Here is a 144,179-nt window from a genome sequence, read left to right on the forward strand (position 1 = left end):
GCAAAAAAAAAAAATATTTCATAGTTCAGCAATACTGATCAATCTAATAAACTTAAACCTACACCATCCTCCCTATTCTGGTATTTTTAAAGAGTACTTAGCGTAAATATTAAGCAACCTAACTAATAGGGTTCCAACTCCCAGCAACAACAAAAATAAATAAATAAAAAATAGGGAACCACCCCTCACGCTCCACCTCATGATGCTTAATCAACGTAATCAACCTTAATTTGATGCAGTGTGAAAAAAAATGCACAGAAATCAATTATTTTTCAAGAAATATTAAATAGATTCAACATCTTTCTTCAACAAAATTGCAGACTGCACAGATGGTACCTTCCCAAAGGAAAAAGTACTATAGCTTACTAGGGTATATATATTAGACTTAATAGTCACTATATATAGTAATTGACTTCTATTCATTTTACATCAAATTAAAACTTTGGGTGTAAGATTCGGATAATTATTTATTAAAAGCTCGACATTTTAAATGAGAATAAGAAAGAAAAGTATGTCTTTGTGCCCCCTTTTCCCTGTTAATGCCCTATCGGCCCCCCTGGCTAAACTTTGCTAGATCCGCCCCTGCACAGTTACCAGCCGTCAGCTACATAGAAAAAGATCCTCGAGTAGAAAGTAATATTAAATACATTCTAACAACAGCTGATCAAGCTTAAATGTGCTGCTGTTGTTCAGCCGATGGTTTCCTCTTTCTGGTGCAAAGTGGGCCAAAAGCAAACTAGAGAGACGGACTCGCGACAGAAAAGCCGATCAGCTGATCGTTAAGCAGTTTCATGATTGAAGTAGCAGCGAGAAGAGGCAGTCGCTCCATATATTGTTTGTTAAGCTTAACGCAGGAATGCTTTACAAACATTCAGAGATGGACTTACACACTTGCTTTACTTCTCTCGGGGATAACTTTGTCGGAGATGAAATGCCGGGTTGCTAGCGAAGCTCCACATGCTATCCAGACCAGGACAGGTCCCGCATGCCACAGCCGCTCTATCACCGCGGTAAAGTGAGCCGTCATTTGTGAGCCGCCATTTGTGAGCCGCGGTCAAGCCAGCCGCCTCCTATCCGCCGCATAAATTTCCTTGCGCTTTTACACCAGTCTTTACGGTAGCGCCTTTTCGCTTTATATCCTGATTGAAAGCCTAGACTCGCGCACACGTGCACACACAAATTACAATGGAACAGCCCAATACAGCCATCGTGACAGTCTGGTTGCATATTCAAAAATTCATTAAAAATCATTCTTAAAAGTTGATGCCAAGCTTTCAACACAATCCTCTTCTCGGACACCTACTTTACCTCTGGGCCAGGTTTTACCCAGATTTACTGTAATATTACTCAGAAATCACAGTAAACTCATTCAGTGCAATACAGTCAATACACTACAATTATGTTTATTTCAAAAATTCATTAAAAGTCATCCTGAGTAGTTGATGTCCAACTTTCAACACATCCCTCCTCTGGGACACCTACTGTACCTGTGTGCCAAGTTTCAGCCAGATTCACTGTAGAATTCCTCAGAAATTAAAGGGTACTTGTATCCACTGCAGTCAGCCAATACAATATAATTATGTCAATTTTCAAAAATTCATGAAAAATCATCCTGAGTAGTTGAGGTCCAATTTTCAACACATCCCTCCTCTGGGACACCTACTGTACCTGTGTGCCAAGTTTCATCCAGATTCACTGTAGAATTCCTCAGAAATTAAAGGAAACTTATATTCAACACAATCAGCCAATACAATAGAATTATGTCAATTTTCAAAAATTCATTAAAAATCATCCTGAGTAGATGAGGTAAAACTTTCAACACATCCCTCCTCTGGGACACCTACTGTACCTGTGTGCCAAGTTTCATCCAGATTTACTGTAGAATTCCTCAGAAATTAATGGAAACGTCTATTCAATCCAATACAGTCAATACACTACAATTATGTCAATTTTCAAAAATTCATTAAAAATCATCCTGAGTAGTTGAGGTCCAACTTTCACCACATCCCTCCTCTGGGACACCTACTGTACCTGTGTGCCAAGTTTCATCCAGATTCACTGTAAAATTACTCAGAAATTAAAGGACATTTATATGCAATACAATACAGCCAATACACTACAATTATGGAAATTTCAGAAATTCATTAAAAATCATCCATAATAGTTGAGGTCCAACTTTCAACACATCCCTCCTCTGGGAAACCTGCTGTACGTCTGGGCCAAGTTTCAGCCAGATTTACTGTAATATTCTTCAGAAATTGCAGGGAACTTATGTTCAGTTCAAGAAAGGCTGAAAGACGACCACCACTGAACAAGACACACAAGCTAAAACATCAAGACTGGGCCAAGAAATATCTCAAGACTGGTTTTTCTAAGGTTTTATGGACTGATGAAATGAGAGTGAGTCTTGATGGGCCAGATGGATGGGCCCGTGGCTGGATTGGTAAAGGGCAGAGAGCTCCAGTCTGACTCAGACGCCAGCAAGGTGGAGGTGGAGTACTGGTTTGGGCTGGTATCATCAAAGATGAGCTTGTGGGGCCTTTTTGGGTTGAGGATGGAGTCAAGCTCAACTCCCAGTCCCACTGCCAGTTTCTGGAAGACACCTTCTTCAAGCAGTGGTACAGGAAGAAGTCTGCATCCTTCAAGAAAAACTTGATTTTCATGCAGGACAATGCTCCATCACACGCATCCAAGTACTCCACAGCGTGGCTGGCAAGAAAGGGTATAAAAGAAGAAAAACTAATGACATGGCCACCTTGTTCACCTGATCTGAACCCCATTGAGAACCTGTGGTCCATCATCAAATGTGAGATTTACAAGGAGGGAAAACAGTACACCTCTCTGAACAGTGTCTGGGAGGCTGTGGTTGCTGCTGCACGCAATGTTGATGGTGAACAGATCAAAACACTGACAGAATCCATGGATGGCAGGCTTTTGAGTGTCCTTGCAAAGAAAGGTGGCTATATTGGTCGCTGATTTGTTTTTGTTTTGTTTTTGAATGTCAGAAATGTATATTTGTGAATGTGGAGATGTTATATTGGTGTCACTGGTAAAAATAAATAATTGAAATGGGTATATATTTGTTTTTTGTTAAGTTTCCTAATAATTATGCACAGTAGTAGTCACCTGCACACACAGATATCCCCCTAAAATAGCTAAAACTAAAAACTACTTCCAAAAACATTCAGCTTTGATATTAATGAGTTTTTTGGGTTCATTGAGAACATGGTTGTTGTTCAATAATAACATTATTCCTCAAAAATACAACTTGCCTAATAATTCTGCACTCCCTGTAGGTCTGTTGACAGAGCTCTGTACAGGTCTGCTCGAGCTGACCTGAAAAGGGGTCCCACCTGTCCAGCAACAACACATGGCATGGAATAATAGACATCATAAACCACAGAGGCAGAACTGTGAAAACAGAAAACCTGAGTGTGCAGCTAGCAGAGGAAATAAACAGCTTCTTCTCCCGCTTTGAAACACCACAACAGCAGCATTCATCTGCCTCAGCCCTGCTCCCATCCTCATCCTCACCTGGTTCCTGCACCGCTCCATTCACTGTAACGGAGCACGATGTCAGATGTGTCTTCCTAGCAGTGAACCCCAGGAAGGCGGCCGGTCCAGACGGAATACGTGGTAAAGTGCTAAGACCATGTGCCCACCAGCTCACCCTCATCTCCACCAGAATCTTCAACCTCTCACTGGATGAAGCAGCCATCCCATCCTGTCTAAAATCAGCCACAATCATCCCAGTACCAAAGAAGTCTCCCATCACCAGCCTGAACTATTATTGCCCTGTGGCCCTCACACCGGTAATCATGAAATGCTTTGAGAGACTAGTCCTTCAGCACACCAAGGATTACCTCCCCCCAGAATTCGACCCCCACCAGTTTGCATACCGTGCAAACAGATTCACAGAAGATGCCATCACCCTCCACTCGGTGCTGAGTCACCTAGAACAGCGGCAGAGCTACGCCAGAATGCTCTTTGTGGACTACAGCTCACCCTTCCACCACTCGCCCATTGAGAGCCTACTAACTTACTGCATCACAGTATGGTACAGCAGCTGCACTAAGGCGGATAGAGCCACCCTCCCAGCATGTTTGCAATGAGTAGGAGATGCTCTGTATCTCACTGTACAACTGTATAGTGACAAAGGTATTGGGTTCTTTTCTAAAAATTGCTATAAACAGAGGAACCCAATCTGATGAAAAGTGGCGAATATTTTTTTTCAAATGACTATTTTTAGTGGATGTTTGATATGGAGGCAGAATGACAGAATGTTAAAAGAAGTTACTTTTAGTCACTCTAAGCTGGGCATTGCGTTCTCTGGCTGTTCAAAGCCATGGAACTTTAGACTTTCCAAGCAAATAATGATGGCCATACTGATGTTCTTTTCAGTACATTTTACTTTATGTTCATTTTCATTTTTATGATGTTTCTATTTTTACATAATTCCTCCCACATAGCAAAATTGGTATGGCCTGGATCTGTCCTACACAATGTGCTTACACATGGCCTGCGTACCGCAAAGAATGACGGCCCTATGGTGGCCCAGATCTGGTTTACCAGAGGTGGCCCACACATGAGCCAGCACAAGGCCAGTTGCAGACACACTGCTGGCCCTGTGCTGGCCCAGAACAGTTTCAGCTCTGGCCCCAGATGTCAGCCTAATGTGTACCTTAGCCATGTAAGCCATGTAATAACAACATGTGCTGGAACATAATAGTGCAAAAGTAACATGACGAAACTCTGTTCAGACAGTGAATGGACTGATTCTTATACAGCACTTTTTTACTCACCCATATTACTTAAAGTGCTCTATACAACATGTCACATTCACCCAATCAGGCCAAATGTTGGCATGCCATCACAAAACAGTGCCATCTTACCATGCCAGAAGTCATCCAGCAGTGCCGGCTTGACACCAGATCCAGGCAAGACCCGTCTGCTTTGTGGGATGACTTGTTCTTTTGGCGTTTTAGTTGTGGATTATGTTTGGGCTGTGTCTCTTGCCCTTTCAGTATTGTTTCCTTGTGCTTCTAAGTGTCCCTTTGTTTCTTTTTAGGTTATGTAGTATGGGTTAGAGATATTTTGTATGTTGTTTTTGTTTAATAAATCCGCCTTTTGGATTATTCCCTGATGTGCCTGAGTTCTGTTATTTAGTGTCACTTTGAAAGGACACACATCCAGCATTGACATATAATTGTTCTTTCAATTTTTGATAAAGATTACAGTGAATTGAGATGTAACTTGGCCCAGAGGTACGGTAGGACGCCCAGAGTAAGAAAGTGTTGAAAGTTGGACCTCAACTATTATGGATGATTTTTAATGAATTTTTGAAATTTCCATAATTGTAGTGTATTGGCTGTATTGAATTGCATATAAATGTCCTTTAATTTCTGAGTAATTTTACAGTAAATCTGGATGAAACTTGGCACACAGGTACAGTAGGTGTCCCAGAGGAGGGATGTGTTGAAAGTTGGACCTCAACTACTCAGGATGATTTTTAATGAATTTTTGAAAATTGACATAATTGTAGTGTATTGACTGTATTGGATTGAATAGACGTTTCCATTAATTTCTGAGGAATTCTACAGTAAATCTGGATGAAACTTGGCACACAGGTACAGTAGGTGTCCCAGAGAAGGAATCTGTTGAAAGTTGGACCTCAACTACTCAGGATGATTTTTCATGAATTTTTGAAAATTGACATAATTCTATTGTATTGGCTGTATTAGATTGAATAAATGTTTCCTTTAATTTCTGAGGAATTCTACAGTAAATCTTGATGAAACTTGGCACACAGGTACAGTAGGTGTCCCAGAGGAGGGATGTGTTGAAAGTTGGACCTCAACTACTCAGGGTGATTTTTAATGAATTTTTGAAAATTGACATAATTCTATTGTATTGACTGTATTGAATTGAATATAAGTTTCCTTTAATTTCTGAGGAATTCTACAGTAAATCTGGATGAAACTTGGCACACAGGTACAGTAGGTGTCCCAGAGGAGGGATGTGTTGAAAGTTGGACATCAACTACTCAGGATGATTTTTAATGAATTTTTGAAAATTGACATAATTCTATTGTATTGGCTGTATTAGATTGAATAAATGTTTCCTTTAATTTCTGAGGAATTTTACAGTAAATCTGGATGAAACTTGGCACACAGGTACAGTAGGTGTCCCAGAGGAGGGATGTGTTGAAAGTTGGACCTCAACTACTCAGGATGATTTTTAATGAATTTTTGAATATTGAGAGAATCCAATTGTATTGACTGTATTAGATTGGATACAAGTACACTTTAATTTCTGAGGAATTCTACAGTAAATCTGGCTGAAACCTGGCACACAGGTACAGTAGGTGTCCCAGAGGAGGAATCTGTTGAAAGTTGGACCTCAACTACTCAGGATGATTTTTAATGAATTTTTGAAAATTGACATAATTCTATTGTATTGACTGTATTGAATTGAATATGTTTCCTTTAATTTCTGAGGAATTCTACAGTAAATCTGGGTAAAACCTGGCACACAGGTACAGTAGGTGTCCCGGAGGAGGAATGTGTTGAAAGTTGGACCTCAACTACTCAGGATGATTTTTAATGAATTTCTGACATTTCCATAATTGTATTGACTGTATCGGGCTGTTTCATTGTAATTTGTGTGCGCGCATGTGCGTGCGACTGTTCGCGCGCGCACGTGTGCGCGGGTATAGGCTTTCAATCGGCACATAAAGCGAAAAGGCGCTACCGTAAAGACTGGTGTAAAAGCGCAAGGAAATTTATGCGGCGGATAAGAGGCGGCTGGCTTGACCGCGGCTCACAAATGACGGCTCACTTTACCGCGGTGCTCTATCACGTGATGCATACTGCTCCGACGTGCTAACGTTCTGAGGTGAGTTACAGCGTGTTGCAAGTTTTGTGAGGTGCTTTCGTGATATTTAATGGATCGGATTACATTTTTTATTTTTCTCCGATATCCGATCCAGTAATTTAGGTCAGTATCGGACCGATACCGATACGTAATAGCGGATCGGTCCATCTCTACTATATAATGCCCAAGAGAAAAGACATTAGCAGTGATCTTAGGGAAGCAATTGTTCCTGTCCAACAGTCTGGGAATGTCCTCTTCCAAATAATTTGAAGTTCATTCTTCTACAGTGAAAGATTTAGGACTCATTTAGCATCTTAAATGTTAAAGGTCATAACAGTGTAATTATAAGACTGAACAAGTATGGCCTGCTTGGAATAGTTGCCAGAGGAAAACCTCTTCTTGCTAAACAGAATATGGCACTAAGGCTAAGGTTTCCAAAGTTGCATCTTGAAAAAACCACAAGTCTTCTAAGAGAAAGGAATCAAGCTTATGCCCATACCACCCTTAGCACACCAGCTGTCAGAAGGTAAGTCGAGTCAAGTCTGGTTAATACTGGGATGGAGGACTACCTGGGAATACCAAGTGCTGTACTGTTTGCTTAGGATTTAGAGTGCACTATAGCACAGAAAAAGGACTAGGGCAGATTCTTATGCAGTGGACGTCCCTTTGTGCTCGTCCTGCTAAATGTTAGTGCAGCATATAATACTGTTGACTAAAACAGTACAGAGATTAGAGCACACATTTGGTATATCTATCTGATTGATTTCAATTAGTGCATATAAATAGAAAAGGTTTCACACATAAAAGTTCACAGAGTTCAACAGGGTTCAACAGGGTTCTGTGCTGGGACCAATTCGTTTTACATATAGGAATAGATAGAAAACACTGTCATTCCTATGCGTTCTTCAAATCAACTGTTAAACTGCAGACATATTTGAAAGACTTGAAAGCCTGGATGACCTCTAATTTCTCACTTCTAAATTCAGACATAGTTCATTGCACATTACCTTGTAACACTGTAATTCATTTTTGACCAGTATATGTCTTTCAATACACACATTAAACAAATATGTCTAGGACTACTTTCTTGCGTTTGCACAAATAAAACTAAAATGATAGAAACATCCTGTCTCAGAATGATGCTGAAAAGTCTTCAGTTAATGCAGAATGCTGCAGCAGAAGTACTAAATAGGACTGTGCTTTCTCATAGGGACAGAGGAATTCCCATAAGCTACCTTATGAATAACATAGGAGAGACCACAGTCACTGCTTTCCTAGTGGGAATGTGCAGTTATGAAACTGTTTGAAACTTTGAGGCTGTATTTAAAGACACACCCTATGCTTAAATTAATTGGTCTTGCTACTGGAAAGGACCTTTAGGAAGACATTCAAACCCTCTCCAGTGAAAAATGGTAATTATTACATAATGTTTCCTTGCAGAGCTGCAGTCAGGTGGTTTTGGCAGGATGAGGGACGGTTATGCATTATTAATTATAATCCAGGAAACACACACTGTACAGTTTACTTTTACTGGATATTGAACTGTCTCCTCTCTTATCTTTTCCTCTCCAGGTTTTTTTTTTTTTTATACCAAAAGGTTTCAGATTAGGACTCAGTGTGCATTTTGTTAAACTGGATCTTAATCCTGGTTCTTCTTCAGGACACTTGCATTTGGGTGCATCATTTATTTACATTGTAGCTTTTATACATGAATATATGCTGGAAAGATTTAGAAAGAAAGATAATGCATTCGAAGCGTGTCTGTGCGTTTGTGTTTTGAGTTACTGTCACGTTGAACTTTGACTCTTTTGCTGTCAGGTGAGTGGATCTGCTCAAGCCGTAAATCCAATGGTTCCAAAGTTCACACACACACACACACACACACACACACACACACACACACACACACACACACACACACACACACACACACACACACACACACACACACACACTTCAACCTCTTCAAAAAAGACGAGACATGATATTGGCTTTTATTCAGTTCTTGTAGAATTACCATAGCCACACCAATAACCTCTTGCCTAACCTTAAATCAAGTATTCACCCTAAATTTTATTAATTTACTTTGAATCTCTGCAAATTAGCTGTGTAAACACATTTATGTCCCCACAACATGGGCAATACTTGTACACACACATCACAGGAATTCACACACCTCTTTTATGGCAACATTTGGTGCAGACAATAAAATCAGATCAACAGGGTGTCACTCTTCACTGGATCAGAAGGGCATTATTTCTTCTGAAACGGATGTCTTTTCCCCTGAGATTCCAAAGTTGAAAACAAAATAAATCATAAAGAGCTTTGGGCTGCACAGGACTGAAAGGTAAGAGCATGTTTCCTCTGTCTGTGTGCTTGCGTGCTGTATATAGCTTCTCTTCCTGTTCCTGTAGTTTGGTTCTTTCTAAGTTCTTCTGCAGGTTATCTTAGCACCAGGATACTTAAAAGTGACCACATTGCTGCACAAAAGTGTTTCCTGTTTATGTGGACATTTTTAGGCTTCGTGGGCCATATTTGAATTGGTCATTTTACAGTGTATTGCTAAATTGGAAAGCAGAGATAAAGAAGGAGATTTTGACAGCAGTATGGATTTTAGACTGATCTTTATCTTTAGACTGAGGTTAGCTTAGCTTGGAACAAAGTTTAAATATCCTGTTTAAACTTTTTAGTACATCCATCTGGTTGCTATACATTTAGCAAAATTAAGATTTCACTTTCAAGATGATGCATTGCAATAAATTGTGTTTTGCAATATTTGTAAAATTTTTAAACAAGAGAATAAGTGAAGGATAATAGGACAACACATGAGGTTATCTACCTTTCTATCTGTGCCTGAATGTCTTGGCATCACTCCACAAAATCAAAGATCAACTTAGGTTTGACAGTTATAAAAAAAGAAGTGTGCATACACACACATTAATGGCACAAAGCAATGAGTCAGTGAGTTAGGTTATTAAAGCTTAGGAATTTTTACAGCTACATTACATTTAGGTGTAACTGCTGTTGTCAGCATGGAAGAAAATAAAATGTGTCCAATTTAACCGTTGACTCAAGCAAGTGAACTGACAACTCAGTTTAATTTGCCTAGTCAGCTGATTAATCCTACCAAAGGGCAAATGATGAGTGAGGCTTAAATACTTAAAGGATCATTCTGCTTTATTTCAGTCTGGTTTATTGCCCCTATTCTGTTTCTCCTCTTGCTCTAAGGCTCTTTTTAACTTAGGCCATGCAATCACTTTGTGTCCGTCTCTGTTATTTGACTATCATGCATGTTATGCTTATTTTAAGCAATGCTTAAAAATCAGTGACTTCGACAAGTCAATCGCAATGTGTCAAAGAACCAGTGTAGTGCGACAGAGGCTCTAATAACCAAGAGGCACAAGAACACAAGGATGCATAAACAGAACTATGACACTTTCAACAGTAACAACTAAAGTCTTTCAGTTTGCATTTTTTTTGCCTTTAACCTGCAGACTGAAATGTTAAAAGCATTAACTGACACTCCTGTGTGCCACGGATGTGTCTGTCTGATATTACGCTCTCTGATGTGTTGCTGTTGTCCAAACTAGATCTCTCATGAAAACGTGTTTTTTACTTGTTTAAAGCTGTATAAAGTTAAAGCAAGAAAAGGTCAAGATCTGAAAACTGCGTGTGTCTGTGACTTTTAATGTTTTTCATGTTCAGCCCATCAGGATGGCGACAGAGGAGGATGGGGCTGGGAGAGTCCGACAGCTGCAGGAGCAGCGGATGGGAGTTCAAAAGAAAACGTTCACCAAGTGGATGAACAGTGTCTTCCACAAGAATGGGGTGAGATGGGAAGAAGAAATAATTCTAAGAAATAATTATGCATTGCATATGTAAGTTAAATGAATTTATTTAACTTGCATACATGTTCCAGCACATTTGACTAAAGGTTGTTACACATAGTCGTAACTGTACGAGACATAATCAGGATGTTTGTATTATGAGGATGTGACAGTTACAAAGCGATGGGTGCAGTAAATATTATCTCTTAGTTCTTTTCAATGTAAACAACCAAATTTTCAAGCCCACATTAAATGATACGATCGTGGCTCAAGAGTTGAGAGTTCGCCTTATAATCGGAAGGTTGCCGGTTCGAGCCCCGGCTTGGACAGTCTCGGTCGTTGTGTCCTTGGGCAAGACACTTCACCCGTTGCCTACTGGTGGTGGTCAGAGGGCCCGGTGGCGCCAGTGTCCGGCAGCCTCGCCTCTGTCAGTGCGCCCCAGGGTGGCTGTGGCTACAGTGTAGCTTACCATCACCTGTGTGTGAATGGGTGGATGACTGGATATGTAAAGCACTTTGGGGTCCTTAGGGACTAGTAAAGCGCTATATAAATACAGGCCATTTACCATTTGATACAATACGATGAATCAAAAGGCTTTTTGAAATCATTTCAAAAAGTGGAAATCAATTTCATATTCTATCTTGTATAAGTCATTGCTGAACCAATAGTAACAAAGCAAACAAACAAACAAATAACAAACAACAACAAAAACAAAAGAGTAAATGCTATGAGACAGGAGTATCAAGAAACTAATACATTCAGCCAGTTAAAAATGTAATTGAAAAACAAACAGCAGCAACCTCAACTGTTAAAACTGTCAAGCAGAGATTAATGGGAAATTAGTTTTCTCATCAAAGTCAAATACGAGTTCCCAGACATTCCAGAACGTATGAGAAGAGTCCTGGAGATAGTCATAATAATAATAATAATAATAATAATAATCATCATCATCATCATCATCATAATAATATTTCATTTTATTTGAGGGCACCTTTCTAAAACCCAAGGTCACCTTAAAGATCTTAATAAAACAGTAGATTAAAATACATTAAAATAAATTAAGATACAAAAAAACAAAAACCCCCAAACAAACAAATAAACAAGATTTGACCATAAATAAGATCTGTATTAAAGGGAGTAAGCCAGTTAAAACAAGCAGGTTTTGATCTGTGACTTAAATAAGGGAAGGGAATCTATATTTCTTAAGACCGAAGGAAGGGAATTCCAGAGCCGAGGAGCAGAGCGGCTGAAAGCTCTGCTCCCCATAGTGATAAGACGAGCAGGAAGAACAACAAGATGAGCGCCAGATAAAGATCTGAGAGAGCGGGAAACAGTGGTGATATGAAACAAATCACAGAGATTAGGAGGGGCAAGATTATGGTTGCACCTGAGAAAGAGTCTTATCTTTTTCAACTTAAGCAAATAAGGAATTAAGGAAGGAATTAAAGTGTCTTTAATCCAGGTGCTGGAGATTTCTTTTTTTATTACAATTAGCCTCTTCATAAGAAGGGTCATAAAAGCTAAGGACCTTTGATTATTATTTTGTGTGTGTTCACACACTAACTACACTTTATTACTATATTAGATTTGACTTTACAATCTCAACAGCATTTGTGCATTTTATCCTTACATGCTTACACTTTCTTCTTACCCACTGCAAGGTTATCAAATATTTTTGAGGCCTCTATGTTGGCCAACTAGCTGTCATCTTAGAGCAAAGTGTGAAGTTGGAAACTAACAAATGCTAGGTTGGTTAGCAGGTTCAGTCCTTAAACCAAAAAAGAGGAAAACACAGACAGAGATGGCTGCTATTTAGTGGTAAGTAAAAGCAATTTATTTATGGACAGAATCCAAAGACAGATAGGCGGGCCAGTCCATATACATCACAGTGATAAAGTTATACTCACAGTCAGCACTTTTTAAAATTAAATGATAACGTTTGAAGCCATGCAAAATTTTACCTTCACACGATTAACGTTTTCTAAAATATAGGCCCTTAAATTACTGTCATGATTATTAATAGTAGAGCCAAAAATCTTTTCATATCTATTAAAGATATTAAAAACATAAAAAAACAAACATTCTGCAGTCCCAACATTTTGACTTAAAGATTTTTTTATTTAAAAAAAGTTAATCACTGCAGTAATGTGCAAAATATTCAAAAATACTGCAGGGTGATAACATATGATACTGTATATAGCAGTTTAATACACAATTCTTATTCTTTAATACACACTTTTTGATCATTTGAGTACATTTCCTTACCTCTGTTACGCAGTAGAAAGTGCATTGTGGTATTAGTACTTTTACTTTAGTGAAGGACTTGCTTCACTGATTTTGTTCCAAACTTGTTACAATGTTACAAAAAAAAAATATCCAAAGACAGAATTACGGTACAAGTTGATTCACAGCAGCTACACAGAAGACACATAATAGTGTAGAGGGAATTCCAGGAGTTGGTAATGGATAGAGAAAGAAATCTAAATTAGAGGTTACAACATACACAGGAAATGCAGTATCATCAAATACTTAAATGTTTAAGTGGAGAGGAAGGATTGAAAAGTAACTGATCTTAAACTGAATTCTCAAACCATTTGAGAATAAATCACACCACCTGTAGGCGTTTGTTTGGTCTAGCAAGTAGATAAAAGAATGGCACCCACACACTTAGACTAAGGTTACCAAATAACTGCAAGGTTTAGTAATATTTCTGATTTGCAAGCTTGAACAACGTGAACATCAAAAATCTGGTACAGTAACGGGGAGCTTCTATGTCAGGTTTGGCTTGTAACTGAAACTGTCCGGATCTCCTGCAGGAGAAATTGGAGCTGACTGACGTCTATACTGAACTTAAAACCGGAGAAGTTCTGATCCGTCTGCTGGAGTTCATCGCCAACGAGAAGTTGCCATCGCGGAGCCGAGGCAAGATGAGAGTCCACTTTCTGGAGAACAACAGCATTGCCATCAATTTCCTCAAAACCAAAGTAACCTACTTTTTGCTTTTTGGTGTCCTGAAAGTGATCCACCAAATTTACAAATATACAAAATTAATCTTATACACACAAACCTCAGTGTACAAGTGTATATGGTTATAGTATTATTCCTCATGAGGAGAACGGTCTTTTCTCAGTATATTTTAATCTTGATTAAATGTTAGTTCTAAAAAGCCAATCAGATTATCCTAAATGTCAAGGTAATGACTTTCAGTTCTTACTGGCAGCTGTAAAATGTTGAACTTCATAGCAGTCTCACGAACGACAGCTTCACACTGCTCTATGCTCTACTGTTAGATTCGGGTGGATTTAATTGGTCCAGAAAATGTGGTGGATGGGGATCGTACACTGATCCTGGGGCTGCTGTGGATCATCATCCTCAGGTTTCAGATTGGACATATTAACCTGGAAGAGGTATCGAATTAAAACTACAGCAGAATTAGTTATCTCCTTTAATTTAAACAATTTATTTATGAATTTAACATATTTAACATTTTCCCTCTTTTTTGGGGTATTTTCCTTTTCCCTTTCCTTTCCCTTGCTCCTCCACATTTTTACTTTTGTCTTTCCATCTTCTTGTCTTTTAAATTTTTTCCATTTTTGCCTTGTTCTCATTTCATCTCACCCCCTTCCCTCCTCCTCCTTCTCAGGGGAACAGCGTAGCTCATCGCTCAGCCAAGGAGGCTCTGCTGATCTGGTGTCAGAGGAAAACATCAGGCTACAATGGTGTTGACGTGCAGGACTTTTCCTCCAGCTGGAGGGATGGACTTGCCTTCAATGCTCTTATCCACGCCCACCGGTAGCATACTTGTGCACACGCATTTTTGTTGTATTTGTGAGGTCCCTCATAAAATATTTCCTAAAATATCCTCAAAAGTCAAAAACTCAAATGGAAACTCAAATCGCTTCTCACAGAGTAAACATACATGTGTCTGTCCATCCCAGACCTGACCTTTTTGACTACCACCGTTTCCATGGTGATAACCCCCAGCGTAATCTGGAGCATGCGTTCACTCTGGCAGAGCGGGAGTTCAGTATCATGCAGCTTCTGGAGGTGGATGACATCATGGTCGCTCATCCTGATGAAAAGTCCATCATGACCTACGTGTCTCTGTACTACCACTACTTTTCCAGGATGAAGCAGGGGCAGACCATCCAGAAGAGACTTGCCAGGGTTGGATTCAGCACAAACATAAACACAGCAGCATTGCATACAACAGAAAAAAAGATCAGTCAGATAATAAATAATATGACCATAATAGCATAATACATAATATTAATTGAAGCCCAAGTGATTCTAAATTTGTGTATAGATGAGTGCATATAAATATATACGACACATACAGACATGCACATGTTATAGATATTAAAGGTGACATATTTCTAATATAAGGCAGAATTGTTTCTGTTTAACTAAACGTGCAGTAAAAATAAAAAAGAGAAGCAATGGGGCAGAGAAAGAGTCTGTATCAGTCTGTCAGTCCATCTTTTCAGACTCAGTCGGCTCTTGTAACTTGATGTTGATTAGCAAAAACCGAGGCTGGTTACAATGGAAAATCTAATCTATAAGGCAGGTTTATTTGTCCCTAAACTCAGATTGTGGGTCATTTTTTTCTTTAAATAATGTGTTGCTTGACATAATGTCTGTCATACCGTTTATAGTGTGGACTGCTCTGCCCCATGTGGTATTGTAACCTGCTCTAAATAGTATAGATTACTGCTACAATGACAAGCTGCTGCTCACACAAAACACAAAACACAGCTGGTGGGATTTTTATTTTGGTAGATAAGAAGGTATTAGTAGCTCAAAGGAGAACCTTTCATAAAAGAGGGGCTGTGGATGTTAAGAATCACATCAGATCACATACAATGAGATGCTGCTGGAGGCAGCAGCAGGAACTCATTCAGAGAACCTCACACCTTTAACACACCGAAGCTACAAGCCTTTATCTGCTTCACACATGTTCCTTCTGCTGTACATGATAATAACCAAGTTAAACTGTTTTGGGGCTGAGTGTTGTCAGATGTTTTTGTAAGGTTTGCATTTTGTTTATTTGGACTGAGGGTTATGGTTGCAGGAGTGAAAGTGCTGTGACTGAACACTGATGCTGCTGTATTGCTTCTCATTCTTAAATAACAACCACATTAGTTAATGGGAGGTGAAACTAATATGTTTAATTTCTCATCTTAAGTCGCGTACACAATGGAAGTGATAACTACAGCTTTGAAAATTATGTTAGAAGCCACTTTTATATTTATTAGTATTTTTGCATTGATAGGTAGGCAACTATAAATCAAAAATTAAGCAAGCCAATCATGTGATGTAATATAACAGCCATGCATTTTAAAATCAACATTGGCTCATATAGCTTGTGATAGTGATAGTGCTCAGGTGCAGTGACCAGCATTTTCAGAATGCCAGGAAGTGACTGACAGCAGCCTTTTGCAATAAGATTGAGCAGTTTCAGATGGACACTTTTTTACCCCAGTGGGGTTGAGGGGACATCAAGAGGGGCAGGTGCAGGATGCAGAATTACAGTTTGCAGAATTAGAGTCAACCAGCAACAATGGGGATAGCCTATTAACAATGAAATCATTAAGAAGGCAAGATAGGTAATTTAAGGATTAATTTAAATGAGCAACTTTTCTTGGTTGCTAATTCTTTGGTTACGAACAATATTTTTGTCTTTGATTTGCCAGTCCAGATTCCATTTTAACATATCAAACCAAAACATCCAGAACACAAAAGTAGGACTTCATTCTTTTCTCCACAGATTGTTGGGATGCTCATGGAGCTGGATGGCATGAAGATCCAGTATGAAAGAATGGTCTCAGATCTGCTTCGCTGGATCAAAACTAAGGTAACAGGTCAATCCCAGAAAAAACACAGGAATATAAGACAAAAAAAACAAAACAATTAATGAATTAAATTTGGTGATTATTTTTTGACTGAAGATGGTGCAGCTGAATGACAGAAGATTCCCAAACTCTTTGAGGGAGATGCAGAAACTGATGAGCGCTTTTAAGACCTACAGAACTGTGGAGAAACCTCCCAAATACCAGGTCAGATGACCCTCACATTTTAAATTCAGCGTCCTCCTTTGTTCATCTCCTTAAAGTTAAGTCTTGTTTTTCCAGGAGCGTGGGGCAATTGAGGCCCACTTGTTCAGTCTGAGGACTCAACTGGCAGCCAACAACCAATGGGCTTATAATCCTCCCGAAGGTACAGAACACTAACAGTCAATTATAATATAAGGGCTGCTATGACAAAGATCGCTCATGCTGTTGTGTATTTGTAAAGGTAAAACTCTGAATGACATCGAGAAGAGCTGGGCTATGCTGGAGAGGGCGGAACATGAACGAGAGCGAGCCCTACAGGAAACGCTGCTACGCCTGGAAAGCCTGGAGCAACTTGCACAGAAGTTTGCCAGGAAGGTAACGCCACTCTACTCATATGAATGTCTTTGTTACAAGTCTCCCAGTTTTGATCGTAATGTTATGGAGTTGCCTGACATATTCCTGAGTAAATTATAAAAACAACTTTGTGATTACAAATCACTGTGTTGTGCGTAGAAATAAATTTCAGTGAGTTTTGGTAATGTTAACCTCAAAATGGATGCGACCTTTTGACCACTCTTGTTCCGCTGGACATATATGCAAGATCTTGTTATTTGTTATTAACAACCCCACAGAAAAGTAGATACACACAACACAACAAAAAAGTATAATTTTGATTTAATTTTAAACTTTTTTTTATTAAAATAGGTATATCAGTTTGGAATCTGTTCAGAATGGAATACCCTTTACTTAAAGCTGGGAAATGGGGACAAACGTGTTGCTGGGATTTTGTGAATTTGTTTGTGTAATGTTAACTTAAAATGGAAACCACTTTTTGGCATCAGAAAGGTTAATCTATGCAGACAAACAGCATTCAAAACCCTGGATCTGATATTCAACTTTCTGCCTGTTTTTATGGCTCCTTAAAAAATCCCCAATAGACTGCAAAATCCTTCCTTTTTGTCTTCTCAGGCAGCTCTGAGGGAGGGCTATCTTGAGGACACACTGCGTCTGATCCGGAGGCAGGACATCCGAGGTCTGTCCACACTGGAGGAGGCTCAGGCAGCTGGCCGGCGTCTGGAGGCCTTGGCTACCGATGCACTGGCCAGGGAGCCACGCTTCACGGCCCTCAGAGACATGGCAAAATCCATCGAGAAAGGAAACTACCACAGCAAGGAGCAGGTCATTGGGAGGTGGGAGGATGAAAACAATGACTTTGTGTAACACTCTTTTTGAAGGGAGAAGAACCAAGAAGTGACATTAATTTAAAAAAAAAACTTGTACTCTACATAATAATATATTTGTTTCTAAGGGAGGAGAACATTAGCCATCGATGGAAGGACCTGCTGCAGCAGCTCCAAGAACAGAGGATGCTTTTGGGAAATGTAGTTGAAACTCTGAGCATCCTGCGGGACATTGAGCTTGTCTCCCAGGAACTGAAAGAGCTACAAGTGAGCTTATTATTCGAAATTTAGTTATAATGACGACACTGGAGTTTTACTTAGATTGTACTGTGAGAGAAGTGGGGTGACTTTAATATTACTCACTGTCCCCTCCCTTATCCCATCTTAGTCCCAAGCCAGTTCCTCTGAACTGGGGAAGCAGCTGACGGAGGTGGAGTCTCTTCTTCAGAAACAAGATCTCCTGGAAGCTCAGATCTCAACTCATGGTGAAACCATCACTGCAATCAGTAGCAGAGCTCTGAAGGTACGCTAATAATTGGCATCTCATGTCCTATTAGTTCACTGTTTGGGGAATTTGTAAGGGTGATTTCTGTCAGACTGACCCACCTCCTTTCTCTCACTCAGGCAAAAGTAAGGGATGGGCAGCAGATTCAGAGCAGAGTGAGAGCTCTTGACACTCAGTACAAATCGCTGGTGTCTCTCAGCAGCAGCAGGTTTGCTTTAGTTTTCTCATTTACAGCATGAGGGAAAAATCATTTATCAAGCAACAGGTCTAAACGTGTAACATTTCTTTGTATGTCCAAAATGGTGGAATAGAAAGTCTAATTAGTCTGATATTCTGTTGCTACATCTCTCACCTGTGCTCATCTTGCCTCACATCTTTCTTTTGCTGTGTCAGGAGGAGGCAGTTGGAGGCTCAGTTGAGGTTGTTTGAGTTCCTCTATGACTGTGAGGAGTTGGAGGCCTGGATCTATGAGCGCTGGTTAAAGCTGCAGACGGCTGGACTTGGAAGAGACCTCAACCACATCCAGGTGGCCGAACACAAGCACAAGGTGAGCCAGAAAGCTGTGTATACGGACACTTGAGCCCATAAGGTTCCATGCTTTGGACTTTGACACTGTGAAGAAGTTTTGTTTGCTTTTTTACACAGGCACGTGTGTTACAGTGGTTTAAGGGTGTTCTTTGTGAATGTGTTAACTCTGAATTATGTGATGAAAAGTCAACTTTTTTGTGCCTCTTGTGAAAAACACAGGATTCATATTATTTTACAGATTGTCAAAACTTTAGAAATGTTACATTGTTATTCTTTATTAAAAAAAGAATAACAAAAGCTTATAAAGCAGATACATGTTTCTGTTTTTTTTTAAATGCCTTAAACTAAAGCAAGACAGGACTCTAAGTCAAAAGATTAACTTAAAGAGGCAGCTTTTATTTGCTGTGAAAACTAAAACCAAAATACATGAACACTGTCACTCGGCGCAGACTGAAATCACAGAAAACTGAATTTTATTTACACACTCCCGGTTCACTATACACAGGTGAAGGAGAAGGGGGCCAAGGTTCCCAGGGGTACAGGGAAGAATCAGGAAAAGTGTCCTCTCTTGCTCCGCTCCACACGAACAGAACAATGCACTTGGAAAGGTCCTTTCCTCACACATGCCACTCTCACTGCGGCACTCACGAACAGGCTTCGGTGTCCAAACTTCCAAACCGAGCACGAAGAATCTGTATACAGAGATCAGGAATTAACACGGAAAACTGTCACGAAGAGAGCTCAAAACTGGCTGAGGCTAAAGTAGCACTGACGAGCGTTACTCAATAGTCCAGCAGCGAGGTACTCTCAGTCACTGCCTTAAGTAGCGAGAGCAAACAAGGTGAGGAGCCACAGGTGATTGCTTGCAGGTGGTGATGGCCAGGGGCGGGAGCCCACAATGAACTCCACCCAGGCAGCAAGTAGAGAGAGAGAGGAGAGAGAGAGGAGAGAGAGAGCGAGACAAAAGCAACACACATGTAGCCACACAGGGCCAGCCGGGCAGGCACCATGACAAACACTACACAAACAAAAGATAAACTAGAACTAACAACTGAACTGGACTAGACTTGACAACATGGAACTAACACCAGAACACAGCTTACATGGAGAACACGACAATGAACAGAGTGAGACTAAACACTTAAATACAGATGAAGGATAACAAGGGGATGGAAACAGGCGGGAACACAGCTAGGACTAATCAAACCTGAGAAGACAGGGAGGAAGCAAAACTAAATACACTGAATACAGGACAAAGGACTATCAAAATAACACAGGAAACAAGAGACACACATTAAGATGTAAACACAGGAAACGGGGGGAGCGAGGGTCATGAAGGGGAGACAGATAATAATGGATTGGATTTATATAGCGCTTTTCAAGGCACCCAAAGCGCTTTACAATACCGCGCCATCGGCCCTACACCAGTAGGCAAGTAGGGTAAAGTGTCTTGCTCAGGGACACAACAACCAGGACAGAGAGCCCAGGGATCGAACCGGCGACCTTCTGGTTACAGATGCGATTCCCAACCCCCTGAGCCACGGTCGCCCGATGAATCAACACGGAGAGAAAATTTAACATGCGCGAGAGACATGATAGACTACACAAGCAACAAGGACACAGGGGAGGCCAAGCACAGAACCATGAATAATATTAACCACAAGAATGTAGAATATTGTGTAAAACATAATCTTAAAAAGAAGAAAACATAAATCCTGAGCTCCGACTCACGGCCCTGACAATATAGAGTTGGACCTACAATAGGTTGCATGCTGTGTGGATTGTTGAGGGATTATGGACCTAAAACCAGGATGCAGGAAACAGTGACTAAACTCTAAGCAAGTTTTAATGGTGATAACCCAGAGAGTAAACCAAGCCAAAATCCAGAAGCTGAATACAAAAAGCAGGAAATCCAAAACATCAAGGGACACTTGGCATCAAGGACGACAGAGACAATACAAGAGGTAACGAGGTAAATGTTCGTCATGTGACAATTGAAACTAATCTTGAGACAAGCGAAGTAGGAATAAAAACAAAGCACAAGTGACAAAAGACTATAAAAATAAAACAGGAAGTAACAAAACACCAACACAATGACTCTAACAAACAAACAAGTGAAACAAAGGATTAAGTCATCGGGAATAACCAATCAAACTAAGACTTAAGAATTCAAAAATACACAAGCTGAAAAAAGTCCAAAGCCCAAGACCACGAAACAATATTTGCCAAGTTTTAAATGAAATGAAAATAACATAAACAAGAAACAGCAATGCAAAGAACAGAAGTGCATCTAAACAAAACAGACAAATAATAACATTTAAATTCTGGTTTAAGTCATGTAATCTGGTTAATCTGACTGTTTTTAGGCTGAACATGACCCCACCTTGAGAATAAAGGCAATTTAAATCTATCTTGACTCTAAATGCCACTTCAAATAAATCATAATTTGATAGGTGCTGGAGGCAGAGGTCCAGGCCCAGGAGTCTTTGTATAAAGGTGTCCTGGGTCGAGGTCAGGATCTGCTCTCCAAACAGAGTCAGGAGAATCAGCAAGCTGTTCAGAAGTGGATCAGGACTCTCAAGAAGCAGTGGAGCCACCTGACTGACGAGGTGACGGGACACCGCGACAGACTGCAGGCTGCCGCTACCATAAAGCAGGTGAATAATAGTGGCGAGCCGGCTCCTTATCGCAAGCCGTGGGTTTTTTTCCCCTTTCTCTCACCCTCTCTCTCGCACTTTTTCCCGCTTCACTCCGTACACGAGCCTTGTGCTTTGCGCTGGGCAGAGGGGGGAGGGGCGGTAGTTACACTCGCAGTAGCACAGGAACAGAGCGGGAGGGAGAGAGAGAGAAAGAGAGCCAGGGACAACAACGTCACATTAGAAAGGTATAGTAATCATCCACAACTATTTTCATTTGCGGATGATAAAGGATTCAGAAAGTTTATTCATGCAGGCCCATATGACAGAGAATATGCATGTTCTTTTTGTTTTCATATTTTTTCTTATTTATATTTAATTGTGTTGTGGTTTGCAGTGTTTTGTGTTGTTTCACTTTAAATTTGTTTAAAAGGAAAAAGCTGAAAATTTAAATAGTTAAAGTTGAAATGTGAATAGTTGTTTTTGTTTTATATGATTTATTTATTACATTTTATGTGGAGTGAATAAATAAAAGTATATTTAGGTAGCTCTGTTTTGAAGTTCAGTTAACGCTAGAAATGTGTTTTGGAGTTTGTACGTGCTTTTTCTCTAGGGGCCACTGTATATATTTATATTTATATATAAATAAAACCACTTTTTTTTTTACATTAGTAATTCCTTTTGTGCATAATTTTATATTATTGTTAATAATAAATTAATTAAATCAACAAAACAACCTGAAGAGCCGGTTCGGAGCCGAAAGAGCCGGTTCTCTAAAAAGAGCCGGAAATCCCAACACTAGTGAATAATGTGTCATTAAAGGCAGAGAAGAAGAAGAGAAGATTGAAAAAAAGCTGTTTTTGTTTAGTGTAGCTTCTTTTTGTCTGTAAACTCCTATCTCTGCTCACAACAAACACATTTTTGAGGTATTACTGTTTTTTTACAGTTAGTCTAATTATTTTGCAGTCAGATTTTTACCTGTGTGCTGCTGTTATTGTGTAGGTTCTAACCATCCTGTCACGTATGTTATGTTTTATTTTCTTGTGTGGTCTTTTGGAACCTGCTCTTGATCTCTATAGACATGCTCTAAGACAGTAACCTTTATTTCTCTGACCAGTATTTTGCAGATGTGGAGGAGGCTAACTCCTGGCTAGGTGACAGGAAGCCACTGCTGATAAGCGAGGATCATGGGAAGGACGATTCCAGCACAGCATTGCTTCTTCAGCGCCACCTTCGTTTGGAGAAGGAGATGGCAGCGTATGCCTCAGAGATAAAGAGACTGTCAGAACAGTCAAAAACTGCAGCACAGCTGACGGCGCTGACTGCACAGCAGGTCATTCTGCATGCTTTATTCAGATATTGTTTCTGTCAGATAGATTTTCCTAACATTTCTTATGTGTAGTTATTAATGAGTCCTTACTAAAATAATATAACATAGTTGAAAGATGTTTCTCCTATGTGTTCCTTACTTTTTTAATCTTCATTTATTGGCTGTTATAAACTGTGATATCAATAAACTGACAAATAGCTAATATTGGCTCTACAACACTGACTGTGATAGTAGATGCAAAGCTATAGGCAATATTTCCTCATCCCTTGTAGGCAGAGCCTCAGCAAGGCAAGATGATCCAATATAGCGATTCCTCTGGGGAAGAGGAGAAGGAGTGGCAAGGAGCACGAACCTCACTATCCAGTACCAGAGGTGGGAAGGGCCCTGTAAGCATCCCCCCTCAGAAAGAGGAAATCAAGGCCAAAGTCCGCTTCAGATACAGCAGAGGTACTGGAGTACTTAGTGTCACTGTTGTGTTGCATAGCATGATAAGGAGTGACTGCTACTCATACATGAAAACACAAGCCTATATTCTGCACTAAATAATCTGCCAGCACTACACTGTGTTATTTCATTTCTCATTTTGATACAGAATGCCCATTTTTCTCTTAAAACAGAAATCTTACTCAGGTCAGACCAAGTCACATAAAAAATATTCATTAAATATTTAGGCAAATTTATAGAGATGCTCTTGTTTACAGAGAGGACCAGATAACAGGCCAATTTAAGAGGAAAAATATCATGCATTATGTCCTTCTCTATTAACCATGTCTGAAAGTGGCTTTACTCCAATTCGCTATTTTCTGTAACACAGGCCAGGTTAACACATTTTTGCATTTCTAAAATGTAGCCAAGTGTGTTGTGATGAACAGACATGGGCTATATCTGAAATCACACAACAGAAAAACACATAGTAGATACTTTATTGAAATGTAAAGTATAAACTAACCTGATTTCAGGTCAGTTTCCGTGGGACCGCAATGAGATTGTGACCATCGTCAGCAGTGAGCCGGATGGAGACAGAGTTGTGGCCAGAGACAGTGGAGGAAACCAGCAGTCCATTCCCAAAACCTACCTGAATATGCTGCCATCCAGTGTATGATCAATACTGAACCAGTTCTTTGGTCAGATTATGAAAATATCACATCTCATTAGTGGACATGCTTTGTTAGTGGGCAGTGTGAAAATAAATTATTATGTATTTTTTTAAAGTGTCAATAACTTTATCACACCCTCTTCAGGTTCCTCCACCCACTCCACCTGCCTCAGCCAATGATATGCCAGAAAGCTCAAGCAAGAAACTGAGTCGTCCAAGGCGAAAACGCTCTATGCGTCGCGGCACAGCTGAGATCCAAACCACATTACTGCCAGACCCCGAGTACCAGAGAGATACTGTGGAGAGCACACAGGGCAGGTTGGACCAAGAGTACAATTTCTTGTACAACCTGGTGAAGGTGAGAGAAAGGAGCAGTATACAGAATATAAACTGTTTACTTAGTTATGTGGGAGGTTGTATTAAGATGACAGATTATTATACAGAAAAGGACATTCAGAGTAGCTGTATTCTAAAATCAGATTTATATTTATATTGGTTTTCAGACAAAGACAAAGAGCCTGGAGGAGATACTGCGTCTTCATCGATTTTACAACAGCTGCCATGAGTTTGAGTCATGGATGGAGGATAAGGAGAACATCCTCAACACCTTCAGCACTGATGGTGACAATCTAGCAGTGGTTCAGGCCAAATATGAGGTGAAGACTTCTCCAGAAAAATATTTCCAAACATATCGTACAAGACTTATCCTACAAACTGAAAACAGGGGATCAACTCATCTGGGTGAAACAAATGTCCCAATACCTCATGATTTTTCTAATTTGTTTAATCCTTAAATGCATCTCTTAAAAAATATTAAGACTACGTCACAGCCCATCATTTTGTTCAGTTAAGATCTCAGCATAAACTGTAACAGCAGTCAGGTGTTTCCTTTTGCTGATGGTGGGAAATTTAGCCTTGTGGGTTTACTTATAAATGAGTAAATAATAGCACATGGTGTTGTCGAAGCTGGCTAGATGGATTCTGATACCAACAGATTTGTAGATGAAGATCAACCTTAAGTTAAGCTCATAAATCATATTATTTATTGGGAAGGAGAAACTTTTAACCTCTAAAGCCAGAAAATCACAGGGTAAATACTGGCTTCCAATTGTCACTTCTGTAGGTTAATCAGAAATGAAAAAATGTGGCTTTAGGTAGAATACATCTGATAAGGCAGCAGTTCATATTAAGTGCCACTGAGTTTTCACTGATTTTCTTCTGTAGCATCAATCTTTCTTTTCAGTGATTTTCACCCAAACAACAACTTTTTTTGTTGCTTTTTTAAATGATTAATTTGAGATTTTTTCTGACTTTTGGACATATTTAAGAGGCCTGATTTTTTTTATTTTCACTTCTTCAGAATAAACTCAGACAAACTCAGATTCATAAAATATCTGAATACTTTGACTCACCCTTGACTTTCTGTTTTAGAACTTTCTGACTGAGTTAGCGAGCGGACGAGGTCAGCTGGACGATATCATCAAAATGGCAGACGAGCTGGTGAAGAGCCAGCACAGTAAACAGAAAGAAATCCAATCCAGAAAGAGGAGTGTTTCCAAAAGGTGCAAAAAAAGTCCAAATCACTCAAATCAGCACAAGGACCCAGATACACAAACTAGATCCTGTGAAAAAGTGATGTCTCATTGTTACTGTTATTAAAATGACAACAGTGAAGGACCCAGTAACAACGGCTTGCTATTATAGCAACATGCTATAATAAAGTGCCTGGGCTGTAGGTTGAGTACAGGACAGCATTTTGGACAGTTTTGGGGCGCCAGAAGCTCCTGATGACTGTGTGACAACTGTGTGATAGTTCTGGGTTCTTGGTGTGTTGCAGGTGGGATCGGATTCAGCAGCTGAAGGATGACAAAGGAAAGGAGCTGCTGAGTACGGCAGATGTGCAGTCCTTCCTGCATAGCTGCGAGGAGGCTAAAGCTCAGCTGCAGGGTGAGCTGTCCCAGCTTGACGAAGTGGACGTGGGCTGCACCCCCTTCACTCTGCTTGCTGAGGAGAAGAACCAGATTCGGGCCCTTAGAGACATCAAGATGCTTGAGGGGAAGATTGCTTACCTGAAGAGCGTTGCAAAGATGTATGGTCTGATATAGTCTGTGGGATTTTGAGGTGTTCTGCAGTTGTCTCAGTAGTACTTAATTGAATCAAAAACACTTTAAAAGTAATTGATGGTTACAAATATGTTAAGCAACCAACCAATCAATCAATCAATCAATCAATCAATCAATCAATCAATCAATCAATCAATCAATAATAATAATTTTAGAAATGTGTGTTGTAATTTGATAGAAATAAGTCATTGTTGTTTTGTATTTGATGTTCATAATGATTCATCAGTGATGTGATATATGTATATAAAGGAAATTAAAAGAGCCATAGACGTGACACTGAAGGTAGCTGCAGTTTTCCTGAGAATAGTTTTGTGAATTACTTTCACATGAATGGGCTCATGGATTGGCCTACACTGGTCTGTACCCTGGTACATGGGCTTTGATGTGTTCATGTGTTCACCGCTCTCCAAATATCTATTACAGATGATAATGGTATCTTAATTTACATTACGAATAACACAGAGCTGCATTAGTCTGAAAGGTTTCAAAGTTAAAACACTTTACATGAACTTCTAGCTAAAAGTGTTTTTTCTAAAGAAACTTCACGGTGGAGTACATCTCCATTCATCTCCACTCAATTTGCTCACATCCTGTGTTACAGGAAGCAGGACTGCAGTCCGGCAGAGAGTGCGGCCATTATGGAGGAGGTTCGAGGTTTGGAGGCTCTGCTGGATCAGGTGACATTTTCCTTCTTTGTTTTAGACTGACTGGAGTGTAGTAGCCAAGAGTGAAGGTGTTCAAACTTCAGTCTGTGTTCCTACAGAACATCTCTTTTGTGCTTGCAACATTTCGTGTTGATTTGCATTGACACTGACATACTCGACATCATTATTTTATTAATAAAAGTGAAGATCTCTTATTTTTTGTATGTACAAAGCAGGTGGTATAAGACTGAAAAGGTACAGCGTTTGGGTCATTATAATTAGGTTTGATATTCTGATGAACACAGACTCAGAGGCTGTTACTGTTTTATTATTGTTATATTATTATTAAATGTTTTGAGTAAAAAAATCTAAAATAAAACTACAAACTAAAAAAAAATACATTTTTGTACAGGTGAAATGTCAAGCATCAGACAGACAGCACCAACTGGAGGAGGCCCGCAGGCTGCAAAGTTTCCAGCAGGAGGCCAAGGAGCTAGAGCGCTGGGGGGGTTCAGTTCAGGAACGGCTCCTGCAGGAGGAGACAGCGAGCGATGTGGCCTCGGCTGTCACGCTGCTGGAGCAACACCAGGAGCTGCAACTAGAAATGGAGACACAGAGGAGCAGGTAAATAGCAGAAACTGTGGACAGCATTCAGTGCTTAGTGTGTTGTTGTTCCATTCATTGAATTGCATTCATTTAATTCTATTTAATTCGAAATAAATTAAATCTGCAGCATCAGTAAATTTAAATGCAAAGTGTTTTAGCAGTGGTTAATAGGAATTTAAAAAAATTATGATGAAAATTATTATGATTAAAAATTATGCTAAAGAATGTTCAAATCATTAATCCTGTGCACGTATTTTTTTTAACTACCATAACGCTTGTCCATAATGAAAGCCATTTCTATCCCCTTCTGACAAAGGGATTGAGAAGATTGGCTCATGGACATCATCATTTAAGTGGACTGTGTCTCTCCCACTGTGTGTGTTTTTGCCAGGCTGAAGGAGATGGAGAACTTAGGGAAATCTCTGCTGCAGGGATCATCCAATGGGAAAATAGGCGGTGTTGACATTCAACAAATCCTTGATAATCTCAGTGCTGAAAGGAGTAGGCTGGAGACGCTGTGGGCTAGTAGAAAGAAGCATTTGGAGCAGGGTGTGGAGCTCCAGAGGCTGAACCAAGAGGGAGACCGGATTGAAGCAGCATTGTCTGGACATGAAGCCCGACTAAAAGTCCAAGATCTTGGGGTGAGGGTGCTCATTTCTCACCTTTTTACATGGTCCAGCTCCTTGAAATGTTACCCTTAAATTTGAATCCTAAATAAGTATTTATAGAAATCTGTGAAATTGCTATAAGTAAAGATTATAAATAGGATGTTCTATCATAAAAATGTCAAAATAATGATTACATTTATTGATGCAGGACTCGGTAGACAGTGTGCACAGTCTACTGGGGCGACAAGATGAACTTGAAAGTCTTCTTATGGCTTTGGATCAAAGAGTGGATAAATTCGCTGAGCGCAGCAAGGAGCTTATCGACCAGCAGCACTTTGCTTCAATACAGTAAGAAAACACAGCAGAAATTGTTCCATAAAGTGGGCTGTCAACTCCATAATTTAATTCTTATGCTGTACTGGAGTAACTTTGCATATTTTGCTTTTAAAAATAATCCTTCTTTGTCTAATCTTAAACCTATTTATCATATACTGAGCCATGGCATAGTCCCGACATTCATCCATGTAAACAAGCTGATTTAGTTCCCTTTATGCCAACTTTCTTCTCATGGACTGTTCCCAGCATACAGAAGGTTTTAACAGGGTGGGTGGGACTAAAGAAATAAGAGTAGAAGAAGTTAGGGATAAATAGAATTGGTTCTATGAATTGGGTACTATCACTCTGTTTGTAAATCGTTCTACAAGTAGAACACACATCACTGCAAAATTAGCATAATGCAAATCTAAGCTCATCTGTTTGCTACTTCAACCTAACAGGAAAGCTTTGATGCAGTATGCACACAGTTTGCAGAGCACCAAGGCTGTTTCTTTTCCATACGACATGAAACCGTGCCATCTAGCTGTCAAATAAATTACAACACCACATGTATACCATCTCTGCTACTTTGATTAAATGGCTTGTGAGGGGTCATGCCAATCATCTTCTCAGGCAGATGGCGGGGAACTGTTTATATTATTAGTTAAATTGTCCCTCTAACAACCAATATGTTCAAGTCAATAACCTTAAAATAAACTGCGTCACCAATCTTTAAAACCTCAATGTTTTTCTTACAGCATTAAGGAACGGAGCAGGAGCATCCAAAAAGCCAACAGGAGGCTGAAAGAGAGCTGCAGGAAGAGGAGGAACCTACTGCTGGACTCCAAGAAATACCAAGTACTATTGTCAAAATGCTAAAAACAAGAAAACATACTTTACTTTATGTTGTTTATTGTGTCGAGTACCTGCACTGATCATAATATCTACAGGAGAGCGCTCAGATGAATGTTATAAGTTCTTTAATAATAATTATAAGGGTGAATTTGCCTGGTGTTTCGTGTGGCAGGAGTTCCAAAGAGATGCGGATGAGCTGCTGTTGTGGATGGAGGAGAAGTTTAAGGTGGCAGAAGACGAGTCCTACCGAGACCCCACAAACATCCTCTGGAAGCTGAAGAAACATGAAGCGGCTGAGAAGGAGATGCAGGCCAACCAAGTCTGGTTGGATAGACTTGTTCAGGTAAAACACCTCTAACTTTTCACCCAGCATGATGACTTCTGTAGAGGAAACAACAAGTGTTTGACAGTGACTCTGGCAACACATGCACAGTTGCATATATTGAAAAGACGACTTGCACTTTGGTGAGATGTCACTTTCAGTACATATGTGTGTGTTTGTGATAAGCTGGGAGAGGAGATGATTGCTGAAGAGCACTACAACAGTCAGAGCATCAGCAGGAAGTCTTCTCAGCTCACGAGTCGGTGGAAAAGACTACAAGACAAGATGGCTGACAGGGGGGACAGGCTGAGACAGGCGGGGCAGCAGGAGCAGCTGATGGAGCTTTTGCAGGTAAACTACTGATGGAGAAACTGGATAAGACGTTTGTGTGGTCCAGTTCAGTGATGTTGGTGCCTTTTATGGCTTTTTGAGGAAATTACCAGACAAATAATGCTGTCTGTGTAGCCCATCCAAGAAGTTTGTACTTCAGTCTTGATTTGTGAGATTGTAGCATTTATTAATGCTAGGTAATCAGTTAATTAGCACTAATATATGTATGAATGCACTTTGCCAACCTAGCCTACCTGCATTAATTGATAACTTTACACCCCAGCCTCTTGTATGCCTCAAATATGCTCACCACTGGCTCCCAAAAAAGCAAGAAGAACACAGCTTAACTTTGAGACTTCACAAGCCTTTAGGTGACACTATAACTGACCCCTGTCTTTTATATACAGTTCATAGTTTCTGGCCAAATTTAAATTTACACTAATTTTAGAGGTCAACTGGAGTAAAAAATTAAAGACCATCCTTCCCAGGAGAAGTAATTGCTGTCCAATCAGAGCTTCATTCTCAGAAAAATCTTGTACTTTTCCTCCACAGGATGCCAAGCTGAAGATTGAGGCCATCCAGTGGATGCTAAACAATGCTGCCAAAGGTCACGACCTGCGCTCCAGTCGACAGTTGCTGAAGGTGAGGACAGGCCTGCATTGATTTAATGACGCTGGGTTTTACAGTTAGACATCAGTGAGTACTTTGTGTGTGTGTGCTCATGCAGGAGCATCAGCAGCTGGAGCAGGAGGCCAAGGAACTGGCAGAGAAGATCAACTCTATTGTGAGCAGGGCCAAACACCTCGCTTCCAACCACTTTGACTCTCAAAGGATCCTCCAGGAGACAGACGCCTATCTCACTTTGTAAGTTACTTTGAATCTTCAAACAAATAGATATTTGCATTTATTGCATTTAGAGTAACTTCAGTGCATATAAAACCAAGTGCATGGTGAAGAAAAGAAAGGGGTACAAACAAGATCAGGTCAGGGTGTCTCAGCTAAGAAAACGATCTGTTGAAGTAAAATGACAAAAGGCAAAATAACAACAAAAATAAAAGTGGATGACAAGGACGCTCACACGGAGACAAAATCTGAAAGACACAGATACATAGAATACAATTTCCTATGTCACTTCAGGTTTTATCTGTCATTGTCTCCTTTGGGGTATTTTATTCTGTGTGTAATTAAAAAGTAATAACATAAATATAGTCCAGTGCTCACTTTAGGTTATCATCATCTTGACTTTATAACCTCTGTGTGGCAGATTCAAGTCCCTGCAGAAACCTCTGGACGAGCGTCGAGCACAACTGGAGGCATCTGTGTCGTTGTTTGGATTTTATCATGATGTGGATCTTGAGCTCAACTGGATCTCTGAGCATGTTCCTGCCTCTGGATCTACAGGATATGACAAATCTCTGGCTGGGGCCCTCAGCCTCATGCAGAAACACAAGGCACGAGCTGGGTTGCAGTTCTTTATCTATAAAACCTCCCCTTTTCCTTCATTTGTTAACTGAGCTGAGAGCTCAGTTGGAATTACAATGGACTCAAGTGATTTGACACATTCACAGGGCTGTGTTTTACTTAACATTTGCTCATGTACTCGTGTGTTAACCCAGGAGCTGCAGGCCGAAGTGAATGCACATAGAAAACACCTGAACCACATTCTGAAGAAAGGGCGCAGCCTAGCCAAATCCAACAAGTCAGAAAGAGAGGCGGTGCTGCAGAGGTGTGGTTGTTTTTTTTTTGTCATCAAAAAAAAGTTTCATGTGCATTGGTGCATTGTAGTGAATCTATCTTACGCTGACATTGCTTATAAAATGCATTAAAACTAGAAACCATCACAAAATAAGCATTTAATTAGACAAGGAAAATGGTATGTTAAAGAATAAGTTATAATATAATAAAATTGATAAAACATTATCAAACACATTACCTTAGTCCACCAAATAATGAGAACAAAATAGACACCATTGAATGATCTTGTCCAAATAGCTTGGTAATCACTCCTGTCTTTGAGGCCTAACACTGATGCAAAGATGGGATTGTTTTCAAAACCCAGCACACTGATCTGAAGGAATAAATTTAAATTTAATGACATTAAAACGACCAATTCCATGAGAGAAACTGGTCCTTTCTCTAAATGTAGGATTTTGGATTTTTAGACTGCAAAGATGCCATTGGCTCCAATGTATGCAAATGTTTCATAATTTTTGGGAGGGGTTATGTTATATAGCTGGGCACTTGACACAACTTTGAGAAGGTATTTGTCTGTACAGTTCAAGTGATCTGTAATAAGTACGGTTTCAGTTTGGACCAAATGTGTTCTGGCTTTGTGGAGCAGTGTAAATTTCTGCTGTTTTGCAGGTGCGACCACCTCAATACAGAGTGGGAGGAGCTTGAGGATGCCTGCAAAAAGAGAGCAGCTCACCTCAGCAAGGCTATTACCAGAGAACAGGTGAGATGGACAAGGATATTATATATTGGAGGGAAGTGAAAGTCTGATACTGACACTCCATCATCAAAATACTTTTAAGTAAGACACTTAGTTCTGCAGCTGTCTAACTGGTCATTTAGAGTTAAATTTTGAAGTATTTTATGCTAAACCCAACCAAAACAAAACATAAACTGCTACATTTTCTGTGTGTGCCTCATCTCTAGCTGCTGTTGGACTGCTCAGAGCTGGAGTCCAGACTCGCAGAGATGCTCAGTCTGGTGAACATCGACGACTATGGCAAAAACCAGCTGGCCACACAAAGCCTCATTACTAAACACCAGGTATATCACACACTCTCACTGTGTACACTTTGCTTAGTCGGAAAAGGACCTCATATGATTCCCCTATCGATTCCTGACGAAGAAATCAAAGAACAGCGTGCAGATTGTACAACAACAGAATCAGTAAACAGTGTCCTTGTGTTCGTGCAGGTGCTGGAAGGACAACTGGAGGTGTTGGAAGCTGAAGTAGAGGCATTAGGAGACCAGGTAGAGCAGGCCATTCAGAACTGGAGCCTGGAGGAGCTCAGCAGACCCTACAGTCGAATCAGCAGCCTGAACCAGCAGCTGCAGCACCAGGCTGGACTCAGGTGAGCACACACTCATATTGTTGGATTACTTTCTCTGCTTTTCTCTCACAGATTGTTTTTTGAGTCTCTCTCTTTCGTGATATTTTTCCTAATCGTTGTTTGTTTATCTATTTACTGTGTTTTTTTCTTTTTTTTTTCCTTTTTTTGTTTGGAAAAAGTGCAATATTTACATAAGGCAGTTGTTAATTACAAAAAATGTAGAAAGAACATACGTATGTGACAGAGAGAAAGACTTATACAGTAAAGTGCTGATCTTTAATATCTTGACCTGCTTCTAGGTGATTTATATCATTTTTCTCCAAACAAAATGATATTAGTTCAGATGATCTGTCTCTGACTTAGCGGTTTTATTGTTGGCTTTTTTATTGTGTCTGTGTACTTGTGTGACTGACCACCCTAATGTCTCCTGTTAGGGGTCAGAAGCTGAAGGAGGTCCTTCAGCTCCATGAATTCAGGCGAGAGTCTTCAGAGCTGGAGGACTGGATGAACCAGCAGAGACAAACAGCTGAGTCTCAGGACCTGGGCAATGATTATCAGCATGTTCAGGTTACATTTCATTGCACAATGATTGTAAATATTAATTCTAGTGTGTTTTTGGAGGCTGAAGGTAGCTGTAGAGTTGTGTGTCTGTGGATTATGCTTGCAGTTGGTTCGAGGGAAGTTTGAAGGCTTCCTGAAGAAGCTGGAGGTTGGCGAGGAGAGACTACAGAACTGCAGAAACCTGGCTGTTCAGCTGATCCACAACAAACACCCACAGAGCTCTGCAATCAAAGACACTCTGCAGCAGCTTAGGTAATCACACAGCCACAGTAGTGAGTCAGTTATTTTATCTGTGAGGCATCCTATTCCTTTTCTTGTTTGTCTTAAATGCTGAAATTGTTGGTTTTGCGTTTCAGTAAGCAGTTTTTATCTGTGTCCGTCCATCCATTCATCTTCTTCCGCTTATCTGGGGTTGTCCCCAGTATCTCTCTGAATGCTGTTGAAGCTCTGCCGGAGGTGTGAGTTGAAGATCTCGTGGACTGGGGCCTAAGGCGTTCTCAGCAGACCCTCACTATATATTTAGGTGCGCCAGGTCTGTCCATAATCCTCCCCCGCCACCTGATCCAACTCACCACCAGTTGGTGGTCAGTTGACAGCTCAGCCCCTCTCTTGTGTCCAGAAAATATGACTGCAGGTCTGATGATACGTTTACAAAATCAATCACTGACCTTGGCCAGGGCCCAAGCTGTGTGTTGGGATGAGCCCGACTATATCTAGCTGGTATCTCACACATAACTCAGGCTCCTTCCCCACCAGAGAGGTGACATGCCATGTCCCAATCGCTAGTCTCGGTAGACTGGGATCGGTCCACCAGGGCCTCTGCTCCTGGCCGCCACCCAACACACATTTGCACCCGACCCTACGGTGCCTCTGGCGGGTGGTGGGCCCATATCCCTTTTTCCTGGCCAGGCCAGGGCTAAGACACTTGCCCTCGGGCACCCTGCCCTTGTCTGGTTCTAAGGCGGGGCCCTGGTAACCCTATCCCGGGAAGGGTGAACTGTTCCCTCGATCTTCCACTCATAGGGGTCCTTTGAATCGCTCTTTGTCCACCTTATGTTAGTTTTGATATTTATGTTTCTGCAGTGCATCCTGGGAAGATTTGAAAAGCTTGGCCAAGGAGCGTCAGGATCAGCTACAGAAAGCTGAGGAATGTCACCGCTTTTACCAAGACCTGAGTGATGCGCTAACTCTCATCCAGGTAGCTATGTTCATGTAGAAACTGCTGTCTGACTCCTAGACATGTCAGCTGGGTTTAGATCTAATTACTTTGAAGACATCAGATCCCATGAATGGATTATGGCATTGAAATATGGAAATATAAAATGGAAGATGGAAGACAGCACACCCATCAGAAGCACGCTCATTCAGTTCAGTTCAGTTCAGAAGAATGAAGAACTGTTAATAAGAGGAAGGGGACTGGCTGTCCTCCCCTAAATTATTATAGAAAATAAGACATTCTGATTTGGTTTTAGGATTATCTGTGAAAGATGGGAGATAAAGTGTACATCTATAGATGGAACCAAAGAAGGAAAACACTGCAGTGCTAAACTTTGAGATATCATTCAGATCACACAAATATAAAGCGTTTAGCTTGTTTGGCACGAACCTAACCAGCCCCGCCTCAGTAAACCACAATGAGAACAGGCCAAGAAACATGGAGGTGGGAGGGAGCTGACAGCTGGAGCTGTAAAAGTTTGAAAGTTGCAAAAGAGATTGCATTTATAGAAACGCTATGGTGTACAAAAACTAAACCCCATCCAGCAACATAGACACAGCTGTAAAGAATTTCACTTCATCTATTTGTCATTGTATCTGAAGTACAAAGAACAGAAGGAAGATTAAAAGTCCAGATCATAGACTATACATGAAATGTGAGCATCAAGTAAGTCTGGTTATCAATCTACATCAATAAATGGTATGGTTGCAACACAAGGATAGACATACAGTGTCTGTTGATTATTAGTAGCTAACAGACTAAAAACCACTCGACACAGCTGAATCCTATTTCACAGTTACACTACACATCTGTCATTTTCTACTTTATGGGATAATGTTTTTTTTATCGATTATGTTATTGATGGTCCCCTGTGCAACACTTAAAACTTCTGTTCCTGTCTCTCTCTGTAGGAGCGACACAAAAGCATCCCTGACGATGTGGCAAAGGATTTGCATGGAGTGACGTCACAGCTGAGGAAACATGAGGCCCTGCTCCTTGAGCTTGCCACCACAGAGGAACAGGTGATAAAGTGCTAAATTTGTTGACCAAGGACATCATATAGTTAAGAAAAGATGTTTAACATCTGATTCAGCTTAAATGAAAAGATCACCATGGAAACAGTCTCTTATGGGTTGTTAACAGGCTAGGGAGCATTTCTAAAGTGGTTTACAGTCAGTCTAACCTACAGAATGTATTTTTCTGCCCAGTGATACATAAAATCACTCTGAAGGGCGGCATTTCTGACATCATTACTATAGAAATGTAGCAGAAGGAAAATCTGTTCAATACTCACTGATGATGAGCTCAATAAGACAGAGTGGAAGATGCTGTCTGACAAAATGACAAAGTGCCATTGGCTGGAATGAGACATCTTAATGTATCTTATCTCTTTCATTTCTATAGTTTCAAGAGCAGCTGGACTCTGTTGACTCTGTCCTGGAGCTTTGCACGCCCGAACTGAGTGTTCGCCTACAGAAAGTGCAGGACGAGGTGGTGGAACGGTGGGAGGAGCTGCGACTTCTTGCTGAGAAGAGAGAAGAGGAGCTCAAGCGGGCTTCCCAGCGATATCAATTCCTTAGCATGGTGAGGACAGATAGATACAGGATGCAGGTCTGAAAGTCTAAAGTAGTACTTCCTTGAGTTGTTCAGTAGATGTTTTGCATCTTTTTGTGGAGGTTTTTCAAGTGTATTTAGGTATAAGGGGAATTTTATCCATTTGGATTTTGTCCCCAACAATGAGCTTACTTCTGTCATCTTCCCCACTCTTCTTCTTCAGGTGCAAGACTACTTCCTGTGGTGCAGCCAGCTGATCAGTGCAATGGCAGTTGAGGAAAGCATCAGTGATGTGGCTACCGCTGACCTCCAGCTGGCTCAACATCAGCAGTTATGGGCTGAGATGGAGGCAAGACAGGAGACCTACCAGCAAGCTCTGGACATGGGAGAAGAGCTGCAGACACAGGACAAAAGCAACCAGAAGGAGGTAAGGAGGAGAAGTAAGATTTTGGAGACTCTGGGGATAGCTATATGGCACTTTTCTCATTTTATGGAATACAAACAGAAAATAAAAGAAAGAAAAGTCTGCAAGACCAGAAAGCAGATTAAAAAATACAGCTGCAAAATACAGAAAATCACAACTTCATTGTACCCTTCAAGCACTGTCCAAAACACATTGTGTGCATGAAAGGATTTAGGATGCTGAAGCAAACTCATCTCTGGAGATCAGCTTGGCTTTAATCATTAAGCTCATCTGTTGTGGCCTAGAGTCATATTCTGATTGATTTCAGAAATAATCATAAAGTTACGGTTACCATTTACCTATTAATGAAGTCCATGTTTGATAAGTATAGAAAGAGTTTGTTATCCCAGGGTGAGGAGGGGGTTCGGGTCCTGGGATAACAAGGGATAACAGCTCTTTAAAAAAGAGCTTAACCTTAAGATGAGATGAATCTGAATTTTTTTTCCCCACTGTTGTAAGGTAGACATTGACACAGTCTAGTCAGAGAAATTAGACTTTTTGTTGGGTGATGATTCTCTTAGGTGTTGGAGAAGATGGACGCTCTCCAGTCAGAGAGAGAAAAACTGGAGGAGAACTGGAAGAAGAAACAGAGCTGGTTAGAAACTGTTCACCTGGAGCAGATCTTCTACAGAGACGTCAACAGCATGGAGAAGATGTCCAACTCACAGGAGGTACACCTGCTGTATTTGTTCAAGAAAAAAACCCTGCAAAATAATGATACCATTGATGGTGAAAACTTCTGTCATGTCTCCACAGATCCTGCTGAAGAACAGCACTCTGGGAAATACTGTGGATGAGACAGAAGGTTTGATCAAACGCCATGAAGCTTTTGAGAAGCTGCTCAGCTCGCAGGAGGACAAGGTCTGTACTCCTTCTGAGGGTTGGTCCTTTCCCCTACAGTTAAAACAAAATGCACAGCTTCTTTAAAGTCAATTGGAAAAACTAAACCATTTAGTGACATGCTGAGGTAGAGTGAATGATAATACTCTACATTTTATAGTAATTACCACTTTCTACCTTGGTTGAGCCCCTGCTCATTTAAATCTACACTTCCCGCTCTCTGTTCCAGCTGTCATCTCTGAAGGAGTTGGCTGAACGTCTGAGGAAACAGCTGAGCAAAAAGAAGAGCGGACAAGTCAAAACCAGACTTAAAGCTCTCCTCCAGAGACGAGAGAAAATTAAAGAGCTTTCTGCCAAACGTGGGGAAGAGCTGGAGCTTTCCAGGTGTCTGTGCATTTTCAACCGAGATGTCGCAGAGGTAACTTGCTAACCAGTCAGAACACTGGGCAATGTTTGGTAGCTGGATCCCCAAATATCTTTAAGGTTTTTACAGTGTTAAAAAATAAGGTGTGATTGATGATAACTGACAAATGAAAAAACTCAGGTCTGATTTCCAGTTCAATTCTCTGTTTATAACACTGTTTAACCGTCCATCTACTTCTGTTTCTGTGCGTCAGGCAGAGGAGTGGGTGTCTGAGCGGATGCAGAAGATGGCAGAGGACAGTAAAGCTGACCTCAGCAACCTGCAAACCAAGATGAAACTCCTGCAGAAACATCAGGTGTTTGAGGCTGAAATCCTGTCTCACCATGAGATCATCAGTAATGTACTTTTGGTAAGAACAGCTCGAGGGCCAGCAGTAGGGCAAATTAATATGAAACCACAATAACAGAAAAGATTCAGCGGGAGTGAAAAGATCTGGGAGTGATCTACTAAAAACGTGCAAACATATGAGCAGATTTCATTTCAGTAATAACTAACATGAACAGACCTGCTGAAGGTGTAAGTAATCTGCCAAAAGAATAGCTTTGTGAACACAACCCCCCCCCCCCCCAAAACAAAACAAAACAAAAAAACAACAACACAAGAGCTGGTCATGTTGCACAGTTCTGTGTGTGCACATTGCTGAATAAAGACACAATTAATATTGCCATGTAGCTAATAGTAAATCTGACTCCAAGTGGAAAAAAGTGGAAAACATGTATAGCAGTAATGCCACTTAACTTTAGGTTTAGGATTGTTTGACGTGATTGGACACAAAGAGGTGAGATGATAAGATGAAATGTTAATATGGATCTTTTTTTTAATTTACCTTTCAGAATTACCACTTACAGACATGATTTAGTGAACCTGTCAGTGTTGGTTAGATTGCGTCTTCAGCTTTGTGCCTTTGTGTCAAACATCTACATGCAGCCTGCTTTGTTCTTTGCTTCTAGGCTGGGGAAGAACTTGTATCTCTTCACCTGAGGTCCAAAGAGGTAAAGAAGAGTGCAGCCACACTCGAGCTTCACTGGGAAGAGCTGAAGAAGGCTGTGGCCATCCGTGGCAAAGCTCTGGAAGATAACAGAGCCTTCCTGGAGTACCTCCAGAAGGTGGAGGAGGTGGAGGCCTGGATCAGACAAAAGGTAGAGCACAGATAAATGGATGGAAGTGCATTGCTGTTAACATGGGGACATTTGTTACTTTACGTCTGTGACTCTGTGTTTCAGGAGGTTATGATTAATGTTGGAGATGTTGGAAAGGACTATGAACATGGAGTCCAGCTGCTGAAGAAGCTCAGTGAGTTCAGGGGAAGTGAAGATAAGGTAAGTAAACTTATGTTGTTCCAACGTGAGCTGCGAGAAACTACAGCTATGCTAGGCTGCAATGATAGTTACACAAGACACAGAGCTCAGTGTTTGATGACTCAACCTTTTGATGGCAATAGTGAAGTCGGACAGGGCCTCTATATACCACAAACAGGGAGAAGATGAAGAACACTGCTTTTAAATGCTTTGCTCTCTAGTGTTCTCCTCAAACAGGATACGAAGAGCTTAACATGACTAACATTACTGATATTATAGAAGGAATAGCTCAAACTGACCACAAGCCACACTGTTTTAATATGTCTGAAAAGTGACAGCCAAATCTGTAATCTGCAGGACGTGACAGTGGATGATGCTCATATCAAAGCCATCAACAAACTGGCAGCCAAACTAGAAAAAAGACAGAGTGCTGAGGAACTGGTGACTGTGACAAAGAGGAGGCAGCAGCTCAATGAAAGGTAACGTGTCTGAAGATCTTCCACTCGCTTCCACTCATGTGTTTTTTTCCCACTCATCCAGATCAGGGTCACAGTGGGGCTGGAGCTAATTCCAGCTGCTCCACAAGAGGAAGGGCATATCCTGGACAGGTCACAAGTCTGTCACAGTCACAGGCTAACACAAGTGCCTACATGGGTACCCATGCAATTATAGGGAGAACATTCAAAGAAGGCCCCAGCTGACTGGTGGATTTCAACCCAGAACTTTCTTGCTGTGAGGCAACAGTGTTGACCAGCGCACAAACAAAATAATACATCAAAGTGGTTCTTCTCCTCCAGGTGGAGCAAATTTCACGTTGATCTGAATAATTACAAGAACCAGCTCGAAGAAGCTCTGGTGGTCCACAGTCTCATCAGAGAACTGGAGGAGGTCAGAGACAGAGCTAATGAAAAGGTCAGGCAACTGTTTTTTTAACCTTGATGCTGCACTTCTAAAACACAAAATTATTACACTGTAAAAAATTGCACACTGTGAAAAATGTCAGCAAAAACAGAATGCAGTGATTTGAAAATCTCAAACTCATACAGTATTCACAAAGGAACATGAAAACAACATTCATCTAAAACTCCAGCAAATGGTCTCCTCAGCTGCCAGATGGACTGTAGTTAAAAGAAGTCAGGATGCTGCACAGTGGTAAACATTGCAATGTTCTAACTGTGTTGAAATGCTGGACCTGAGCTGATGTACTCACCTTTAATCCTGTCCGTCCTTCGTCACTCCCAGTCAGAATCTTAACATCTTTTCTGTTTTTTATTGTGAATAAAATATGGGCTAATGAGATTTGCCAGTCATTGCATTCTGTTTTATTTACATTTGACCCAGCATTGCAACTTTTTTGGAACTTGGTTGGTATTTTGAAAAGGTTCCTCCTCGCTCTCTTTAGATGCTGCTGCTGCAGGATCAGGATTGTGGCTGCGATGTGGACAGTGTAGAAAACCTGATTAGACGCCACGAGGAAATAGAGAGAGAGGCTGGAGTTATCCAAGATAGAGCAAAGGTGAGGCACCCAAGGCTGCAACTGACACGTTCATTCTTGACTTTAGGAATTGTAACTGGAAAGCTTGCATGTAAGCTTGGTACCTGTTCACAAAGATGGTCACAAGTAGATGTTAAATAGATTAAAAACAAGACAAAAAAGCAAACCTTGACAGATGGAAACAAAAATCAGATGAATCTAATCTTGTCTAATCTTTCATCAAAAAACTAAATGCAGTTTTATAAGTCCAGCTCATTTGCCAAATTTACCACCTCTATGACTAAAATGACTGACTTACTTCTGTCTCATCAGTCTCTGGAAGAAGGCTTGTTGGGTGATGTGAGTGCTCAGTCAGTGATGAGCGACAAGCTGAAGACCAAACAGAAAGAAGTCCAGAAGACTCTGAAAACTTTGGACAAGGAACTCAAACACAGGTAACTTTAATCTACTATTAGAAGCAACAGTGATTTCAATTATTTTAATTGCTGAAAGTTTTCAAAGGTCAGAGCATCTAGTAATTAACAGTGAAATAACTATGTAGGCACCAATGAAGTTTGCCAATGTTTTCTTTGCCATCTCTATACCTTGTCTAAAATCAAGCAGTCTGGCAAATTCCTTGAATTCCTCGCAGGATTGTCACTCACCACTTTATCTAGGCTACCGAGCAGCTTTTGAATTATCTGTGTGATTGTTGTTGATGGAAAGTGTGGTATTTCCAAAACCACGGAGTAGCAATCTGTGATTATCAGGTTGTGTTGGTGCTTACCCTCACATTGATCCATAGCAACTTTTTCCAGGGTTGTTCTGGGAGCAGCTTGGATATTGAGTTTAGTTTAGTTAGTTTAGATATGAGAGGTTCTTTTGGTTGACTTTTCAATTCATAGCACACAGGTAGAGCACCGTCTTTACCTGTGCTCGTCTTTCGGTGCAGCTCTGTGTAGGCAGCTGTTGTTTTATCGTTTCATCCATTTTGCTGGTGGGTGCAGGAATCCCGTCCAACACTAGCCACACAGCATGCCACATCGCACTGAGTGTTAGCCAGAGGGCTAGGTGACAGGTTGTGATAAGCGTTTTCACTTTAGCATACTCCTATACTGGATTCTCATGTCTAAAATCATGGGAACATGTTGGGACTGTAGTTGCACACTGTTCCAGGTGTGGTATGTAATGAGAGGTACTGGACTAGCTGAAGCTCGGTCTGTCTAAACTAGCTAGGCCATCGAGGTATCCCTCAAACTTTCTACAAGCCCACACACCTGCTAAAGGCTTTTTTTCCCTCTCACTAAGCATGCAACATGTTAACCACTGGACTTTTAGAGGCCCAACAGTGTTTTACATTAGTAAAAATCAAAAATACGGATAGTGATCAGAAGAACTCCCTCAGGAAAAACTCAAGAAGAAATGGTCTTTTTCAGAAAAGAAAAGCTGCAGGAGGCTCACCAGTTGCAGCTTTTCAAGGCTAACCAGCGCCTCCTGCTGGAGTGGAGTCTCAAACAAAGCAGTGAGATGGCAGAAAAGGGACTTCCCAAGACCAGAACAGAGGCTGACCGGCTCATTGTGGAGCATCAGGACTGGAGGGTGAGCACTGTGGCTTACTTAAACTTTACTACCTTAATGAAGTAAATGCCAATTTTAAACGTTGCTGTTTTTAGACGGAGATTGACGCTCGTGCTGAACGCATCGACTCTGTCAGGGACTTTGGTCTGGGTCTCATCCGGTCTGGTCACAGCTCTAAGTCAGAGATCCAAAAGGCTTTGAACCAGCTAGAGGAAGCTAAAGCTGGACTGGACCGAGCCTGGTTGAACCGTAACATAACCTTGGAGCAGGCCCGTACACTACAGGTGACACAGCAGCGGCCCCCAAAATAATTTAATATGACTTTTTGATGTGAATAATGAATTAATATAGTCTCATTCATATTTATAAGTATATTTGCAAAATTAATTTGCTGAATAAATCTCAGATTTAATTAAAATAAATATATTTCATGTATTGTAAGTTAACCTGGTCCTCTTAGCATTACACTGAATAATCCTTAATATAATTGACGAGATCAGACAAGATCGGGCGTTCTCAGGGTGGTATGGCTGTTCTGTGACTGCAGCTCAGGCGGTAGGGCAGGTCATCTACTGATCCTCCTTCAGTCTGCATGCCAAGTATCCTTGGGCAAGATACTAACCCCAGATTGCTCTCCCCGATGCTACATTTGCTATGAATGGTAGTTAGGAAGCACTAAGAACCTTAGCAGACAGTGCTTGTGTGATTGGATGAATGTGGCATGTTGTGTAGAGTGCTTTGAGTACTCTGGGAGAGTAGAAAAGTGCTATATAAGAATCAGTCCATTTACCACAATTGACACATATGATTGAGCTACTTTACATAACTGAAAAGTTTCAGCTACCTTAGCAAGGTGGATTTTGTGTCTTCTTGTAGTTAGACATAAGACAACTATGAGACACAGCTTTAGCAGTCAGATTAGCTTTTGCTGAGCTCTTCTCTGTATCCTTCAGATCTTCCTGACCTCTGTAGAACAATGTGAGAGCTGGCTCAACAACAGTGAAGCCTTCCTGTCTAATCAGGACCTCGGGGTACGGATGATTTGCTTCAGAATCATACATATATAGGAAAGTACTCTTATGCTGTGAAAGCAACCTATTCTTTTTGCAGAGCTCAGTGACAGAGGTAGAAACACTGCAGAGGAAGCAGATTCAGTTTGAGGAAGCCCTGGAGGCTCAGGGAGACCAGCTGGACCAGGTAGAGAAGCTGGCCCAGGAGATGATCCAACAAAAGCACTATGATGCCAACAACATCAGAGCAAAGAGCAAAGCACTGACCACCAGGTAGTCATCAGACATCTCAGCCACACACTTTCCAATTAAAGCAAGTACTGTAGCTGGAAATAATGTTTTGACTCCTGCTTGCTCACCTGCTGTGTTTGCGCAGGCGGAGTCAGTTGCAGCGGCAGAGTAGATCTCGTTACAAAGCTCTGGATCAATCCCTCCAGCTGCAGCAGTTCTTGTCCAGCAGCTACCAGGTAACTTTCTGAACTCTGCTGAAGCCTAATTTGTATTGTTCTTCAGGGGTCTATAGCAAATTTGTGTTTTCCAGGTATGTGTGTGGCTGAATGAGCGTAACGCCATAGCACTGGATGAAAACTGGAGGGAACCAAACAACCTTCAGGCAAAGCTGTTAAAACATCAGAGCTTTGAAGCAGAGATCCTCGGCAACCGCTACAGGGTGGAAACCCTCACTAAGGTGGATTTTCTTAAGTGTCTGTGTATTTCCCTGATTACAGCTCTAGCTGCAAGATGTCTTGGGCTGGACAGTTAACGGTTTATTCCTGAGAAGTGTCAAAAAGATTATCCCATCAGAATTTTTGTCCTATTTAGACCTTCTCTTAGATTTTGCTAACATTTCAGACTTTATTGTTTGTTTACACCATTGGGAATATAAAATGTTGCCTATTGGGTGCTTTCCAGGAAGGAGAGAAGCTGCTGTCTGAGTCTCTGTCTGCTGAAGGAAAGGTTCGACCTCGACTCAGAGAGCTGACTGACAGCTGGGATACTCTGATCCACAACGGCAAGGAGAAGAAAACTAGACTGCAGGAGGCCTACCAGGTACTTGCCCAGTCATGTTTAATGTTGCCCTTAAAACTATAACTTAATTTCAACTTAAACCTACTCAACTTTAATCCTTAACTAAATCTTCATAGAAAACATTAAAGATTTCTTTCATGCTCATTGCCCTGGAATTGTAGGGAGGCACATAAAGTTCTCTGAATGCCCTTTGTGTGTTTAGGCATTGCAGTTCCAGCGTTCATTGGATGACATGGAGCAGTTCGTGGCGTCAGTGGAGAGGGAGCTGGCCAATGAGGACTGTGGCAGTGACCTACCCTCTGTGAACAGACTGCTGAAGGAACTGCAGGGGGTGGAAGAGGAGATGGATGGACACCAAGACCGAATCCAGGTGCAAGCGCGAGGGTGGACATAATGCTTAGTTGTTTTAAATCCTCATAATTTTGAGTTTTTAGTTTGATTTTTTTTTCATTACTAATTATATCTAAGCTACATACTAGATTACTTCTATAATGATATTATAGCCGTCATGGTCCTGGGTCTTTGTCCCAGGGTTTATGCTATGGATTGTGTGAATCGGGTTAAAATGATATTCTAAGTTAGGCTAGATTCTCTGATTGTTTCATGTTCGGTTTTCTTGTAATTCTGAGTTCTCATTCGATCATTTAGTTTCTGTTTAGTTTCTAGCTCTTAGTAAGTAAGCAAGTAAAATTTTATTTATATACCACCTTTCAAGACAAAGATCACAAAGTGCTTCACAAAGAAATACCAAGGCATTTAAAAGAAAAAACAGACGAAAAGGTTCTTAGTGATCATAGTTTTCCCTGCCTCTGAGTCTAATCTTCTCCTGTCAGTCAGTCTTGTCTCTGTGTTTATTCCTGTCTCCCCAATTGCTGCGTCTTGAGTTTCTGTCTGTGGGTTTCCCGTGTCCTGTGTCTAGTATATTCATTTTTGCTTCCTCCCTGTCCCATTATGCCAGTTAGCTTCCAGCTATGTTTCCCATCCCTTGTGTATTTAGTCCCCTGTTGTCCTCTGCCTGTTGTCGCGTCATTCCACATTGCTGCGTGTCTCTCCCATGGTCCTCGTTTCTCCTAGTGGTTCTAGTCTAGTTTCTCTGTTCCTAGTTTTCTAGCTTCATAGTTCTTTGTTTCCAGTTTTAAGTTATGTTTACATATATCCCGTGTCTCAGTGTTTACAGCAAAATAAAGCTGCCTCTTTTAGTTCATCACCTTTGTGGCAGCTCCTGCCTGCCACACAGCACACTCATGACAATTGCCCACCCTACTTCACAACAAACATTAATGTGAAATTTATTTTAAAAACCCCACCATATTGTTAACATCAGCTAAATGTTAGTGGAGACACATTATTCATGTTAATGACTATATGTTTAACTCAGTTTTAAGTCTAAAGGGAAAAATAACCTTACTTATACTTCTTTGGTTTCCAAACTGGCATGCCACACTAGAGTTGCCTGCCACCATCATGGAAAAAGAGCATTGTAGATTCACTAAAGTGTGACAAATGTCGGCTTGCTTTGTAAATCCACTGCATATATGAAGTATATGTAAATGTATATATTTTATATATCAGGGTCTGGTGGACACAGCAAAGAGCTTCCACTCTCAGGGTAACTTCCTGGCTGAGGAGATTCAGACCAGAGTGGCACACACCATCAACAGGTTTGTAAACAGTAGATCATTTGCACTGTGAAGAAATCTGGTTGTATACATAATGTAGCCGACTTCCTCATGTCTCTTTATAACCTTGGAAGAGGTTGATGCTCTTCCAAGGGTATAACAACTGTTATAAAAATTAAAATATCACTAAATGAGAAAAAAATGTTTGAAATGTATTTCACCGGTGTTGGTCTTTACTCTGACAGGTACAACAGTCTGGCGCAGCCCCTGCAGAGACGTAAGGAGAACTTGGAGGCCTGGCAAGTCCTGTTCCAGTTCTACAGAAATGTGGAGGAGGAAACGGCCTGGCTGAATGACAGACTGCCCTCCATCACTGCCAAAGACTTGGGCAGCTCCCTCAGCAGTAGCCAGCAGCTGCTCCACAAGCACCAGGTGACCACTTGCAGAGTTTACTGACAGTGAGGAAGGAAGAAAACATATCTAAATTAATTAATATTCACATTATTACAGACATCATAATTTTAATAAGACATTTATAACCTCCTGGACTTTATTTGTAGCTCCAAATTGCAATTGTTTTTATAGTTAAGGACATCTTTGATTACTTGTTTAGTGGTCTGGTCATAGGTTATTAAATAGCATCTATGGTTCAAATTGTTCCAGGTTTTGGGTTACTTTTGTTGTGTTTATTGAAAAAAATAATTTGCAAATCATTTTTTAAAGACCTTGATGCAGGAGATCTCTGGACGCATGCCATTGGTCCAAGCAGTTCAGGAGGCGGGGCATAGTCTGGTAAGGATCTCTTTGATTTCGGCATTGTTATAGCTGGAATGTTTAAGAAATGATCCGGGAACCTTATGTGTTCTTCTCTCAGGTCAGGGGCCGACACTTTGCATCTCACGATATCCGGGAGCGTCTGGAGGACTTAAAGAGTCTGCATGAGAAGCTGACGGTAGAGGGTGAGAAGAAAGTGAAACTACTGCAGGAGGCAGTCAGCATACATGCCTTCCTCACAGAGGTAACAGACACATGACATAAAACTGAGATTTAACGTATAAAGGTCCCCCTTTTTAGATATATTATAAAATATCTGAAAAATAAGTTTTGTTTCAAGTATCATAAACCACAGACTGTAATCACTCACATCCTCAGACCATGCCGCAATGTTACCGACTGTGACTCCATCAACATGCTATGCTGCTCTTGTTCAAAAAATAAAAGTGGCGCCTTCGCCTCAAGGCGCTTTATATTGCAAGGTAGACCCTATAATTTTACATACAAACAAAAACCCAACAATCATATGACCCCCTATGAGCAAACATAACTCCCTTTTAACAGGAAGAAACCTCCGGCAGAACTAGGCTCAGGGAGGGGTCGCGGTCATCAGCCGTGACCGGTTAAATCCTGAATTGATATTTAAATAGAAATGTATTTTGCCAGAAATACCTTTAATAATATATTTCTGACTGTCTGAATCAAAATTGAATTGAATCAGAACCTCGTGGATGAAAATCAAATCCATTTTAGAAATCTGTGACAATACCCAGTCCTATGTATAACCGCTCATTACTAGCAACACTGTAGCTGACTGTATATAAAAGATTTAAGTCATACAATTGTACAAATTACCCTCTGAGCAGGTCACTATCACAGGAAGAGACAGAACACCATGTACTCTCACGGTCAATTTAGAATCAACAACTAATCTAACAAGCCTTTTTTGGACAGTTGGACTGGTTTAAGACATTATTTTATGTTATGTATATAATCACAACAAAAAAAACTGTAAAAGAAAAAAAAAAAACTTTACCTGTTATGTGCCTATTTTTGTGTGTTTGAAGGTTTCAGAGCTCCAACTGTGGTTAGAGGAGCAGCAGGTGGGTTTAGAGTCTCGAGACTGCGGGAGGAGTGAGGAGGTGACGGAAGCTATGCTGAGGAAATTGGACTCTGTGGCTGTAGAACTGGACAACCAGAGGAGGACAGTGGAGAAGCTGCAGGAGAACGGTGCATCGTTGCAACACCTTAGACACCCCAAGAGGTAAAGCGGTGTGTAGTACGATGCAGTATCATCATTCTGCTTGGGTTTTTTTTTTTACATTTTGAAACTTAAAAGAAAAGAATGTTTCTGTTTTTCAGCCACCTGGTCAGTGAGTCTCTCCCAGCTGTCGTTGAATGTTTTGAGATGCTCCTCAGACTTTCTGCATCCCGTCGTGCCGCTCTGGAAGATCAGCTCCGTCTCTATGTGTATGAGAGAGAGGCTAAAGAACTCCAAACATGGCTGACCTCCAAGAGAACGATGGTAGAGTCCACCGACTGTGGACAAGATCTGGAGAATGTGGAAGTGAGTCACGTAGAAAAATAATCATGGGTTTCTTGTGCTTCATAGTTTTTAAAAAGTAGAATGGTTGAGCCATCAGCTATCAATTGCTGCTCCTGTGAAACTAGCTCCCAGTTTGGGTTGTAAGATTAGATTTCCAACTTTCTTTTTGATGATGCTTATAGTCAGGGCTGGATCAGTTGATCCTAAACCAGCCCTTAGTTATCCTGTTATAAGCTCAGTCTGCCGGGTGACTTCCCATCATACACTGAGAATTTGTTCTGTACTCATTTATTTTCACTCCTCATGTGTTTATACACCACTACTGCATGGCATTAGCTTTTCTCTTTCCCTTCACCTACTAACCAGTCATGGCAGCTGGTTGGCCTTTTTCTGCTGGAAGTCTCTTCCTGTGAAAAAGGAGTTTGTCATTCCCACTCTTGCCAAGTGATGCTCTTAGGGGATCAACTTAAAATGACTGTTGTTGGTGACTGTCGTTGTGAACTGGTGTTAAATAAATAACTAGCCTGTGCTAGTGCGCCATAGATATAGTCAGGCTTGCCTCAATTCACAGCTTGGGTTTAGGAACCAGTGTCCAGGAATAAGCCTGGACTCTAGTTTCCCTTAGTGAGAGGTAGCGGGCAGGGGTGGGTATACTTTTATCACTCTGGCTTGTTGCCTGTATGTTGGTTCACCAGTGCACAAGAGCATTGCTTTTCTGCACCTTCAGGTCGGGGAAACGGTCCAGAGACAGGAGCAGAGCTGTTAGTTGCTCACCATCTAGTGACCACTGAGGACACTGGAATGGACAGACCTGGCCCCCCAGATGTGTAGTGAGGGTGCATAAGCCGTGTCTGACAGTGGACGTATTCAGCTTTATTAGCTTGTGGGACTGTGGCTGATAGATATTGACAGGCCAAGCGGATTATGGCTCTGTCAGGAGCTGAACCAAAAGAGTTTGGAAAGAGTTTTGTGAGCCCACCGAACAAGACTTGATCTGCCTTAGTTGACCTCTCTTACCCAGGCAATTCCAGCAAAACATCAGGTGATTCTGGATGAACATGCAGCCCTCTTCTGGACTGCGCCCAGCTGAAGCTAAGCTCCAGTAATGCTCAGGTTGTCAGGAAATAAACAGCTCATCTGATTTCTCTGACTACAGCTGTTTTTTCCAAATATGTCCCCAAGGTCCCCGAGGGGCACAAGGTGTTAAAGCCCTGATACTCTGCTGAGTAAAATGGAGGTGGCTGAAATGCCAAGAGTTGGATTGTGGGGCATCTGTATGATGTCTCCAATTTTTATTTGTGTAGAAATTCATAAAGTCATTGCTAGTTAACGTTAAATGAGTACTCGGCTCAACAGAACTCTCTGTCACTCCGGCTACAGTCCGGAAAGCTGGGGTTGTTCCTGTTTTCTTCAATCAGTGATAAATATTAGTTTTATGGAGGGCCCTTTTTTTTGGGGGGGGGGGGGGGGGGGGGGGGGGAAGCCACTAATGGGAAAACCATTATTGGATTTTTTTGTATTTGAAATTTTGTTTTCTTTTTTCGTGATTTCTTTTTTTATGTTTTGGGCTTTAAGAAGTATAGAGAGTACTTATGAACTTATGAAAACAGAGGCTCCAAGTTATATTGATTGCATTTGTTTGGGTTTAGTTTCATATTTATTTATTGTAGCATATCAGTTTTTGGCTTGAAAAAATCTTAAAAAGGAAGAGACTTTACTGGCACACAAATAGAGAAAATGGTCAGTTTGTAGTAAATATTAAACCAATGTTCTACCAGGGTGTATATCTTCTGAAACTCTTAGGTCTCAAACTGCTAATATCTCCCTCTTTATTCATTTCTTAGCTTTTTGTCTCTTCTCTCCATCTATAGGTCCTTCAGAAGAAGCTGGAGGTTCTGGTTTCAGAAGTTTCCGGTTTGGGTCGCAGCCGACTGACCTCAGTACAGCAGCTTGGCCGAGGGCTGCAACAAGACGATCAGGCTCGCAGGAGGGATGATGCACTCAGCAGGCTGTGGGATGAGCTCAACAGTAGCATAAGGACCAGAGAACAGGTATAGATCTGATAGATCAAGCTACCTTTGGATGAGTTGATCTGGGTTAGAGGTTGTGAGAATGATGGTCTGTCCTGTGTCCTTCAGAATCTGCAGGCAGCAAGGGAGATTCATCAGTTTAACCACGATGTGGAAGAACTGAAGGGCTGGATGGCTGAGAAGGAAGCAGTACTGGACTCAGAGGACCTGGGCCACGACCTGCATTCCATCCAGACTCTGATGAGTCAACATGAAGCATTGGAGGTAGGAAATGTCCACCAAACACTGCATCAAAGCTAAGTGGTGGATGCATGACAGCTGAATGAATGTTCCTGCCTCGTTGTCTGTCTTTTCCATCAGAGGGACCTGGTTCGAATCTCTGAGGAAGTAACCAGGAGTAGAGAAGTAGGTCGCACACTGAGCAAATCCCAGCCTCAGGCCAGGTCCTCTGTGACTCAGCGGCTGGATGACCTAGAGGACTGCTGGACCAGTATCCAGGACAAGGCCTCCCTACGACGGGCCAGACTGGGCCAGGCAGAAGATGTGCAGAAATACCTTTCCCAGTGGACTGAACTCATGTAGGTTCTGTCAATGGAAAAAAAAATTATTCACACACTACCCAAAATTCAAAAACACTACAAATAGTATTAAGTAATTATTAAGTTTAGCTTTATTTTTCTATACAAACCCCCAAAGTATTTGTGTTTCAGCCTGGTCTCAAACCAGGGACCTTTCATGTGTTAGCCAAATGTGTAAATCACTACACTGTGGAGTCCAGTTGGTAAAGCTCATTGACATTGGATTAAACTGCTTTAGAATTTTTATCTGCAAGCGGCTTTACACCCCAGGTCTTCCTTTCATGTGATGTTTGACGACATCAGTTTCATATCAGTTGTCAGTTGTTGTCACCCGCTCTGTTCTGGGGTCATGTGCCCAACTCCACTTTCCATGTATGTGCACAGAAGAGTGTGCAGGTGCCAGAAAGCTACTCTGCCAGATATAAGCACAAATGAAAATAACAACCTCTTTGTTCCTACCAGCAGATTACCAGCTTTCTCTTTCAAAGAAGCAGTATTTTAAAGATTGCACATTGTCTTGTGTTCCAGGGCGTGGCTGAAGGAGATGCTGTCTCTGGTGAGAGGGGAGCCTCAGAGTGGTGAGGGAAGTGACCTGGAACAGCTCATTAAAAAGCATGATGAGTATCGCGTCCAGATTGACAGACAACTAATCAAATCACAGGCCGTCAAACAGAAAGGAAGTCGTCTGATTGAGGACGGAAACTTCATGTCTGAGAAGGTAGTTTGGCACATCAAACATCAACAACAATAGAAATGACTCCGAATGGCTGATATCCCTCTGTATATTCCTCCTCTCAGGTGGAGCAGCGTATCTGTGAACTAGAGGAGCTGGAGATGCGGGTGGAGAAGGTTTGGGAGGAAACCAGGCTGCTGTATCAGGAGGATCTGGAGATTGTCCTTCTGCAGAGAGAGCTGGAGCAGGCTGAGCGCTGGCTGAGCTCCTATGAAAGCACTCTGATGGCTGAGGAATACGGGGTATGCGAATGCTGAGAATTGGACAGAAAAGTGAAATGGACAGATGTCTCTATGGGTCAAGCACACTTTTCACTTTTCAACTCTTTTGTAGCGATTCATGGAAATTGTTGCCCTGTATCAGGGTATATTTTTGCCTGTAGTGTGTTAGTAATGCAGATAAATGCAGAGGTAGGAGGAAAAAAGATATCTAACATAAAATGATTTGCTCCTTGTTGTCCATCGTTCAATATGGATGCGTTTTTATTTTACCCCTGAAGGAAGGCCATGTTATACCTGTTATAATAATAGACTCAATACACCTGTTTGAAATAAACTGAAATTATTTTTGAAGGAAGATTTCAGAGGATGGAGTCCCCAAGACGTCACTCAGAACTCGTGGCATTAAAACGTCTCTTAACCAGAACATCTTCTGTGGTTCCTCCAGGATTCTGTGTCTGACGTTATGGAGCTCCTTAAGAGGCAGGAGGACTTGGAGGCCATGATCCAGGCCCAGAGTGACCGTTTCATTGCACTTCAGAAAAAGAAAACACAGGTAACATTAACAACAGGAAAGAATAGAGTTTCATAGACTAAATCAAAGGCTTTTTCCCCAAACACTGGTTTTCTCTTTCTTTATTAGGTACTGAGATCTTAAAAATGTCTTAAAACCATTTATTTAGATTTTTGTAGTGCATGAACCCTGTTAAAAACACTTTCTTTTTTATTGCAGAGGGAAAACAGACTGGGTCTTCATGGAAATGAGGAGAAGGACCTCCAGTACAGACAGCCTCCAGCTAGAGTTTCCTCCCTGAGAAGTAAACCATCAGAACTAAAGACCCCACGGATCTCCTCTAGAGACGTTCATGGGGCCAGCAGTGGCAGGCAGACAGACAGAACAATCAGACCATCCGTGCTGGAGAAGAAAGCAGAAGCTGTCTCTAGTTCTCCTAGCCCTCTTCTCAGCCCACCACTAGGACCTGGATCAGATTCAAAGATTATTAAAAAAGCAGAATCGGCTGACAGCTCTGATGAGTCCGATGAGTCCAGTCCCAGCCCGACAGTTAACGCCGGGAGAAGGCAAATCAAAAATTCACACCTAAATTCTAACACTCCCCTTGGAGAATCAGCGGATTCCTCTTCACAACCGCCTCCTCAGTCCCATTCACTAAAAGAGACTCGGCCTAGGTCCAAACCACCTGTGGCTCCAAAGCCCAGAATTTCCTTTTCAGAGCAGGCGTTTGGCTGCCGCTCTGATTCTCCGAACCTTCCAGAGAAACCCACCACTCCACCAAACTCACCTTCAGCAATCAGACGACTTGTTGCCCCCACTGAACCGCCACCACCTCCACCTGTGAAAGAAAGATGTATTCGCCCTAAATCACCAACATCAAGGCAGCCCGATGTGCCTGGCTCTCCTGCTCCACCTGCTGCTGATCACATTACACCACCCAACGCCCCGACGGCTGCACCAATCACAAAGGAGGATAAGACGTGAGCATGCCCCGTTTCCTGCTGCTTTGACATCGACTGGCTGATTCCTCAACTTAAAAAAAAAAAAAGTTACTGCAGTGGTTTCAGCTCATAGCAAGAAAATATATATTAATCATCCATGGGATCAGTATGCTGCGCTAAAGAAATTGCACACACATAATTATACAAAAAACATTAAAAAGTAAGTTAACTCATGGTTGACCTTATTCCCCCCTCTCCTAGACCTCAACAAAAGTCTTTAGATCTAGCAGAGGGGCAACCCGAACCTGAGGTATAAACTGTCTTATTCATTAAATTAATAATAATTTAATTTAATAATGTTCTCACACCTGTCATACTTACTGCCAGGTCACACCTGGGGAGCCAATCAGAATGGAGGGCGTGTTGGAGATTAAGCTGAAACAAGGAGGAAACAAGGTGAGAGACATGTTACACATCTGTAACTGATGATATGATCTTTATAAAGATATCTAAAAACGAAATTTCATATTGGGCATGAACTCAACGTGCTTCTTTGTTTGATACATTTTTAATTTTATTTACACATCTCTATCAAACTGGATGGACAACCTGATGGAAAAGGAGCTATTCGGCTTCCCAGTTGGATTTTCCAATTTTTATGTCTTGGTGGTTGCTAACACAGTATGAAATCATGCTCTTTATAAGGTATCCAGTTGTGATTTTGTTGCTGTACTGAGTAGCTGCTTAACGGAGGAAGATGCTGTACTCAGGATTGTTTCTAAAGGCTAAAGAAAATAATGTAACATTATAGTGTTGCCCACTTAAAGTGAGAGGAGATAAGCAGAGTGAATTGCTCTGTTGTTTTCCTCGTACATCCACACCCTAAAGACGGCAGAAGCTGATACACAGTGGTGTATTTTTAATGCCATTAGCCAGTAAAATGAAGGTCTTTTATTACTTTTTGAAACCTACTTTGAGTACCTGGATGATTTATGCCAGTTTTCTTTTTGCCACTCTACCCTTCCATTAGCACCGGTGGTTTGAGAGACACCAGTGGTGCTCCTTTTATTTCCTTTTATTCCCGAGAACCTTTTTGGGTTATGGCAGCCTGTTTGTTGTGCCCACTGTTGAAGCATTGGCTGAGGCTCCTCTTTTGTTGCAGGGTCTGGAGCACTGGGAGGAGGTCTTTGCTGTTCTGCAGGGAGAGACTCTCAGCCTGTTTAAAGACACAGCAGCTGCTGCACAGGTAGAGAACATTAAAAAGCCACTGCATCACTGACAGCACTGCCTACATGACATGACAGCAGTTTGGGTAAAAACAATTAAGTCCTGTCCTGAGTGCGTTTAGCACCATAGCAGATGGACATGTTTGATGGTATCTTGTGTCCTTGACACAGTGATCCCATTTACCTAGGCTCCCCTGAGGCTGGGTTTGTATCTTCTCCCAAAATCAAACTGAGGATCTTTCTTTCTTTTAAGATGAATGTGTGAGTGTATCCTGAGAAATGACGGGAAAAAGAAACTCAACAAAAAACAGCATTTATTTGTTTAAAGAAAACATTAAAAAAAATAAAAAAAATAATAAATTCACACATTTCTTTTTCTAACGTATTCAACAATGAAGCAAATAAGGGCTTCCATTAATAGAGATTAATAGAGATGGCAGTCATGATTCTCTTTTTTTCTAATTCAGTCCTCATTTTGTCACGGTCCGCTGTGACAGACCGTGTGGAGAGTGCGTGGAGGACTCAGGTGCAGACACGAGTGACACGGGAGTAAACTTTAAACAAAAGCGAGCCTTTTATTGTGGCTGGTAACGCAAGAGAAACAAACAAGAATAAGGGCAGCACAAAAGCAATAACTAAACAGAAACCTAAACTGGGAATGAACTAAGGTAAGGCTATGACTTAGAATACAACAGACCGGGCATGGAAACATGGAGGGTGGGAACACAGACGACGCGACACAGACTGTAAGAAACACAGAGACTAAATACACATGAGGGATGATCAGGGGAAGTGGCCACACATGGGAACGCAGCTGATATACATGAACTTAACGACAGGACAGGAGGAGTGAAACTGAATACACTGACAGTGAATGCAGGCCTTCAAAGTAAAACAGGAAACATGGGACATGAACCGGGGAGACGTAGTACAGGGGGAGGTGACAGACGCGACAGCATGAACTTGACAATACAAGACACACAGACATAAACACACAAAGGGCAAGGGAGGCTTGATACAAGGGTAACATAACTACAAAAGGACTGGACTACCTTAAAGAACCTAAACAATCAATAAACATCAAAATAGACTAAACACAAAACACTGGGTCGCACGACCCAGGACCATGACACATTTAGAATTTGAAAATCTCTTCATGCTCTGAATAGACGCCACCATAATCAATGCAGAAGCTAACTTTAAAGGTTTTCAAAATATTTTGGTAACTTGAACAAGGGTTTTTGACTTTTATCCAAATCTGGAGATTTTTATTTTTTCTTTCAAAGTGTTTTTAGCATGATCATCTTTATTGGAAACATTTTCATATATTAAATTCAACTTCCTTAACTTCAAGTTGCTTTCAAACAATTATGTTTATGCAATGAAATGAAATGTCTGTTGGAGTCAAACTCAAAATATTCCAAAATTCAAAGGAACTTGCTGCCAAGGCTGCTGTTTTTGTGTTCTTCAGACACAGAATAATTACTCGCAGTTGAGCGTAGGTCGTGTCTAATGCATACTCAGTGTGTTACGAAAAGGAAAATATTGCAGCTTATTTTTCTACAGGAAGGATTATAACCACAGTGTTCTCCATCTGCCTCTGCACGTTCACTAATAATCTCAGTGAGGTTACACTGTTTAACTCTGTTGTGCTTTCACAGAGGACATCTAGGTGGCCTCCTATCAACGTAGTTGGAGCAGTTTGCAGGGAGAATCGCTACTACAGAAGCAAGGAGAACACTTTCAGACTAATGTAAGAGCTGCACGCTTCATGAACAGTGTAAACACAAGCACAACACAACATTGGAGCATTGGAAAGTTGACTTTAATGTTGTTGCTAAAGTTAGAAATCACAGCTTCTCTATGCTGTATGACTGTCTGATGTATAGGACATTCTGAAACTTCATATTTACACTTAAAATTGGCTACTATATTTTTTGGACTAAAGGCGCACTTAAAATCCTTTAATTTTCTCAAAAATCGACAGTGCAGCTTATAATCTGGTGCGCCATATGTATGAAGTTGATGGTTGATTGTTAAAGCATTGCGGCTACCGTAATCAGGAGCCTCGAGGATCCCTTCCAACATAAATGAATACAGAATACTAAACAGCAGTGACTTTTGTAGTGTTACTGAAGTTGGACTAGCTGGTATATAATGATGTGCTACATGATCGGTAGTGACACAGCTATGTTAGCATAACATAAACACAGTGAAGCTGGAGGATGAACGCTAACTTTTTTCCACTCGATAAAAGTTAAGGTGAGGGTTCCTGATGGTTAGAGACAAATGCAGTTGCATGGCAGGATGCTGTAAACGGAAACCTCAAACTTCAGTCAGGAGAACTGAGATAATCCATCCACACTATGAGGTTAGTCATTAATATACTGCAACAACATGGGAACAGAGCAGCTGTGAGAGAATTCAACGTTAATGAATCAATGGTACGGAAGTGGAGGAAGCAAGAAGAATGAAATGAGTAAAGTTTGACTTATCTGACTGCTTTGTTTCACTTATTGCGCCTTATGTATAAAAGCAGACCAGATCATTGACAGTGCGCCTTATGGTCTGAAAAATACGGTATTTGTTTCTTAGCACTGTGAAACTATATTATAATTTTGAAAATTTGTGGCTCACCACTGATCTTTCAAATAAATTCTGCCCGTGCCATACTTTGGTCTCAATTATGCATTTCTTTACATCATTATATGCCGTATTTTCTTATGCAAAACATTCTTAGGAAGACTTATTTTTCTGTACTTGTGTTGTGCTTTCTCTCTCTCAGACTGGAGGATGGCAGTCAGTATGTATTTACAGCATCAAGCAAGGAGCTCCAGCTCATCTGGATGAAAAAGCTCCAGAACTGTCCAGAATCTGCCAGCAGTGACTCTGACGACTCTGGGTGAGCGCTCACTCATGGTTGATCAATTTTAATAGACCTAAGACAAAGCTCTCTCTCTTTTGGATCATAAGTGATTACTCAGTTCAACTGGAGAATGTGAAATATTTGAGCTTAAGCAAAAAAAAAATAAAAAATAAAATAAAATAAAAGTTGTGTATCTCAAGGTTGCAAATGAGAACTGAAAGAATTAAAAGGAAAGACATTTACAAAAAGTAGCTGAGTGGAAATTCTAAACTACCGATTTGTAAGTTTGGAAATTGTAGTTATGATAATGCACCTTTAAAAACTGAATAAGTGCAATACAAATTACAGTATAACAAGTGGGATTAAACATAAGTGTTAATGTCAAACATGTAACCTCATCATCTACTGAAACAAGACTAGTGATATAACCTAAAATCACTATCACTCAATATCAATAAAAGCTGGTGATAACAACATATTTTTGGTGTTATTACACAAACCTTTATACGAATTGTTCAGTGTATTCCTACTCAGATGGTCCTAGGACAAGCTAGGGTGCTTCACCTCCTCTTGGATCTGTTGTCATACTTTGGAAAGTCCAATCACTTTAATAACAATAACAGGTTGTTTAAAATCAGAGTAACATAGAAGGCCTGTCTGTTTCTATTTTCGTTTTGATAACACTTTAAAATTAAGCTTGTTGATAAGAGAGCAAAACAAAAACAAAAAACAGAGAACAAGCGTGAGCCGTGAAGAAAACATGACACAAACGAGGCTTTCAGGATCAGTCTTGTGATGTATGCCACTAAGTGGCTGGGGAACTCTATGTGGTTGCACATCGATGAGAGGGGTTGGCCCCCAGTGCAAGATGTACATCATGTATTTGGAGCTGCTACCTGCTTTTATACCTCTCGAGCCCTTTTGTCCTGTTCTGGTCCAGCATGTCCTGGTCAGCACCGGTGTTACAACAGTGGTTTCTTGCATAAACATGCAGGTCAGGACATGCTCCCATCCCCTGTTAAAGCTGCCTCGCTCTCTGTTGTTATGGTGCAACATTCATTCTCTCTTGCCTCTTGAGAGGGCAGCTCAGTTAAAGGTTTGCTTTCAACTATGGTGGCAATGATCAAAACTGTGAGGGCTTAATCTACAAGGGGTGTGTGTGTGCCTATGAATGGCAAGTGTAGGTGTGTTTTCTCTTTCCAGTGCTCTTTTACAAATGGAATGCAGCAGCCCTGTGAAGTCTCTGTGTCCTGTGATGTGCCACATAGTTTCATTAAACAGATTCAGGATGTTTGTCTGCTTTGCTGACAGCCAGGTATAAAGCTTTACATAAACAGATACACTGCCACTGGATTTTGGAGGCCATTTCCCTAGCATAAAGTACCAAAGGTCTCTCCTTGCCTCAGTGTGTGAGACCACATACCACCAGGGAATGGCAGCCTTATCTGTTCCATTTAAAAGGGTTTATATGTGACAAACCCAGAGGGTTCATATGAGAGGTTGACCCAAAAGCAGACTCAAGAGCTGACTTTTTGATCAGGCACCAAAACAAGGACTATCAGTACACACGTGCACACATACACACAAACACACGCCTGTGGAGAGATCTCTGGCAAGCAGTTGTGAAACAGAGGAAAGACTGAAATGGTAGAGGAAGGGTTTTTGTTGTATGAGAGCTGCAGGGCTGTTGAGGCTCTGCAGAAAAGGGTGGAACGTCAAGCTAATTAAGCAGTGAGCTAAGACCTTCTTCAATAGAGTGTATGAAGGTAGCCGTGGTTTGGGGGGTGCAGGACTGATCTGATTCTGGTGAGGACCAGTCTGCTTGAGGAGAGGAGGGCTGTAGAGGCTGTGCAAAGGGCCCAGGTTGGAGGTCGTTAAGTAGCGACATCATATTTTTTACAGTTTGGCTGAAGAAGGGAGGCGTTGGTTGGCATTCAGTGGGTGCAACAGAGGAGTCCAGCAATTTAGATGGAGAGGAGTTCTCCAGAGAAGCAGGGCTGTTCGGACTATATTTAGGAGTATTAGAACAGGAGAGTGTATCAGGCTGTGGAGTGACAGGGAGGATTGACCACATGTCATCCTGTCAGTGAAACCAATAGGCTCTTTTTGGTTTTTAAAGAATGTGTCAGGGGAGGCACATAATGTGGATAGAGAAGTATATACAGGAGAAGCAGGGTTGGTCTGATTTAACTGAGGACCAGTGAGTGGAGAGGAGGGCTGCTGGGATGGAGTCAAGCTGTTCCACCACTGACAGCAGTGCTTCATCAGTGTCACTGACAAAAGTGGCCTCTTTCTGGAGCTGAACGGGTGCAGCAGAGGAGACCAGTGACGCAGATGAGGCACCCCAACCGGTCGCAGCAGATGGCCGCCCCTCCCTGAGCCTGGTTCTGCCGGAGGTTTCTTCCTGTTAAAAGGGAGTTTTTCCTTCCCACTGTCGCCAAAGTGCTTGCTCATAGGGGGTCATATGATTGTTGGGTTTTTCTCTGTACCTATGAAGCGCCTTTTGTTTCAATTGAATTGAAATCCATATGAGAAGCTGGGAGGACCGGATTTACTTGACACACAGGCGCATCAGCTGCTGTCTGTGTGTTCTGCAGCTGCACACACGCTGACTGCTGATCAGGAAGGTTGGTAACAGCTGGCTGCTCAAGAGGCTCCTTTGTAACTGAATAGGAAGAAGATGGCTGTGTCTGAGCTGGCGTCACACAAAGCCTCTTGGCCTGTTGATCTTCCTGTTTAGGTTCAGATGCTGCACAAACAAACACAAACAAAAACACAGTAAGTCTTCTTTCGTTAACAGATTTCCGTCTTCTTTTCATCACATTTCACATGAAAAAACGTCGTAATTCCCAGAAATCTCCTCTCACCTGTGCTCGAGGTGCGATTTCGTGTTCTCTTCCTCTTTTTGCCCTAAAAACAAAAATATGAGAATTTTCATCAGTTGATCCAAACTCTGTGCACTGGTTGCTTCATAATTCAGTGCAGTGATGGGCACATGTATGAACTGCATGTTAGCACTTTGGACATACATAGTTTTCTTTGGTGGACCAGTCTGGATGCTCTGTGGCGTGACGGCATCTCTCGCTTTCAGCCTGATCAAAATATTTCGCTTGTTGTTCTTTTGAGAGAGACCTCCACTGAAGACAGACAATCATGAGAACCCACTGTCAGCATAGATAAATACTCAGCTACACTGTTACTACAGGGCAGCTGGCACACATGCACAAACATGAGCATAAAGCATTAACAGATGCATAAATATATGCAGAGTTACACACTTACCCTCTTTGCCACAGCTGCATTTACGGCTGCACTGGCAGTTATATTCAGTTCCACCATCACCTTTGGCCTCTGCTCCTTCAGGTAAAGCATGAAGGCGTTTGGTGGCTTCTTTATGTACAGCCGGTCCTCATCCTGTTGGGCTTCACATTTCCTTTTTCTACAGGAATAAAACACAGAGTCAGTGCACATGTTAGCATTGTGTACAGCTGTGAGCAAAGTAGTTTAAAAACATGAGTAAAGCTGTGAAACTGAATGTAAGGAGGCACCATTAAAGGAAGCTGATTACAGTAATGCAAGCAAACATCTGCAGAAAAAAGACTGATATCTGGAGATAACTGACACAAAGCACCACAGAAACTTACTTTGGAGTGGAGGTGTTGGATGGGGGAGCAGGAGGGACAAAATCCCAGACTGGAACACCGTGCCTACACAGATGCAGAGACGGATACGAGATAACAGAGTTTATGAAGATACAGATGTTCAGCAGCTGTGTACACTGGTGTGTTTGTGTGTTTTACGTACAGTTCTCCAGCAGGATGCAGGTACTGGATCATGTTTTCTGGAATCCCGAGCACATTACGCTTGAAACACACAAAACACACAACAGATGATGAGAAAAGCTTCCACTCGGTAGAAGAAGTGATCAGTGGGAGGAGAAGATGTGCATAAAACTACATTCATACATAGCTGGACTTTGATCTCCTGCGTTATTCTTTGGAATTATGTTTCACTGGCAGCGACTAAGTTTACTGTTCAGCAAAGCTTCACACCACATTTATACAAAGGTGAAATACAAGGAAGCTGAGAGCAGAGTGATGAGTCCAACACTTTTAAACATCTTTATCAATAAAACTTCAATGAGACCTGTCACTACCTCTGGGTGTCTCAGCTGTCCCTGGCTGACTGTAGAGGTGAGCTGGTGCTGAGACCATGAGTGGAACCAGCTGCTGAGTCACAGGAGGAGCTGGTTCTGGGAGGATGTTGCTAAAGAATCCTCCAGTCTGAGGATCTGATGCTGGCTGAGGGGGAGCAGGTGTCCCAGAGGGTAGGATGTTTGCCCCAGAATGCCAACTTCAGGAGTGGAAGGCGCTTCTTCTGACTGCATTGTCTCTGAAATATGATTGTTTTCGTCCCTGAGGTCCATTTTAGAGACAGACGGGTTGAGGGGGTCGCTCAGAAGAATGACAACTTCTTCTCTCCGGGATCCTGTGGCACACATTCATAAAAGTGTTATATTTAAGTGTTATATTTGTAAAATAATTCAAACCAAACTGAGAAATACAAAAAAACTAACAAACTAATTAATACTTCAAACGATGCTAACCTCAAACTTTGTTAACTCTCATTACTTCGCTGCATTTATATAACAGCAATTGTTCTTACTTTGTAACAAACAGTTTAAAAAGATAATGCACTGTTTCACAATTACAGTTATATATAATATAATGAACAGGTTTCAGTTGTTTACCAAAAAAATGTAAATATCATATATATGTATATACAAGAATCTGCAATTCAACAACACTAACAAGGTACATGAGGACTTGGAATTTGATTTTTAAAAAATACATTTGCTGACTGACGGGTTTTAATTTTGCATCAGCTTAGCCAGTTACAACATTAAAATAATGACTTTTCTGATTTAAAACCTGATTAAGCTGACCTGTACTGCAGAAGGAAATAAAAAAAACTGTAGAAACAAGTTGCTCTGCAGATTCAAGTTTTACAGGCATTCGTGTTATGAATTAATACAATATGATGCATTGTTGAGATGAATTCACCCCAAAGTTTGATTAAAATGTAACAAGAATGTGCTGTATGAAGGCAGTTACTGCCTACAGGTTTATTTAAATACTGCAGATATATTTTAAAGTACATTTTTCTGATAATACCATTGCAGTTTTCATTTAAATTTTAATTCGATACTTGTTTTTTTTTTTTTTTTTTACACGATGTGAATTACTTAGGCTACGTTCACACTGCAGGTCTTAATGCTCAATTCCGATTTTTTGATCAAATCGGACTTTTTTGTCTGCTTGTTCACACTACAAATAAAATGCGACCAGCAAACGCGCTCTAGTGTGAACGCTCAAAGCGGCCCGCATGCGCAAAAGAAGATGTCACACACAACGCGCTCTGTTTAGACCCAGAGCAAACAATATTGTTTGACTGATGGCCCTTAATATAAAGACTTCGGACTTTACGTTTCCCAATTTTTGCTTTAAGTTATTTTGTTATTTACATAATAATGTAGATAACCTAATAATGATCCTTATTGCTGTTTTAGAGGAGCGCTGCTTCAAAGGATAGCTGCAGATTTCTGTCAGAATCTGCAGATTATACAGTACAAATAAAATGTTCACGTTTCTCCAACGTTGTCTTCCCAACAGTTTCACTGACATCTACACAGGATGGCCAGGAAGCGTTCGCGATGTCTTCTCTGGCGCTGATAATTGGCGTCTGTCTTGTGTCAGTGACGTAAAAGACAGATTTAATGCGACATGACCGTTCAAACAGCAGTCGCTTTCTAAAACATCGGATATGTATCGGATTCATTACCACATACGAAAGTGACCCAGATCGGATTTGAAAACATCGGATTTGTGCCGTTCACACTGTCGGATACTGATCGGATATGGGTCACATAGGGTCAAAAAAGTCGGATTTGAAGCGCTTTCGCCTGCAGTGTGAGCGTAGCCTTAGTTCACTGCTGAATCACACAGTAGCTCGATAATTCAAACTTTAGTTTGTAGACTTTGTTTACACGTTGAGGGACACAGTAAAACAGGAAAAAGGCTTTTCTCAGGGACTCTGGGGCAGATAGTTTATGTTGGGCCCCGACTGAGCCCACAGTACATGTCAGGGTACTTATTCCCTTAGTAACCAAATTGTAAGCAGAGAGACAAAACCATGCTCAGAAAGGTTAACGCTTGTTTTCAGTTTTGAGTGTATTGAATATTTCTATTACAATATGCAAAAAGTCCATCAGTTATTGAAGGAAACAGCTGTCGGATGTTGCTTTACACTGTAAAAAAGAATTCTGTACAAAAACAGTAATGTGTTTTTTTTTTTTTAACGGAAGTTGAAAGACTTTCCTGTAAATGGTACAACGGAAAAATCGTCTTATTCTTAGTCACAATATATTTTCTGTGTCATTAATGGATTTTTTCTGTGAATAGAAAAACTGAAAATTCTGTTTCTATTACTATTTACAGTCACTTCTTTTAACTTTAACCCATTAAATGTACGTTTTTATATCCTTAACCATACATTTCTATACAATTACACCATTATACACCATTTGCTTGTAAATTAAAACTTCTTAAAATGATCTGTGCACAAGTAGTACACAACAACATTGGTACATTTAATGCTAAATATTCTTTTATTTTATTTTATATTGCTTGTTCTGATGAAGACTTTTAAACTGTCAACAGCAGCTAAGTGAATAAGGATTTGTGTCCATGAACCCTCAGCATTGACAACACTTAAATGCCATAGTTCAAAATCCTCAATCCACACCTTTTGTCCCCTGTGTTCAAAATGCTCTTAGCTGTTAAAGTAGAGGAGAAAAGTTTGACATATTTCACAGCCATTACATGTTCTCTCAAAAAGAGGGCACAGTTACTTCCCAAGCAAAAACCTCTGCTTGTGCTCACAAACCCTAAATCGCAACAAATTAGACAATAATAAGACAAGTGACTACAAAATGACACCGGAGGTTGGTGAAGAGCAAGCATGAAGTGAGAAATTGTGTGCACACTTTCTATACCTTCATTTACCTGTGTGATAAAGTCCTGAATGTAGCGTGGTAGTCCATTAAATTCCATCTGAGCTTTAAAGATCAATTTATTCTGAGGAAAAAAAGAAAAGAAAAGAAGTTTTAAGATGTTCATTTTTTGTTGCTATTGTTTACATTTAAGATTAAAAAAAGGAATAAAAATACAAAGTTTAGTATTAGGTGGAAAATGACTTGAAATAAACTGAACTTGTACACCTACCATTGAAAGCCAGCAAGAAAGAACAGAGTTTTGGTTTTGTTTAGATCTGCTGTGGATTATCATTATTAATTTTCCTAAAATAAATGTAGAGTTGCAAACACATAACAGCATTCCGTTGCAATATAAGCAGTTTATAATTAAAGTAACACGCAAACCTTCACAAACTAAATCAATCACAACATTAAACTCACCTTGTTTTTGTAGACAAGGTGATCAGGCTTTTTGATCCTCTCCTGAGACCAGCTGCACTGCACCATCAGCATCTTATATCTTCCTTTTTCACTCAGTAAAGTGTTTCCTTTTGTTGGCTCTGCACGTGCAAGTGTGTGATCACAGGTGAAATAAGGGATATTTTTCCATTGCAGGTTTAGAGTGTTTCATTTAGTGATAGCTGTTGATCCACTTTTCAAATAATCTCTAAGGATCTGAATTTTTAAGAAAGACACAAATGTCCCTGCTTATTATTAGCTTGATATAGACATAACAATTTACAATATGTCAGCAGCATCCCCACATGGCATATAACACCCCTGCAGACCAGCACTGCGCCTATATTATACTTTAGTCAACATATAGTTATAATTTAACTACAATTAGCTCAATGGGGTCACAAAAATTTCCCACATACTTGAAATGATCTACTCAGCATTACAAAAATTACATTTTCAAGAGAAGTTGGAGTAAAAATGTGTTTACAGGAAAAATGTGTCTGTCTACAAATATTAACTAAACATTTTATGTGCTACAAAATGGACATAATGATAAATGTGCTGAGGTGAAACTAAACTTTCAATAATATCACCACTATAGTTTGTTAACCAGGGGCGATTCTAGGATCAGAGCTTTGGGGGTGCTGAGCACCCAGAGAGCTGCCCAGCCAGCCAAGATACACTTTACTCGTCACAATGAGACTTCTTCCCTGTCTCTTTCGGTCCCTGCATCCTCCCTGTCCTCATCGTCTGTTGTCTTCGTCTCCTTTATCAGTCATCACAGTTTTACCCTCTCTGTGCAAGTCTGCAAATTTCTTTATTAAATCATAAGATTCTTAAATTCATCAAGTCTCTCTGTGCCTGGGTCCTCGTCACAAAACATGACATCACTGTTTTGTACATTTTAACACAATTGAATCCCACATTTGTGAAAGAAAAGCAAAACACTTTTTTGAAAAGTCTACAACAAAACCATCAAATCTGATAAAGGTTATTTAAATGCTGCAAAAGAAGAATGGATTGGAATAAAAAAAAAAATACATATCCTAACCTTAATTACTGCGGGAGAATAATGAATGATGCTCATAGTGAGTAAGAAGTAAACTGAGTGCATTTTTTGGACAGAGATTAACTTTTAATGTGTTTGTATAATATAATACAGATACATAAAAAACACTCCCGAAACAGAATAAATTCTTACAAATACATTATTACAAAATATTAATAAAAACCTATAAAAATGGAGGCAACTTTGCCTGTGGTAGAATGTATACAATGTATGAAAAAATCTTTACTGCAGATACTAATTTTGTGTTGTAAGATTTCATGCTTTGGTACTTGAGAGAGCTTGACTTTTTTATCAGGTGGTACACACTGTAAAACGTTTGAGAAACACTGTATGTGTGATTAAGATTAAGGAACTGACCTCCCAGCCCATTATTCCGTCAGTGGGCTGGTTTCAGTCATTATGCTAATGTACTGTTTATAAGGTTGGGGAAACCTGCAGTCAGCTGAGACTGAAGAAGTCACTTGGATGGGTGACGAAACGTTTCTCCCACAAAACACTACGTCCAGATGAACAGAATCGACTTTTGGAGAAGTGTATGTGTGCTTTTGGAAAACATTTAAAGCTGCTGTACAGAATCTTTGAAACAAGCTTAAAACATTTTTAGAATATAAACAGAGCATCTGCTTCTCTTTGCAGCTCCTCACTCCACCAGGGCTGTTTGGCTCTTTCTGATAGTGTGCAAATGTGATGTACGTATTGCGGCAGTCATACAGACAACTGGACGGTCCAAAAGTTGGCCTACCTATTACTGGCTGAGGTTTTAGTAGAGTTTTGGCTGAACCACATAAAAATATATCATTAATTTTAATCTCCCCAATCCATTACAATGTTATGTCGGAATGTTGTTAAAGAGGGTCAAAAATGTTTCAACCCAGTTTGTTTTGCAGATTCTGTACAGCAGCTTTAATATAGAACCAAAATACATCAGTGACCTCCTGACCCAGTATGAACCTTCCAGATCCCTCAGGTCATCTGGATCTGGTCTTTTATCAGTTCCCAGAGTCAGAACCAGACACGGAGAAGCTGCATTCAGCTTTTATGCTCCTTATATCTGGAACAAACTCCCAGAAAGCCTCAGATCAGCTGAAACATTCAGTTTATTTAAATCCAGGTTGAAGACTCACCTGTTCTCAGCTGCATTTGAATAAAGCACCAAATCCACACTTTTAAGCTTAAATTTCAAAACTAACATTTTAACTACTGATTTTATCTACTGTTCTGATTTTATCTGTTTTGATTTTATATACTGTTTTGTTTGTTTGTTTGTTAATTAGTTAGTTAGTTTGTTTGCTTGTTTTAATCAATTTTAAATCATGCTTTTTATTTGTTTTTGTTTCTAATGTCTCTGTAAAGCGCTTTGAATCACCTTGTTGTTGAATTGTGCTATACAAATAAACTTGCCTTGCCTTGCCTAGGGAGGACACAACTTCCAGATTGTGTGAGTAAAATCAGGTTTTTTCTCTTTGTCAGTTTAACAGTTTCTGTTGTGCCCGTCACTGTTCCCTGTCTGTTTTCTTACCTGGTTCTTCCTGGCCTTGTACTTTCTCTTCACGTTCCCCTCTTTCTTCTCTTTGGACTGACAATCATACACAAATAGATTGTATTCAATTAGATGCAAAAATTACATTATTATATAAAAAAAACTATTAAGATCACTAATAAAAAGTCCTCTCTCAGTGTACTTTCAACCGAAAGGCAAATAACCAAACCACATGAACATCTAATAAAAGATATAAACATTAAAACACTGATCCAACATTATTCTTGATTAACGGATCATTTGATTTTACACTTGTACCTGAATGTGGCTCCTTTTTTTGAAAAAACTTCCTTATATCCATTATGAACTTGGCTGTCTCTGTACACACACACACACACACACACACACACACAACAGGAGTTATAAGGTTAATGGGCATTCAGTCAGTTAGCTAGTTAGTATCCATTTCAAACAGGACAGTGGTAACAACAGTAGGCTGCATTCAATTATAAGTTTTAGATTTTAAATAAGCTGTATAAATTTCAATGGGAGCAACAGGACGGTCAAATGTCGCTGATTTTACTACAGAGCAGGACGGATTATAGGGTAGCAAACATCATTGGAAAACACGTTTTCAACACTGCAGGTTACCTGGTGTAATGTTTTTCAGCTAAAAAGAAACATGGCCTGACTCCTACCTAACTATATAAAAAGTAACTTAGGGTTAAATGCAGCTAATATGTCCTGTTTTAAGCCAGGCACTTACCCCTCCGCTCCGCTGCGTCTCAGCCACCATCGCTCTGGCAGAAAGGGTGCTAGAGCCAGAGCAGGGGAAAAACGAGCTGTAACAACAAAGTTCTGTATGCTTTTTATATTTTTAGTAGTGTGTCACACAAACAGCAAATATTGTCAAAAAAGTAAGACATCTTTGGGGGTGCTTTGATTCAATCGCCCCTGCTGTTAACTATCAAATTAGTCTATGCTGGTCAGCTAGCTAAAAGTTTTTATGTTAGCAGCCTAAATCACAGGCTAACATTAGCATTTGTTAGCCAGTCAGGATGGTCTGAGGCTAAAACTAGAGTTAGTGTAACTTTGCCTGAAACCCTTTAAAGTCTTCAGTAGAGGCAACTGTAAAACATAGTTAGCTGTCATGTTAAATTTAAATAATAATCTAAATAATATGCAAATGTACTGTTTATAAGATTGGGGAAACCTGCAGTCAGCTGAGACTGAAAAAGTCACCTGGATGAGTGACGAAACGTTTCTCCCACTGAAAACGCTACGTCCAGATGAACAGAATCAACTTTTGGAGATTTACTTACCTGAATGATTGAGAATGCATCAAGACGATGACAGGGAAACTATTTCAATTCAGTTCAATTTTAATTATATAGCACCAAGTCACAACAACAGCTTTATATTCTAAGGTAAAGCCTCTACGATAATAGAGGGACAATGCCCTGTAAGCAAGCACTTGGCAACAGTTCTCCCTTTTAACAGGGAGAAACCTCCAGGAGCACCGGGCTCAAGGAGGGGTGGCAATTTCATGGGTTGGGAGTGAGCATTGGAAGACAGGACTAAAGACTAAATTGATCAGACTAAAACATACTCTTTGTGCTATCTGTCCACCTCCCTGGCTTGAGAACAGTAAAATATTACCTCTAATATACTTGATAATAGATATCTGAGATTCTATAGATTCTATATTCTGTAAATCACAGGTTTGTGCTAAATGTCTGTTTGTGTTGAGGACCAGGTATTGCTGAAAAAAATCAGTTCATGAGCTCCAAAGTGCTGGTGTACTTCTTCATTTTTCATAAAGTAAATTAAAAATATAACTTGTCCAGCTCCAGATGGACACCCTGTCAGAGACAATAGCACTTTCCTATGGCACTTAATTAAAAGCAGCTTTCAGCGACAATAGCCAACTGTGGCCACAAGATGGTAGTAATGTAAATGCTAGGTGCACATATTAATGAACATGCAAGGAACTTTATGACAGTGCTGTCTGAGCTGAAAGGAGAGAGATCGCTTTACTTTGGTACATTTTTATTGAAGTCTATTTTTAGATTTGACAGGGCAAAGATTCAGTTATTACAGACCTCCAAACCTCTTGTGATCTTCAGGTTGGCTCAAGTATGTAGCGAGCTTCACCTAATATGCTTCCATGGCCAAGCAGCTTTATCCAAACCTTACATGGTAAAATGGTCTGTATTTGTATAGCGCTTTACTTGGTCCTAAGGACCCCAAAGCGCTTTACACTATACGCAATCATCCACCCATTCACACACACATTCACACACTGGTGATGGCAAGCTACAATGTAGCCACAGCCACCCTGGGGCGCACTGACAGAGGCGAGCACCAAGCACAACACAAAGTGTCAGATGCACTGGTGTAAAGCACCTCTATCGGTCTCTGAAGCAGTGGAATACCTGATCTCTTCTCTGTCTGGTATGACAGTGTGAGCCGGAAGAACTGCACATGTCTGACAGCATTTTGCCGTGTGTGACCTTTCCTCAACCTCGTGGAAAGCCTTCACAGCAGAGTTCACAGCTGCAAAGTGTGACCTGACATCATATGAAACCCTATGGATCACACAAGTTCATATGTACTACTATGTACATATGATTTGGGGATATATAAATAAAACTGAATTCAATTGAAATGAAATTGAATATGCGTGTAAAGGCAGATGAGTGATTACTTTTGGCAATATAGTAAATGTCACCTGCCTTAATAGCGAGGTATTTTCAGCCAGGACATGCAGTGGCATGAGTAAGTAGTGATGTGACCAGCTAAGGATTCAAATAGTTGTAATAGTGAATAAACTGTCTTAATTAAAGTATATACATCAAGATAATGATAATATTAACAAACATATGAAACAACAAAGTCTTCATTCAGATGACATTAAATCATCCCGTAGTTATCGTGCTATGAGCTTATTACAGTGTTCTGTTGAATAAATAGGATTTTCTCTCTGATATTAAAAGGAAAGCTGTGCCTCATAATAGTTTGAGGTACATTTATTTAAAATTAACAAAGTATTATTTAAAAACTATTTATTTTAGCTGTGTAAGCAGCCATAACATTTCTGCTTTGGTCCTGTGAATTCTGTTATTAAATTAAGTTGCTGGAATGGACAGAGTCCCTAATACAAAGCATTACAGGCATGGTTTTTGGGGTCAGAGAGGACGGTTGTCAGTCACACGTGTTTGATGGAGTTTCAGGCTGGAATGGTTTCCTTCAAACTGTGTAAGATAATTTGACTTTGACTTTCACATCTACCTATTCACACTGTGCACTGTGGGGACACTGGGCAGAGGTGAGGGTGAGAGGCCAAAGAAATGAAACTCCCCACCAACAGGATTTTTCTTTAATGAGATACTTGGACAAGGTGAATTACATTCAGCGGGCACACAATAGTGGAAAAACACACGGTGGCACAGGACACAGCTATGGCTCTATTCAGCCGTCATGCATTGCATCTGCTTTCGTTTGCTGCATGGTGATGAAATATGGAGCACTGCAGTGACTGCATGACTACAGCAGTCACAAAATACACTGACGAAGGGATTTCTGTGGGACAGATTGAGTACGTTTATTTAACAGGTACAGAAATTGACATGTAAAAAGGAAATGCTGTGGTTTTCACAGCAGTTAGTGGTGGGGTTATTTGTTGAGGAACTGAATACTAAAGTCCTGAGCTCAGACTGGGATTGTTGTTTTGAACTGTGGACTAACCAAAGACTATTTTAAAAGATCTGGATGTAGTCTTTGGTCTAGATCGTAAATCCTATTGAATAACAATTCTTTACAATTCAATATCTGTAGATATTGTCCTCGTGTTCTGAGATCCATCTGCTTACTCCTTTCCAGCCTTATCCTCTTTTCTAATATGGCCACGTCTTTCCCCAAAAAACATGATAGTAACAGCCCAAATGCCAGACTTGAGGCTTCATAATGGTAGTCCACAAAGGAAGGATTGTGGCATGGAAACTGTGTGCTTGCTGGATAACAAGATATAGCTTTTAAATTAAATAAACTTGGGTTTTTGTTAATGCTGATTTGTTTTCCTAGTATTTGCCTGCTTCAAGGCTTTGTGTTAAGCTAGAGTGACCATGTAATATCCTAGTCCTGTCAGCCAAAAATTCACAGGATTTCTAGAGCATTCACAGGATTCCAGAACTAGATGTAATAAAAATGTAATGCATTATATAGTATATAATTGAGGCATAACATACTCGAAGTATAGGCAGTACAAGCACAAGCACTGGCTGGCGCCTCTCAGCAGGCTTTCAGAAGTTAGTCAGGTGGAAAGAGAAGAAGGAATTGAGTCTTCTAAGGGAGCGAAGCCTTAAAGAGACAGGTTGTTTCAGAGGATGAACCAGGGGCTGACTGTAGGGCTAGTCAATGATAAATAAGGAAGTAAGGATTTTTTTTTACCTGTCAGCCTGAAAGGCTTATGGGGATATTGTTCGTACCCTGCTGGGCGGCCAGGCAGCTATAGGCGAGAGGTGTGGATAATTCAAGAATGACGTGATATAGGATTTTCAACTTATCATAGGTGCATCTACTCAAAGTCTGACCTTCAATTTATTTGAGTTGGTTTTTTTTAAAAATCTAGCACCAAATCACAATAACAGTCACTTTTATATGTACCCTACCATAATACAGAGAAAAGCCCAACAATCAATGACCCCTGTGAGCAAGCGTGTGGTGATGGTGTTAAGAAAAATTTAACAGGAAGAAACCTCTGGCAGAACCCGGCTCAGGGAGAAGCAGCCATCTGCTGTGACCAGTTGGGGGGTGACGGGAAGGAGACAGGACAAGAGGCATGCTGTGGAAGAGAGCCAGAGATTATTAATAACTAATGATTAAATGCAGAGTGACTTCTAAACACATAGTGAGTGAAAAAAAATGTGAGTCAAGAAAAAACCTCCACCTGACCTCAAAAACTTGACCTGAAAGTCATATGTCAAGGTTTCGGAAAATCTTGTGAACAAGGTAACGCCACCTAGGATTGTCAAACTGCTACTGAAAAGCTTGCATGAGTTTAAATATCCTCTGGCAAGATTGTCTAAAAGTTTTTATGAATGCAATAACTCAAGACATCACCTAGGAATTGTACATTTTTACCATATATGAGGCTGAGGGGTAGCACTGGTGGCCACCAGTATTTTTTTTTTGAGTGGCCTCGCAAGTAGAGACAGAAATGACTGTAATAGTTAGCCCTTTAAGTAGAAAGCTTGTATCTCAGATCTCCCCCTGAATGTTGCCAAAGACTAGTTTGAGAATCATGTAAAACAGTTACTCAGAGTCGCATGGAAGGGGTATAATAGATACACTAAAATTAAAGATGACTTGTTGCTACTCAGGAGAGCGTCATCTGTCAACCTCAGTTTGGAGAAGCTGGCTGAGTCTCCAGATGATTCCTCATCAACCAAACCTCTCAGCAGGAGAGCTGAGAGCCTGGAGAGACAGTTATCCTCAGAGGGCCAACCTCCACCCAAACCTCCCCATACCTACTACAGCAGACATAACTATCCTGATGGAGGGGAGGTCAGGACGGCAGGTGAGACGTCACAGCAAATTTAACTGGTTTTCAAACTTGTCTCAGTCAAGTTTCAGCTTCTGTCCCATGAGGGCCAAGAAAAAGGATAGACTGCTGTAAAATGTGCATTTAGAACCATGTTATGTTAGGCAAGTGTTACACCAGTGCCAGCTTATGTGCACACTGACTTTCACAGGATTTATTTGCACATCACTGCAGAAAACATACCTTAACGTTTGTTCCACATGGTTACACACTGTTTCAAGGATGGAGTTCATTTCCAGATATTGTTAATGCACGCATATTACAGGTTTCAAATGGAAATGCAACCTTGGAGTCAGAGTTGCTGAAGATTTTATCAACGCAAACTCCTTTTTTTCATTTTGTCAATCATTTGGATTTGTAATCCATGCATTACTATAGTTTTTAACGAAGCACTGAACAGCGCTTAGATGACTTCTATGTCAATAATTGGCCTGATTGTGACTTGATGCACTGCAGATCCACAGAGTCTCCAAAGCCAGCCGTCAGTGCCTCCTCCTGCTTCTCCTGACCCCCAGGACCCGCCAGCTGTGAGCCCCCAAGTAATAGAGGACCCTGTGAACAAAGACAAGCCAAAAATGAACGTCTTCAGAAAGTTTTTTTCTAAGAAGTAACACTTTGGTTTCCATCCATATATCTTGTGATGCTGTCCATCTCAGTCTCGTTTCAGATTTGGAATATTTTTGTTACCATCAACAATAAGGATACAAAGTCTTGACATGACTCTGCATGAAGTTTCATAGAAATCACATCATATACCAAATACAGATTTTCTTTTACAAGTACCTCCAGCAAATGAAAGGAGGTTATGCCCAGCACAGACGAAATGATAAAGTAACGGCTCATACCACTACTAGATTTGTGATTGGCTGCTTATTTTCCATATTTGCTGATTATCTGCTAGCAGCTGTGCAACCCACCTCCAGCCCAGCTCCTCTTTTTCATATTGTCTGACTTAATCTGTGCTTCTCTGTACCGTACTGGGTCTTACTGCTGCTCTCCCTGTCTCTGTCATTCTGTGTATACACATGGAAAGGTAACGTAAATAACTGCAAATGAAAATACCATAATCTTCTTTTACTATAGAAGTTCTAACTAAAGTAGCAATCAAGTACAAAAAAAACCCCAGCAAAAAAAAAAAAAAACTCCTTAAGAGATTTTTGGAGAAGCACTTTATGCCATGGCCACAGTAAGGAAGGATTTGAAGCAGCCAGCAGGTCAGCAGTTCTACAGACAGATGTTAATGATGTGTTTACATCACCTCTAATGAGAATCTGCTCTCGGCCTGATCCCAAACAGTTTAAAGTGACTCCATGTGAAGACTTTGACTGCACGACATGATCACTACTTTATCAAAATTGACACTTGCTCTCATACAGAATGATTGACAGCAAATCAATTCAAGCAAATTTGTCACATTTAACTGGAGAAAAGATTCGCGAAGATATCGTTCAGCAGAGATGACGCTCTGCATTTTCACACAAAGAACTTTGGCTAATGATTCAACTCCATTTATTTATTAATGAGCAACAAATCCAAACATCTCCAGTCTCATTTTCTCCTCCATTCAATCAGATCAATAAGTGAATCAATAAAAATAATGAGTCAGATTGAAACTTGAAGAAATCATTTGGCAAAAGAAATTAAACTCAGTTGAAGTGTTAAAGTGAGAGTCATTCAATAAAACTGAATCAAAAACGTGATGTAACTTCATCATTTATCTGTATCTGTTTCTGCAGATCAGACTTCGACAATGTTACTTATCTTTTTCTGTATTTGTTTGATTGCTCTAAGATTGTTTATTGATGTGTTTGAATTGCTTTAATAAAATGTATCCATGTTTCATTATCAACCATTATTGAGCTCTTTCTCTCACTGGAACTATGGTAACGATTGGCCACATGTTAAAACTTCATCAGTGTGTTGACTCACAGCACCAGTATGTTCACATGTTCAAAGGTCATCTGCCTGGACTTCAAGGGTCACGCAGAGAACATTTGACCATCGTCATCTTAGATTTGAACTCTGTGGCACTGGATTTTGGTGTTAAAGGAGGCAATTTGACTTTACTGAACACCATTTTAAATATCCAAATACTTAAATATCTAAAAAGAAAATGATTATTGCTAAATGTCATGCACCAACCTTTGGGACTGAGAATTAAGCTATTGATGATGTGCCAAAATCTCCACTGGCTGTTTGAGGCTGTCTCCAAAAGCAGTGGGAATGACAACATCTCAGCCACAAAGTGGTTGCCCGAGTAAAACCACAGAGCATGAGCATGCTGAAGCAAATTAATTCTTCAAAATTGCCAATGTTCTGAAAATGTGATCACTACAGACCTCCAAACTTCATGTAGCCTTCAGATTAGCTCAAGAACAGTGCATAAAGAGCTTCGTGAAATGTATTTCCGCTGCAACCAAGCATTATGCAAAGAGTCAGATGAAGTAGTGTAAAGCAAACTGCCACTGGACTCTAGAGCAGTGGAGACGTGGTCTGTGGAGTGACGAATCACGCTTCTCTGTCTGGCAATCTGATGGACGAATCTAGGATGGCGGTTGCCAGAAGAACTGCACATGTCTGACTGCATAGTGCCCTGTGTGATGTTTGTGGAGGTGGTGGTATGGGTGTTTGAGCTGGGCTTAGCCCCTTGCATACTAAAACACTTTGGACAACTTCATGCTCCCAACTTTGTGGTGATGGTTTTGGGATGGCCCCTTCCTGTTCCAACATAACTGTGCACCAGTGCACAAAGCCAGGTCCATAAAGACACGGATGAGCGAGTTTGGTGTGGAAGAGTTGAAGTTGTTGTAGCTGCAAAGGTGGCTGACATCATATTAAACCCCAATAGATTAAGAGTGAAATGTCCCTCAAGTTCCTATGCATGTGAAGACAGACGAGCAAAAACTTGCTTACGTTTTTCTGAATTCTGTTATTTTAGATATGTTACTAAATAGCCAACATCTGTTATGAGTTATTCGGAGCACATTAGTTGATAATATCATTTAAATTTAGTTCCTATTGGCTTCAAAAAACTGACAGCAGGTAAAACATTAACTGAGAAGCTGAAGCCTTTATATGTCAAGTCACATATGAATGTAGTCCCAAAATGTACATTTTAGGTTAAACATTTTTCATCAAGTATTTCCACCACATTTTTGATAAAATATGACAAAATCAGTAGTAGCAGTACTTTATTTGCCAAAACTAAAAGTTTGTGCTTTTTTCCTAGAAGTAGGTGAAATGATCGTTTCAATTCAATTCAATTCAATTCAATTTTATTTATATAGCGCCAAATCACAACAAAAGTCGCCTCAAGGCGCTTCATAGATACAGAGAAAAACCCGGTTCACTCTGGCACAGCTGGCTGCCGGCAGAGCCGGCGGGCACGCCGGTGCAGCCCCCTCTAGCTTCTGCTCGGTGGCTACTGGGTGACGCCTCGTCTGGGGATCCTCAGCCCTTCCCATGAGGGTGGCACGGATGCCCCTCCGGTGGTCCTCCTTGGGCTCACGCACTCTGGATGTCTGGGGCCTGGATCTCCATGCCTGCTTCATGCCCTGGGGGACAGGGCTATGGCTCTCTACATCCTCTTGCAGACCATTACATGTGGAAACCATTTGAATACAAGCGCGCTGATCCACACAGGTGTGCACACGGGTGTTCACTATTCGTAGACTTAAATTACACCTTTCTTGGCTGCTACTTCAAAGCACATTGTGCGCTGTCTGTCCTGCGTGCTGCACAACAACACTGAATATTTAGTATTTACTGCTGTTTACACTTAGCTAGATTAATGCGATGGTGTTGTGTTTAGTATGTTGCTTTGGTTTTTTTTTTTGCTTGTTTTCTATTCTTTCTCTCTCAACAGGTGATCCAGGAGATTTTATTTTATTTTTTTTAATTTATTTATTTTTTCCCCTTTCTCACTGTCCCTCTCCCCTTCTGTTTTTCTTTTCCTTCCTCTTTCTTTCTCCCTTTCCTATCCCTCACTCATGTCTGTCCCGTCTGTAACATCTGAAAATAAAATAAAATAAAAAATAAAAACAAAGGTCGATCAAATGGACCAATGCGGCAATGCCACGATGATCCATTTGGCAAAATAAATCCATTGGGTATCCTTGTTGGTCTTCAGACAACAATTCTGACGGCTAAAGAACCAAATGGGACAGGCAAAAAAAAAAAAAAAAAAAAGATACAGAGAAAAACCCAACAATCATATGACCCCCTATGAGCAAGCACTTTGGCAACAGTGGGAAGGAAAACTTCCCTTCAGTGATTCTTCTAAATTTAGATCTACATGTTGTGAACTATCCCATGAGTGTCATCTGCTGTGACAATACTCTTCCTACAGTGGCAGTAATATGAAGTGGAATGGCTAAACTGATCATGCCAGTCCCTTGTAAAGTTTGCACTGACAAATCGTGGGGTGGTTGCTCAGAGCAGGTCACCTACTAATCACAAATCAGCCACAGTTCTGTCTTCTTCTTGCTTGGTCTTAATATCAGCACAAAAACAGAGCCCACTTACTTTCCTGCCTCCCCTTGCAGTCAGCTCTGTTCCAGATCTGAGAGTCAGAGTGTAACCAAAAACCTTTTTCTTTTATACTTTTTTTTAATTAATTCTAAATTATTTCAAAACCTTCTGTATACTCTGGGCAACTGAGCAGGTCAACAATGCAAAAAAGGCATGACATTTTGGGGGAGGAAAAAAACCCCTCCTTTCCTGGTAATGTTATAACAGTTTCTCTTTCATGTTGTTATTGTGTGATGGTAGCACAGCTGGTCTCATAGCAGGATGCTTCCTGGTTTCTACCTCCTGGCTGGCTGAGGCTTTTTCTGTGTGAAGTTTGCGTGTTCTCCCTCAGCTCAGATGGGTTACCGTCAGGTGCTCTGGTCCTCTTGCAATTCAAAGAGATGCATGTTGGGTTAGTTGGTGATTCTAAATGAACCACAGGATGTGAGTGTGTGTTTTTGTCTGTGTCTCTGTGTTGACCCTGCTACCTGTCTGCTGTGCATCGCAACTCTCGCCCTGTGAGCTTGGTCAGACTCCAGTCCCAACATGACCTTATGGTTGGATAAGAGCAGATGGACAGACGGGTCATGTCTTCCTGTCTGCAGAAACTCTCACTTGTGTGAAGCTCCTCTAACCGAAACGTCCTCTTGGTGTCGCTGTCGGTGCAGGAATGAGCCTCACACCGTGTCTGTCGTCCTCGTGGCGTGAACATGCGGCCTCCAGTCATCTGGTTGTATTCTTTTGAAGTCTGTTTTCAGCGTTTGTCATCGATTGAACCATTATATCATTTTGAAGTCCTCCGCACCAACACGTGGTGTTCGTAAACAACGAAAACCTTCCTTGAATAAAGCGCGAAGCGCGTTTAAAATAGATATAAACAGTCACTGAGCAGACTCCAAAAATATGGAAACAAATCGTGAACTTGTGTGCATCATATATCTGTTGTATTTGAATTGATTTTAATTGCACAGATTTTTCATTTAAAGGTTGCCCAAAAATGAGGAATGCGCTCATGATCACTTAATGAAAAACCTTAAAACGCAATTTATATGTTAAACAGCCAAATTAACGTGATCGAGCTCATATTTATTCCTTAATAAACGAAAAAGAGGGCATTTTATCAGTTGAATGGCTTTAAAGGTGTGACGTTTTCTTTAAATCTGTACATTTTTTGAAAGCCTATATTCGGCTTTATTTGTGGGGCTTCGAAACATTCAGCCAGTCCACGATTAAATTGTTTTTAGATGGGCTTCGTGCTGTTGGATTGTACTGCTAGTATAGAAGTATGTGACCGACCATCGGGCTTTACTGTTACCGTCCATTTTTGGTGGTGTTGGACCTATTTGTGTCCCTCCAGGCCTCCGTCTGATTCCCCCTTCAGCATTCAGCTCACGGCGCGACAGAAAGACAAGAGAAACCAGCAGAGAGCAGAAACAGCAGGAGCCCAAGGACAGGAACAGTGTGCAGAAACAAGTTGAACTTATCCAGAAACCAGATACTGACGATGGCATTTTAGCTCTCTCATTTAAACTTCATTGTGTTTCTGTGTTCGGCTCTAATGTTGCTTTTGACTGCGCGTCATAGGTGCTCTACTTTTTATACGTTAAAGGTGCTTTGGGCTATAGTAAAGTTTACTGTCATTCAGCTATTAGAGGGTGTTCTAAAGAAGAAAGAAATGCATCAACCTGCTTTTTTAAATTTATTGTTTAAAAAGAGCGCAGGTCTTACCTCTGTGAGTGGACTATTGCTTTTCACACTGAAGCTGCTTGCTGGTTTTAAAGGTTTACTTCCTTTCACCTTTTCCAAAGTAATCAAGAATTCTAATTCAATTTCCCTCATAGATAACTGAATAAATATATTAATATACACGAGAAATGATATATATATATATATATATATATATATATATATATATATATATATATATATATATATATATATATATATATATATATATATATATATATAAAATACAGGAGGTTAAAGTTCCGTCCGTATTTGAACTGTGCATTATACCCGGCTAGGTTTGCACATTTAAATATTGAATCTGATATTATTCCAGGTCAAATGTTTAGACGGCAAAAAGCAAGGTTAGGGTGACCAAGTGCTTCACTTTATGTGGGACTGCACAGCATTTTCATCACCTTGACCAATCTCTCCTCCTCCCCCTTTTCCACATACGATGTCCCACATTTTGATTGGCTGTAGTTTACTAAAGTCAGCAGTCAATCTCACAAGAAACGTGTGGCTCAAAAAGAAATCCACAGATCAGCGGACGCATCCAAACAGCGGATATAACAGCGGTGCCGCTACTGTGAAAAACAAAATACACTGATGTACAAAGAGAATATCATCAAATTATTAAAAACAAACAAACACGCATAATGTTGCAGTGCATACTGTTTGTGAGCTATTTGGAAAAAAAATGTATGAAATGAAACAGTGAATGAAATAAATGTGTAGCCTGTATAGTTGCATGTGAGCAGTTCAACCACCTCTGCAGCATCGTAACCCCACAGTCTCTGCTGCTGGTCGCTCTATGTGGAGGTTGTTCTCTATATTCCAGGTGATGAAAAAATCGTTTTTGTAAAAGTATATCTTGTTCACAATAGGCCTGATCCAAATAAACCTTTTATTCCTGTTAAAAACTCTTGAACTCGGCTTACTATAAAAAGAGACTTCCCAGCAGTTTAAACGGGATTACTGTAAGATCATTACAGCTGTAACATCAACATGACACCAGATCTCCGTGTTAATGTAACAAAAGTAGCAAGATTGGTGTGTGAAAAAAGAGGGCGGTATACTATTAAAACCCAGCGCGCGGTGATGTCAGGATTTTATTGACTCACTTTAAAAATAAAGCGATATTTAAGTTACTTTCTCTCCTTTGCCACACTTTCCGCAGGGACGTTTTAATCAGTTTCACTCTCGCTTGAGTATTTATGGGATACACTGACATGATTTAAATATTTTATTGCATATTATCGCCTGCTGTTAGAACTTATATGTGAGCAGACGCAAGCAAGTTTGTCGTTTCAAACAATTTGGAATTTTCAACATTTACCAGAGAAAGTTTCAGGTGTTTGCTTTTTGCCATCACAGTCTCATTTTTATGTTTTCCAGACACGAACTTTTAATCACACTACTGCTTGAAAAAATAACGACGTTATAAGACTGCGCACGATAAACTGAGGCTCAATATGAATGCCAACAGGAAGAGTGGCATTTGTCTCGGTGCAGTTCCACTTTCCACTGCAGGGTGGCATCATCTCTCCTTCTTTGAGCTCTAAAGCCAATCAATGGCAATACTGATGTTAAGAAATCACACAGCGTCATGTGTTCAAACATTCACACTCTAAGGCAGTAAATTCTGCAGATTAGCTCCATCGTCTTTGTGTAGGATTTAAGGGAACACCGATTATTTTGGTCGATCCCCCCCCCTCCCCCAACAAGGCATACTATAGGGGACAAAAATCAAATGCCCGTGTTTAAAAAAAACACTTTGGGAAAATTACTTTGTTCCCCAAAGGAAAAAGAAATACTTATTATCATTATCTAAATAGACTTGTGAACTAAAATGTCTCTCTGATATCCTCTGCTCCTTCTTATAGAGCTGCAACAAATCCCTGAAACCACAGTAAGACCCCCTAGAACTCACTTATGACTCCTTTTGATAACCAAAAGCCTTTACAAGAACCCAAGGAACCCTTTATTGACAGAATGCCCCATCCACCCCATAGACACCATTAACAAGCTCCCAGACTTTATTAAAACACCAGGTTTAACTTAAGAAAATCTGAAAGCCGTCAGCGCTTACTGAAAAAAAAATCGAACCACCTAAAAAACTCTTTATTGAATCACCCAGTGCCCAAATAAACAGTCTTTCCCCAAGAAGCAGCCCCAAAACCCCCTTTAACCATCTCTTTATATTCTGCTTAGCAACCCCACAAGAATTTCCAGATTCCTGATATGGAACCAGAAGTTCCTTAGTCACATTCCTGGACTGAACTATGGAACTTCAGGAACCCCCTTCATGCTTTTCTTGGTCTGAGCTTTTTCTTCTTTACTGTCCTCTTTCGGTTGGTATTTAGCAACTTTAAGAAGGTCTTGACCTTTATTAACCTCCCCTTAAACTCTTGAGCGCCAATGATCACCATTCCCCTCCTTAAGAAGCTCTTGGATCCCAAATAACAACTCTTGAGACCCTCATAATTGAACCCACTTCTACAGTAAGCAGCAAAAGAACCTTAAAACTTTCAGATCCCACTGAGTCCCCGAGGATGCCCTCAGAGACTACCAAAGCACCTTAATGCTTTGCAAGGTCAGAAGTATTTTATTATTTGTTGCCTCTCCCTTTCAATTCAACCAGAAACACTTAAAATGAATAAAACAAATGCTGAAAATATAATCTATAAGAATATAATCTTTTTCTTTTAGTGATGGCTGAAATCCTAATTATGATCAGACAGCTGGAGGTCGGAAGTCTCTTTTGCGTTTTTTTCGCCGTAAATATGCTTGTTTTTTTTTTTTGTTTTTTTTAAACTGATATATCATGAAAAGTAGAGCGATGCGCAAAAAGGTCATAATAAAAATATTTCAGTCTTCTAACAAGGTTTATTTAATGTTTCATATTCGTAAACGATTTAAGGATGTAAATGGAAACTTGTTCCCAACAGAATTAAATAAAAACAAAGAAGATTCACTTTAATCTCTTGCATAAGAAAGTTTCTGACGCTCCTATTTTGCCGGAAAATTTCAAAAAAGTTTATTTTGAGTTTCTATATTCAGAACTTAGCACTGAGTGTACTTTGATGGTTCTTTTTTATTTGTTATACTTTAAAAAAAAATTTTTTTTTCACGTTGTTTAAAGTGTTTCCCAAGTTGCTGAGGTCAAGTTTTACTGTATCTTATCCTTCATGAGGGCGTTTGCCCCCATAAAAGAACTCAATTTCGTTTTCAGTCCCCCTTGTTAATCAGCCGTTTTTCCACGACCTCTGGATTCTCCAAATAGTAACGCTCATATGGTTTTATTTGGAGTTTTACTTGTTGCCACTTTCTTCAATGCTTATTTTTGGCATTTTAAATTACAAGGACAATAACTGGATCCTGGTTTCATTTGAATGCCCCAGCTTTTTAATTTAAACACCAGCTGTTACCCGCCCAAGCAAATGTTAGAATTAGCATCTAAAAGTCGAGAAAAATTAGAAAGAAGCTGTTGTTACGTGAATTTATTTTTTATTAAAACAAACAGATTTACATCTGGAACCGCAGAAACTACCCCTCCTGGCCTCTCTCCGACGAATCCACCTGCTGCTTTTGTTTCAAGGGACAAAACGTGTCCTTAAATTTCTGAAACAGGCGCTTTGCTGAGATGCTTTTGGACAAACTAACACCAGAGAGCACCAATTTTTATTCATCCCTGTTTTTGTCCTTCTGAGACTGGATGGAGGGTTTTCTCTGCGGCTCCTCCTCCTCCACAACCTTCCCCTCCTCCTCCTCCTCAGGTCTGTTTGGATGCTGCAGAGTCTCACAGCCCGACAGACACAATCAGGAATTTACCTCAACACATACAGACACAACAAGGAAATACAGCGACAACACGGAAGCGCTGCAGAAAACATGCAAGCTGAGCCGAACAGTCCGCTCACATCCTGAGCTTCTCTGAGCAAACAGCCAGTATGTTCAGTTAACAGACAAGCTCATAAACAAACAGCACCGAGTTAGATTACGCTGTCAAAATAAAAGCATAATGGAGAAAAGAATGTCCCTCTAAATACATTTCCTTTATGCGCGCGTTTTTACGCACGAATAAAACTAGTGGGAAGAATGAGTATCAGTTTTTGGCACCTGCTTGCACTTGACCAACACCCTGAATCGTCTCATCATTGGTATTATTATTTGAAGGGAAAAAAAAGCATTACATGAAGCTGAATCTATCCTGTATTATAAAAACTATGGTAAGTGAATGAAAGATCCAAATGAAGAAAATAAAAAAATAAAAAAATTACAGAACCTTTCCATGAACGTTTTCATCCAGCAAATTGTTCTTTTTGGTTCTGTTGTAAAAGACCAGTCAATAATAATAATATGGCATTAAATCATACATATATGAAATGTTCATATAAAAAATTAAATTCGAATTTAAAAATGATTTATTTTTAGCAAAACAGATAAAACAAAAACAAAATATAAAGCTTCACAGACGGGAAATACCATAATAATAACATGACCGGTGATGAACCTTAATGGTTTATATAACAAAATAATTAAAAACAAAAAAAAGGAGATTCTGACAAACTGATGGAGTTTATTCAGACTTGTAGTTTCTGAGAATGTGTTCAGTGCTCAGTTTCTTCTTTGTGCGTTAAAAACCTTCCAGCCCGAAATAAACCCGCTCACTTTGCTACAAGTCTTCTCCTGCCTTGCTTCAGTGATGAGCGCCCGTCACTGACAGACTGCTTCACCTTTTCACAGAAAATAAATTCATATTTGTGGTTGTCTGAGAAGCGCAAACGCTTCCGTGACAATTCAGTGTTTCATGCGTAAAAACAGCGGAGCGTGTCCGAGCAGCTGGTTCATTTTTTATTAGAACTACACAAAGAATTACGTCAGGTGTATTTAATCCAGCGCGACTCTCTTAAAAGTCGCTCTTTGTTAATAAATGAGCTTTCTCCTCTTAAATTGTAGGTTTTCTGTGTGTCAGCAAGCTGAGTCACATTTCTGCCGAAAAGTCTCCACTTTGGATGAAAACTGTGAGTTGTTGGCAGATTTCCACATAATTCACGTAAAGTTAAGAAATTCAAAGTAAAATAAAAAATATGGAAAAATGTTCAATTAGCTTTATGTGGTTTCGTTTTGGACACCTCGATGCTCCAATGATGTCAAAAAAATGTGTGTGTGTGTGGGGAGGCTTACAATTTCGGTTGTCTTCCCCTCGCACACACTGACATCAAGATCCTCATACCACCTTAAACGTGTTAAATCAACTGTTGTGCACTTTACAGACTGACAGATTTGGCTGAGTGTGTCTCCCATTAAACTATTTAAGGTGGAATTACATTCTGAAAGGCTTTTATTTTGTAGACTTAACAGTTTTTTTTCCTTTTGTAATTATCTGTTCCAGACAACACGTGAGGGTGTTGTTGAGGGGGAACATAATATATTTATTTTTTGCGCTCATATGGAGAGAAAAACTTCATTGTAGTAGCAACAATACTTGTGATATCTGCATGGAAATATTACTATTACTGTGCTAATAACAGCGGTGTAGCTGTACTCATTTCGTCAATAATGTCAGTGAATCAATAAAAAACCCCCAGCAGTGCTACTAACAAGAGGTAGTTGTGTAGTTTCAGGGGCTGCAGCTGCATACGGCTGGAAGTACTACAGGCGTATTTGAGTGGATAGTCGTGTAGTTGTTGTGGGAACACTTAGCAGTAGTTGCAGTTTATGCATGAATTAAATGAACTCCAGTGAGACCAGAAACAATATCTGACTCAAACAACAGCAACAACAACAAAGTGCGTAAATATTACTGCACAGTCCAATTCGTGTAGTATCTGTAAAGCCATATGTGTTCTTAGCGGTTTACTATTAACATACGATAATAATGTAAACATTTAACAATGTAAGAACAACAGCGGTATCTATTCACTAATTTCCTCTCCACTGTGACACTTTGAACTTTTTTCATTTCCTTTTCGCAATCATTTCTTCGCGGGCTGGCAACCAAATTCTGTTATAAATGTAAACACATCAACCCATAAACAGCGTCCCCGTCTTTAATTTTATGAACGTTAAAGCGGAGGCAGATAAGGCAGATATTGTGGACTTCATTGCCTACATCCCTCAGTGCCGTTAGAGCAGCAGTAAATGAAGGAGCAGGGGTGCCGTACCAGTCACAGTATATGCGTATAATTGCAACGTATCTTATTTTATTTTGTTTTATTTCTTCGAAGGAAAAAAAATTACATAAATCCCTATTTGAAATGTTGTGTTAAATTATTTCACATTTTTCTGTCGATGGCGGTTTAAAATAAAAATAAAAAATAAATCTGTGAATGCGGCTTGGTTCTAGCTCTCGGCGGCCCTCTGCTCTCCACCCTTTCCCACACTCCGAGTCTCTTCCTGCCTCCGGTTCACTTCGTGCTGTTGTTAAATTCTCCTCCGCTGGGAGGAAAGTAAGTGACTACTGAAACCTTCCTTAAAGTGGCAGATTGAAATGACACCGTGTTTATGCCCGGCACACATTTTACGCACGGAGAAGCGGCTTTTGGAGAAGCAGCCCCGCAGCCTTTCTGCGCAGCGCAGTCTGCTGCGATCTGACACATAAATCACCTCAGCCTGTCCTGACCGTGTCCGCGTGCCCTCCGGATCCCCTCTCCTCTGTTTATTTTCCCGGGATGTAAACAGTTTTGGAGACGCCGAAGGGGCAAATATTTGAATCGGAGGAGTGTAAATATGAGGAGCGGCGGGGATTTGGGTTTACGCATGCACGGTGTGTGTTTTCCAGCTATGGTTTTTTGGTTTAGGTGGGGGAGAGAGTGTGAGAGGGGAGGGATGAGGGGAAGGCACACGAATGTTGATAAGGGTGAGTGTGTTTTCTACGCTGTAAAAAGTGTCCGATTTGGCGGCGTAAAAAGGCTCTAAAGTTTCATTTTCTCTATAAAAAAATGTCAGGTGAATAAACGAGTGGGTTTTAAAAAATCTCAATTTTTTTTATTCGAGTTTAATCCGTTTACAGTTCAAGGGTATGATTTCGCAGATGAGATTAATACGAGGACAGGGAGCACGAGTTTGAAGAAGAATAGTCTAACATCCAACGAAAATTTTGAAGCAAACGATTCGCTTTGGAAACCATAAAAACAGACTAGTTCCTGTCGCAGTTCGATGTTCATTTTGATCAAATTTCGATTCGTTAGGACAGAAACCATGAAATGTATCGGGAAGGTGGGCATTTTTTGCAGCGTGCAAGGCATTGGTGGATGTGTGTGTTTCCCTGTGAGTCATGATTGGCTGAAAGCGCAGAGGACGCCTTAATATTTAATACTAATGTTCCCCTGGTTGGCTGAGGACTGGAAAGGTCCAACCAATGTTTTTTTACTTGCTTTAGTGGCTGTGGCTCCCTAATTAATTGCAGCTATCTGTCTCCTATCGATGTGTGTGTACATGTGTGTTGTGTGTGTGTTTCCTTTTTTCTCCCCAAACCGAACATGAAATAGTTTGTTGGGCTATACTTTCTTTCTTCCTATCTATCCCCCCTTCCTTCCTTCCCGTCCTGGTTCGCAGGCAGAGACAGGACAGATTGAAACCCAGCTGTGATCGTCGCTTTTGGTCGTTGCCATTTTCCCCCCTTATTGCCCGGTGATGTTGGATATGGGAGAGCGCAAAGAGGTGAAAATGATTCCTAAATCGTCGTTTAGTATAAACAGTTTGGTGCCCGAGGCCGTTCAAAGCGACAACAACAATCACCAGAACCAGCATCACCACCAAAACCACCTTCACCACCACCACCAGAACCACCACCACCGGCCCGGCGCCGCGGACGAAGCCGAGCAGAAAGCTCCTCTTCCCGTCGCGCAGCCGGACGTTAAGGCGGACTCTAAAAGTGACTCCTCGAGACAGGAGAGCTGCCCGGACGAGAAGGAGAAGCAGGAAGAGAAAAAGGACGCAAAGGACGGAGACGGCGGCGCTGGAGGGAAGGACGGAGAGAAGAAAAGCGGCAAGTATGAAAAACCTCCTTTTAGTTATAACGCTTTGATAATGATGGCCATCAGACAGAGTCCGGAGAAGCGGCTCACTCTGAACGGCATTTATGAATTCATCATGAAAAACTTCCCGTACTACCGGGAGAACAAACAGGGCTGGCAGAATTCCATCCGACACAATCTCAGCCTCAATAAATGCTTCGTCAAGGTGCCGCGGCACTACGACGACCCGGGCAAGGGGAACTACTGGATGCTGGACCCTAGCAGCGACGACGTTTTCATCGGCGGCACTACCGGGAAACTCCGACGGAGGTCCACCACGTCCCGAGCCAAGCTGGCCTTCAAGCGGGGTGCTCGGCTGACCTCTGGGCTGACCTTCATGGACCGAGCCGGCTCCTTGTACTGGCCCATGTCCCCCTTCCTCTCTCTACACCACCCGCGGGCAGGCGGCGCCCTCGGCTACAACGGGACCTCATCGGGATACCCGGGTCATCCCATGTCCTACAGCACCATGCTCACCCAGAACATGAGCAACAACCACTCGTCATTCCCATCCTCCAACGGGCTCAGCATGGACCGGCTGGTCGGGGGGGATCTCCCCTACGCGACGCACCACCTGACAGCGGCGGCCCTGGCGGCCTCGGCGGTACCCTGCGGCCTCTCCGTGCCTTGCTCCGGGGCCACTTACTCCCTGAACCCCTGCTCGGTGAATCTACTGGCCGGACAGACCAGTTACTTTTTCCCTCATGTCCCACACCCGTCCATGACCACGCAGTCCGGCGGCAGCGGCGGCACCTTGCAGGCCGCCCGGGCTTCGGCCTCCAATTCCCCGCAGGCTCCGTCCTCCTCCTCGCTGCCCTGTGACTCTCTTAGGCCCGCTCTGTCCGGCTCTCTGCCGGCCTTCTCCTCAGGACTTTCCGGGGGGTTGTCTGACTATTTTACGCATCAGAACCAGAGTTCAACCTCCAACCCGCTTATACACTAACACCCCAAACCCTCACCCCCAGCCTCACCCCTCCACTTTATCCCACCTCACCTCTCCATCCATGCATCCATCCCCTCATTCTGCCCTGAAGGAGTGAGAATCTTTAAGTGACTGGAACTGTAAGTTGAACATTTTACACTGAACATTTACATTGTACAAAAAATGACAAAATTATTATAAACTACCTACTATAGAAAAAAGAGAAGAGGCTTAAAACTGCAAAACAAAAAAGAGCAGCACTGAGAAACTAACAGAAAGCAGCCCTGAAGTTTCCAGGTATTTTTTATTATTATTATTATTATCTTAATTGTTATTATTATTATTATTGTTATTATTATTATTATTGCTTCTTCTTCTGCTCCATCTTCTCCAGCAGTTTTAATTTTTGTGTACATAATGTCTGTTCCTATAAGTGTCCGGGGTTTGTCTCTGTATAGTACTGTCAGTCAGCGACGTGCAATGTGATCTGAGATAAAAAAAACAAAACAAAACAAACAAAAACACAAAAAACAGAGAGCGTGAGGAGAGCTGCAGGCTGATTTTTTCTGTTATTATTATTGGAGGAGGTATTACTTTTATAGAATATGTATTTAAAATAGTTTCGTCTAATTTTAAGATTTAAAAAGGTAAAATAATAATAATATCTCTGATAGCCTGTTTTGCCCGCATTTTTGCAGTATTATAAGTATCATGCGGGGTTGAAGAAAAGCGGCGGAGAGTGATTTTATTTTACAAAATTGAAACACATTTTTTATATATTTTTTTTATTTTTTTGTTTCTAGCGACTCTGCCTCCCGCAGTTTAAAGTCCCGAGACTGTTTCTCCACTCGTTTAATTTCCCAGTTGAAAACTGCTAATGTACTTTCTATAGACCAAAGAATCGGTTTTTTAGGATTTTTAGAGTCAGTATTCAGCTGCATAACACTACAGGCCTAATGTGGAAAGAATTAAGGACTGAATGAATGGATGGGAGAAGGTGTGGATGACGGAGTGAATGATGCCTCCCTCACTGCAGAAAATATCCATTTAAACGAGATTTATATTGCTTTTTTGCAGTCTTTTTAAATTAGCTGAAACGTAAATGGAGTTTGGTGGCGCCGATTTTTTTCAGCGTCATCAGCGAAGGATTGTTAGTGCTGCTGGAGAGATTTTTTTTGCCTCCTGTTGCCTGTTTTTTTTTTAAACCTTTTGAATTTAACTGCTCGTGCTATAGAAAATTCAGATTTCAAGGCTGAATATTGAGCACAAATTTCTCGTTTTGCTGATGGATATTTTCCGCAGTGCAACCTGTGATGTGCTTTCTTTGACTGTAAACGTGATCGCCGATAAAAACGGACGTTCACGCTTCTTTTCCTTTTATTTACTTTTTGTATTATTAGTAAAAAAAAAAAGCGAGCGAGAGAGAAATGTCTATTTGTAAGTTGAATGTGGGCTTTTGCTTTTCTGTTTTTCTATAAAAGGAGGAACGATGTAAAAACCCGTTTGTTTGACAAGAAAAAACATGCCTCATTATCTAATACTACTTGGAATGATTGTCCTTTAATTGTCGTCTCTAAAAAAATTTTCATGGTTGTGATACTATTGTGGTCTTATTCTTATTCCCGTGTTTGTCGCTTACAAAAGTTTAAAAAAAGAACAAAAACAGAAAAAAATAATCATAAAAAATAAAAATAAAAGAATAGGTTACATTCATAACTAATGAAAATCCTTTTGTCTTTTTTTATTCCTGCCGTCCGTGTTTTCACTGATTTCACTGAAAAGCACAAAAATCAATTTAGGATTATTATTGTTCATTTTTTTTAACAGCAAAACCACCTTTTTTCTTCTTCTAGATTTTAACTTAAATTTTGGATTTTCTTAATCAGATTCTGAATTATGGTTTTATGGAGAGCAAACATCATTTGATTCATTTGTGGGCTAAGGTCGATATCCCACCTCATCCACACGAGTGTTTCCGTTTATGTTTTCCTGGAGTTTTAGTTGTTCTTGTTTACGCACACATCTGGGATTAAAAAAAAATTCAACCTGTGCGTTACAGCTTTTACACGTGCAGATTTATGCGCGTCTCGGTGAAAAAACTGTCAAATGATGCAACCGGAGGTCGCGTTAAGGCTGCTGAAGCCTGACTGACTGTGTGAGGGTCTTTGGTGTTTCAGGTTGTGACATTTTCTCCTTCTGAGCAGTGAAATCTGAGGCGCTGGAGGCTGTGGCCTCTGGGTTTGTGTGCAGCCCCCTCCACCCCCCCTCCCTAATAATGTCATCTTTGCACTGTTTTATCATCATATGTCTGTTTGGTTTAAACTGCTCACAGCTCAAACCACCGTACACTAGTTGTAAGGAGCTCCAGTTTTTTCAGTCTTTTTTTCCAAAGAAAAGTCAGGATGTGAGAGCAGATTTGAGCGCTGTGTCACTGATGCGTTTTAGTGTTTTAAACGCGGCTTTTCTTGCTCACTTTGCTCAGTTCTGTTTGTTTTTTTAAGCCCCAGAGCAGAAACTTTCTGGATATTTTCCCCTTTACATTTTCAGATTTGACATCTTTCCTAAACAAGAGTCAGCTTTTGCAGGCTAATTGTGGTCACTGGTGTTCTTTCTTTAGCGCTGTGCAGTGTTTTCGTCTGTCTGTGGCTTTTTATGTGTTAACAGGTGATGACTTTGATGGTGAGATGACTCTTCTTCTCTGTTTTTTAATCATTCTGCCTCATCTGATTTTTTTTCTTTTTAAGAATCAGAAAAAGATGATTTTTTCCCCCTTAAATTTAGAGATTTGTGCATTTATTTCTTGGTCAGGGGCCAAATGGTGATGGCGCGTTTTTTCCACTACAATTTCTGATATTTCCACCGTCAGGAGACTTTCTTTCTTCTTCCCCTTGGCGCTACTGTGGTTTAGATTTTGAGTATTTCAGATGCTGGTGGCCGGGTTTGCGCCTTCTTGAAGCTATTTTACAGCTGAAACTTAAACAAGGTTGAAAATTTACTTCTTAAGTTTGGAACTATTTAATGTTGTGTGAAGTTAATTATTTATTTTTGTGGTGTCATATTTGTACTATGCAACGATCGGTCTGAGATCCACATGTATGCTTCATGTATAGGTCGCAGATGCTTGGTTTGGTTTTTAAATCTCTCCAAATAAACACACACACACACACACACACACACACACACACACACACACACACACACACACACACACACACACACACACACACACACACACACACACACCTTACATTTCAGATTATGTTAATTCGGTTCTTCAGTAAACAGGTTCACATATCGGTTTTCAGTATTTTTGCGCTTCTGTGGAGAAGAAACATGAATTAAATCCAGCAGGGATGCACGTGCTGGTCGTGAAGTCTCACATTTGGAGATTTTCTCTCTTTGTTACCTGATGCTCTGCGTTTAATTCTGTGTGGCTGCAGCTTATGTGCCACTTTCTGTTTTGTTCTTTCGCTTTTTTGGGGGTGTTTGTGTGTTTCATTCAGGAAGTCTGATTCAAAGCTGAGCGTGTGCGTTTGTGTTGTGCTTTCTGCTGCTGCCGGGATCAGCTTCAGTGTCTTCTTTGAGGTACTCTGATCGCTTTTTGTGCAGTTGTCGTGATTCCGAACTCAACCTGAAATCAGAATTCTACTTTCAGCCCTGAAAAAGAAAAGTGAGATCTGGATGTAGAGATGTGTTTGCGTCCTCCTCCTCAGCGCTTATGAGCAACGCCTAAAGACTCACAGTGTGTTCAGATGTCGCTGTGATCGCGTGGATGTTTGTTGTTGCAGCTGGTGTGATTTTGATCCGCGGCCTGCAGCTTTTCCTCCTCTCTCTCTCGCTCTGTCTCTATGCTGGTGCACAATCACCACCTCACATTTTTTTCTGCAGGTTTGTGGCGTAAAGCCGTAAACTGAGCCTCTCTGTCTGAGGCGCTGCAGGCCTTCCAGCTTATTCTTCGTGTTTTAACATTTCAGCACAGGCTGCACACCCATATACATTTTTTCTTTCTCCACTTTCAGGAGTTTAAATTCTCTAGAGTCCACTTTAGTTGGTGCCTCATGCTTTCTGAAGCCCGTTTTCTTGCAGTGTTGTTGCTAAATTCGAATAATGTTTGCTCAATTGAAGGAAAAAAACAAAACAAAAAACAAAACAAAAAAAGCTGTTTCGATGTGAGGATCGTCCTTCCTCACCTGACAACACGTTCTAACCTGAATGAGTCTCTGTTCGGTTTTGGATAAACGCTATCACGTGATTTGTCCTATAGTGGAGTATAGTAGGTCTATAGGTCCCCTCCATCCATCTTAAAGCTCCAATTTTCTGTCTCAGAAACAACAGGTCTTGGTGTTGTTGCAGAATGTTGTTTCCCGTCTTCCCTGTCGTTTGGTGGAAAGATAATTCATAATCCATGCAGATGTGAGCGTATTCTGCTCATACAATAAGCCTGCAAAGCAAACACTGAGTTTCTAATAGAGTCAGTGTGAGAAAAATGTGATATTTATCTTATTTAGTTAAAACAAACTCATAAAGAAACCTCACAACAACAACAACAACAACAGGTAGTGCAATTATTTCAAATAATGACAATGACAGAATAAGGATTATTGCCCTCATGCCTGTCTGCTGCCCACAGGTCAAAGGTTAAACCTCCATCCTTTTTTTGTACTTTTCTTAATATGTGTTAAAATAGCAACCATCTTAAAATCTCTTCATTTCTTTCAGTGGAAATTATTCCAAAAAACAAAAACAAAAATCCCAAAAGAAACAAAACAGAGTTCATTATTATTATTGAATGTTTTTGCTTTTTAAACAAAATTCGTGTCCTATTAAGAGATTTTGGATCATGAAATATTTCACTGCTGCACCTGCAGTAACTAAAGCAGGAGGTCAAAGGTCAAACCTTCAGACTGCCTGCAGCTTCCACAGGACGCAAGTGCGACCCATGTGTAGCAGACGTGTAGTGCTTGTGTTGAACCTGCAATCAAAGTAGCAGAAAGTGGAACAAAAGAATGAAGATGCAATGACGCTAATAGTGGTGTCTTTCTGCTTTTATTTGATAATCATTTATTTTTTCTGTGCATCACCGCAGCGGCTGCTAGCTTCAGTCTGAGTGCAGATGGCTCAGGATCTCCTCCGCCTTTTTATCGCGCACAGATCTGTCGTTTGGAGTCGCTGAAAACCTTCGGCTGTTTGTGCTGTTTGCTGCTGCGGCTTTAGTGCTCAGTGGATCAAGTGTGATCTTTCATTCTACAGCTTCAGGGTTTATTTTGCGGATCGATAGCCGGTGTTTTGCTACTCTGTCAGAGGCCTTATGCATGCTTGTTTCGGCTGCCTGGTGAACACATTTCATCCAGAAGGGCTCCTGGGTTTTCTATTTATTTATCAACTTATTTTTTTATGTCTTGATAATGATTATGATTTAAGTTATAGGAGACATTCATTTACTTATTTCTTCAGATCAGAAAAGACTCACTTTAAAGTGTTCAGCATGGCATTTTAAAGGCACAATAATGACTTTTGAGGGATTTTTTGCCTTGAGAAGAAGAGGAAAAGAAAAGAGAATGAATTGAAATTTAAAAAAAAAAATGTGATTATTGGACAATCAGTCAGTCTGGCCTCTAAACCGCAAATCAGTCCTTTAATGGAGAAAGTTTGTTACACAGTAGCTCTTCTTCTAATCAGAAAAATCTCAATTATGTGAAGTTCTGAGCACATTTAGTCAACAGGTATAGAGCTTACATGTTTTTATGAGAAGAATAAAGCTTCTGAAAGAAAATTGCAGTAAAAAATAATTCCTGTCACACACACTACTCTGAATTTGGTTTAATTTGTGACAACGATTTACATTACATCTGGGCATCAAATCAGAGTTTTCCATCACCAACAAGAGGATAACATATGAAGAAAGCCCTAAATGTTTGAATTTGACTAAACAGATTGGACCATTTCACGAGAATCTCATTGTCAGTGATAAAACGCAACAAAATCAAACACTTTGAAATGTAGGTTTTTAAAACTCTAATTCCTTTGGCACTGAAATGGAACGCAGTTAAGGCGCTGAACAGTGTCGGCCTGTTGCCATCAAAACATCTGATTAAAAAACAGAAAGAGTCATTTCAGTGTGGACTCTGAGGGGCAGTAAAGTCCATGAGGACAACGAAATATTTTATTATTTTATATTAGAGATTTAAAGGATAAATGAACATTCCCAGTAGGTGTCTTCAAAATAGCAAAAATAACAACATTAATTTGTAAGGATTAAACATGTGATCTCATAATCCAGGATTTAATTGTAAGATTTAGCTTTATCATGAACGAAAATGGGAAATATTTTGAGAAACTAGATCTGGTGGTTAGGAGATTTTTACAGTCTGAAAAGTAGGAATAAAATTCAGAGTATCTTGGTAGTTTGGCATTAAATAGAAAAACACAAAGCTTGGCAATCACCATTGCAGCTGGTCAGTGAATCAATAGCCAAGAAGCTAGCTAATGCTTAAAAAGATCATTAGTAAACCAACATGAATGATCTAAATTTGGCTGCCAGCAAACCTAACTCGACACATTAATTTCCACACAAATAAGCTATGACATCACAACAGTATGATTGGTTAGTTGCAATGTCGATCCTGGACCAACATTTCATTACTATTTTATGGTGGTGCAGAACAACACAATGCAGAACAATGTTGTAAATCCACACTCACAGACATGGTCTGGAACCAAATTAGCAAATAGAAAACAGAATCACTGAAACACTATAATTCTGATCTCCAAGGATATTTATTTTTTAGAAAAAATAAAAAAGCACCCACATGATTGTTTTATTTGAGATTTTTATTTTCCCACTGTTCTCTCTAAAGGCTGATTTATAGAAATCTTAAGAGCTTAGATTGTAAAAAGTGAGTTTGCTACTTTGTGAAAGAAATAACTCGAGTTATCACAGATCAGGACTTTTAAAACCCACACCACAGGTCTGCTCAAACAACTAAATACTAAGGAGTTCTCTGTAAAATGTGGGTCATTAAATCTCAAATCAAGGTTTCAAATGTTCTGCTCCATGTTAATTATATAGAAACATAGCAGATATCTTACATTAGGAAATAGTTAAGGTCCAAACATCAGTATCTGAAACTCAAATCACTTCAAAACTGGATTCAGTTTTTTTTACCCCCTCAAAAGCTTGTATATTGCCACCAAGTTTGATATACTAATAAAGTAACTGGGTGTTCTTGGTGACTACAGAATAAAAGTTTTTTGTGCTCTAAAATCCATTTCAGGAGCTCTTTTGTACCAAGTTATGACATTTCTGAAAAATACAATAAAATAAATAAATAAATCCAATGGGAGGGGGGTGATTTAGAGACTGAGTGTATATGTGACCAACACCCTGGATGTTTGGAAGCAGATTAGAACACACACCAAGTGCACCGTACTACCTTAAAGAAACCAGTGTGAGCCTCTTTAACTCAAATCAAGGTTTGAGTTTTTTAGTCCCATAACACTCGAAAGCTTGATTCACAGCTTCTTCAAAGCCAGAAATCTTTGAACATTTAACTGCACGTTATCGGTGAGTGTTATTCAAAAATATGTTTGGGATGCAGTAGCAGGCTTTTTAGTGTAAAATAACACTCCAAATCTTATTTCGTGAGCATCTTCCTGGCACCGGAGTTTATGATTGAAAAACAAAATTGTCCAAATAAATATGTCAGCGGAGATTTTTAATGGCCCATAATCCTCCAAATCATTAAAAAAATCTTGTAAACTTGCTGGAAAATGTTAAAAAGAACAGCAGGTTATTGGTAAATACATGCCTCAGAATATCAGCATGGGCCTTCAAAACATCACAAATAGGAAAACCGAAAAGACACATGAAAGACACTGGCCTTGAAAAAACCCCATGTCTGATCAAACGATCTAAAAAAATAATAATTTTAAAAAAAGTGAACGTTTGTGGAGCAGCAGCAGCAGACGGTCGGTGTCTCGGTGTGTCGTGGTCTGATCCAAGCGCTGCTGTTCTCTGCAGGCTGTTTGGTGTTTGAGCCTCGGCTGCTCTCAGATCAGCCCACCATAACAACAAAGGCGGACTTTCAGCGGCAATTTGTTCGTTTCCTAAAAGAGGGCTGCGAGTTAAACGAGTCCCACTGTAACGCAAGAACTAACCCGTCCCCCCCTCACCCCTCCTCACCCCCCAACAATGGAGCTGCCAGGGAACCCAATATCTGTCAGGCTGATGCTATCTGTCCCATGTTAAATGGGGTGACCAGCAGTCAAAAGACAAAAGAAGCAACAGAAGGACACAGGGGAGGAGGGGGAGGAAGTGAAGATAAACTTTCCCTCTTTCTTCCATTCCATTCCGTTCTCTTCCTTCTTTTCCTTTCTATCTTCTCCTATTTTCCTTCTTTCCTTCCTTGATTTTATTCCTTATTTCCTTCTCACACCATTCGGCCTTCCTTTCTAGGTTACCCTCTTTCCCTTTTATCTCTCCTTCCACCCCCCTCTTGATTTTCTTCATTCCTCCCCTTGTTCTTTCCCCCGTCTTTCCTACCTATCCTCTTTCCTCTTTTTATCTCTTCCCTTACTTCCACCCTTTCACTCGACTTCCTTCCTTCCCTTTCCTCCCTATTTTGCCATTTTCCTTCTTGTATTTTTTGTCTTCCTCTCCAGTCTTTCCTCCCTGCTTTAGATTAGGCTTAATCTTATTTTTTATCGGTGTCTCTAAAAGAACTTAAAAGAAATACACAAACGAAACTAAACCCAAAACACTGACGTAACATTTGGCATCACAGACGAAAACAGTAAAGACACAGCGGGACACGTTTGACTGCAGTTTGTAAAGATACCACAGATAACTGGCAAATATTGGCGACAAACAGAAAATTCAAATAATAAGGTAAAACGGATACAATAAAATGAAATAAAACGGATTGTATGTCAGTAGACCATATGACAGCAGTTTTTACTCGTGTTCAGTAGACCGCTTTTGTGGAAATGCAGAGATGTTTTATCTATCTGTTTATTTATTTTGTATCCGCCCAAAAAGTTCCCATTAGTTCAAACCAGTTTCTGCGACTGCTATAAATTCACCGACACTCACCACCTGTTATAGATAAGCAAACAATGTTAGGTTTATTCTTCTCTAGTTATCCTGAAATAGATCCTAAAGACGAGGAGCTTAATTTTAGAAATAGCCTGACTTTACTGGTGTGTGTGATCCTCCTCTCCATGGATCTGAATGGTTCAGCCTGCAGGGATTGGCTCTTGGAGGGCGCACAGGATTAAATTCTCAGGGCGAAAAGGTCAGCTGACTGTGCCCCAGGGTCGGCACCAGAGCATATGAAGTGCATGGCCAGCCACCTTTGACAGAAGGCATTTGGCTTACGTCACTTTGCCATTTACAATAAAATAAAAATAAAATAAATGTGCTTTCGCTCACACACTCTGTGCCCAGAGGTTACAAACCAAAATGCAGCAATACCCGTTAATATACATTTTACAGAATACTACGGGAGTCATCGGGCCACCTTCACAGGGAAACCACAAATCATGAACAGGTATACATAATAACTCTTTACGCGTAGTAGGCTCACTGATAAAAGTGGTTACAGTCAGAGAAGTGCAGAATCACGTGTCTTAGATTGCGCAGGCAGGAAACGAACAGGAGAGACCTTTTCTCTGGGCGCATGCGGAAGGAGATCAATGAACTCAGCACACACCGGGACAGTTTCCTGTGAGTGCAGTCAACACATTTCCATTTGTTTTCCCATTTTCGATAGGATCATGCTTCAGAACTGCACTGGCTGATGAATGACCCCTTTTTTAGCTTCATAGTGACATGAGGGCTGCTTCCCAAAATCTGAGCGATTACTGCAGAAGCTCGACTGTGAACTGGAATCGGAGATCTGTGCGTTTTTGGGGGAATTTATTATTATTATTATTATTATTATTATTATTATTATTATTATTATTATTATTATTATTATTATTATTATTGTTGTTGTTGTTGTTGTTGTTGTTGTTGTTTAATGAACAAACTACATGAATTAATGTATGTTGTAGTTGAAATATACCAGTAGGATGGCCTGGACCCCCGAGGCCCGCCCATGACGCCCACGCTGCTGTGCCCATTCACCATCTCTGTATGTCAGGGGAGAAGCTCCTTCCTGGAGCAGCTTTGTCCTTACCATTAGCGTCAAGTGTCATGTCTCCTTTTGACTCCCCAACAAACCAAGAGCCGGATATGGTGCCTTTACCCCGATATAGAGCTGAGATAAATAGTGGACCCAACTGGAGAAGTGTTAGAACTGACTTTGTTTAGGCAAATCCACGAAGGAAATCAATGGCCAACACTTTTGACAATCTAATAATAAAGAAAAACAAGAAGCCTTTCTCATATCCTCTGTGGAATACGTGAAGACACCGAGGCATTTTGAAGTTGCATTAACTTAATAAAACAGATCGTAGTGCGTCCTGCACCCCCCCCACCCCCCCTTTTTATTTTACAGTGTATAAAACACGCGGTCACACAGCAGCTGTGGTATGATATTCGTTGTGGTAGTTTGAATATAAAGAACTACATTTTAAACAGCTAAGAGGTACCACGCAGATGTTAATCAAGACGCTTAATGGAGATGATAAATTATATTTCTGTACTTTATAATTGTAGACAGAAACCAGTCACGAAAAAGGTCAATTCAAAGTAAATATAGAAAACAGAGGAATTCTCAATTTCTTTGGGGCCTATAGTTTAGCGAATATTCCAAACATGGCATCAGCAGCACACTGTGTATTAAAACCTGATATAAATGAAACAACAAAGTTTTTGTTGTTGTTGCTTGTTTTATTGACATTATGACTTTTATTAAAACACACCCAATATTCCAGGCTGATTTCTGCTGTTTCCACATTTTTTGGAAAAATATAAAAACCACAGCGCACATAATCATTAGAATTTTACTATTTTCAGTAACAGCTATTTAGTTTTTAAAACCAGTAACATTTGACAACATTTTACAGAACATATGCGTTTTTAATAATAGTTTGCTAATTGGCATTTTTTAATCAAATGTATGGCATATGAGCAGAAACAGAAACAATAATGAATACAAAAAGTGTTCCAAAACACTTAGGCAAATAAATAACAGGTTAATGAGTGTGTGTGCTTCAGAAGGTGACGCGATGGTCTCTCTCTCTCTCTCTCTCTCTCTCTCTCTCTCTCTCTCTCCCCGTGTGTGTGTGTTTAAAATGAAGCCTCTTCTTCTTTTTCTTAATTTGTGAAGCTGTTTACACGCTTTGCTTTCTTGTTTTCGTCTTTCTCTCATTTTCTACCCAAATATATATTCTGCTTTGGTGACTCGACCACCACGTGACCATATGTTCATCGGTTGCACCTGAACGCAGAGAGGAGGCGTGTGACGTGAGCGTCAGATAAATTCACAGCATTTTTTTTTTCAAATCCTCAGAGCGATTTTATACGCACCACCGAAACTCCGTCAATCAGTCCACTGTGTGTGTTTGCAGTCATGTTTACCGAGGAGGTGATGAAGCGATTACACAAATAAAAAATAAAATATTTTCTTTGCATGGAGCCAACTAGCTCATAATAAAACTTGCCATAGCGCTTTCTGTACTGTTCTCTCGTTCGCTGATGTATTTTTTTAAAACATATTTTAAGATTCTCTGTCTCACACTTACTCAACAGCCTTCTGTCTTCCAATAAAGGTTCCCGTAATCTTCATAACTCATAGCTAGAGGACGAGCTCATTTGTCATTTTCTTGTATAGTCTTTTCATAATTTATGAGTTATTAATCAGATGTACGACACTTACGACTTAGGGGGAGGAAACATTTTCGGTCAATGTTTACATTAACAAATAAAGACAAAAAACCAACAAAAAAACCCCCCCATATGTATTAAACATAAAAGTCACGTGAATGCCGGGCGTAAAATATCTGATCCTGAAAAGTTCCCTGAGGAGGACCACCAGACGATGAGTACTTCCATTTACTTACGCCTCTGTCAGTGCGCCCCAGGGCAGCTGTGGCTACAATGTAGCTTGCTGTCACCAGTGTGTGAATGACTGAATGTAGTGTAAAGCGCGTTGGGGTCCTTAGGGACTAAGTAAAGCGCTATGCAAATACATACGAGTTAATTTTCTGCAGTTATTCAATTCTTTTTATTTTCACTAAAACTTTTAAGAAGAGGTGTTTTGTGTTGTAAAGTAACCGTCGTACAATATGAGACAAAAGCAAGCAAAGAAAAACAAATAAAAGGAAAAGAAAAAACCAAAACCAACAAACAAACAAAATAAATAAATAAATCAGGGGCTATAAGAGCAGCACTTGGCGACAGCGGGAGGGAAGAGCTCCCTTTTAATGCAGCAGAACCCACGCGGGAGGGGACAGGAATCTGCTCTGGGAGTGATTGGAAAGAGAAGAGAAAAAAAGCGAGCGCAGAGAGGCAAGAACAAACACAAACTATGGGACAGAGATGACAAATATTTATGGCATGTAGCAGTAAAACGCACTGGGGAGTGAAAAGAGGGAAGAGAAGAAATGCTCTGTCCATCACAGGAAGTCTCCCAGCAGCCTAAACCTATGGCAGTACGGCAGTAAGTAAGCAAGGCTTTAGCTGTGCAGTGGACGGAGAAGCTACGCAACCAAACATTACAACCGTACAATCAACTTGACGTGGTTACTTTAAAGGCTGGAACCAGGTCTGAGACCACTGACGATCAGGTGCATCAAGGTGGTGATAAAACGCAGATAAAACTGCTATAAGACTGAAGCAGTCTGCTCTCAGTTTTCAATTAAACTGGGTCAAGCCAGCACTCACATGGAGTTGGTTTGTAATATCGCAATCAATTGTGCAATCTTGTTCTCAAATATATTGCACTGTGTTGTAAATCTGTTGCATGTAGTTTTATACATTTATGGTAATTTTTCGTCCAGACAAATGAGAGGCGACGAAGAAGAATCAATATCTTTATAATAGAGCTCTTCTCTTAAATCAGGGGTCTCAAACTTAAATGAGCTGTGGGCCACTGCTGACACTATCATCTCATTGGAGGGCCACTTTAGTGTTCAAGTAGTACCCCCCCCCCCACCCCCAAAGAAACAAACAAACAAGAAAACACCCATAAATATGTCTGAAAATGTACTGTTTTTTTTTTTAAAATTCCAAATATTTTATAACAAGACAAAACAGAACTCTTAACTGAAGCCTTTCATTGAACTACCAAATAAACAAATTGATCCTCTCTTTCTGGCCAGACACGTGGCAGCACTTCTGCAATCATTTTGTTTGCATTTAACAAAATAAAAATGCAGACCTAAGTGTACACATTAGGCTTTGACTTTCTCACTGAACTAACACAGCCAATCCCTCCACATGTTTGTGCTCTCTGCTCAGATTGCCTTGATACTAAATCATTTTTTGCTTTTAAAATAACTTATTTTAACATTGCACTCAACAACATAGAAATCCTCCCTAACAAAAAAGTAACTTCAAAGGCCAAATTGCGCTATATCTCTTCATGTCAATATACGGCTGCAAAGTAGGGGTGACATGGGCTGCAAGTTTGAGACCTCTGTCTTAGATGTATTGATGTAGACTGCAGACTGAATTAGAACAGAGATTTAGTACAGGGTTTATAGCGTTTTGCTTTATTACAAAGATTCCTCCATATAAACCCCAAAATTGTATATACCAGCTAATATGTATGATGTGTAAGTGAACAGAAACCATTATTTACTGCCTTCCCTGTTTTAATGACGATGCTGTCTTGTGCCGCGTGCATAAATACACCAATCTCTGTGTTTTTTAGTGCTGTGTGAACCTGAATTGAAGTTATTTAACAGAGTTGCTGTCACACAGCCTGCAGTTAGAATTTGCTATGAGGGCGTCTCTGAAGAAATGTTATGGGCAGTTTGTTGGCTTTGCAACTGATGGTGCAGCGCAGTGCTGTGCTGATAAAGAGAAGCAGCCCCACTCCTGAGTGAAAAAATCAACACTAACCTGACCATTATTCACTGTGCCAATTTTAGTTAGAACTTGCTGTCCATGGTGCTATAAAACAAGAATGTTGGCATTCTTTTCATATTAAATATTAAACTTAACTTGAACAGCTGGTCAAATAGTTGGAAGTTGACAAGGGATTTAATTCTGGCAGATGTTTGTGCTGCTGCATTTGATTGCAAGTATCTGAAGAGAAAAGACTGAGACTGGGAATATTGCGAATATTAATTTAATTAATGCTAATCCTAATATATTGGAACACTCTGACATTAAGCTGAAACACTAACAGTCTCACTGATAGCTACACTTTGACTGACATTTGTAACAGTACCCTTTTAGAGAAGTAAAAGAAACAAAGAAACATGAAGGTTGCTCTGTGTGTGCGCTGCTGAGAATAGGCAGGAAGAGATGTTGAAATTGTTGTAGTGATCTCAGAGTAGAAAAGTGGCTTAAAGCACAACACACTGGAATACTGTTAAAAGGAAAACGCTTCCTTACTTCCAAGCTTTGTTAAGTTGAGTTCAGCTCTGTTTCAATAAATCCAAGGATTTTCCCTGAGCAGGAATGAGTGCAGCTCAGCTCTAAACACTATGAGCGAGACCTGAGTAAAGAGGGATATGACTGAGTGAAAGTTTTGGCACTTCACTTATAGGTTTGAGCCATATAACCCTGCCAATTATGCACTCATTTGGACAACATCTCCCCCTCTTCTTCTGAATAAATGAAGACTCCTAGAGACTGCTATGAAACACACATTAGGCACAAAACAACAACAGGCTTTTTGATGTTAAATTGCCTGCCCAAAACCTTAAAAACTCAAGTTTGTATGTTTCATTATATGATGAAGGATAGGAGTTGGCTCAGGGTCATGAGCTGCAACTACAGTAGGTCATAGAATGGTACTGTCATAGTAAGTAAGTAAGTAAGTAAGTAAGTAAGTAAGTAAGTAAGTAAGTAAGTAAGTAAGTAAGTAAGTAAGTAAGTAAGTAAGTAAGTAAGTAAGTAAGTAAGTCAGTTTGTGAAATTTCATTGGTCATATATTCCACATAAACGCTACAATACTGTAGGAGGTATTATTGCAAAGTGGAAGTGTTTAGGAATCACAGCAAATGAGTCAAGTGGTAAGGTAGTGAAGTGGTAGGATGCTTAATGCTTAAACTCCAGTCAGCTAAGGCTGGATTTCCAAGCCTCATCTGGTGTTAACAGCAGCACAAGAACTATGAGCTTCATGGCATGGGTTCAAAGCAGGTCCTGTAGGTGTACGTTTGTCTATATGGTATATGATACTATGAGACACGATGAGGCCAGGATCAAGCTGGAGTTTGTATGTGAGATCTAAATTCAATTCTGGGTTTAAAAGGGAAACAATGACAAAAAACCTAAGGATGATTAAGGATGATTATTGGATGATTATAGAGAGTGTTGTTTAGCACACTGGTCCAAAACCTTCCATAAGTGATCAACTGGGCAGTGTACTCATGCCTCTTGGATGTGGCATCTGTATATGATCAACGCATGATAAAGGCGGTCACTCAGATCAGAATTTGGTTGAGCTGCAGTCACCCTTTCCTCTAAGGGGACAAGTGGACACAAAACATTGCAGAAAATGTATCTCACAGCACAACAGAGCCCCCACATCCCATAACTGTAGGAATCAAATGTTCAGCGTTTCCTTCTTTCCTCCAGCTGTTTTGATCTAATTTACAGATATTTGGGACAGCAGGCTAAATTCAGAAGTGTTTTCAGGCTCTGTACATACCTGCACATTTTTACTGTAAACTGAAGCTGTTTAAATAAATAAATAAATAAATAAATGAAGTATACTTTATTGATCCCCATGGGGAAATTCCTCTCTGCATTTAACCCACTCACTCAGTGAAGCAGCAGTTTCATAGGATTGACAGCACTGCAGTAAAAAAGTTTAAACTACTACATCCCAGTTTGACTCTAAAAAAAGGTATAGGTTCACATGTGACATATGAACATACAAGCAATCTGGGTTCATCATGTCCAGATAAAACCAAAACTTAGCTAATGTCTTTCATTCATGGCTAATTCTTTTTATAATAATTACATAGAAATGGTCTGAGCTGTTGTCTGGATTTATGCTTTCTGTTTGTTTATTTGTTGGCTCGTTTCTTTCATTCCTTCTTTCCAAGCTGATTTTTTGATTTTTTGCCTTTGTTAAAAAGACAAAAGGGCCACAGTTTGGATCACTGGGACGAGCGGGCGACCATGGTGGGGAGCGGCCGGTTCCCCTCTTTCTCCTCCCAACTTTCCTGTCTGTCTTCACTGCACTGTCTAATAAAGGCAGTAAAAAGCCAAAAATAAAATATATAAAAAATTCTTGGCCACAGTTCAGTTTAAATAAAAAAATCTACCCATTTAATTCAATGTAATTTTGTTGCATAAACACAAATGTACCAGAATCTGGACAAATTAAATGTACTTGACTGTTGTACATTCACTTTGTATCAATCACATTTTCCTTAATGAGGATTTATTTGACTAAATAAACCCTTAATTTTATATATTTCAGTTTTATTTTACTCAAAATTATTGTTTCAGTGTAAAGAATCTTTTTTTGTGTGTGAGTGTAAATTGTCTTTACACCTGTTCTAGCTCCAAAAGGAGCTGCAGTGAAATGCTTAATGTTAAATATCCTTTTCATAGATTCAAATGAAATACTTAAAGCATGTTGTATTTTATTTAAAGATGTATGTAGACTTAGAAGCAGCACAGTGTAACTTTAGTTAAAAAGTTACTGGCACTTTAAGGAAACAGCAATGTTGCTTAGATACAAAATACTGTTCTATGAAATATTTATGTACCACAAGTAGTTTATTAATATTGCTGTGATTGTAAAAACTTTAAACCTGCAAATGTATACATTTTGATATGCAGTGTTTTGTTCCAGATGTTCTGCAGCTTTTTCTTGGAACGGACCGTGTGACTGATCGATCTCCCCAGAGAGCATTTATCTGTCAAACTGTGAGGGTACCCTCGAGTTCAGATGCAGTCTATGCTTCTGTATGTTTAGCAGGTTATGCTCAAATTCTTCTTCTTGTTTTGAATTTGAACAAACAGGAAACACTGCAAGGAAAATTTTCTGTGATAGACGGGCCCAATTGAGCCAAAACTGTCTTCTAGAGATTACACTTTGCACTTTGTTTACACCAGTGACTATAGAGACACCAAGGCGTCATGCACTAGAAGAAAAAAAAGAAAAAAGTAATTGCATAAACATATCAAGCTTTAGTCATTGTACCTGAAAAATGAAGCCAAGGCAAATGTGCCAAAAAACTGCAGAGGCCCTTTGAGACTGGCTTCAAAAAGGAGTCCGTTCCCATAGACTCCTGTGATCAAATGTCCAATTCTACAACACTAAAAGCATGTTTAGAGCCTGGTACAAAACAGCTGTAGCCTCTATGGATAGTTTCCTGCTTTGTAACAACAAACTGAAGAAAAACCACCACTGAATGAAGGGAAATGAAAAAATAATAATCTTAAACTTAATAATCAAGGTAACAGATGCATAAACACGGAGAAAGGATCAATAAACAGACATAAGTGATGAATAAAAGACCTATAAACTGTGCACATGAAAGAATAAAAAACCAAAACATAATCGACGACACATTAATGATTGTTTGTTTTTCCCGATTCCTGTTTCCTTTTGCTATTGCTAGTTTTTCTTTTGCAAGGAGGTTACATGGCACCTTTTCTGTCTCTGTAACCATGGTCACAGTTAGCTCTTTCATGCTTACTGGTTTTTTATTGGTTTTAGTGATCAGGTTAGCCTGCAGGTGCCATGTGACCTCAGGGTAGAAAAAAAGATGATCTGAGGGCAAGAGAGATATAAATACCAAACGATAATTAGAATTATCATGTAGTGAGACCAAGTATGGTTTTGTGTGGATACAGTGGAAATATGTGTGTGTGTGTGTGTTTGCGTGTGTCTCAGAACCCACTCCATTATTTCTTTCAGCCACATATGGCCGGCTGCCAATCAACGACGATTAAGATTTGGGAATGTCAATGCGCTGTTTTTCTTTCTGCGTTAAATGGTTAATCTGGATTTGATTGGTACAGATGAGGCCTGGACACACAGACACACAGACACACACACACAGACACACACACACACACACACACACACACACACACACACACACACACACACACACACACACACACACACACACACACACACACACAACAGGCGCTCAGAATGTTCAGTTAACATTCTTGTTGCTTAAATCACTGCAAATACTACACATTTTTTTGAGTCTCGTAAAACAAAAGTCCAGACTTATATGAATACAGCAACGCCACATAGTAGGCTGGAGTCAAGTGATTTGTTTGTTGTAAAGCACTCTAAAGAATGACCTATTTGCATGTTTAGGCAACCTATCTTACTAGCTGTTATTATCACAACCTAAGACAACACTCCAACTCTACTGTCTGAGAATCAGAGCCTCTAAAAGTAGCTTCAAAACTGTAAAAAAAAAAAAAAGCCTCACAATAAGAAGTTACTGGGTTTAAATCCAGCCCTGGGCTTTCTGTGTGGAATTTGCATGTTCTTCCCGCATCCAGTGTTGGCGTCGTTACTCAAAGTAATATATTTCAAATGACTTTTCTTAAAACTAATGCGGTGTATTGTTTCATTACTCACCAGAGCAAGTAATTTGTTACATTACTCACTACATTACTTTCATGTTACTCCATAAAATGACCTGAAACTCACTGTAACATATTTGAGTTTTTGTGTATGTACACAAAAGCCATAACATAAAACAAAGACGCCTATAGAGACTTTAAATTGATTAGCACAGTGATCCTACTGTTGAAACATGCGCAGGTGGAAATGGAGGCTGCACCAATGCTGTAAGTCGACTGCTAATCACTGCCTTTGTTATTTCTTGAAGTTCATGGTCTTGCTGCTGGGCTGGGGTCTGTATGCGGTCAGTCTTAACATTATTCTGCATTCTTGGCTAGCTTTGTGTTAGCAGATGCTTGCTTGTGTTAGCAGTATTAGCAGCGTTATGTTGTTGTTGAATTTCACCAACCCTTTTCTCTATTCCGCAAAGGCTGTAGATCACTCCACTGACTTTAGTACAGTTATGCGTTAAATTACAGCATAACTGAAAAATGCAATGTGATTATACAATAACCTGTTACAGCCAACGTTGCCTGTATAGATTCTCTCTCTTAGATTAGTTGGAGACTGTCAATTGACTTTAGCTGTGAATGTGGGTCTGTCTATATGTGTTAGTACTGGAACAAATTGGCAACCAGTCCAGGGCATACCCTGCCTCTCATACTATTACAGCTGGGGTAGTCTACAGCGCCCCCCATGACCTTGAACTGGGTAAGCCGAAGAAGAAGGATGGATGGATATAAGGGGTCTGTGTACTTTTTAAGGCTTGAGCTGAATGAGGGGCGGATACTGAGAGACACTTTCTGTTCAGGAGGTCAGGGCTTCTCAATCATAAACTAGTGATTGAGACCATATCCTCAGCAGGAAAGTGTTTACTGGGATTATAGGGAGCTCATTTTCCCATAGCCCTCTATATAATTCAAATTATTTTGTAACCAGTGATATCGCCCCCTGTAGACCATTAGGTTTAAAGGCACTTGTGAACTCGATTCCCTTTTCCCTTTTTTATATAAATGTAGTCAGTGAACACTGTGTTTAACCTTAGTGCTATGACCTATTCCTTTATGCAGTGCTTACAGAGATGTGGACTTTCAAACGTGTGTGTAAAGGGCTTAAATGTCTCATGCACTTGACAATTCGACCATATTTGTCTCTGGTTTGTGTTCCCCACACAAACCAATTATACTCTTCTAAAAGGAAGAACAAGAGCTATTTTGTTTGCATTTTATTAGACAACTCAAAAAGAGTAAACAGTGAGCAACCGTTCAACAGAAAGCATAGCAGAGACATCATGAAATATATACGGAGATCAAAACAAGTGCCTGGTGTTTTTTTTCTGGCATAAGCTCAGCAGACAGTCAATAATCCAGGACAGACTTACATCACCTACAGTATGTCTCTGACTTCAGATACCATACATCTAGGATTGTTTATCAATATTCACTATTGAGTCAGGGTGACGCTATAAACAGATAACAACACAATTTCATTTTTTAAATGAGGACAATGTGTAGGTGTAAGTAGTTCATCTGAGCAAATCCACAAACAAATAACAAACCAAAATACTGTCTTTATTGTTTCAAGAAAAAAAAACATTTTTGTAAAAATATTTTGGTTTCTCCACACTGCTTATGACCTTATATGGTTAGCAAGCGAACATTTTCGCCTCAACGTTGATGTGCTAGAAGTGGGAAAAACATGTAAGTGTAAAGTTAAAAAAGGATTTGAGCAAGTTTGACAAAGGCCAAATAGTGATGATCAGAACAGCTCCATAAAGGCAGCTTTTGTAGAGTGTTTCTGATCTGCTGTGAATGATATTTGTCAAAAGTTCTCCAAGGTAGAAAGTGGTGAACCAGCGACAGAGTCATGGGCACTCAAAGCTCACTGATGTGTGATTGGGGTCTTTAATAATCAGACCCCATTCTATCTTAATGACCTTGTAGTACCATATCACCCCATTAGAGCACTTCGCTCTCACACTGCAGGCCTACTTGTTGTTCCTAGAGTATTTAAAAGTAGAATGGGAGGCAGAGCCTTCAGTTTTCAGGCCCCTCTTCTGTGGAACCAGCTTCCAGTTTGGATTCAGGAGACAAACACTATCTTTACTTTTAAGAGTAGATTTAAAACTCATTTTTGCTAAAGCATATAGTTAGGGCTGGATCTGGTGACCCTGAATCCTCGCTTAGTTATTCTGCAATAGGCATAGGCTGCTGGGGGATTCCCATGATGCATTGAGCATTTCTTCTTCAGTCCGCTTTCTCACTCACTATGTGTTAATAAACCTCTCTGCATTGAATCATACTTGTTATTAATCTCTGTCTCTCTTCCACAGCATGTTTTTTTTTATTCTGTCTTCCTTCTCTCACCCCAACCGGTTGTGGCAGATGGCCCCGCCCCTCCCTGAGCCTGGTTCTGCCGGAGGTTTCTTCCTGTTAAAGGGTTTTTTTCCTTCCCACTGTCGCCAAAGTGCTTGCTCATAGGGGGTCATATGATTGTTGGGTTTTTACCTTACAATATAAAGTGCCTTGAGGTGACTGTTGTTGTGATTTGGCGCTGTATAAATTGAAATTGTAAAAACTGAATTTAATTGAAATGTGTGTGATGAGCAAAGGCTGGCCTGTGTGGTCTGATCCAACAGACGAGCTACTCAGATTTCTGAAAAAGTTAACGTTGGTTCTGATAGAAAGGTGTCAGAACACACTGTGCATCATATCCGGTCTGACGTCATTAGCTGTGTCTGGGCCCAAGCTCCGCTGCAGGTTGCTAAGTCAAACGATCACTAACAGAGTTAGAAGTTAGCAAGGAGTTAGCTCACTAATTTCCATCTAAATACAATATATCATGTTCTGACTGAGAGATTTCTGAAACAAATTAAGACGTACAGCTCTGCTATCACTTCCGACATAAATGAACACAGGGAAGTAAACAGCAGTGACGTTTTGTAGGGTTACTGCCAGACAAAGGCTGGTATAAAACCATGTGCTGCGTGATCGCTAGCGACACAGCTATGTTAGCATAACACAAATGGTGACGCTGGAGGAAGAACGCTAACTTTTTTCCATTCGATAAAAGTTTCCGATGGTCAGGGACAAACGTAACTGTATTCCGGAATGCTGTAAACAGACCAAACTTCAACGAGGAAAACAACAGGTAATCCATCCACAATATGAGGTTAGTCATTAATATACTTCTGTATGGGCTGGGCTGTAGTTGCATAGTAAGGTTTTAAAAACTGAGCTTTAAAACGAATAATGGTAATAAAAACCGAGAGAGGCCAACAGTGATCGCTGACTGTTTTTTAGATGCTTTTTGAGATTAATTAGAACAAGACATGAAGCATTAAAACATGTTAAAAACACAAAAGCCTTATTAAATGCAGGGTAGTTTGGGCCCTGAAGCAGGGTTCATCATGTCATCACTTAAAGACTGGATTTGTGTGCTGTTTAGCCAGCAAAAGGGGGGCCAACACTGTGTTAGGCAGGTGGTCATAATATTATAGTGGATTGGTGCATTATGCAACCATTTACTGAAAAATGGAGATTTCTCAGTAAATCTCCATTTATACCAAGTATACTTTACGTCAATATACTTTATTGACGTAAAGTATATACTTTATGTCAATAAAGTATAATATTAATAATATAATATTGTATAATAGTAATATAATAGTAATAATATCAGGATGTATTCAAACAGAACAGAAAGGTTTGTACCCCATCTTTGATGACTATTGCTAGACTTTTATTTTACTGTTTCATTTTTATTTATTTATTTATTTTTGCTATTTAGTTTGGAAAAAGATTGAAGAAAGTACCATAAGCTGGGCTAAAATATAGTTTTTCCACAATGTTAATCAAACGTCTGAGGGAAAGCGTTTCCCAATTGCAACAACAGTCATATGGCATTGATGTTATATTTTTTCAAGTGTTATAAGACTTCTGATTACGTTTATGAGACTTTATTAGTTAAAACGTGGCTTCCAGGATTCCTGCTTAGGCATCATTGCTGTATGACACTCAAAAACAAACAGCTGACTTTCTTTGAAATGATAAAGAATAAGAATCATAAGGAATTACAGCAGAAACTTGATCATTTTGATGTCTGTGTTTTTGGCAAATAGCATGACAATTTTAGATACTATTGTAATCAAATCTTTTCTGTAAGAGTAAAACAGCATTAAACTAAAAAGTAAAGAACACAAGCACTGAAAAGTCCTTTAAAGGTAAAAATCAAATGTGACAAATGTTTTCTTTTTCCAGCTCTCCCACCTTGTTAAAGTCATCTCTTAATCAGTTCTGCTGTGTACCCATGCCCAAGTTGTGTTCAGTGATGTTGTCATTACTTGCTGTTAATGATAATATAGTTAATGATCATGATAAATTAACTGATTGGAAAACAGGTAAAAAAACAAAACAACACAAAAAAATCACCATTCAATCCAAACATCATCAAATATACTTTTTACGCTTTTGTCGCCCAATTGTTTCAGATCACATTATTATAAATTGATGTTATAGGAGAAGTGAAGCATATGTGATACAGTATGCACACAATATACCTCAGTTTAAATAAAGATAACAGTAAAAGCTGTCCAGGTTTGAATTAACTAAGCTGAAATGTAATACTGTGTGCTTTGGTGTGTTTTGGGAGGGGTGGTGGTGGTCGGTGGTGGTAGTTCATGTGAGCGAGCAAGAAAACACTCGACGGGTCGTGAATAATCGTTTTAATGAGTGTGTAAAAGCAGGCGGCTCAGTGAGGGCCTGTCGGGTTAAACAAACTCTCTAAATCCGATTGTCAAAATGAAAAGTGGTGTCGTTTCACCCCCCCGTTTCCTTCTGGCTTCCTTTGGCCGACCCACTCCCCCCACCTCCCCACCCTTGCCTGGTTCAGTCATGCCAATTACAAGACATAATAATATTTTCTTAAACCCGGTGTGATCTTTGGTTTTGTTGTTTTAAAAAGCCCGCTGATCTTGGTGCGCTCTGCTGCTCTTTGTCAATGAAGCATCAACAGGGATGGCTCAGCAGCGAGCACTTCCTTTTTATCTGCTCACCGCACCGTTTCTTCTTTTCAGCAGCTCACAGCTATCTTTATCTCTGCACGTGTTATAGTTTTACAGTGTATAGCGAAATGTGGTTTGTGGAAGCAAAGTTTTTGGGTCAGGTCCATTTTTGTGACCTATAATGTGCTGAATGAGTTTCTAAATATTTTGAGGCTGTTATAATCTTAGAATAGATTTACCAATTTGGAATTAAGAGTACACTTTTAGTATAAAAAGTTAGAGGTCCACTATAGATTTCTACAGTACTTTCAACAGTCAGAACTGGTTAATGCACAGCTCCATTTGTGGGTGTGTGTGCAACCTGTATGCATAAACAAATCATACTGACTCCCAGATGGTAAGATTTGTCTGAAAGCTCCTGGAAAAAACAACTGTCTGGTGATGCTTTTACAAAAACTTAATGCAATGCTTTTATTTGTCTTTCAGTCAGGTTACACTGAAATTTGACTTTCTTCAATTAAATTTCATTTGGCTACTTTTATCTTAAGTGATCTAATTAACATCTTTTTAAATTCCCATAATGCCATAATATAATAAAGGTAGCAGAAAACCATGAAATACATTTTAGCCATAGTGTCTGCATGGCACACGGCACACTGTATAGAAGACAGCTGTAGAAAAAGGATTTGATTTGAATCCTCTGTTGCGACTTTTGCAACTCTCTTAGTCACTAGATGCCAATCTGATAGAGGAACGAGTCAAGACATAATTTAGGGGCACCTTCATTATACTCCATGCTATCTGTAAAGATATGAATAACACCGTGTGCTGCATACATAATTTGTACATATAATTATTGATAGACAAGACACAAGAGTTACACACTGATTTACTAGGCCACATAAAAAGAGAAGAATTGACTGCAGCTAATACAGAATGAATACTTTTGTATTCAATCATTCTGCCTGAAACAGCTAAACCTCCACCTTAACAGAGACAATATCACAATTATGGTAGGATTAGCAAATACAATATTAAAGGATCAAAGAAGACAGGCATATGGAGGTAAACAGGTGAAAAGCTGGTTTAGCTTTGTTGGTTAAATAATCAAAACCCCTCTGGTAAAAAAGGCTCATTAGATTAGCGTCAAAAGCTTGCTGAGAGTTTTCAAACAGAAAAGTCAGACTAAGGATCAGCAGCAAATGGGCGGTCAATGTGACACAGAAAGGAACCACAAATATAATGAGGTGCAATATAAATCTGTCAGCACACACCAGCAGCCTCTGCCTGCTTTATACTGGCTCACTGCATGTTTGGTCTGTATCCGTGTCTCTGTGTTGACGTTGTGTTTGCCGACTGTATGGCTAAACAAGGCCTGCTGTGTATTTTTAGCTAAACAGGCCTTAGTGTGTATCCTATGACCAATATGTTGGGAGTACACACTGCAGTACAGAAAATACATACACAAATACCAACACACTGCATTTATTTGAGGAGTTTCCAGAATGTTTGAGCTGTTATTTATGCATGGCCCTGTCTTAAAACCAAAATGTTCCTGCACATGTATTTTGCTCCCTTGTGAAAATTATCTTCAACTTTAGATATTATTGTTTTTTGCTCAAATGGAAAGGTCAAGTTTTTCTTTACAGGCTAAGAAAGTCCTCAATCATGATGACCTTAAGCTAGCCTGAACCTGTGCTTTCACACTATGTACCTATTTTTTTTTGTAAATGCAGGTTTCCCTTTTTTTTTTTTTTTTTTGCCAATTATAACAACAAAAACCAGTTTGATCCTGTTAAAAGGGAGTTTTTCCTTCTCACTGTCACTAAAGTGGTTGCTCACAGGGGGCATCTGATTGTTGGGATTTTCTCTGTTTTCTCTGTATTATTGCAGGGTCTTTACCTTACAATATAAAGTGCCTTGAAGCAACTGTGATATAGCACTGTATACTACACAAAACAAACAAACAAACAAACAAACAAACAAACAAACAAACAAACAAACAAACAAACAAACAAACAAACAAACAAACAAACAAACAAACAAACAAAAAAAACCACAATTTGTGGCATTATATTAATATAATATTAATAAAATATATTAGTTAGATTTGATGCATTTAAACAAACAGCAGGGATTTGTATATTTTTTCAAATTTAATATGCATAAAACAGCTTCCTGTGTAAAACATTTTGTGGGATGTGATGAATTAATGTGATATAAGCATGTATAATTTTCACATATTACAAAAGCATAAATTCCAGTTTCAGATGTACTTAACTAATATTATAACTGAACAATATTCACGTGGGAATCATCAGGATGCTGCACACATTATTTTTTTACCGACTTCATGTTTTGGTCAGCATCATCTGGGTTATTTGGTCATTTTCAGATCAACAGTTAGACCTATACTGTAGCTATTGGTGAGGGAAGAATTCAGATTAATTTTGGATCATACTACACATTTTTATTACAAGTTTTAAAGAAGACATTGTTCTGCTCCACAGATGTATCCCACTGGTCCTCAAAAATTCAAGTTCTTGCAGGGAGGTAAGGCAGCTAGTTACAGACTGAGCTGTAGTACCACTTCAGCCATTATTCCTGAGGTGTGCCTGATGCTATAAAATAGCGTGCAAGTGGAGTTTGTTTGTGCCCATTTCCAATACCCGAGCTAATATAGATTTTTGTTAGAGAATTTTGAACTTACATCTTTATTTGGGTTATGGGAAGCATTTGCTAATCAAAGTAGCTACAAAGGCCAGCAGAACTAAAAAGGTGTAATTCCTGTCATATCTTCTCCTTGAACCAAGGATTCATCATATCTTCCTCAAGCCCTTACAGTTACTGTGCTCACAGTGTATAGTCTGTACAGTCAGAGATTTTGAGGAAGGGCATTTCACATGAACATTTTACTGACTTGGGCAAACTGACTATTTATGTCATGACGCAGACCCACCAAGACAAAACGGGACTTAATACAGAAAAATGGATTGTATTAGGAAAACAAAAAACAACTGAAAACAACAAATAAAAAACTTTTTTTTTCATTCAGATTTCCAAAAATGAGTTTCCATTAATATATACCAGTCTATATGTTTCATACTAGGTATAGTGTTCTGTGGACATGATGCAAACAGTCAGCCTCTCTGTGTGGACTGCACAACTTTCTGGATCTGTTGTTGAAGAATTACTTTCTTCCTGGATGAGAAGATCTTCCAGCTGTGCAGTGGTCAGTGGTTGTGGCTGCCTCTTATGAACATGTTGTGCAGCATGTCTTCAGGCCCATTTAGTACGAGACATTTGGGACTAAATGGTGGCCAAGGAAGTGTCTGGACATGGTCCTGATAACCAAAGGCTGCTACTCTGGCAGTGTTGGGGAGGCCAGAGCGTTCCTGCAAGAACAGGTTGCAACACTTCATCTCAGCACCTCTGTCTAGTTTAGCTTTCCTGGAACAATCAGATCAGAAACTGCTCTCATGGACAAGGCTGCAGCAACAGTGTGGGCATATGTGGCAGCATGCAGCATGCTAATAGCCTGGCCTCAGTCATCTTCAGTCAGTTATGGCATGGTAGCATTGATAACAATGTTGCGGATACACCACCAAGAATGCAGAAAATCAAACCAATCCTGAGATTTGCAAGTGAGTTGATTTGTGTTTGGTAAACAAATTACTAAACCAACTATTAACTATAACCAGTCAACTGTAATGTAAAACATATATTTTGGTGTTTTCTAAGAGACTGTAGTAATGTACTGAGAGATGGATTTAAAACAAATAATGAAAATGTATTTATGTTTTTAATCTCTAAAACAATCTGTCAATGTTTTCCTCTATATCTGTATATATACTTTTAAAAATAATTCATACATCTGTAAAGCAGCGATTATTTTGAAGTTGTTAATGTTTAGCTAATGTAAAAACTAACTGTATAACTAAATGTAAAGTATAAAGAAAATACTGTAGTGCCCTAAATTATTAACAAATGTAGTTAGACTCCATCACTTGAAGTCTAAACCTTAATTTGTGGCTGATATTGGTATGAAGAGTGAAAATAAATCTGCTTTGTGGTTGAAAAATCTCAGAGTTTGAGGTCTGATTCCTGCAGAATCCTTTTGTTTAATATGCAACCCAAATCTGTAATGAAAAGTCAAGCAACAATTAATTAAAAGTCAATTTTTTCCTCTGTGGTGAAGCTGAAAAATCATCACACTGACCAGATAATAATATTGTGTCAGCAGTGATGGAGTGAGTATAAACTATGTGAGTCGCAGCTGCTGTGCATAATGACAAAAACAACCGCAGAGAAAGCCAAAAATGACACTTGTTTAAAAACAAAACAAAACAAAAAAAACCCCAAAACATTTTTTTCCAGACACAAACACAGAATGTCATGATTGAGGAAAGTCAGATGTTGGAGTGGTTAGCTGAACTATAATTGCATATGTATGTATGTGTGTGTGCGTGTGTGTATGTGTGTTTCTGTTTTTAGCTTTTCCTACTGATAAAAAAATACAGACATTTCTGTTATTTTCTATCAATGATAGAAACGTTTTCTTTAACCGAGAGTTCACTTTAAAAAACAAAACAAAAAGAGGATATTCTGTCAGTTAACAAAAACTATTTTTTTGTTAATGGATTTTCAGTTTTATAATTGCAGGATGGTCTGCACAATCACCTAATATTAACTTTTCTTTAATTTGACACATTTGTTTCTTACAATTTAGGCACCAAGCAGCATTACTTTCTCATGTAGAAAAACTGAGATGTATTGTTGAAATTGCATTTCACTGGTTCAGCCCACTGGAGATCAGAGTGGGGTGTAGGTAGCCTACAGTGTAATATTAGTTTGGAATCCCCTTTGAGTGTTTTCTGTGTAAACTATTGCCCTTTGCATATAATGAAGTTTTTGACATCAAGACAAAATGAAATCAGTTTCTGTCACATAAAAACACTTTAGATATACAAGTTAAATAAAGCAAAAGAGATGTATAATAACTCATCTCTGATCTTCTTAAAAATACCATACAAAATCTGACATATGGTGCACTTATAATACGTATATAAAACAAGCTTCTCTCAAGTGAAACAGAACATAAACATCACCTATATCTCAACATTATAGCCCTTATATATCTCCAAATATTTTTGCATATATATATATTTTGTAAATCTTCCATATAGAATAGATTGGTGACATATGTGGACTGTTCTGCTTTATTGGGGCTAGAAGTTTGTATCACTTCATCCAATTACAGAAAAAAACATAATTTTAGAATGTATAAGTCTACCTTTTCCTATTTTTTATTTAATTTAATTCCCAGTTGTTTACCATTTAAGGTTTCAAGAATGAATGAAAAAACAATGTGACATTTTTTTTCATTTCACTGATAAAATATAAAGAACCTTAAAATGTCTAGATTTGACAAATGAAAAGTATAGGTGTTCAGTACCATGAGCATAAAACTAGTTTTGGATCTTCTTCTTTAATGTTATATTGAGCATTAGTTGTGTGAAACTTGAGTCATTTTCTTGATAAACTGCTTGTGGTTGGATTTTCCAGTTACAGTTAACTTCTCTGTGCACAACTGAAACCCGGTCTTTTCTGATGAGCAGCAATGTTTTTTCTGCCAGTCTTTGTCTGCAGTCTTTCTGCCTCTCTGTGGGAGAGGAGGAGGGGTGATGGGTGGTGGTTTGTTGCCCTCAATATGTTGTGATGGAAGACTTGGTTATCCAGAAGGAGTGTCCGCCTGGCCAGACAGGAACCATCATTGATCTGTTTGGCATCAGGCGTCTCCACAGCTTAGAGTGCTGATCAGGCTGCCGGTGGATCCACAGAGTCGGGCTCTGTTCGCACTGCAGCTGACAGCACACCCAAGTCTGCTCCTTTCTGTTCGTCGTGGGCAGATTTTTATCTTTCTCTGCTCAGTGTGAACCAGAAAAGCTGCAGAGTGTATGGAAGTGACAGAACATGATGAGCAGTCTCCATTTATGAAAACAACAGAAGTGATGGGAAGCAGAGTGGGTTTCAAAATGAACAGTAAAATACTCATGAACCTGTTGAAAGGTTGACTGTTTCCCCCCCCAAATGTTACACATAACATTTCAGCAACACAGCAAGGGTACAATTAAATGAAGCTGTCTTTGACCAATGCTTGCTTATTATTACCCTTACTATTGGTTTAAATGATTAGTTCTTTTGTTTTATTTGAGCTCATCGACTCCCTGACCAACTTAGTATAGACCTACTATATGTATTAAGTCTTGCAAAAACAAATTTTAAATTTTTATTTTATAATTTTTTTTAGCTAGTTAATACACAGACCAGAATGATTGCATGTGTGGAAGCAGAAGTGTTTCCAGGATATTTCCAGGAAAATAAGTATAATGGAAAGGTTGTTAGATAAGATTTAAACATGAATTGTTTGGGGCAGAATGTGTTTTGTATCTGCAAGAACCGTTTTACTCTGCTGGAGGGGGTAAAGCTAATCTCTTCCAACTTGTGTGCCCGATTTAGTTTAACAGGGTGGAAACAAAGGTGTGCACGAGAGAATCATGTTGCTGTAAACTGAGTGATGAGACGATGCTTTTTGGGATGATGAGAAAATCTGAGGCATGCAAAGAGCAAAATAACAAGAAAAAGTGGGATATCATTCTGGCTATTTAATAAGAATTATGAGAGCTCATAATTACAGTTTCGCGGGACCTTCACTTCCTAACTAGCATATTGTATTGGCATACTATGTTTTATGTGAGTTTTATTTTCCCTGAATGTATAGAAAAGCCTCCTCTCCATGTGAACTAGTTTCTCTTGATAAGGAGCAATGCACTGCACACATCTATTGGAATAATTACCTTTGCAAAGTGTTTTAAATGGTGCAAATCACTGTAATTTGACTCAAACCAAGATTATTTTGTTTGTTTTTGAAAGGAAAACTTGAAAAACAAAACTAGGAGTTTGTTTCTTCACTGTGGCACACACCAGTTTAATGCACAGATATGAATAAAAGGGAATCTTCTTAAAACAGGATTAGTAGTAGCTTGTCCAGACTTGTCATTCCCCCCAGAATACTTTATAAAGTTTCAAAGCCAAAGTTAAAATGCACCACTAACTCTACAAAGATACAGGTTAATTTCTAACTTCCCGACGTTACAGCAAGTTCTTAAATGCTAACACAAGTATAATAAAGTGAAAGCTAAATGTTAAGTGCTTGTATTAACTGCACAATCATAGCCAAATTCAAAATTCTAACTTTAACTTTCCACATTTACAGCTAAAGTTGAAATGGTAATTTTGACTTTATAGACAGAACTCATTTTTAAACCAACTTTAACGTCCCAAAGTTAAGCAAACATTTAAACTCCAGTATAAGCATAACAAAGCAAGTGCTGAAGCTTTGCACCCCTAACCTTAACTTGTTGAGATTAGAAATTTCAGCTGCTCCCCTATTTTCTAAGGGGTTACTACAGTGAATGAATATGTGATGAATAAGAAAAACTATTGTGTCAACTACTACACCACAGATCCATTTAAATTGGAACATTAGCTAAAAACTTTAAAATTAGACTGTACCTCATAACAGCCATGGCCGGCTGGTGTGTTTCTACTACTGTATAAAACAAAACATTTTTGTACACAGTACATATTAGGATATTTGAATAACATTAATCAGCATTAAATCAGGAAAACAAAAACTGATATGATCAATTAAAATTCAATTTAAACTTTTGCAATATTTTACATTTTTACTCCAGAGTCACCTCACAAACTCTGGCTACCGCTCATCTGTAGTGAGTGTAGTCAGACAGAAAAGTGACTCTAGACCAAATCCAGCTGTCAGTCTGCTTTTTATCTTAGCTGTCATTCCCAGGTGAGAAGCACCGCCTAAATTTACTCTAGGAGAGCCTGCAAACCTTTGCTAAAGGTTTACAGGCAGCTAGCAGAGGCTGTAAACTTCTGCTAGCTGCTGTTAGCCAGCGTTAGTGAAACAGTCTTTGCAGTGAATCTAAGGGTGGACTTTGACAGTTAGTGAATGAACTCTGATAAAATGAGAGAATGTAATCAAGCTGTTTATCAGAGGAAAAGTGTGCTTTTTAGGAAACTCCGATCTAACAATAGCTGGCATAATGTTAGCTTATAACCAGCTCTTGTGTTCTCTTCAGATGTACAGAGACGGGAGAGTTGCATGACGATCTGTGATAATAAGTAGCTGTGACAATATCGGGATAAATAAGCATGTTTGTGATGTTTTTCGTGTGTTAGAGCCCTGACCATTCAGGAGATGAGATCTGAGGTGAGGAGGAAGAGGATGACACTTTGTTAAGATGCCCGTGGCATTGTCTCTTTCCTTCATGTTTTCGCTTCTCTGGTGCAGGGGACCCCTTCGACAAAAAGGTGTATATCAACAGGAAAGCAGTGTCTTTAAGCATGTCATCTTAACAGAGCTTCCATTTTTCTCTAATTGAGATATAGGGACTACAATTCACTTTATTTGGGCCTGAAACCCCCATGAAATAGTCTCAAAAATATTGATGTCAAAACAAAGCAGTTTTTTCCTACATGATTAAGAATGACATTGAGGAAAGACACAGGCTCCAACCACAGGCTGGTGTAGTGTTGTTTTGCTCATGGTTTGTCTTTTATTATTACCCTTTAATTATAGATTTTACAAACCATTTTCTATCATCAAACTAACTGTCTGTGAAGCCTTTTGTGCATAGACTCTCTATGCATTTGCAGAGAGGTTCCAAACAAGTCTTTGGTGACTTTTGTATGATGTTTGCTCTCCATTGTAAAGATAAAATCCGAGGACAGACTCGCTGTTCTTTCTTGCGTAAACAGCTGATGCTGGTGCTTGCTGTCTGAGGCGTCATATTTTTTCAGTTTTCTGAGGCTGAATGCACTTGCCATCACTCTATTTTTGAACTCGAACAGCACACATTTCAGCCCTGCAGTGATGATGGTTGTTGTGTCACAGTTTAATGTTCCTTCCCAATTGCTGGAAAGCTTCTGGAGGCTTCAGGTGAGAATGTATTTTCAGGAATCAACAAGAATGTTACATGAAAAGAAGAAGAAAAAACACACAAGTGTAAAGGCTTTTTTTTCCCAGTGTATTTCTTTGTTGTCTTGAATTATTTCAAACAAAGAAATGTCAAACCGAGATGAAAAGCCAAAAAATACAAAGAATGGAGCAGAGAGATTCTCCAAAGGTCGTTTGGAGATGTCTGGGGTTCATCTCCGAACACTAAGGACATGTAGTTATGATCCAAAATTGTTCTGGCAATCTGTGGTCTGACAAATGCCTTTCTGTAGGACTGTGCACAAAATGTTGGGGAAATGCTTTCTGGGCAGTATTAGCAAATAACTGATATGTTCGGAACTTTTAAAGGATGTTAGCGTACAAAAATATCAGTAGATGGACAAATATTGAGATGATGTAGTTCAATTTAACGGATTTTAGGACATGAACAACTTCATACACTGAATTGCAGATGCACTGTTCTAACTTAGATCAAGACACAAACGGAAAGTTTAACCTCTACAGGTATATACCCTGACAGTGGACAGAGAAAGCATTTTAAACTAAGTAAAGAATGCTGCTGTTGTGTTGCTATCTTGTGAGACGATCCCTTTCAGAATACAGCGGCACCAGGATTTCCACCAACTGGGTAAGTTTAAAAAGATTCTTTTATATCGATAAAGCTCTGAATCATTCGATTCCACAACTAAACTTATTTATAAAATTCATCACTATGAGGTGACCTGTTAATAGAGAGGCTTATGACCTATTTTTTGCAATTTTTGCCTACTTTCCAGAAATTAAAAGATATTATATGTCATATATGTCAGTCTCATATTTTTGCATTATAGTTTTCTGTAAAAGATTTTAATTGTTTCTATTCCAAACGGGGAAAAATGATATAAAAAAAGGGTAGCTATCCCTCCTCCAAGCCTCGTCCTTATTCCCTATACCTTACATGGGTTAGTAATCTTCAGGTAGATGTTAAGAGTTTAAAATATATACCTAAATTGTTCAAATATGAAGAGTTTTGATGAGAGGTGTGTGATCTACAGAATGTCAAGCCTACTAGCAAAAGGAACAATAGTCACAATAAATAAATCTATTTCTTTGCATTCTTTATGTATACATACCCTGTTATAGCTTTTATCAATGCAGCTGTTTGTGTTAGTGATTTTTGAACATGCATAGGAATATTTTTTTTCCATAACAGAATTTTAAGACATTAGTTCTGTGCCTAAGCCTTCTCTGTGTGAAGCCATTTGGTTTGGTTTGCTCAAGTATGGCTTACATCTCCAGTCCTGACTTCTCCTTGAGGTCTGTTTATGACCGCAAATGACCGTGTTTTGCCTCCTTGAACCGCCCACCCAGCTCAATCCTGCAGGAGGCCTGGATTTACCAACCATTAAGCGATCAAAAACCTTTGTTTGAAAAATATTTCTGTGGGCCTTTTACCTAATTGCCTGTCAAAATTGACTTAACCATCGTACGTGTGCAGAAAAGAAAGCCATGTACGCCGTTCATTAATTCATACAGGTGCTATTGAAGGTGGATTTGGGTTTCACAACCTGCGGATAAAATACACCAACATGTTCGCACGAATGCTGAGTGATTTAAAAGGGAAAAAAAGAATCTGCTATTTTAAAATCACACTTGCCTTGACGTGATTTAATTTATAATTTTCATTCTAAAATCAATCAGCTCTAACTTGGTTGCTGGTTATGAAAACAGCTCCTAACAGCAACTATGGTTTTAACAAAGTCAAACAGAAAATAAGCAAATGGTTATAGTATGAACTGAAAATCTTAACTTTATATTTAAAGCAGCACTCTTTGAGATTGTTCTTTGTTTTCTCACTTGATGCAGTTACAGTATTGTCACAGTGTTGTCACAGTGACAACAATAATAACACACTAATTTAAAAATGCTTGTTGTGCTGACTTCAAAAGGCTCTTTTACACACTGGTAAGTCTGAGGGCAGCCAGGGCCTCCCTCTCTCTGTAAGATGATCAGCTGGAAATGAACCTTGCTTGACCTCCACTTAACACAGAAGATGGGATCATGGGATCCCTCTCTCTCTCTCACTCTCTGTTTCTCTGTCCATTAAATATAACCATTAGAAGACAAAGATCCTGTCCGAAACACTGTGGATGGGTCAGTGCATCTGTAAGTTAATCTCACAACAAAAGTCAATAAACAAAGATCTAATGTGTTTTTTTGTTTGTCTGTTTGTTTGTTTTGCTTTGGATAAACTCTTTAAACATGTACCCAAATACGTCGAGTTTTGCTGCATATTTTGGAAATTTAAGGGGGGATATTTATGAAAAACACAGATTGAGGGAAAATTAGTGTATTTCTGTTTCTTTTTCTTGTCCTTGAACCTCTGGAATTTATATTGTGGATAAAGTTCATGATCAAAAGCTTAGCTACAAGGGATCAAAGAGGTCGAGCATATCTAGAGTATTTAAAATAGCAGAAACTAATAAAACTGGACTACTGAACTTAAGTAGCTGATGGTAAATGGACTGATGTCTGGACCCTGTGCTTTGACATACTGGGATGGGTGCCAGCCAGCGCCGGAGGATAGGCTTTATTTTAGTAGGTGGAAGATTTCAGCATGCACACCTGCCTTTGCCAAAACTGACAAGGTTACTTCCTAACAGTTGGTGAGACTTTAGTTGAGGGAACAAACAGAGTTTATAGACCTCACTTCAGAATTATTTAAAATAAGGTTAATGTGACTAACTTTCATGACAGTGCTAATCTATTTTAGTACAATATTGAATAATGATGGTTCTATGTGGTTGTAAATGAAAAGACCGACAAACTCAGCTCAGATAGTCTCTTTCCACAGCAGTGCTATTGTACAGTAACAGAGAAGGAATGATTCATGGTTGTCTTTTCTATTGACACTTCAGATGTTGGCAGTGGAAGGTAAGAGATCACTTCAGCTCAATCAGTCATTTTAAAGATAATCAGTGCAGTTGTAGTCTGCCAACGTGTCCTCAAACAGCAGAAAAGCTGATTATGAAACAAACATGAGGAATGGTTTGCTGGCCATTTGCTGATTAACAGTCTGCCTATAATTTCCTCAGCTTTAAGATGACGATTAAGATCAAATCTCTAATTTGCTGCATCAGTAGCTGCAATTTTAGAATATATCATGTAGGAACAATTGTTTTTTTGTCTTTTTTTTTTACATTTTCATTGATTGTGACAAAACGTTTCACATGCAGTACAGAACAAAACAGTCCTAACTAGCATTGATAAGGCCAGCAATTGAGTTTTAAGTGACTGCTGACATTTACTGTTGGAAAATCAAATGACAACAGGTGCAATGTAACCACCGATTGACAAAATAATGGCAAACTGGAACAGATCACAAAAACTGCCATAAAAAGAACAAAATTTCCTTAAAACGCTGTTGAAAAAACAACAACAGGAACATGCAAAACAATCATGAACAAGACAGTATTTCTAGTTATTTTCCACATTTACTGGTGTCTTTTTTTTAGTGATTGGTTGTGACTGGTCTCTTTGTCATTGATGTGATTTAGGACATGCAAGACTTGTCACCTTGTCCATAAATGAAGAAGTTTGATAAATTGGAGCAAACCGATAATAATTTCATTTGGAATGTAGGTCAATGTTTGTCCAGTATTACCAAAGAAAGTGTCCAAACTGACCTTTCAAGGAGCAGGAGTTGTGCAGCACTTCAGAAGGAGGCAACCTTGAAGGAGTTAGCAGCCAAAGTTATATGAGGTATGGGTTGGCTGTTGATACTTGTTCAACTGAATATTAAAGCAAATTTGCTCAGAGTACTTAAAGTATTGTGTAGAGAGCTCTCTTGTTGTGTGTCTGTTATATAGCTGCATGTGTTGTACCTTTTAGGTTAAACAAAACATTTTAAATAGAAAATATCAAATGAAAATGCAAAACATTGTGCAAATCATTTTTTTAGTGATGCTCCATTAAAAAAAACTAATCTAATACAATTTGCATCATATTTTAGTAACGTGACAATCTGTAGGTCTAGAGTTACAGGAAAAATAACAAATATTATGACATTTTTATCAAGAGTCTTTCCTAAGAGTTTTTTAGGGTTGTATGTACAGATATACGGGAGGACTCAATTAGAATTTTTTAACTCTTAGCAAGATGAACAAGAGTAAATGTCATTTTCGAAATGTCAAAGCCTTAAGCTTTTACTGTTATGTGATTTTTAAGTGTGGTGTCGTAAAATGATGTGATTGATTCTCATGAAGAAGCTGGGTTCCCCATCAGTGGGGAGGAGGCTGAGACATGTCTGAACAGAAATGTCATTTGCTGAACAATTGAGAAAACGTGCCACATAAAACACACACCTGCAGCCCAGGTTACAGAGCTGTGTGGTTCTGTGTTAATTAATTGGAAATGAGGTGACTAATTATCCAAACCTGTTTTACCTCTCACTTGCTGTTCGGTTTTTCTCTCCTCTCTTTGTATGGTGCAGTGGCATGCTTTCACTGTCAGGGCAGAAATCAGGTAACATGTTGGGGTTCAACTGCACATCAAATACCAGCTTTTTTCTGTGTGTCCTGTGTTTTTATTCAATGTTCTGCAGATGTTCTTCAAAGAAAATGCAAATTAAAGCCTGGTTAAGTCAATATTAACTTCATTGCCCGTTCTCCAGTCTGTAGACAAGAGAACACAATGATGTGATTAAAATAGTTTAAAAAAATGTCCATCCATTCACCCATTTTCTACTGCTTATCCAGGTACAGGGCAGCAGAAAAGACACTACCTCTATTGGGGAGGACGCTGGCCTTCCCAAGCCAGCAGAGATACAATCTCGCCAGCGTGTCCTGGATGCGTTCTGGGGTCTCCTCCCAGTTGGACATGCCTGAAACACCTCACCTAGGAGTCAGTGTTTTGAACATACACAGACAGTTTAGACTGTGTCAACTTAGTGCTTTTACCAGACACCTAAAACCCATTTACAGTCTCACCCTGTGGGAAAAATCCATAGTGCTGAACCCTTGAATGTTAAAAAGTAAGAATGACCAAGCGTGCTCCCAATCTTGTTACCTGACACACTGCCTTTGGGAATGGAAACCATGGATTCTTTGACTGAAAATTGCACAGTCCTAGCTTTAGACCCAGCTCTTATCACTTGCATGATTCTTTAAATGAATTTTGGGTCATGTTCAAAGTCATCATAACATTGCTGAGATGGAGATGAGCTGGAACGAGAGATGGTCACATTTAAAGTTCTTTGATTTGTATAGGACTGGTTGCTCTCTTCTAAAGAAATGAGCAGTCTCTAATTTTTATGGTAGTAATTTTAATAGAGAGAGACAAAAAAACTCACATTACATAAAAGTTTTGATGATGATTTGAATATCACTGAGGAAAACATGTCTTAGTACTGTGGTGAAACAGAACACAGCGGTAAATAATACTTAAATAATTTTACTAACAATTGTCACCTTCTTACCAAGCTTCCTGCTGATGGTCTTGTAGCTCACTCCAATCGTGTGCAGCTCTAAAATCTTGGTCCTGATGCCCTTTGACAGCTCTTTGATCTTGACTGTGGTGGAAGATCTGATTCTGTGGACAGGTGTGCTTTATACACATGAGTTGTAATCAGGAGTATCTGTAATTGAATGATTCTGTTTATTTATATATATTTATATAGCGCCAAATCACCACAACAGTTGCCTCAAAGCGCTTTATATTGTCAGGTAGACCCTACAATAATACATAGAGAGAAACACCCAACAATCACACGACCCCCATGAGAAAGCACTTTGACGACAGTGGGAAGGAAAAACTCTCTTTTAACAGGAAGAAACCTCCGGCAGAACCAGGCTCAGGAAGTGGCGGCCGTCTGCTGCAACCGGTTGGGGTGAGAGAATGATCAATTGACTGATTACAGTGTGGCTCACAGTCAAACTGTGAGACCTAGAATTCTGACTGGTAGGGCAGAAAACAATGAAATATTTTAAAAAGCTCCCCGTTGGTCACATTTTTGCTTTTGTTCATCTTTGATCTCATGTGTGCTTAAAAACTCAGATTAGTGTGTTTGGTTTCTTATGTCCTCATTTATTTGAAATAAAGGGAAAAAAGAAATGCTTTTAAATATTCCCAGTGTGAGTAAACTCATGCAAACTTTTCATGGAAATCTTGCAGGACCTTATGGGAACTTTAAACTGTTGTCAGATTACAGAAAGCAGAACAGAAACCTTGATGACATTCATTAATCTTCCTCTGTCATGAAGCAGCTTTATTTATAATCTCTGGGCCACATTATCTCCGGTTTCATGTTTGTATTCTTACGCAGGTCTTTTGTTGCTCGTGCTCTATTTTCATAATGTTTATTATTGTTTGTGCACACTGTATTATCTTCACCACTGTCTGTTTGCTCTTTTCTTAGGTCTTATCAGTATCCAGTTCTCTGGTGCTGCTGTTGGGTGATCCCAGTTTTCCCCGAGGGATCATAAAACTTTGATCTAATCTCATCTGAATTCTTCTTCTTTTTGGGAGTTGTTTCATGACTGAGAATCTTCTTCTCCTTATTTTCCTCTTCTCTTTTATGCCTTCCTCCTTTCCGTCCTGCTTGTCTGTCAACCGACAGAGAGGCGACAGCAAGTCTCCACACCGTAAACTGATCCACCTCAGAGAGAGTGCAAGGCAAGGTGGGAGAGGATTCCTGATATGGATCTACCTCAGAATCTCAGCCAAACAAAGCCTCACCTGTTTTCACCACCCTACCTTGTTCCTCCTCCACCACCACCACCTCCACCGCTGCGGCTGCATGACCAGAGTCTGAAAACCTCCACTTTGTCAGTTTGTGCGTTTTCCTCTCTGGTTTTGTTTCCGTTGGGGATTGTGGAGGCTTTGATACACAGAAATACCTGTTAGTAGTTGGCGATCCTTTTCCCAAATACCTCCTCTTACTTCCTCGCCCTACCCCCTGGTCTCACCGGAACAGAAAATTACCCCATTTACCCTTCTCCCACCTCCTCCTCCCCCACCATTTGGGTGTCCCAAATCAGGGCCCCTGGGGCAGATCCCAGACATAAAAGTTAGCATTGAGGAGCCGAGTGTCCGATATCAGTTAATGTGAGATACAACTAATTAGTCCATTATCGGGCCCCCGCTCTCACCGGCTCATAAATTGGAGCCACTCAACGGTCGTTTATTATTTATCAGAGTAGGTGAGGGAGGGGTGAGGAGGAAGGAGAGGGAGGTGGAGAGAGGATTGCTGCTGCTGTTGCAGCTTTGCTTGTTCAACATATCAAGATTAGTTTCAACTAGCCCTGCTGGATGACTGTAGCCTGCAAACACCACACACATATTATCTCTCTCACACACACACACACACACACACACACACACACACACACACACACACACACACACACACACACACACACACACACACACGCATAAATATTAGCAAGTACCTTTAACCTTTTACTAGTATTGTTATTTCTGTGGTACCTGTAGGTTACTTTAATCGAGTTTTCTCCTTTAAAAAAAGATTGCTTTATTTTTGTTACATCTTATAAACATTTTGAGGTTGAGTATATGCGTTTTTGTTTGGTTGTCATGGTTACAGGTTTTATGTGTGGTGAAGTTAACAGAAAAGAATGAAATAATCCATTTCTTACTTTTCTCATTTCTGTTCTCCGAAAGACTTTTTTAAAAATCCGTCCTACTCACCCGGCATTAGCATTAGCAGCTAGCTGCTCTTTCTGCTAAAGAGATCACGATTAAGAAGATGTCTCTTTGACTAGTTCAAGTCCTGTTCCCTATCTGACAGATCGCCGAGAACGCAAATGCACCGATGTTTTTAATGTGAACATCTCCAGTGCATGCTTTGGCATGTGGACACTGCCACAGAGACTCAAGAGATTGTGTTTAATATTTGGAGTTTTGCAATCCAAAACTAAATGCTGTGATTCTTCCTATGGGATGCTCTGCCAGGCCTTTACTGCGGCTGTCTTCAGTTAATGCTTTTTGTGAGCCTTTGTCTTCTCTCTTAGTTTTGTTTCTGTTAAAAGCATGCTTTGCTAGCTTCACCTACTTTGTCTTTAGCTTGACAAACTTGTTGATTTTGCACAATCCTTTCAGTCATGGCACAGTATAGTCCCGTACACTTCAGATTTCATCCCGCCAATTCTAGCAGCAGTCACATCATCCATGGGACTAGTCCTCCAGTTCCATTGGCAACCACACATGCCATACCATTGTCTCCACCATATTTAACAGATAATGTGGTATGCTTTGAATTTCTTAACCAATGAAAGGATTCATCCGCTTTAGTTGTCCTCTGTGGCATTACTGACCTTGTCAGTACATTCTTATTCTGTGAGATTAACATGAGTAGTTACTAAGCATTAAACAGAGAATCAAGAATGCAAAATTGGGCAACAGGTCAGTTTAAGGGTCTTATTAACCAGTTATGAATGTATTATAAATATTTTATGACAACTTGTTCTGCTATTCTGTCGCATTCTTCAAAGCATACAACCCAATAGATTAGAAAGACGCTGTTGGATGTGATTTAAATAGTTTTTTTATAAGTAAACAACCGCTGAGAATCACAGTCAGTAAAGGGGACAAATACTGCAAAATTACTGGCGCGATAAAATAACTAAAAAGACGTATAAACTAAAAAAAAAGGAAAAATAGAGAACTGAACCTGATACAAAGACACACAAAATGACCAATAAAGTGATACAAAAAACTACAAAGGCACAAAGAATGAAAGACAAACTAACAAAATCAGTACAAGGAGAATTGTAAGACTATAAGGAGATGCAAAACATGTACAAAGGGACACAAATTCAATACAAAGAGACAAACCCACAACACAACAAACAGCAAAACAGCCTCACAAAGATCTTGAAAGAGATAGAAATTGGTTACAAAAAATTGAAATGACCAGAGAGGCAGAAATTGGGAAAAGAAAGAGAAGCAAAAGATTACAATGAGATGCAAAACATCCACAAAGAAATCCAAAACAGCTACAATGATTTCAAAAGTATCTCAAAGAAAGGCAAGACTATATAAATAAAACAATACAGCAACAAAAATGACTACAAAGAGGAACAAAACCGCCATAAATACACAATGCATCCAAATACAGATCTGCTTCCTGTCTGTGTCTTGTTCTTGTCTACCTGATATAGTGAACACTGACTTCATTATCTGAATCTGCAACTATCCTCTGATTCATGTGAAATGTGTGGCGGATAATTTGTCTTACTTTTCTCCCTCGTTTAAAGCAACGCTTTGTCAGGCCAACAATTTCACACAAACACCGACAGCAGTTTGCCGTCTTATGACCCTTCGCTGTCCGGACCAATTATTCCTGTTTTCGTCTTCATCTCAACAACAGGTATTTTAGTCAGAGCAGGTATCACGCTGCAGGAATTGTGTTACACAGCTGAGAGATTTATTGCTCAGCAAGGGAACGTGTCGTACTGCCATCGCTGTTGTTGTCTCCAGCTTTTCATCTGGGTGAGAAGCACAGAAAGGAGGCGGGGAGGGGGGCATGTGGGAGGAAGAGATACAGGACAGAGAAGCACTCGGAAAACACAAAAACATCTTTCTTTTGAATGCAAATTCCTTGAAAAAATTTGTATTTTTACTTGTAAAACATTTTCTCTGATGAAATATTTAGGAAAGATTTTCAAGGTAGGTCCTGTAAGATGCCCTCAAACATTTTAAATTGCAGTAGTATACTGTAAGTTGTACAGAGGACCTTCTATTTCGTTCGATTCCATAGATACAGCTTTAATGTGTGCCCCCAAATAACTGCCGAAATAAATGCTCAAAAGCAGCTGGCAAGGCTTGCTACTAGAAAGACATAGGAAGTCATATAATTTAATATGTAAATATGTAATTTTGCATAAGTGATGTAATTTATTAAATGCACGCTAATTATAATATTTCTGGTAAAATCAGGTTTTAATTTTATTGTTGTTTTTCATGATTTTTTCCCCCTTTAAATAACAAGAATATTTGATAAATATTTAAACTATGTCTTTATTGGGTTATTTTAACAAAAGAGTACATGATTGTTGATGAGAGGCAAATGTTTAGTAAATTATTAAAATCACATTTTTGCTATTCACCTTGTACTGTTTTATATCTTCTATTTTCATTTTATTTATTTTTGTTAAATAAAAATACTTAAAAATGCATTCCTGCTATCAGTAAAGCATTTCTTATGTTTTCATATTTTTATTTATCTTTATTTACTTCTGTGAAAGGAATAGCTTTCATTATTTTGAAATTATCAATTTAATATCCTTAAAAACAAACAGATGTATGAAATATAGATGAATATGTCCCGTCAGATTCTTCACATCTGTGATCAAATGGAGAGAGAAGTCCTTGAACGGTGTGAGAAGATGTCGGGAAGAATACATGCTGCAGCTTCTGCTGCTGGTTTTAGTTACATGTATCACATCTCAGCAGAGGACCATATTAACATAAAGTCATTATTATGATGTGATGGCATTTTCACATCTGTGCTCCTATAAAACCATAAATACACAAAAGAAAAAAAAAATCAGAGAAACATTATCTCTTACAACTGCATTCATTAACACCTCGACACGACCCCGCCGACAGAGAGCAGATATACCCACAACACTTAGAGCTAAACAAAACCATAATAAGTGACGTTTTTTTCTATCGACAATGTTAAATTTAAATACAATCTCAGTTTTTCTGTTAAAGTTTCTCACATAGGGCTCTGCATGGTGAAGCACCCACCTACACCAGTGAACCTTTGCAGCCATATGTCACCAGTAATCTTCTGTTACTATTTTACAGATTTAAAACATAACTTCCACTACTTTATCATTATCATTATCGTATTAGAGCCACTCCCCCAACCACACCCCCGCCTCTTCCCTGGTTTGTTCTTCAAGAACAAGAACTTCTTGAACTTCTTTAGCTCACCTTTAAACCCCACCTCCACTCCCAAACCCCAGTTTAAAAACTCCCTGAAATGTCTCTGTACTATATTACAGTATGTCTAAATTGTTTTAGCATCTGTTGTATAGATCCAACAGTTTGTGTACCTCCAAATTGCTACAACCTTACTTTGTGTTCCTGAATGGAAATGACAGACGGAATTCGCAAAAAAAAAAGAAAAAGGAAATGACAGAAGCTGCCCTGAGAAGACACTAAAAAGACAATACAATGAAATTGTTTGCTGGAAAAGGAACGGAAAGGAAAATGCACAATCTTTTCAAGGCAAGTGAATGCAGCACGGTTGTAATATGAAATTGCTGTTGGCAGGGTAAAAAAACCACAGACTATGCTGAAGACTGCTACTGAAGACTGCAGCAGTGGCTCTGATGGTGAGTTTAACAATATGTTTAACTTCCAACAGCAGCAGTGTGTTTACCCACAAAGCCCTGATCCACTCAAACAATCCCTCTGATAGACCCTTAGCTAGATTTGTCTTTGTTCATTCCTTCAGTTAAAGCACACACACACACACACACACACACACACACACACACACACACACACACACACACACACACACACACACACACACACACACTGCGGTGAATTGCCTCACCCATGCTGTGTATTTACTACAGTAATCAAAGTCTGTGCAAGTGTTGTGTCTTTATGTTGTGGAGGTGCTATGTCATCTACATTCACAAACACACACACGCCCTCAGCGGGAGTCTCTGAAAAGTGATGACTAGAAGAAAACACTTGTTCACTGTCTAGAACATTAAGCATTTTTAACTGTCTTTATATACTCAATTTTTTTAAAGACCAGAAACCTTCATCAGCTTAATCTAAAGCCCCTGCTGTACTTCATGCAATTTAACATGTTGGTCTGAACAAAGAGTTTTACAAAAAGATATGACATAAAGTTCCAGATTTGAACTTGAGTAGCTCGTTTATACCACAGCATGTCCTTTAGTGCACTTAGAGATCACTTGCAATAACCCAGTGCATCAAGGCATCAGCTTACTGACAAACTTTTTTTGCCGCTACCACCCCACCAACCTCCTAATGTTGACTCTCTGTTATCTAGGTAAGAGGCATCTGACAACAACATCATTAAATGTCACTTCCTGGGTGAGTAAATCCCGATTCATTGGATAAGCCAGACTGAAGAGTTGGTTCTAGAAATCCAAAACACACCAAAACTAAACAAAAGAAGTCCTGCATCAACACTCTCTCACTATGGAAATGTTCAGATCATTAAGAAACATCCTCTGGAGCAAATGAATTCAGGCATTAACTTTCATGTGAGCCAGGTTCTTGAGATATCTTTCACTGAACCAAAAACCTGTTATTGGCCCCATATATCAGTGGAATCCTGTGTGTGTGTATGTGTAGCTGTCTGTCATTGTCACAGTGTGAGAAAGCGTCCTCCTGTTTGCATCTAGGTGTCATTACAACAAGACAACAGTGCGTTAATAAAGAGAATGACTGGAGCGTGTGTGCTTTTGTTTTCCATGCTAATCAGCCAGCTGATGCTGCTGCTCTCTGCTTTGTTCCGCTGAAACAAACAGAGCAGCATCACTGTCAGCATCACGCTCAGAGCTGACATCTTTCCTCAAATCAATATTATTGTTTTCATTCATCCGCCTTTGTTTATCCAATAAAGGTTGGGCTTAGTTTGGAGACTGCCCGTAGAACCAGCCTTATGCTAAGGAGCTTCCAATGGATCATAAAGTCAATTGAGAAAGTTTTCACTGTGACTGAGAAATTCTTATGGGTTTTGGTTTGGGAGAAAAATGCTTCATGGGTTAAGAAAAGCATGACATTATGTTAAATTCATGCTACTTTGATAACATTTTGCGGCTTGATTAAGTGACATAATACTGTTCATCATTAAAAACATTGCAACTAGTGGTGTGACACAGTGCGAAGCAAATGGTCGCAGGAACTTTAAATATAATACGCTGTGATATGAAGCAATGACAATAAAACTCTATGGGAAAACAGTAATCCAGTTTGGAGTTATTCTACCCCTCTCTCTTTTTAAAGAGCCAATCACCTGCTTTAAAAGCAGTAGTAAAAACTGTTGGCAAATGTTGGGAGAAAAATGTTCTGAAACTTGCAACTTTCTAAACCTTATGTTAGTACAAACTCACTCAACTTTTAATGTGCATTTCTGGGAAGAATATGTAGGCACAGTGTTTAGAATGCTGCCGCATAGAAAGAAGGTTCTAGGTTGGAACATCCTGGTTAGCAGGAAACTTTCACCCTGGGTTTCTTCCAGGTATTGGCCCTGATGACCTGTCCAGAGCAATCCTTTCCTTTTCCGCTGTGTCAGTTGGGAACTGCTCCAGTTCCCCTGTGACCACAGGATCAATAAAGTGTTCGGAAAATGCATGGATGATCAGATTTGATTGATGACAAATGATATTTTTATTACCACCAAAATTAAGGTTGTGGCTTTGTTGTCATTCATTTAAAGGAGCTTAGTCTCATCAGCCCCAAATAACTGCCCAGAAGTATTATCAAAAGGAATGTCAAGTGGCCTGATTTCTTGATGGACTGTGTGTCATTATATTTCCATCATGTGATGCAACTTGCTTTTAGTAAGATGTAACACAAACAAAAACAATGTGACCAAACAAAATATACAAAATGTACAGTAACTTGAGACACCGTACCATGTGATCTAATTGTATGCAGTATGAATACAGTATGCTGTATCATTCCATTGCAATATAACGCAATGTAGCATTAGGCTAATGGCTAATTTGGCTAATAGGCTAATTAGGCTAATAATGGCAAAAAATAGCACAAACAGCAAAAAAGTTCTGGAAGGCATGGTTTATGATTCTCGTCATATGTATTTCTATTTTGTCTTTCCAAGTCTTTTTTTTTACACTCTTTCTCACTCTGTGTATGTGTTTGCCAGCCTGAGCTCTGGGCTTTCTGTTTTCCCAACAGCCTCACTGAGTTTACAGACACAAAGACTTTTGCAACAAATCCCCTCAGCTTCTCTTGTCTCTGGGGTTTATCTCTCTGTGTGTGTGTGTATGTGTGTGTGTGTGTGTGTTACTCACATTAGACAGCATATCACTGTTTCTTTGTGTGTCAACTTTGTGTTTGTGTGACGGTAATCAGGGGAATTCAGCAACTCTCCAACAGTCTGTCACTGTTTATGTCTATGTCTCTTTGTTGACTTCCTCCATTCGTTTTTATCATTTTCTTTGACACCTATCTTTCCCTTTAAAATATCCAATAATAATGTTCCCCTCAGCTTAAAGAATACGTCTGCTAAATGTACTTATTCCTACTTACGGTTCCTACTTTAGCTGTTTCTGCTACAGAGAAAAAACTTCATATATCTGCATGTACAGGTAACATATTTAGCAAAATTAATAAAACAAGGATGCTGCTGTTTTTTTTTCTTATTAAGCATCTTATTAATAAGCCATTTATGCTCTGGTGTATAACAATTTATCAAGCTCAAACCCAACATGTTTTCCTGTATCTAATGCTCCAGACTCTGCATTTTCCCAGGAAATAGCATTGACTTGGCATTTTTGTGTATGTGTATATTTACTTTTCCCAACACAAACTTTCATTAGCTTTAGTACAGAGACCTGGAGTGCGTCTTAGTAAAATGTACTCAATGTGCTCAAACTAATGGAGTGGTTTTTGAGGTTACATGCTTAAGATGAACCTGGTTGAAAATCTTTTGTTACACTGTTAAACAATATGAATGTCTAAGTGTCAAAACAATCCCCCATGTAAAACTACCGGAACAGTGTGAAAAGCTGTTTAACAAGAGCTTTTGAATGGCCCAAAGACAGACATGACTTCCTCACTAACCAGTTACTCTAGTGAACAAAGACATCAGTATGCAGACTGTAGCTGTAATATTACGTTACTCTGTGTTTGAGTTCCAGTTTTGCTGTTGAGTAAAAGGCGATGAGTGATTCCGTATAAATGCAACAAAACCAAGCAAGGTTTCACTCATGTGGGAACTTAACGTTTACATTTACTTAACTGACATGGATCAGTTCTGTAAGCTCTGTTGGCTCTTGCGTTTCTAGCAAAAACACTTCAATCAAATACTCCACTGCCCCTACCTTCAAATGGTGAACACTGGACCAAACTGGAGCTGAATCAGCAGAGCATATTAAACCATGTGACAGTATTCAAAGAAACAGTGAGCGTCATGAATAAAAGAAATGGACAAAACCAGGTTAAAAACATGTGAAAATACTAAACTGAGCTGCTAAACACTACCCAACACCCCCTGAAACGGTGTCTGTTTTGTATTGTTGGTGAAATAAAGAGAATAATGTGATGAGCTCAGTTTGGGCTCTGGGCAACATTTATGTATCAGAGATGTTACAGAAAATGTAAAAACTTTTTACAGCATTTGAGGATAGCGCCGCTATTTATAGGTAAACCAAATTGGACATGAAAATTTTTATTTCATGCATACAAATCATGTTTAAAAGTACTGCTGAATATTAGGAGACAACTTATATTTTCATAAAGCCTGATGTTGGTGTGTTGGCCTGCAATAATTGGATATATATATTCCTATATACTTCTACTTGTGTATGCACGCTTGTTGCTTCTTTAAATTCATGCTATTTTATGTCCTATGCTTTCACAGTGACAGTGAACAAGAGGCTCTGACACAATTTTGAACTGATCCTAGTGTCCGTCACATTTATGACTCACAAATGGACATAAAAACATGTCAAAACAAAGAATAAAACACCATCTGTGCCATCACAGGAGAAAAATAACATGTTGTATGTTTTACGTGTGATATCTGCATTCAGTGTATCATCTAGTGCATGTGAAGTAGCAGTGTATAAATGCATCTGTGTCTTTGTGTGATGAGCGTGTGTGTTAATCACTGTCAGACTACCATCAGGCCAGGTGGTGTTGTCTTTAAATCCAAGCCCCAGCTGTACCTGCTCCACCTAATAAGTGTCGTGTGCGCCTGTGTGTGTGTGTGCGCCTGTGTGTGTGTGAGCATCCTGGGATGTGGTTGATGATCCAATTCACCAGAGGAGGCAGGCGCGGCGTTTCCCACTCCTCCCAAATCACACCTCCAAACCCTCAATACCCTCAACTCCGTATTAAATCTTGCCACTGTTGTTTGTGTTTGTGTATTTGTGAGTGTGTTTGTGTCATTCGTATGTGTGCGAATTTTCACAGACTGCCATTTCCCCCCATGAGCTCATTTTTTTTCTTGCTCTCTCATCGTCCATCACTCATCCTCCGTTCCTCCTTTTTGTCTGTGTTGTTTTCTCATGATGCCTTGGGAAATATCGTCGACAACAACAACAGATACAAACACACACCATGGCTGTGTGTATGTTTAGACAACAAGCTATTGTTATACAGAGAGATTTTCACACAAAGACTCGGACAAGACAGTTTTAATGCAGTGGGAGAGATCATATATGTGTATGTTTGTGGGCATTTTGTGTGCGTTTGGCCACTGATTGACAACCCATCAGGAGCAACTAGAACAATGGGAAAAGAGACAGAAAGACAAAGAAATGCATGAAAAGCCTGTCCAATTTATGGCTTTGTAACATGCAGGTTTTTTAATTCTTTACAGCTCAGTTACACTACACCAATGTACTAAACCAGGGTTTAAAGTACTGGAAACACTCTGTATGATCCAGACTAAAGTACTAGATAGCCATTGACCAAATCAGGACTTAGGAAATGTGAATGATGGTTTAACTTAAAGCTGGAGCAACAAAAAAAATATTTACCAACAGAGAATGAACCAGAATTAAAGAGATACCAGAGAATAACAGGCCAAGCCTGTGGTAAAACCACAATGAATAATGGTCCAAAGGAGGGCTTAAACACATGAAAGCACCAGAGAACACTAAACCAAATTAGGCTGAAGAAATTAGACAACACTGGACAGAGAGTTGAAACAGCATTATACAATACAATGCATTAAATTTGAATTCATTAGAAACTTCATTTCTGAGACATTTAAGGTCTTTAACATCTGCTGGATGATACTCCGGATGCTTAATGAGTCTGTAGTGGCTAGTTTTTGTCTTCTGTGTCCTCACTATACTCACTGTACTGGGGCAGCACAGTGGGTAACAGTTTCAATAAGCTGATCCACAAGTAAAATTGTGGGTGTGGAGCTTGACTCTCTGACAGTGGGTTTAGAAAGAAAGATGCTGTTCAAGTTAGGGGCAGTACTGGACAATCATTCACGCCCTCTCCATATTGTGCCAGATGGCCATAGGAGCCAGTCTTCAGCAAGACTCATTCAACCACGATGCACCATGGAACGCCACGGGAAATCATTCCTACCTCAGGTGATCAGACTTTATAAATCCTCCTTTTGACACCCGGACTATTTTCAATATCTTGCGTATACTCTACATGGTGTTTTAACTTTGAAATATTGAATTTTAATTTAATATTGTATATTTTCTATAAAGTACGTATATATTTATATCAACAAAACAATTGTTTTGTTATCATATATTATTAAATCTATATATTTATATATCTATATATCTATTTATCTAAATCTATCCATCTATCTATGTGTGTGTATAGATAGATAGATAGATAGATAGATAGATAGATAGATAGATAGATAGATAGATAGATAGATAGATAGATAGATAGATAGATAGATAGATAGATAGATAGATAGATGCTCCAGGGAAGGTAAGGGAGACGGAACTTCTCTGTTTTTATCTGCCAGATCAATCCGTCTCAGCAGTAAATGGAGATTATTAAACAGCAGGGGAGGGGGGGAATGCCAATCAACTCATGTCTCTTCCCCCTCCATCTTTACTGCCCTTGGTTTCCAAGGTAACCATCTCCAGGCCTACGACAGCTAAGGGATGCAGGTTTTTCTCTCTCTCTCTCTGTCTCTCATACACGAGTACAAATGGATGAACATGTTATTTAAAACTAAAGATATAAAAACAAACACACAGTAAAACAGCAAACAGTATGATGACCAATGACATACCGGCATAAATGGAAAGAGATGTATATGTTAGCATGCAACTCATCCTTTAAATTACCTAAATTTATGTACATTTACAGTACTTTAAACCAGCACTTGCAATTAGACACTATGACACACACATGAAAAAATAAACAAATATGTGAACTGGGTCTTGAAAATAAACTCTCTCTTTCTCACACACACACCTCCCCTACAATATACACAAACACACTCTGACACACACTGTCTCTCCACACTCACTGCCTGGTTATTAGTGTGTATATCTTTCTGTGTATTTGTGTTTGTGTGTCTGTGTTTGATGTCTTACTCTAGTAGACAGGGAAAAGCTGTTTCTGTCACTTCAACTAAACAAAGAAAAGGCTGTCAGCTCTGACACACACACACACACACACACACACACACACACACACACACACACACACACACACACACACACACACACACACACAGATACACACATGTGTGTGCTCACACACTGTTAAGACTTGGTGGAGAGGAAACCAGCTGATGGATGTGCTGTGAGCAGTGTGTATGCATTTGCTCGTGTGTTTTGTTCAGGTAGATATATAGGTAAAGACGCAGGATGCCTGATGGAGGCTGGTTACCATGGTTACTGCTATGCTGCGGTAATGCTAATGCAGTACAGATGCAGGACAGGCAGGGAACTTCAATTAATAACTGCCGCACACTTTCAAACTAGTGCTACTCCAGTAATAACACCGTTTTTTTCGTCTCTTTCCAAGTAAAAACAATAATCCTGCCAAAAGATGATGGTGGCAGATCTGTAAAACTAATATAATAATATAATTACTTAGTAACTAATATAACTAATAAATGAAATCAACAGGTGTTTTTCCTCCAAGTTAGATGTTTGGCTAATCTCTGTCTCTTCCACAGCATGTCTTCTATCCTGTCTTCCTTCTCTCACCCCACCCCTCCCTGAGCCTGGTTCTGCGGAGGTTTCTTCCTGTTAAAAGAGTTTTTCCTTCCCACTGTCGTCAAAGTGCTTGCTTATAGGGGGTCATATGATTGTTGTTGTTTTTTCTCTGAATGTATAGGGTCTACCTTGCAATATAAAGCGCCTTGAGGCGACTGTTGCTGTGACTTGGCGGTGTATAAATAAAACTGAATTGAATTGAATTGAAATTGTATCTGTATTTGGACATGGGTAATTTGCTGATGGATATTTATGACCCCAAGTGGGTGTAATGACTATGAAATAAATCTAAAAAGAATATTGCAGGAATTAAGGGGAAATTAAACCAAGTTAAAAAGCCAGTGAATGTGCTGAGAGTCTGACACAAGACTGGTTCTAATGAGGGCTAAATTCAGGGCTGCATTTCTGTGTGTACAGTTTGAGGACCACGCTCTTGTGGGCAGATTTTAAACCTTTGTGGGTACTTTTTCTACTACATATCGTCACTGCGTCTGTCATTATAGCGATTCTATGTGCCTTTGAGGTCATTCTGTGTCTCAAGATTGACACAATTAGAAATGGTCACTGGTACTGCTGGTAAATCCTTGTATTCTTACAAACATGTTATTGTGTCTATTTCTTCATATCGTGTTGTGAAGTCAAGGTGAAATGAACTTTCTCAAACAGATAAAAATCTTACTTTATCGTGACAGCGTAACCATCTCTGGGGCATTTTGACCTTCCAGATTAGCACTCTGAGGCTGTCAGCTGAACATTCTGGAGAAACTGCGCGCGATCATACCCTTCTGCCAGTAAAACTGACATTAAACAGCAAAAATAAGCTCCAGGCCTTTCCTACTCTGACACAATCCCGCCATTATGAAGCTCCCTTTTTGTTTTCCCAGCTTTGCTCTCAAACAGTGAAAGCAGCGACACAAACTGTTTGTGTGGAGGCAAAATCGGCGTCCCATCAAGTCCAAATAGCTGCACTATCATCATCAGCATCATCATCATCGCCATCATCATCATCATGCTGCTATCACTATCACTCAGCTCTCTGCAACATGATGCCTACTTAGGATGCACTTGTGGGGATTTGGATGTTTCTCTGTCTGGCACCCATTTCCCCTCCTGTGTGAAGGCACTGACACCTGGGAAGATTGAACATCCCGTCACACAGAAGCCCCTTTTGTCAGGCTGAATATGCTTCGCTATTTGCCGGCACCATTAGAGAGCAGCTTCTTCTTTTTTTCTTTTTTAGCATTGTTATTCTCAAAGTATTCATATCACTCTCCCTTTTTCTCTCTCTGTCAGCTGTAGTGAGGTGGGGAGGTGGCGGTGCTTGGGGGAGGCGCAGCGGCAGAGGGGCGATGCATTAGCTGCATTTTAGATGCGTCCGGGCTGACAGCAGATATTAGCAGCAGGGGAATTTCTCCTGTGTGGCTTTTGTCGGAGAACTGTCAGTCTATCAGCTTGGCTAAGTTCTGCAGGCTGTTAACTGGGTTTGCTGAAATTGGCTTGTGAGTATTAGGACAATAGCAACAGCATCGGGGATGGGAGGGGCCGACTGTCAGGGTGAGTTAAGTGGCTATGTTTTGAAGGAGATATATGTATGAGTGCTTACAGTGACAGAAAAAAAGGTTCTGTCTGATCTGAAGTGAAAGTCACGATTGTTCAGTTGAGCGCTAATGAGTCCAAAGATCTGCTGAAGACAGAATCAGAAGAAGCAGGATAGGATCATTGTAAAACAACATTTTTTTTCTCCTTACTGTTTGTTCCTTTGTCCAGACTAAAACCATATTTTTCCTTTCTCGCAGATTGTGTACCAGCTTGGTGTAACGTGTTAAAGTTTAATAATACGCTGTCATATCACTGACAAAACAGTGTTTCTTAGAAAAATAGGAGAAAATACACGAATAAGTGCTAGAAAAACAACAACATGAAGGACATGAAAAACAAAAGACACAAAGAGCATGAAAAAGAACTGGAAAAAAATGAACAACAAAAATATTACCAACAACAAAGCTTTGTGTTCCAGTTCAACATTTACATGACTGAATATATATTTTTTTGTCTTCAAAGGAAATCCCAACAATATGACAGTGTACAGTGTCGAAAATAGAGATTTCCAAGGTGCATGGAGGAGAGCAGAAAGTGAGAGAAGGTTAGAAAGCAGCTATAGCAGTTGTGTCTAATAGCAATGTAACATCCATCCATCCACCCATCTTCTTCTGCTTATCTTCGGCCGTGTCATCAGGGTAGCAGCCTAAGGAGAGAAGCCCAGACCTCCTTCCCCTTTGCCACGCAGAGATGTTCCCCAGCCAGCCAAGAGATATAATCTCTCCAGAGTGTCCTGGATCTAGCCGGGGGCCTACTCCCAAGTAAGACATGTCCAGAACCCCTGATGCAGGAGGCATTATTGTCAGATTCCAGTGCACCTGAACTGGCTCCTACTCTGAGCCTGTCTTGACTGATTGAACTCCTCACTCTATCTCTAAAAGAGAGGCCAGCCTGGGAGAGATTTGTTGAAGGTGGTAACGTGGGATGAGGCTATTCACGCAACTACTGTAAGAAGGAAGGTCCGTTAAAGACATGTTCTTTATTTCTTTTTCTTTTTCTTTTTTTTAAAGGTAGTTTACCCCTCCATATATGATCAGGGATGGACTGTAAAGTGCTGACTGGACAGTAGTAAAAACCTAACGGCATGGGACCTGTAAAGAGGTGGAGGGGAGCTCCCCCAGGCCGAGTAGATCTGTGTGGTTCACTATGCCATTATGTTACTGTTAGAGCGTAGTATCTTTGTTAGTTTTGGATTGTTTTTTTTTTCGGGGGGGGGATTGAGTTTTTTGTTTTTTTTTGTTTGTTTGTGAAAAAATAAATAAATAAAACTCTTTATTTTTTAGTAATGATGGGAACAAACGGTAACATATAAACCTAGCTTTTTGTGTTTGCATCCCTATGCGACATTATCACGGTGTGGTTTATAAATATGTTTTCTGTGATTTTCATTAAAAATGAAATAAAGGGTTAAAAAAAAAAAAAAAAATTAAAAAAATAAATAAAAGAGAGGCCAGCCACCCTTCAGAGAAACCTGATTTCTGCTGCTTGTATCTGAAATTTCATTCTTTTAGCTGATGACTCGCAAATTGACAGCTTTGTTTTTACACTCAGCTCTCTCTTCACCACTACGTACTAATGCAGACACGCCCACAATCCAAATGTCAATCTCCCCTTGTAGAAAGACTTGAGCTACTTAAAACCCTCCACTCGGGGCAGCAACTTGTCCCGCCACCCAGAATGGGCACTTGTTCCTTGCAACTTCTTACTCGGCTCAGAACAGTGTAACGTGTGTAACGTAATTTTTTTTTTTTTACGTTTTCCATGTGGGCCAAAGCTGTTGAGCAGTTGACCTACTCAGTGACTTGCAGAGTTACAACGAACTGTCACTGTGTGGCTAGAAATGCCTGCGCTCAGATTTCTTCCCTGTTTCATAGGAAATCCAAATAGTAAGAAGATCATGTGTAGAAATTCTCAAATAAACAGAGGTCTCACAGCTTTGAGCTACTATGAAGGCAAAAATCAAAACAAATTCACAATCATGACATAACTTCAACACTTGACATAGTTTTTCAAGTTCCCTTGGGAATATTCACATTGCATTCATTTGTAGAAACACTAATTTACATTTCACACAAAACTGTCTCGGGTCAAATTTGCACAATATTTGCAAAAGGAGCTGTGTCACAGTGTACAAACTCAACAATTAGGAGGATGATGAACTGTTACAGCTAACAACAAAGGTGTGTTCAGATACTTTGCCTCTCAGTCTCAGGCCATGAGCCTCTTAGTTAATTGAGTCACAAAGAAAGGAATACAATTTACCACAAATGTCCTGAATATAAACTAGAAAATATTAACACAATGCCTCCCTTGGAAAATAAGGCCACTGCATGTCAGAGAGTTTGTGTGTGTGTGTGTGCGCCCTTGTGCTCTTTATGTATGATGTGATTAAACATATTTGTTGGAAAGCTGAGTTAAATTTCTCAAGCCACACCCAGACCTGATTACCGCCAGACCTATTGAATCAAGAAATCACTTAATTAGAACGTGTCTGACAGAGTGAAGTGGGCTTTATTAGCAACTTAAAGGCACACAAATTTGAAATTAGACAATTATTAGAGCTGTTGCTTTATAATCAGTTAAAAAATACATTAACTTAACTTCAACTGAGTGCACCTTGTACACTTAGATGTCTGTTGAAGGGACACAGAAACAGTGACAGCTGTGGTGGGATGAAGAGGAAAAAGCTGAGTGAAATAAATAAATAATGATATACATAGAAGTCTCGAGCTTTTGCTATTTTACTT

General features: G+C 39.8%; 2 protein-coding genes across 2 annotated transcripts; both read left to right on the top strand.

The window, feature by feature from the left end:
* Window positions 1–6,593: 6,593 nt before the first annotated feature.
* sptbn5 (spectrin, beta, non-erythrocytic 5) lies at window positions 6,594–74,851 on the top strand. The gene is made up of 81 exons (XM_085391325.1): window positions 6,594–6,894; window positions 10,579–10,701; window positions 13,517–13,684; window positions 13,991–14,107; window positions 14,344–14,492; window positions 14,639–14,867; window positions 16,468–16,554; window positions 16,649–16,756; window positions 16,832–16,916; window positions 16,995–17,128; window positions 17,723–17,943; window positions 18,063–18,201; window positions 18,323–18,457; window positions 18,559–18,647; window positions 18,833–18,986; window positions 21,421–21,624; window positions 22,721–22,936; window positions 23,206–23,380; window positions 23,893–24,029; window positions 24,175–24,387; window positions 24,533–24,685; window positions 25,461–25,591; window positions 25,867–26,118; window positions 26,754–26,829; window positions 27,209–27,420; window positions 27,794–28,043; window positions 28,219–28,358; window positions 29,084–29,183; window positions 29,353–29,523; window positions 29,689–29,853; window positions 30,385–30,474; window positions 30,560–30,696; window positions 31,097–31,283; window positions 31,449–31,558; window positions 32,197–32,287; window positions 32,491–32,607; window positions 32,758–32,915; window positions 33,329–33,461; window positions 33,562–33,707; window positions 34,539–34,653; window positions 35,583–35,693; window positions 36,076–36,255; window positions 36,449–36,652; window positions 37,210–37,359; window positions 37,445–37,549; window positions 37,758–37,946; window positions 38,146–38,301; window positions 38,903–39,091; window positions 39,176–39,271; window positions 39,608–39,729; window positions 40,048–40,162; window positions 40,653–40,766; window positions 41,058–41,179; window positions 42,161–42,323; window positions 42,398–42,586; window positions 43,256–43,333; window positions 43,413–43,585; window positions 43,689–43,779; window positions 43,854–44,000; window positions 44,225–44,362; window positions 44,544–44,711; window positions 45,914–46,002; window positions 46,206–46,392; window positions 46,684–46,752; window positions 46,835–46,978; window positions 47,802–47,998; window positions 48,097–48,301; window positions 50,152–50,331; window positions 50,419–50,574; window positions 50,671–50,888; window positions 51,417–51,606; window positions 51,687–51,863; window positions 52,288–52,395; window positions 52,573–53,333; window positions 53,556–53,604; window positions 53,682–53,750; window positions 54,457–54,540; window positions 56,182–56,273; window positions 57,306–57,422; window positions 72,809–73,005; window positions 73,486–74,851. Exons 2-81 carry the CDS (start codon window positions 10,588–10,590, stop codon window positions 73,638–73,640), a joined length of 12,252 nt encoding a protein of 4,083 aa, XP_085247451.1. The 5' UTR covers window positions 6,594–6,894; window positions 10,579–10,587; the 3' UTR covers window positions 73,641–74,851.
* An 11,744-nt stretch (window positions 74,852–86,595) lies between these two features.
* Window positions 86,596–89,082, top strand: foxg1a (forkhead box G1a). Its single transcript, XM_085392235.1, has one exon. The coding sequence runs from the start codon at window positions 86,905–86,907 to the stop codon at window positions 88,228–88,230; it is 1,326 nt and encodes a 441-aa protein (XP_085248361.1). The 5' UTR covers window positions 86,596–86,904; the 3' UTR covers window positions 88,231–89,082.
* The last annotated feature ends 55,097 nt before the right edge of the window (window positions 89,083–144,179 follow it).

The sequence above is a fragment of the Rhamphochromis longiceps genome, linkage group LG19, assembly GCF_057381845.1.
Source record: "Rhamphochromis longiceps isolate RC_006_pf linkage group LG19, R_longiceps_female_GT1.1, whole genome shotgun sequence".
NCBI classification, from domain to species: Eukaryota; Metazoa; Chordata; class Actinopteri; order Cichliformes; family Cichlidae; genus Rhamphochromis; species Rhamphochromis longiceps.

What these genes read in the sequence shown, in the direction of transcription:
- sptbn5 (XM_085391325.1), top strand. Translation starts at nt 10,588, where the DNA reads ATGGCGACAGAGGAGGATGGGGCTGGGAGAGTCCGACAGCTGCAGGAG. An exon ending in GGTTGGATAGACTTGTTCAG is followed by an intron (nt 29,524 to 29,688) that starts GTAAAACACCTC and finishes GTTTGTGATAAG; the next exon opens with CTGGGAGAGGAGATGATTGC. An exon ending in GAGACAGAGCTAATGAAAAG is followed by an intron (nt 40,163 to 40,652) that starts GTCAGGCAACTG and finishes CGCTCTCTTTAG; the next exon opens with ATGCTGCTGCTGCAGGATCA.
- foxg1a (XM_085392235.1), top strand. Translation starts at nt 86,905, where the DNA reads ATGTTGGATATGGGAGAGCGCAAAGAGGTGAAAATGATTCCTAAATCG.